The sequence below is a fragment of the Tetrao urogallus genome, assembly GCF_951394365.1.
Source record: "Tetrao urogallus genome assembly, chromosome: 15".
In the NCBI taxonomy this organism is placed as follows: domain Eukaryota; kingdom Metazoa; phylum Chordata; class Aves; order Galliformes; family Phasianidae; genus Tetrao; species Tetrao urogallus.
Window position 1 is genome coordinate 8295886 of NC_136828.1, and position 117034 is coordinate 8412919.

At 52.5% G+C, this 117034-nt stretch overlaps 2 protein-coding genes across 3 annotated transcripts; both read right to left on the reverse strand.

The window, feature by feature from the left end:
* Positions 1-9553: 9553 nt before the first annotated feature.
* Positions 9554-26119, reverse strand: CACNG3 (calcium voltage-gated channel auxiliary subunit gamma 3; the record flags this gene model as incomplete). Its single annotated transcript, XM_079542912.1, has 4 exons — positions 9554-10065; positions 10708-10848; positions 11599-11682; positions 25909-26119. 4 exons carry the CDS (start codon positions 26117-26119, stop codon positions 9554-9556), a joined length of 948 nt encoding a protein of 315 aa, XP_079399038.1.
* Positions 26120-33898: 7779 nt separating this feature from the next.
* On the reverse strand, positions 33899-108268 carry PRKCB (protein kinase C beta; the record flags this gene model as incomplete). Of its 2 annotated transcripts, none has more annotated exons than XM_079542872.1 (17): positions 33899-34051; positions 43269-43409; positions 47259-47366; positions 47776-47856; positions 48882-49020; positions 50642-50704; positions 51368-51459; positions 53505-53678; positions 58490-58636; positions 62281-62377; positions 63817-63951; positions 64198-64354; positions 68616-68744; positions 69540-69651; positions 76745-76827; positions 107854-107885; positions 108099-108268. In XM_079542872.1, the coding sequence occupies 17 exons, from the start codon at positions 108266-108268 to the stop codon at positions 33899-33901; spliced, it is 2013 nt and encodes a 670-aa protein (XP_079398998.1). The 2 variants fall into 2 exon arrangements, with proteins under 2 accessions (XP_079398998.1, XP_079398997.1); XM_079542871.1 differs by lacking the exon at positions 33899-34051 and adding an exon at positions 37643-37801.
* Positions 108269-117034: the final 8766 nt, after the last annotated feature.

The following is a 117034-nucleotide window of genomic DNA, read 5'->3' on the forward strand; positions in this document are numbered from 1 at the left end:
ATCAGATTTCACGCTCATTTCCCATCTGGGTTCATGCATTGGCTGTGTGGCATAGAGCTCCGCAAGAGACCTGTGGGGGAGCAGCACCTCCTGTCTCTGCTGTGGGGCACATATATCTCCAGCCCTAAAGCTATCGAGGTCTGCAGGTGGGCAGAGCACAGGCCACGGTGAAGCCCAGGTGTTGGAAGCGTGAGGCCCTTTGCCATGTTGGCCTCCATGCATTTTGTTGGCGAGGCTCATGGTTTTAATCATTTTTAAAGATGATTACATTCTGAGCAGCAATGATTTAAGCTAACGAGCAGCCTGCCACATTGTGGCTCGGCAGGAAAAGTCGCATTGCTGGAGTCATTTTTTCCCCCCTGCAATCCAAAACACAGACATTACTGAAATAAATGATTTCTTTTCACGGTTGTTTAATATAATTTTCACTGTGCTGCGCTCTATGAGATGCTGCAGCTCATTAAAATAATGATCAGATCCATGAGCAGGACACAGGCAACGAGCAGCAGCTGCAGCACGTCCTGCATTTGTCGTGTCCCTTTTACAGGAAGACTTTGGCTCTCTCTGTGCTCAGTGTTCTGTCATCACAGCACCACTGGCCCCGACCTGGCGCTGGGCACTGGCTCCATCTCACCAGTGCAATTGAGACAGAGAGGGACAAGCAGGGAGCCAGGCAGCGGCTGCTGCGAGGAGACAACAACGTGCAGGATGAATGGGGCAAACAGATGAAGAAGAGCAAATGGTCACTGTGTTGAGGCCTGATGCCAATTAGTGGGTGACAGCGCTAGGAGAGTGAAAGAGCAGAGCGAGCTGTAGTTCTGGTGGCGGAAGGAAGCAGGATTCTCGCGTTCTTTTGGTCTGTTTCTTGTCTTGTTTCCCTGGGAAACTGCTCTCTGTGGGAGAGTTCAGGGACCCACAGGCAGCAATGTGCTGGACGGATGTTTGCCAGTGCTCTGTGAGGGAGCTTTAACAGAGTAATTAGAAGAAGAACATCAGAGATGTGCAGGCTGCAAAATGGCAGCTAGAGGAAGACTGTGTCAGGCTATAACTGCTGATTGCTGGCCATAAAGACCCAGCTTGTTATCATCCACAAAAGCTTTGGAGCTGTTACCTGTTGCCAGCAGAGCTGAAGCAGCACCTGTGGGGTAGCTGTACCTGCACCCCGCTCCAGGCTCGGCCCTACTGAGTCTTCCTGGGGCTGCTCTGTGCCCTGCCCCTGCCCTGCTGCCACCCAAATACTTCTGGTGCTGTGGGATGGCCCCATGAGCACGGGCAGGGGGCACAAGGCTGTGAATCATGGAATCACTGAGGTTGGAAAAGCCCTCTCAAATCACCAAGCCTAAGCCCAGGCCATCCCACCATGCCCACCATCCATGTCCCTCAGTGCCACATCTCCATGGTTCTTGAACATCTCAAGGGACAGCAACTCCACCACCTCCCTGGGCAGAAGTTCCAGTGCCTGACTGTTCTTTCAGAGAAGAAATTGTTCCTAATACCCAACGTGAACCTCCCCTGGCACGACCTGAGTTTAGGGAGTTTGGGACATTGCAGCACTAAGCTGTGACATCCCACAGAGGCAACTGCAGCTCTCCTGGAGTGGGACAGAAGGAATAAGAGAGGACAGAGGATTCAAGAAGGACAAAATCATTGCCACGCACTCCAGGTGTTGTCTCGGATTAAGCAGTGCTGGAGGCAGAGAAGCTGGCGATGCGGGCTGTGAGCAGCGGAACTGCAGCCAGCACTGCGCTGAATGCCCAATGAGCGACCGACAGGGTGTGAGCCAGGGGAAGATCTGTGCATCTGACAAGGGCTTCTCATCAGGCCCAGCACAACAGTATGCCTGCCCACATGTGCCTTGTCACAGGGCAAACAGCCTCAGTATGCCTGGTGCAGGGTATCAGTCTCGTGCTTGAAAAGAGAGTAAGGCAAGGATGTGATGGAAGAAGTGCTGCTGTCATCGCTGCAAGCAGAGCCAGAGCCCTCCCTGTTCAGTGCCTGCACAGTGCTGCTTGCACTGCTGTGGCGGTGCTGGGGTACATTGTGACCATCCTGGATCTGAGGCTGGGGGCAGTGTCCTGGCATGGTCCAGAAAAAGGGAGATGATGAGATTGTGCCCCCAAAGCCACCCCGAGCCCCTCACATGCCCCACAGCAGTGTTCTGCAGGGCTCAGGCATGGACCTCTGCCACAATCCATCTCCTTCCCAGGAATGAGGGCCATGGTGGGGCCATACGTAGGGCTTTTGTTCTCACCCTGCAGCCCTCTGTGCCCAGCAAAGTGGGGAACCAGCGACAAAAATCCAATGGCAGCAAAAGGAGAATTATTAAAAAAAAAAAAAAAAAGACAAAAGAGAAAATTCCAGTGAAAGCAGCAAGACGGATTGCCTGCGTGGGGGAGAAGTACTGCAGTGAGTTCACAGAGGAGCAGAGCTTGTACAAATCAAAGCAGCACTAGGAGCACTTTGAACTCTCTGAGTTCATGTCATTGGCCCTCAGCCTGGCTCTGTCTCCCCAAGGACTCGCAGGACTGCTGCACTCATCGGATGCTGTGTGACAATCCCCTGCTGCCTATTTCCTGCAGCTCACGTGAGAACTCCACCAGTGCCTGAAAGCAAGTTGGCACTGTGCCCTGCCTGAGGCTGAGCTGCCCATCCCCAGTGTCCTCCTGGCTTTTGGAAAGACTTTTGGTGACTTCTGCTGCCTCACATTGGTGGAAGGTGTGACCCAGGTACATCCCATCCAGGATGGGGCACTGATGCCCATGGGTTGCTGCTGTTTCTTACAAGGACGTTTGTAAAGATGCAGGCTTTGCAAACCTTGGCTTTTGTACAAACATTTTAATTCCAGAGCACAGCCACACAGTGCAGATACCCCGCAGCAGCACGAAGCAATGAGCTGGCTGCACAGTGCTGACAAGAGGCAGGAAATAGAGGCTAATTAAGGCTGCGAAACAGGAAGAATCACCTATATGATTTGAGCTCCAGGACAAGAAAAAAAGGCCCACATTCAAGAAAAAATAAAAGCCTGCAGTATTAAATATTTGCTATTTTTATGAAGGTTATGGGACACTCGTTAACTTCTCAATTATTTGTGCTGCCTTGCTGCTAAGTTAACTGGTTTGAAATCCTCTGTGAAGACACACAGCACCTTGAAAGGCTCTGAGAAGCCACATACCTGCCCTGGGAGGAGAGCACTCCTTGCTCCCAGCCCTGTGATGGCACCACTTGCTGTGCTTGCTCCTCCGTTATTTTATAGTCTCAAATAGCAACAATTTACCTGCTGCCAATTTCTTGCTTTTCCATTTGCTGCAAGCCTGAAAGAGACAAATGGAGCACTTTTTGCTCAGCCACGTTGCTGGTGCCAGCAGCACTTAAAGAGCTCTCAGCAGCAATGGGCTCACCTGGCACTGGGCACAGCAGTTCCTGGCACTCTGAGGATGCAGTGAGCTCTATCCAGCCCTAGCCTGCAGGTTAGGAACAGACCCCACAGCTTCTGCTGTGCCTGGTCCCCCCTCAGTTGCCTGCACCCTTGGTGCAGCTGCAATCAATGCCACCCCAATTAGCACAGCTGCAGCCGTGCTTTATGCTTACAGGCTCCTCGGAGAGCCCTTGTAGTGTCTTGGTTAGGGGACAAGAGACAGGGAGTGCCCATGGGGTGACCTTAGGGCAGGCTCCTGTTGTACTTTGGCTCTTGAACAACCCCTCCTCCCACAGTTCTGTCTTTCTGATATGGCTTTTGCTGGGACCCCCCACAACTGCCATCCCATGGTCGATGTCCACCCCTCAGCTCCCTGTGGTGTTCCCTGAAGGCAGCAGCTCACTGCTCTGTTCCCTATCAACTGTAGAATTTATAGGAGTGGATCCCCTGCCAAGCCCCATTACTACGTATGCTCTGGTTTAAGGCTGGCGATAAAATCTGGTGGCAGTGGTTTGCATTGACATGTGGGGGCTGACAGCATCCCTGCACGGACTGCTGCTCCTGGAAGCCTCTCCCAGCTGCTGGGATCCCACTGTTGCTCCATCCCTGCAGAATGGGGACATGTGCAGGGAACACATGGCATCTGCACACTCAGCAGCCCCAGAGCCACTGAGTGTTGTGTTCCCATGGGGAATAAGGGGAACTCCAGGCCCTGAGGAAGAGCAGGCGAGACTTGAATCTCCCTGGAGTATTTCCTATTGCTTTTAATTGGTGCAAATGGATGAGCTCTGATGGCATTATTGTGTGGGGATTGCTGGACTCGCAGGGACAGAGCAGTGACGGCAGGATAATAACCACTGCCATGTGCATAAGTGACACTCTCACTGTGGAAGAACACATGCAGGCTGAAGGTTGGAGCTGCAAGCTCTGTGCAGGAAAGTCTGCACCCACGAGGGAACCCTGCAGGGACCCCCAGCCATCATCTGGTGTCACAAGGGGGTGGCCCCAGCCCTGCAGCCCTTTGCCTTCTGCCACTTGGCTGCTGGGGTCTCTGCAGGAAACTTGCTGAGCATTGCAACTGCTGCACCGTGAGAGCAGCAGCAGTGTTCGGCCTATTTATTTTTTTCCCTTTGCTGTTGTTCCTCCCGTTCTCTCTTCAAATCTTCCTTTGAAACCAAAACTTCCTGTTGTCTGAAACGGACAATCAGAGCTCCGGCAGCTGCAGCCCGAGAGCTTTGGTGCTTGGCAGCAGGATGAGAACTGCAAAACTATTTCTTTGAGGCAAATTATGCATTCATCTTGCTCATTTGAAACAAAATATGATTTGCAATTTAACTTTCCATAATGAGCTCCTGCTATTATACGGTTTCCATAATGGCTGGTTTCACTGAAACAGATTGTTGGTGCACATGGTTTACAAAACATTTTCAATGCAAGCCCCGTTTTTTCTTATTTTAAATAGCAACAGCTGCTAAGCATGATAATTATTGTATTTCATCAAAATAAACCAAGTTGCTTCTTAACACTACTTGGTGCAGTTTTCCAGCAGACCTGGTGGTTACTAAAGATGGGGGAAGTTGTGATGGAGTGACAGCAGTTTGTCAGCAAAGAGATGCTGCTGAGATGAGGGTTTGCTGCTTGGGCATTTCCTGGGGAAATTTAAGAGCTGGGCTTAGCAGCCACGGCCAAGCAAAGATTTAAGGTGCACAGCGCTCCCAGCAGCTGATAACGGTGCTGGAGGAGCTCTCACAGCTGCTGAATGAAGGCTGCCCTTTGGAGCACCTCAGCTCTTGGATTTCAATGATGTATAGTAATGGCACTGCAGAAGCCATTACTGTCCATCAAGGAAAAAATAAACACGCGCTATGAATTGCTTGGACTCGCTGGGCTTTTGAGAGTTATTTCAAATGGTAGAAAAAAAAAACAACAAACAAATCAAAGCAAGGGAGGGCAAAGGACAATGTCAGGGAATGAGCAACCAAGGAGGTGGCTGCTGAGGTTGAGGAGCTCATCCTACAGCACGGTGTGGGATGTCGGTACCTGCAGAGCTGGGCTTGAGAGAACATGGTGAGAAGGGAAGGAGGAGAAGGGAAGAAGGAAAAGGGAAGCTCCACACTGATCCACATGCAGATGATGTTCCCTCCACATCTGTATGGGTGCCAACTTCTGCCAGCTGATGTGTGCAGCTCCTAGTTGGGATTTCTGTCTACTAAAACAGGAATACAGCAATTAAAGCACTCCCTTGAGATGCAAGCAGCAGCAGGACCTTCAATGACCAGAATGCAGGGGCTGCAGCTCCCCACTGCTATCCCCATCCCAGGGCTGTGCCTCTGGCCCCATCCCTCTGCCTCCTGCATGCCCCTACTGCGCGGTCCCCCTGCAGCAGGATGGATGCAGTACCCATGGCAACAGCCACTCCTGTGCTGCCATTGGAACAACAGATGCTGACCTTGGTGGACACAGTTGCATTAGCAGCTTAACCAGAATGAAGCTCATTACATTTTCAGTGGGGTCATTCTGAGTGCAATAACATTACCTGAAGTCTTCTGCTCAGGTGAGATGAGCCCACAGCTTGTGCTCATTTTGCAGTAACCATACAATGATCTAAAACTGCAAATAGGCTTTGTACGATAAATACAGAGCTGTTCCCAAGCTCTGCAGCACCCTTAAATCAGGCTGCTCACACACCATGTAGGCTGGGACTGGCTGGCTGGTGTGGGCTGGAAGGAGGAGCAGCAGGAACCCTGCCCACGGTGGCATCAGTGGGGACACAGCATGTGGTGATTGCCTGCACTATGCCCTGGGATTGGCAGCAAGAGAACGAGGTAAGGGGGTAACTGCTGGTCCAGTTCCTTAAATTTGAACAAATCTTTTAAAATCCTTTTTCCCTGAATGGTTGGAAAGATCGGGAGATAGGCAGAATGCAGACTTTCAGGTACTGAAATTAAACTTGTTAAGAAATCCATATTGATTTGTGCTTCTGTGAAAAATATTGAAGCCTCTGGATTTAGCCTGGGTATTGATTTTCTCTCTCAGGGCAGACACTGGCACACAGGGCAGATGTGGCACGTGGCAGAGACCACCTTCCATCACCACCTCCCTGCATCCCTTTGCCACCACTCTTGCAGGGAGCAGCTGCAACTCATTTCAGTGTCACCAGTTGCAAGGCTGTGCCCCAGTGCTCCACTTTGCACCCAGGTCTCCATGCTTGTCTCTTTTCTGCTAACATCTTCCAGCTCAGCCTTTGCTGGGGCACTACCACCAGATGCAGTGGCAGTACCTGTTTTCTCCCAGCCAGAAGCAGTGGTGCCATGTGCTGATCAGGGCTTGGAGAGACAGAGCACAAAGGACAAAAAAACCCCAAAAACCAAAAAAACCCAACAACAAAAGGACAGTGACATTACAAAGATCAATAGCTGGAGGTGGTCTGCCTCAGAAATAACCAAACAAACCCTTCAGATAGCAAGCCCAGCTTCCAGGAAAGTAAAGCAATGGTGTGCAGCCTGTGCCGCTGCATCCCTGGCACCCCACAGAGAGACCATGTCCTGGGGCACCTCCTGCTTCCTGTCAGTGAATCAGGGATAACTCAGTTACCTTTGGAAAATCAATTCTCTGTCCTTTGCTGTCTCCTGGCTCACTTCCCTCAAGGAAAACACCAGCAATACAAATCACCCCAAACGTGACTCTGGGGCCCCAAAGTACACTGTGCTGGTGCAGCACATAGCACAGTAGCACCCCAGTTCCTCCCGAGCACTGCTCCCACAGGTGACCACAAAGGCAGTTAATACAAGACAGCAGATGTCATCGTCTTAACAGCACGCTCAGTTACATCACCGACAATTGCTATGACACTGGAGTTTCTCAGCCTAAAGCAGACCCAGCATTTACTGGCAGTGAGCTGCACTCCACCCATCCCTGTAGCTGCTCCGCCTGCTGGGGAGGCAGGGGCGTGTGTGCAAGCAGTCCTGCTGCTGGGCTGAGCTGCTGGAATCTGTTCCCAGCTACCAGGTTGCCCTGCTCACATGCTTTGCTGTTCCTGGTAAGTACAATCAGAGCTTCTTACCTGCAGTATTTGGTGACTCAGCTGGAAGCTGCTTTCTGGAGATTTAGTCCTGAAAAAAAAGTCACTTTTAGAGAAGCACAGAGCTGTAGGTGTTGGAGGGGCACTCTGGAGTTCCCTCAGTCCAATCCCCACAGCAGGTTCCCTGCAGCAGGTTGCACAGGGACACATCCAGGCAGGTTTGCAGCCTTCCTCTGGGATCTCTCCCTGTCTGTCAGTACCTAGGGAGCCCAGCGCTGGGTGTAATGCTCCAGGTGTAGCCTCCCTAGGGCAGAGCAGAGGGGAAGACCATTTCTCTCACCTGCTAGCCTCATTGTGCAATGCAGCCCAGAGTCCCATTGGCATTCTTGGCCACCAGGGCACGCTGCTGGCTAATGGGCACCCTTGTGGTCAACAATTAGTCAGCCATAGGTTGACAAGGACACCATTAGCCTTCTTGGCCTTGAAAGCACTCTGCTGACTCACGGTCAGCCTGCTGCCACCAGGACACCCTGGCATTGCTTAATGCTCTTTTTGAAGGGCACCCACCTAGAGAAGGTGTGCTGGGAGTTGTGGAGCCCTGCAGGGCTGGTGATCACAGCCCAGGTAAACTAAAATGTTGCTGTTTCTGCATTCTACACAAGTCCTTTTACTACTTCGTGTTTAAATATTTCCCTAGGATCGGGATGCTTCACTTCCTCGGCTGTTTTTAATACATGCAATCAGCGACTGCTGCAATTAAGAGGCCTAATTAGCATCTGAATAGGACTTCTCACCCACTCCTTACAACAGCAGCAAACAAGCCATGAGGACACGAGCTGCACCGGGAACTTCCCTTGCACAGGGCAATCAGGAGCTCTTCTACCCCTACACCCATGGTGCTGCCATGGGAATCCATCATTTTAGCCAGGCAGTTATGTGAGGCTTCCTCTAAGTGCACAGCTCTAGGAGCAGCTGCTCAGGCCCTGCTGCATCCAGATGAGCCCTGCTCTGGACAGGGACACGGCTCAGTGCTCAGAGTGAACCAGAAGCAGAGCCAGCACACAGGGGCTCCCACTGCACTCAGAAATACCTGGACCCAGAGTAGCCCCTTCCCCATGCAGCCCCCCGGCATCCCCCAACAGCCCCGTGGGAGAGCTTGGAGCTGCATGGGGTGCAACTCCAATGAGATGCTGTGCACGATCCCTGGTGACACAGCACAGCACACACCACCTATCCAGCCAAGGAACTTGCTTGCCAAACTGGATGACTTTATTGTTATTTTTCCCATTCATCTCCTGGTCGTATTCATTATAGAACCACACACCATCAGCACACCAACCACAGCCAAGGCCCAGTCCTAATCCCAGCTTCTTCTCAGCGTGACCAGGTCAAGTGTAGCCTCCTCTGTTGTACCCAGACAGTAATTTGTGGCTGAGAGGGTATTAATTTTCAGGAATTATTTCATTTTCTTGCAACGTTAGAGGTTAATTAAATGCTGGCTAATTGCTACCAGTCATTGGAGAAATTTTGCTCCTGAGTCCATTCATGGTCTGAATGCACCAAAAGGAAGAAAGAAAGAATGGAGGAAAGAAAGAAGCCCTTTCATGACCACAGAAAATTGCAAAAGGATGTTTCTTCCAACCTGACATGACAAAATTGAATTCCAAGCTATTTAATGCATGCACGAAACACCATAAAGAAGCCCATCCCGAGCACTCCACCCACCACAACGGGACGCGGTTTCAAGACCATGAGCAGAGCAGCCAGCTCTGGGCTCCAGGCGTTCCGCTGGGAGTAATGACCCGACGGGGTTCTCACAGACAGGGCTGTCGCCAGCATTTCCAGTGGGACATACAGCTAAGGGAACACTGCGCTTATTATCAACATTAACGATGGTGACTTTGGGAATCCCCCAACCTGCCCTCTGGGCGCTGGGGCTGTGCCCACCAGGACAGCACGTCCCAGCCCGGCGTCCCCCCAGGGTGGCACCTGGGGAAAGGGGCACGGGGAGCTCGTTGGGGTGTCCTTAAAAGTGGGGTTTCATGGGTTACACCGTCACGAGGATCATGTCATGCAGCCTGACAAAACACCTCTGTACACGTGCCCGGCGGCGGGGCTCAGACCGGCGTGGTTCGTCTGTTGGCCGGGTTGTTGTGCAAAGACTCCTTAAACTCTTTGGGGATGGAGTTGTGGACCTGTAAAAAACCGTGGTCCCGCTCCGAGTTGAGCAGCGTCCCCATGGTGACCTTGGAGGGATCCCTGGAGAGGGTGAACATGGAGATGTCGGTGGAGGGGATGGTGCCGAAGCCCTTGCTGATGGGCGACATGTCCCGGGAGCGCGGCTCGGTGGAGCGCGAGCTGGACCGCCGGCGGAAGCGGTACCGGTAGGGGGGCAGGCGGGTGAATGCCGATCTCTTCAGCAGCTCCGAGTGGGACCTGGCGCGGATCTGGCGGTGCTTCTCGATGTACATGTGCACGGCGATCACCCCCACCATCTCGGCGATGATGAAGGACAGCGCACCAAAGTAGAAGGACCAGCCGTAGGAGTAGCTCTTCTTGGAGTCGCTCTGCCCCGGGTCCCCCGCGTTGGCTGAGATGTAGACGATGATCCCGATGATGTTGCTGAGACCTGTGGGAGGAGGAGAGGGATGGGACCAGCAGCATCCCTACAGGGTCAGCCCCAGTTCCCAGGGCTGAGACCTGCACGAAGCAAAGTGACTCTGTCTCTCAGTTCCTGACGGAGCCCAAAGACTTTCTTTGGGTTTTGGGCAATTTCTGCACTGCCAGCAGAGCTTCAGGGCTGGGAAGCTGCTAATACATTTCTGTATTTACTTAATGAATCGATTATGTTTTTTTCTGTTGTTTTCTCATCTGCATCAATGGCTTCTTCCAGCCAGGAGAGGGAGAGTAATTTGTCTCTTTGTGGGGAGAAGAAAAACACAGAATAGAGCAGTTCCTTGAGACAAAGACATTGTCGTAAGATAATCAGTGGGAGCGCTGGGGAGCTGTGCGCAGAGAGGAGCAGCCCTGATGGTACTGCTCTGCAGGAAATCTGCAGCAGCCCCTCCACCTGCTGCCCAGCACTGCAGGCTTCACAGGGCTGAGGGCAGATCCTGCACAACCTGCCCTGTGTTGGACTCTCAGTGGCACTGTGTGGGTTTTCCCCCTGCTTCTGGGACAGCTCCACAGCTGAGCCCCCTGTGCTGCTGGCCTTGGGGACCCGAACCTGCCCCCAGCCTCTGTGCTCCCCAGCAAGCCCAGAGCCCATCACCTGCTGAAACGAAGAAGATGCCGGCGCTGAGGATGACGTTGTGTTTGCTCTTGTAGAACTCGCTGGCTGCCACGCACAGCCCCCCAAAGAAGAGCAGGCCCACACTGAGGATGGGGAAGATGCTGGAGGCTCTGACAGCACCTGTGGCGTAAAGACAGGGCACAGGCTGAAGGACCCTAGGTTGGCACACAGGCTGCTGCTATGGCCCTATGGATATCAGATCTCAGGAGTTACTACTTAAAGAGGGGTCATTTCTTTTCACCCTTTCAGAAGTTCAGCCTCCAAACTGACTGCAAAGAGCAATTAATGCAGCAAATCCCTCCCTGCTGCTAAAACAAAGGCACCTAAAATATGCTGAGCCTTGGTTTGGGCTCTCATGCCTCTCTTAGGGCCCATATTAAATGCACAGTAATACAGAGGAGCCCCATTAAAATGCCATTCTGGGGGCTTTAAAATAGACTCTTTTTTTTTGTTTTAACTGTGGGAGGGGGTGGGAGAAGAGCTTAAACGCTCATCTACTAAAATGGCAAACCAACTCCATTAGAGACATTCCTCCTCAAGCGGGTGCACAGCACAGCACTCCCTGCAGAGCTGCAGCACTGCTGGGGGGTCACTGTGCCTGTGGTGCCCACTCAATGTGCCATGCAAACTTTCCAGCCTGACACGGGGTTGTTTGCTGACAAGTTGGGCATTGCACACTTGCATTCCCTGCTCAGTCAGGGTATGCCCTGTGTGCGCTCACTTCCCCCAGCGGCTGTCAGTTTGCACCTTTGTGCCTCACATTTGAACAAAGGGCTCAGAAGGTGCTGGAGGGAATTGGCCTCATCCCAGCACTGGGAGTCCATGCTGAGACCCTGGGGCTCTGGGCAATGTGTGGGGCAGCAGACTCACGGAGGAGGTACTCAGCTGTGTCCTGCTCGTAGTCCGCATCCTCAGGAAAGTGGTCGATCTTCTTGCAGACTCCTCGGAAGGTTCCTGGGGAGACACAAGGTGGGGCCTTGAGATCTACACAGTTGCTGGGAGTGCCTGGGGCAGCTGATCCTCTGCACCTGGTGGCCTCCCAGTTCACACTTGGAAAAAAAAGGCTCTTTTTCTTTTTCTTTTTTTGGTTTTCCCCTCCCCTCCTGCCTCTGAAGCAAAACAAAAGCATTTTGCCTCTAAGTGTCTGCCTGTTTGCTTTGGCTCATTCCTTGCTGTGATTCAGGGCTCAGCTCTCTCCTGTGCCAAAGTGATGTGGTTGTGCCACAGAAGGTAGAAGCCAAGGATGAGCCCACTCCTGCCAGGTGATGCACAGCAGAGTGGCGCAGGAAGCGAGCAAGGGAAGAGAGCCTGCAGGACCCACAGAGCTGCTGTCTCCAAAGTGAGCAGCAAACATTAATGCAGGAGTGTGCACAGGTGTTGATAAATGTTGTTCCTGATGTTATGCATGGGAAAACTGAGGCATGGAGCATGTCTTCTCTGAAATGAAAGCTCAGGATGGGGCAGGAGGGATCCTGCAGCTGTCTCCATTTGGGTTATGGCTCCAGCCTGAAGAGGCCAATGCTCACATGAAGTTTGACCCAGTGCAGGTCCTGGGGACCTCTCTTCTCCCATACAGATGCACCATGTACTCCTGGCCTACCCAAAGCCATCGCAAGTCATGCTGCTTCCTACCGTACCCCATCCCCATCAGATCCAGCTTTGGGCTTGGGGGAGCTGAGCATCATGACAGGCATCAATTAAAGCCTGGCAATGAAGCTCTGGAGGTGGCAAGCTGTCATTGGAGCAGAGACGCAGCATCAGAGGGAGAAGCGCCTGCTCCTGTTGCTTTGGGAACTGCGGGCGCAGGGGAGGCTGAGAATGGGCAGCACCGCTGGGGCAGGCAGCACTGGGCATGGCAAGGACAGCACATGAGGCACAGCCACCTCTTCTTCCTCCTTCCCAGCTCCTGGCTTCCTGCATCTCCTTCACCCTGTGCCCATCAGCCATGCTCTGCCCCACGCACTGCCCACTGTATTTCTCTCCTTCCTTCCCAGCTGTCACTCAGCTTTGGGACCACACCAAACGCCAGCACCCTGACACCAGGTCCCACCATGACATATCCCTACTCTCAACCAGGGATGGGCTAGCTGGTGGAAGAGCCAAGGTTCCAACACAGTTCTGTCTCTCTCAGTGCCTCGACAGCAGTGAAGCTCCAGCCCTGATCTGCCCATGCAGCTCTGCCTTCCCCAGTGCAACCCAACAGTACAGCCCCATCAGGAGCGAAGCACTGAGCAGCAGCAGAACGCACACAGCTGTGCTGCATCGACTCCCCTCCCCAGCTGAAGTTGCAACCTCTCTGCTTCAGTGCTTTCTGACCCACCAAAACACTTCTTTTGCAACAGAGAGTGACTTAAAAAAATAATCAAGAAAAGCAAACAAATAACACACACACAAAAAAGTGACTTTTCCAGTGCTGGCACAGAGCCTTTGCTCAGCTGCAGGACTGAGCACCGGTTCCTGCCTGCTGCCCATGCTTAGGGGCAGCACTTCAGGGCCCTCACACCCCTCAGCCCCAGCTCTGAGCCCCATCCTTTGGGGCATGGCACCGCACGCCCCACGCTGCCGCCCCGCCGCATCTATTTCACGCGCTGACATTTATGTCGGATCCTTTACTCCATTCTGTTCATTAACTGATGACTGTTACCATGGTGAATGTTTAGTCACCTGACACACCAAAAATGTCCCAAACTCCAAACAAATACAACGCTGAGTGCCCCCAACTCCCATCTCTCCTCGGGAGGAGCTGCCCTCATGCCGCTGCTCGCTCCGTGTCCCTTCATTCTGCCCTGCAGGACAGCACTGCGGTGTGACAGAACCCGACCATGGGCTGTGAAAAGCCTCTGTCCACTGACTTGCTCTCATGGCAGCCCTGCCTGTAAGGAACAGCAAACCTGGAAGAGATGAACTCACAGAACACATTTTGCATTCAGCATTTTGGACTGCATTCCCTCCACCCTGTGCTCCAGGCAATTCCTCAGCCCCCTTCGCCCCCCAGACTGCAGCCCCCCACTGCACACAACCCTCATGCTGCCCTCTGCTCCCCCTGCTCCCGGGGCGATGTTTCCTTTCAGCCTTCTGCTGCTGCTGGTTTAGTTCATTTGTATTTCGATGTAGGCACTCTGCGCTGCATTTATCAGAGAATGCAAAGGCAATTAATTGATTTTATCTCAGGTCCGTTTCCCCTCACAGCCCTTTCCCCAGAGAGGGCCACGGGAGGGGGCTGGGAAAAGCACTGTTCTCACAGTGCCAGCAGTGTTAACAGTCAGGGACACAGACCCTCACCTGAGCAGCCAGAAGAGCAAAGAGCTCCGGTTCTGGTTTTAACACCTCATTATTTTTCATCCAGTGGAACAGCTTTCAGAGATCGCTGCAGCTGCTCAGTGTGCAAAGCACAACTTGGGCTTGGGAAGATGAGCTAGCACTGCTCTTCAGTGAGAACAGAGCTCCCACCAGCCTTTCCCTTAGTGGGCTCAGCCCAGTGGAAGCCACAGTCCGGCTGCCAGGTCAGGCCCAGCACTTGGCTCTGCCTGGAGAGTTCAGCTACAGACAGCCCATCCGGCTGAACCTGCATGGCACAGGGACATGGCCGTGGTGCCCTGAGCGCTCTGGCATTCACCACCCACAGGAGAACAGAGCCTGGAGCTCAGCTGCAGCACTCTGTGCTGTGGGCCTGCAGCACACCTCGGAGGTGCTCAGGCACCCAGCTCCCAGCAAGACTTTCCCAGGAAAAAATATATCTCCCAGGAATCCAAACTCCAGAGCTCTCTCTCTCTTTTTTTTTTTTTTTTACCTCCCGCCCACCATCCAGATGCCTGCAGAGTTGGAAGGATTCATTTTCTCCTTCCCTTCCCCAGTTTCACGTGGTGCCACCGGGTTGAGAACTGCCTGCCCGAGTGCTGCACCCTGTGCACTCGATGCAAAGCGATGAGGACACAGCAGGTTTAGGGCTGGTGTTTTCTCATTCTGAAACAGGCTTTGTGGTCCTTCAGACTGCAGCCTGCCACCTTCTCACAAGGCATCTGCTTACACGAACCCTGCTGGCGAGCTGCTGAACTAAGATTAGTGTGTGCAACGGTTGGGAAAAGCCCTGTGCTCCACACTGCTGTGCTGAGATGGGTTCCCTGCAGCTTGGCACACTGCTTCCCCAGCATCACGGCCCTTCTGAGCATCCCTGCTCCCCGCAGTGGCCCGGTGCCAGGTCCCCAGCAGGGCAATGGCATGGGATGTGGCTCCCCCTCCTTCACACCCTCTCCCCCTCTCTGGTGGTGGTTGGTGTCTCAGCTGTCACCTACACAGATATGTATTTTCTGAAGGTTTCTTTTTTTTCTTCTTTTTTTTTTTCCTTACCCTTCAAAAAAAAAAAAAAAAAAAACAAAAAAAAACAGTGGAAAATCCCCAAGTCAAACTAACGGAGTGCAACTGCAAGGAGGTGGCAGAGGCAGCAGCGTGGTTGCGGAGCTGGATGGGCAGATGCTGGCTCAGACAGGAGCTTGAATGTGGGCAACAAAACACAGGGACAGCCCCGTGCCCAGCGATGATCCCACAGCTCAGGGCTGGGCAGTGCCTGGGGGGATCTGGGTGTCCCCTTGGGCACAGCCAGGCTCTGTATCACGGCTGCTGAGAGATGCTGCTGCTGCAGGCAGTGCCAGCGCCCGAGTGTCACAGACTTTATTCCCTCAGCATTGCTAAAAGGGAGAAAAAAAAAAATGAAAAAAAATCTACATTTTGACAGTGACTCATCATCTCCCATTCTGGAATCTGTGGGGTTGCTACAACCTACACAAGGCAGTTCAGAAAAGCAAAACAATTCTGAATAATAGAGGAGGAAAAAAGTTTGAAAAGGATGGATAATTTCTGGCCTCTTTGAGGGCTCAGCTTTGGTGTTCTCACGATAGAAGCAATCAGGTAATGCACCAGAGCTGCCTCCAGGCCACCCCCCAGGTTTCCTTCTTCATCACTGGAGCTCATTAGGGACCAGAGAGGCCCTACAATGACATCTACCCTCCTCCCCCCGGCCCAATCCTGCAGTGGAGTGGGATGAGGACCATGGGTAGGAGCAGGGACATGAAGACTCCTTCTGGCGAGGGAGAGGGTGAATTCAGCCACCTCCCATGAGGCACATGGCAGCCACTACTGGGCTGGGGCAGCTCTGTGGCATTTTGTAGGAGAACATTTCTTGTTTCAACGGCATTGATTTTTATTGTAAAAAGTAATTGACGTTCCTATGATAGCAAAGTGAGGGCTGGAGCAGCCAGAATCCATGTAAATAAGCCACGAGATGGAAAGTAATGAGCTTCGCTGATTGAGTTTATCCTTTCAAATTAATACAACTGTAGGAATTTGAAAAAATCACCAGCTCAGAGATGATGACAGAGAGAGGCAGGCGGGAGCCGGGGCTGAGCGCTCCTGCAGCGCACACACACGCATGGACAGGATCTGAGCCCATGTCCCCCCGTGGGGCTCCTCCCCACCATTTCTGCTGCCTTCTGCCAGCTTTCCACCCAACCTGTTGCAACTCACACCCTTTTCTTCTCTCTTATTTCTGCACAACCTCTGTGTTTCTGGGATGCCTTTTTCTCTCCTTTACTCTTTGCCCTCTGCACGTCCCTGCAGCACAGAGGCTCTGGAGCTGTCTTCAGTGGGAGCCACGAGGTTCAGGGGCACAGGGGCACCGTGTCACAGCCCCAGCCGGAGCTGCCCCCGGCCCCGCAGCCTGTAAGCCTGCAGCAGAGTGGGGAGGAGGAGGCAGGGTGCAGTGGAGCACCACATCAAGGCGGGGAGGGGGGGAGTGTGTCAGAGAGCAAAGGGCAGAGCGGTAATTGCCTGCACATCATGGCTGTGAGCTGGGGTAACACACCAGAGGGCTAGGACCAGCTCATTTATGGGAGTCCATCTGACTCACGCAGCATCTCTGAACCCTACGAGGCGATTCACACGACTAGAATGCTAAAATCGGTGGTAAAACCCATCCAGAGAGGATGAGGTGGGAAAAACAAGTGTCAGGAGTGCACAGACCTCCTAGGGATCCTCCGTGTGAGGATCAGAGGAGTTTAACCAGATGTTTAACCAGAGATAACACAGAGAGGGGGTAGGAGATGCTGCGCTCTGTGCCTGCTGCCTGCACCAAAGGACACATCATAGCAGAGGCTGCTGAAGTGCCTGTTTATAACAAGTAGGAGAGGAGGCTGCGTGACGATGGAAGCGGGAGGTTTCACTCTGCCCGTATTAAAGTGTCCAGCGAATTCCCCAAAACCCTTAAATGCCAATTTCATAGCTCTGAAGCACGGCCCCTCGCTCAGGCAGCACTCCTTTGGGCTCTGCGCCGACAGCTGAAGGGGAATGGATCAAGACATTAAGAAATGCGGCTCAGGTTGTGGCAATCAAGGCTTGATTACACTTCCTATGGGCAAACAGAGCGAAGTTCAGGCGCTATCGTTTATTTGCAGAGTTTTACCGGCCAGTTCACAGGAAAAAAAAAACAGTTATGAGCCCAAGCAGTTAGAACAGACTTAAGTATAAAAACACAGCTGTGAATAGAGGATGACTTAAGAGTGTTTTACCCCCAAATTTCACAACTGAGACACGAGCTTGCATCAATCGGAAAGCCGCCCGGTTAGTATGCAAACAGCCACGAAAACAAAAGCGCACCCAACAAAAGGGAGAGAGGGGATCCGCATTTAAATCAGCTGCTCGGAATTGCGGAGCGCTGAGGGGACATCGAGAAAGAGCACAGAAACCATCACGACGTCGTTCCCCGACGCGGGGCACACGGGCGAGCAGGGACCCGGCGCAGGAGGGCTGTGCAGGAGGGAAGGAGGCACCAAAAGAGCTCCTCCACCTCTTTCTGAGAGGTAAATCGCTCCTCAGAGGAGTCAAGCAGTGCAGAACATCAAGGCTAAAAATATGTAAATCGCCACGGAAAGCACTGCCAGAGCTTCAGCGAGGCCAGGAAGATGCCAAAAGGCAATTTAGAATTTCTGAGCTCGCTGCATGAGGCATTAAAAAGGTCACTATTTCTGAAAGAGGGATCTTTACAAATAAACACATTTGCTCAGGACTCGGTGAGTCATGCTGGAGCGGAGCACAGAGCATTTCCAACCTAATGCTTCTGACAGGCCACGAGCGGGGTGATCTTTTCATGTTTACAGTTCATCGATAGTTTTTACAGCCTCACAGTCAATCTCTGAAGCACATTTAGCCCGGGAGGAGGCTCGGCAGGCTGTTTTCCTTGCAAAAGTGATATTAAATTTCCTTTTTCTTTCTCATGTAGCACTGATTCGAAGCTAAGTACTTCAGCTTCAGATATGGGATTGCCACTCAAACACCCCCTTTTTAAAAAAATTATTATTATACTCCTTCTCACATCCCCCTAACAACAGAAGCATTCCAAGGTTTCAGCTGAAGTGCTGAAAGCAGACATATCCATACAACTCTGTTTGGTGCAGAGGGCTGCAGCCCCAGGGGGGGATGAGCAGTGCTTGGTGAGCAGCACTGCAGCTTCACTCCCTGTTTATTGGGAGCATCCTACAGGCTGAGCTCAATCTCAATCTCCTCACTTACAGTTTGAAACCATTTCCCCTTGTCTTATCCCAACAGATCCTGCTACAGATTCTCCCCTTCTTTCTAACAGCCCTCCTTTAGTTGCTGAAAGGACACTGAAAGGTGGAAGACTTGAGTCTTGATTCTTCCCTTGCCTAAGAGATCTCACACTGAGCAGGCACCCGGGGCACAGCACCCCCTGAATCTCTGTGTGCTGGCAGCAATGATGCAACCACCACTGCTGCATCAGAGCCCGGACAGCTGCCAGAGGTAGGGTTACAGCAGCTGGGTGGCATGGGGTGCTCCGGGCTCCCTGCTCACCTTAAGGCAGTGCTGGCACAGGGGGGCTGTGCAGGCCACGATGACATGGCAAAGGTCCCTTAGCACAAGTGAAAATCAGGAACACTTCAATAACAGTACTGGTAACCTTCGGGGGGCAGGGGGTGCTTCCCCCTTCCTTTACATTTTCAGCATGAACAAAAAGTACAACAGTGGGACAGTTACCAAACAAACTGCAAGAGTGAGCATCCGCCAGGCACGAGCACAAATGTCACCCTCACACGCCTTTTGTTTGCACTGTGCTCAGGCTGAATCACGCACTGCTCCTTCCCGCACCGCCCTGAGCTGCTGCCCCATTCATGCCCCAGTGCTCCGCATGGGACACGAACTGCTCGATGCCAAGTGATGCATGACGCCCTCCCACTGCTGGGCTGCAGCCCCCGCCCCTGCCTGCTGCTTGCCTGCCTGCTCCCTGCCTTGCCCTGCCCACCTGGCGGCCTGACCCCGCTCTCTGTGTGATCAAACACAGCTCCCCATCACCTCACGTGGGGATGGCGGCAGCCCGACAGTGCTGGGTTTTGTCCGCGGGTTGTGGTGTCAGGAGATAAGGAGCACACAGTATCTGAGAACAGCATCATGCAGCATTACCTGCTCAGCAGCCATAATAATTCTTCCTGCTTCTCTGCACGATGACTGCGAACAAACCCTGATATTTTCAAGCCTGTCAAACGCTGTCAGCCAGTGCGCGAGTGAATTCTGCAGGGGTTAGGGAGGCAAGCACAAGCCAGCTGTCATCGCACATATTCCAGCAGGGAGCAAAGCCCTGTTGCAATGACAGTCCATCCCCAGGAGCTCCTTTTGGTGCTGAGCATGGGACAGTGCAGCTCCAGCACAAGCACTGCTGGAAGAACCCTGCAGCTCTACCATTAATGCTCCTGGTGGCCACAGCCAGGTGTGCAGCCCAATGAACATGCAGCAGCCTGGGATATGCACCCGTCAGCCATCAGGGCACCTGGTCACCGCAGCCCTGCAGCATTTGTTCCAATCAGTTCTCCTCACACAACTGCTGCACCACTTCTCCTTCTGCCCCCAGCAGGTCTGCAGCCATCGCCCAGTAATTCTGCTGAGAAAATGTGTAGGCACAGTGTGCCTCTGCTTCAGGAAATGACCATAAGGAGTATTTCTGTACCATCCACCTCTAATACAACCAGTCCAAAGGATGTTGGACAGCATGAAGCATGGAGCATTCCCTACTTTGAACTTCTTTTGAAAAACACTCCTCTATATCAGATAGTGGGTAGGGAACATAATCATCGAATAAGGAGATGCAAAAGCACCTGAGCCACCAAGACTGGGCTCGCCCCATGAGCAGTGCTTGTGAGGCAATGCCAGAACGTCGCCTCTGCAGAACTCCAGTGTGCACAAGCATGGAGCGAGGACAGCAGCTGTCACCCCAGCACTGTCACTCCTTACCACAGCTGGTGTCTTCTAAATCAAAGGAACACCTTGGGATGCTCACTGCTGTGCTCCCTGGAGCGAGCCGTGCCTCATTACAGATGGAGGACTGCACAGTACGATGTGCTCCCCGGGGTGCTCATCCTTCAACAAGCAGCCACAACACCACGTGCAGCACCAGGCAGAGCAGAGCCCCAAGGAGGGAAAGTGGGAACCTGCAGCCCAGCACCAAGCCCCAAGCCAAAATGCAGCCAAGCACAGCTGCAAGGAGTTCTCTTCCATGGGATTTCAGCACAGTTACAGAATTTTGAGAGCAATTTTGATCTTCCTGAAAAAAGATGTCAATGTCTATTTACAAAGTACACCTCGTGTTTATTAAAAATCCATGGTGAGATCCATGTGAATAGTGCCAGAAGCACCGAGCCAGGTGCCCATCACGACTGTGTCACCTCACCTCATCCCAAGCAGTGTGGGCACTGCAGAGGGCTGTGGCTGTGTCAGAGGGACTGCACCCCACTAAGCAGAGCTGAGGGGCTGTGCGTCCCCCTTAGGACCAACACCAGTGAACTCACCCAGACCTGCTTGCAGCTGCAAATTATGAAAGGCAGAAAGCTCGTGGGAAGAGAAGTGATTCACCAGCAGCCATGTAACCCTGCACTGCGCAGCAATGCTGCTCTCCCGCTGCCTGGCCAGTGCACAGACACCGGGCACAGAGACCTGGCACCATCATGGTGGCTGCCCCAGCGCTTGGGCTGGCTGCCTCTGTGAGCCATCACCAGTTATTTACAGCCGTAATGGAGACAGTGACCTTGCATGGAAAAAAACAACACTTTGAGCCTCATTCAGATTCAGCCTTCCACCTCTATTAAACAGGAGCAGCTCTCGAGATGACAGACTCTGCACCACGCCTATGCAGCAATAAAACGCCTGCTCCCGAGCTGCTCACAGCATACATTCACTCCTCACGTGCTGCTCACAGCAATGTAGGAGCTGGCTCCCCACGCTGCCCCAGACGATGGGAGCGGTGTGCTGACAGCTGCTGCGCATCCCACGAGGTGAGTGCTGTGCCCGCTGCTCCACACACCCATCTCAGAGCAGAGCTGGGGCACGAGCAGAGTGGGATCCTCCAATGGCAGCAGGATATGCTGTGGCCCAGCTCTGGCCTAGAAAGGCTCCTATGGCTCTTGGTACAGAAACAGGGGTGTGGAGCAGGCCAGGGGTCTGGCAGTCCGATTGCCATCTCCATTGGAGGAGCATAATGAATGCGTATGCAATATAACCTTCAACAAGATGAAGGGTAGGGGTGCCCAAGTCAGAGGTCTGACCTGAGTCCCATGCTCAGCAGTTTTGCCTAGCCCATCTCTGCCCCCAGCACTAGGCGCAAGCCCTGCCCATCCCCACATACCTTTTTCCTGGGGGCAGGAAGGATGGGGTTAAACCTGCAGAGTGTAAACTGCATCAGGGCATGGGCAACGTGCCCTCCTCACCCTCCCCCATTGCTGCCATTTGAGGTGCCTCTGTATCTAATTCCTGTTGCACTATTGCCTCTCCCTGCATGGGGGCAGAAGCCTTTGCTCCACACACCCCCAGCGCAGATAGTGCAGCCAAGTGGGGTTGTGAGCACCACAGAGAGGTGTTAAATGGCAGCCAGAGTGCTGCTGAGAGCCCATCACAGATGGCATCCAGACAGAAGAACAGGATGAGCGGCTCCTTAAATACCTGCTGATAATGAATAGCACAAAAATGTGCTCCATCATGGCTGATCGCAATCTCACGGACATTTGCTTGGCGCTTTTAAAAATTAAAGATAATAACTTTCTAACAGAAACAATATTGCTGTCACCTTGGGGAAATTCTCTGTTTGGCCTCCCTCAGAGGGCTGTGAGGCTCCAGGAGCTGGTGGCTGGCCAGCAGCAGCTGCTAACTGCCCACGGCCGCCTTCAGTGTGAGCAGCTCTGCTCTGCAGAGTCCAGAGGAGCTGTGGGCACAGCCAGGGGGAGAGGAGAGTGCAGAGCCACCCCTGCAGGTGGAGAACCATGGCAGGAGTTCCCTGCACCCTGCTCGATACTGCTGGAGAGAGGGACTCAAAATTGCAACTAAAAGAGTCCAAAACTGGGACTCCTGCTATTGGAAACAGCAGTTATCACATGCACATGGCTGAACATACGAGCTAACGGGGTAGGTTAAAATAAACCTGCATGGTTGAGTAATACAAGGAGAAATTCTTCAGTTGTGCCGAAAGAAAGGAGCTCCCCACCACTGCTGGGAGACAGCAGTACAGCTGTCAGTCACGAGCAGAAGTGACACCCAACGATTTCTGCACCAGGTATTGCTCTTCTGGGAGACAAGCAGCTCTGTCTCCGCAGGGATCCACAGGGATCAGGGAGGATGCTGAACAGCTGCTCTTAGATGTGCACGTGGAATTGGTGGGGCTGAAGGACTCCATCCCGGTAGCACTGGGAGGACAGGCTAAGGAGTTTTCTGAAGGTCTAAAAGGAATTTTCATTCATCTTGGCAATCTGGTGAGTTTCTGGAGGACAACAGCTGGCTTTATGGTTAATCTGCCCCTACAGATCCCCACAGGCAATGGCTGTGTGGGGGCATGTGGCACCAGTGCTGCGGGAACAACCCCGTGGGGAGCAGAGCTGCACTGCTCCCATGCAGTATGGGCTGGGCTGCAAAGCAGGGCATTAACGTAACGTAGTCAGAGCTCCACAAGCTGTTTGATTTAGCTGTCCTGAAGAAGTAAAAGAGTGGTATTGCGCTTTATTAAGCAGACTGTAGAGATTGTGAATTGCCTTCCAATGAGATGTTTCTATGTGGGACCTGCTGCTGAAACAGCATTGGGCTACAGCTGTGTCTTTGTGGAAAGTATTAACAATAATATGAATTAACTGTGGATAAAAGGTGTAAATGGCAGGGAAAAGTCCAACTGCAATAGTCAGGAATGATGGAGGAGGGTCGGCTGCTGGGAACAGGTGCAGAGGTGGGCTCAGTTACCCACAGTCATTCTGCAGAGGCATGGCCAAGGCTTTGCCTTCGGGAGCTGCAGTTGCCATGCTGGATATGACAGCAAAGAAGTGGTGTGGAGAGGTGGTGAGCAGTCACCAGGGAGGTGCTCTGCAGAAGAAAACTGGTCAGAATTAGAGTGCAAGAGGTAAAGCAGGAACCCCATGAGGTGACATATTGGAGAAGAGACTGAGTTTGTTTATTCCCAGCTGCAATGGGGTTGGGATGTGAGAACAGCAGGGGCAGAGGGGCAGAGATGTGGGAGCGGTGAGTGGGCCCTGGCTGAAGGTGAAGGCAGTTCTGGGAATTGCTTGGGGCAGGCAGGTCCCGGTCCTCCCTCTGCTGCTCACTGACAACATCCAAAAGAGTGATTTTTACTCTTAGCCAAACTCCCCTAAGATGAACAACACCTAAGAAAAGTTCTGAGTTCAGTGGGGAGAAATGGGCTCTGTCATGCATTGTGGCCCTGCTGCTACCATGGGATGTGAGAATTGGTCCAGGCAAGAGGGACACCGTGTCCCCTGCATCCATCCAAGCCCAGGACAAGAAGTCAGCAGGGCACATGGGGCAAAGACACGTCCTGGCAGGACAAATGAAGAAAGCAGGATGGACAGACAGATGGGGCCAGTGGGGCATCAGAGCATTTGCTGAGTAGGCTCTAAGGAGCAGTCAGGGTGCTCCGGAAGCACCAAGCACTTCGTTCCCTGTTCCCAGAGGAGGAAGGGGCAGCCCCGCTTCCAGCACGGCATTCCCCACCCCTGCCATCCTCCCTCCTCTGCCTCCCGATGCCGGGGAGCCGGCCCCAACCTGCAGCGTGCAACTCAGACACTGCAACGTACAGTACGGCAAAGGCTGTGCCAGCACGGCAACGGTGAGCACTGCCCGGGTTCTCGCTGTCGAGGCAGCCGCTAATTTGTGTTTGCCGGCGTGGGTGTCTCACACAGCTCTGCTGCTGCGGCTTCATTCAAGATTTATCCTCTCCTGCCATGGGCTCAGCGCAGCCACGTGACGCAGCTCCCACGCAGGGCTGCGTGCTGCTGCTGTGGGCTCACAGAGCGCTGCGATGCCGCGCACCCGGCGCCGCTTCGGTCCTTTCAATAATCCGCTGCACGCACGCAGGCGGGCGAGGAGCGGAGCAACGCTTAATTCCTCTGTCGCAGCGCACGCTAAACCCCTGTCAGCAGCAGAAATCTCCAGGCCCAGGTGCACCCCAATGCACAGAGCTCTGCTTGGTGCTGCGTGCTCCCAGCACCCCACGGCCAGGTTCACCACGGGGAGAGGTTCACAATATGCAGCAGTCCTTATTCTGTAAGCTAGATGTGATGAATGCACAGAAGCAGCAGAATGATGAGGCCCCGCCAGGAGGAGGGGCTGCCTTGCCCCTCTGCCTCCTTTTCCCCGAGTTCCTCTCCCTAGTGCAGGAATGGCCCTGAGCAGAACATGGCACGTGCTGTTCCTGCACCCAGCACCAACATGTCCCCCAGCACCAGGGCACCTGGGCTCCACATGCTGCCCCAACACAAGGTGGGGTGGGGTGGGGTGGGACCCCCAGTTGGGACCTCTCTACTCAAATCTCAGCTCGGTGTCCCCTGCCCTCCTGTGCCACGCTCAGGGTGAGGACCCGTGATTCAGCGCTGAGCCCTTTCCTGAATGTGCTGTGCCCAAGAGACCAGGGTTGCACCGGCTCCTTCCAAAGCAGTGATTTATGGCAGTGAGGGAAACATAAAACATTCACTGAAGAAAACCACAGCCAGCAAAAATAAGAATTTTAGAAATTACTCATGCTTTCAGTGATCCCATCTCTCACAGCCCTGTCTGCTGCCTCCTCTGCTCCCTCAGCCTGAGAAGGGAGACAGATTATTGTCAATTACTTATTATGGAATTAGAGCATGATCCAAACCCTCCTTGAATCAATAGGAGAGCTTCGACTGCCTACAGTGGGCCTAGGGCCGAGCACAGGAGTACGCAGGGTATTCCTGCAGCCGTGGCTGTGACTCACCGAGAACTTTCTGAGGCAGTGGGTGCAGCTCGGTGCTGTGCTCGCTTGCCCCCATGTCAGCAGATCCTCTCCTGGGGTGGGGGTAGCTCTGCACCCCCAGGGCCGCAGAATGGAGTGCAGCCCATTAGCACGCAGGGCACCAGATGCTGCCGTTCATTTTAAAAGTTAGGGTGATCCCATCGGCCATTTTTTGCTGCACAGGTGCCAGCACCTGGACTCCACTCACGCTCACGTTTGAGCGCTGCCTGTTGGTGCTCACACAAATCTCAGCCAGGAACTTCGGACTGACAGCACCCCCGGAGCAGCGGGCAGAGCTGCGGGACAACAGAGGGTGCTGCCGCTGCAAGGGCAGAGCCGTGAGGGCAGACGGGGGGGGCAGCCTTGGGGCGCGGTCCCCGAGGGACGCAGGGCCGAGCAGCGGCGGGGCAGCAGCAGGACGCCGTGCCGCTCGGCGGCGTAGGGCCGGCCCGGCTGCCGGGGAACGGCCGCGGGCTCAGCGCGTTACCTCGGCGCGAACACGGTGCCCGCAGAGCCCCCGCCGGGAGCGGCTCAGAGATGCGCTCACCGCTCGATTCCCGTTAAAGCAGCCCCAGGGCCCGGAGAGAGAGAAGAACCTGTGGCCGCCCAGCCCCGGCCCCGCCACACGGCGCCGCCGCTCGGGGTACGCACCGCGGCCGCCCGCAGCCGGCACCGCTTCCCGACACGGGGGGAACCCCCCCGGCACCCCGCGTTCCTCGCGCGGGAGCCGCCCGCAAAGTTTCCCCCGCCCGCAGCGCGGCACCGCCGAGCGCATCGTCTCCGGGCGGGGGTCCGGACGTGGGGCGGGGGTCCGGGGCATCCCTGCCCTCCCCCGAGCTTCTTGGGCCGGGCCCCGGCGGGCGGCCGGGGGCGGTCGGTACCTTCCAGGCAGCACGTCCTCCAGAGCCCCGAGTGGGTCATCACCTCCTCGTTCTTGCGGCTCGTGTCGTTGTCGCCGCCGGACTTAGTCCTGCACACGCCGCGCGAGTAGAGCCAGTAGTCGGTGCCCACGGCGATGGTCATCAGGCTGAAGGCTGCGAAAGCTCCCACCGTGGTGATGAGCATCTGGACGCCTCTGTCACACATCCTCATGCTGCTTCATCCTACGGCGGCGGCTCGCAGGGGAAGGGCCGGCGCCGCCGCCCGCCGCCGCTCTCCGCGCCCGGCGCCTCATGCCCCCGCGGCCCGCGCCGAGCCGGGCCCCCGCGGCGGCGCAGCGCGGGGCCGCCGAGCCCCGGGGCTCCCGGCCGGCATGGCCCGAGCGACGGCGGCGCGGAGCGGAGCGGCTCCGCCGTGCGCCCGCGGCGGGGAGCGCGGAGCCTCTCGCGGCGCCTCCCCCGCGCCGCCCGGCCCAAGGCAGCCGCGGGGGGCGGCGGGGGCGGGGGGCAGCGGAGGGCGGGCCGCGAGGGGTGGTGTGCAGGGAGGGGGGCACCGGGAAACCTCCCCCCGCAGGGGACGGAGCCGGGGCGGGTTGGGGGGGCGATGTGTTGGGGCGAAACCCGGGGGGGGGGACTCCTCTGGCCCCGCTTTGCCCCGCCGTCGGGAACCGCTGCCCCCTCCGGGACATCGCTCCGAGCGCCATCCGAACACCTGTGTGCCTGGCGGGGACACTGCAGCAATGCCCCGGGCTCCCCCCGACAGAAGATCCACCTCCCGCATCCAGCACGGCTGCCTGCCCGGGGGAGCCGTGTCCATCACCTGTCCGAGTGCCCGAGCAGAGCAGGGGGCCCGGAAACAGACATTAGACCCGGGGGTGTCTCCCACATCACGCTCCTCATTGTTTGCCTGCAGTAAAACCCTCTCTCTCTCTCTCTCTGTTGTTTCCTCATCTCTCTCAAATATTTTTGCAGCCAGTTGGATGAGCTTATGACTCATGCGACCTTTTGAAGAAGCCCTATAACATATCCACCTCTCCGATTAATAGTCTTTGAGGGGCTTCGTGTGAGACAGGGGAACGCATGCTTTACCCCATAGCGTGTGCTTCCCAGCTCCATTTGTACGCACCTCCGTGTAAATGCTAATTGTTTACTTCCAAAATGCAAACAGAAAACGATGAAGGTTACCAAAAATGAAGTATTGAGAAATTTAAGAAAATTAAGAACCTTCCACAACCCTAGATCACCTCCTTTATGCATACTCATTAAGTGGGGCATTCTAATTATGACATCACGCTATCGTGTGCTGCTGCGATGGCTGTTGATGCACTGCTCTGCCACGGGCCCTGCGCTGTGTTTGCTGCCGTGCTGAGCAGGAAAGCTGCAGTGCAGCTGTGCCTCCCTGCACTTCCACCAGCGGGATAGAATGGTGGACACTGGCCCCTGAAGAGGAGGAAGAGGTGGGCCCTTGGGGAGCTTGATCAGAAGCATCCACCCAAGCTCTTGGTGGGTGCCACTCAGGGATGCTGCCTCAGCAACGTGTCACACATCACCCCCCACTGCCTGCGGCCCTGCAGCAGCGCCCTGCACAGCCCCCGTCCTGCACGCGGGCAGCTGCCCCGGAGAGGAGGCAGCAAAAAGATCTCACACCTACAGAGAAGGGGCTGCAAATTGCATTCTGAGTGGGGGATTTTGCAGTCTTAATTGTGTTATTTTAACATCGTGTGTGTAGGTGTGTGCAGGGTGCACATGTACCGTTTCCTAGGCTCTTAACAAAGCGAGCTCCAACAGAATCAAAGTCCATGTCTCGAATTGCTGTGGTCCCTGGATGGGACCCCCTTTGCCAAGCCCTGCACCTTTCCAATCTTCACTGCACGGCGGAGCCAGGCCCAGGAGTGAGCGTGGAGCTCTGCCCCTTGCATCAGCACAGGGGGACCTAGGGAATGTGCAAGGGGCTGTGAAGCCAACAAGGACCTGGGGCCTTACTGCCCAGGCACAAAGCTCAGGCTCTGCAGGGCTTTGATGTGATGGCACATCCCTGTCCCCTCCAGCTCCACTTCTGCCGCTCCCTGCAGCTCATTTCTTCGTCTGTCAGCAGGCACCTGCTTGTGGGCCTGTGCCCTTCTGAGCTGGGCAAAGCAGAAATAAATAACAGAATCCAGAGTCTGCTGCAAAGATTTGAGTTGTGCAGGAAAAAACAAGCAGTGCTTGCAGACAAAAATGTCCTAAACCAAGATCTGTTTGGCTTTGTCCTTCCAACTCCAGTGATGAAAGCTCTGTTGCTTTTAAACTGGCAAAGTGACAGAAAGAAGGTAGTCAGAAATAATCCCTCACTGGATTAGATTTCTTTCCTTGAAGGAAGAGGGATGCTGATCCGTGGTGAGCTGAGGTTGTTAGCAATGCAGCGCGTTGCTGAGCTCTGACCTTGCCTTGCCTGCACCTTCCTGCTCCTCAGGCTCCCAGGGGCGGGGGTTGCAGACCCTTTGGCACACGGCTTCATCCTTCCCCTTCCTATAAGTGGGTTCATCCTTCCTCCCTCCTACGCATGGATTATTTTTATCTGCACATGCTTTGGGAGCACTGGGTGCAGTCCTGTGCTAACGGGACCCAGCAGTGAGATTGGCACATCCCTACCCTGTGTGCAACTGGGTTTGGGTTGGTTCTCTGTGCTGTGGCCTCACTGGCTCAGCTGCCTCTGGCCACCCCAGAACAGGGGGGGGACATGAGATAAGGACTTTGCTGGGATGTATTCATGGTGCAGCAGCCCTCTGCCCGCTGTCTGCAGTGCGTCCGGCTCACACGCTGCCCGCCTGTGCAGCTGCCTACCGTCTCTGCAGCTCCCTGCTGGGCTTCCTACAGTTTGATAGCAATAAAAATAGCAGGGGAGAGAAACAGAAACCTTCTCTTATTAAGGCTGCCTATCATGGGAACATGCACAGGCTACGCAGGAGAGGCCATGCATGGGCAAACGAGAGGCATGTGGATTATCTGGAGACGCGGGTGAATAGCCGTCAGCTGCTGCTTGCTGAAGGCCGTGTTGCTTTGCCCACACCTCTGCTTTCCCATGCACTGCTGGCATGCACCACAATTGCATCTTTTTTACCCCTTTCCCATACACTGGGAGGACGAAACAAGCCCAGTGCGGGGAGGCAGATGACACGGGGCAGCAAACTCCATGCCAGCGCCCAGGGTTCCCAGCTGCTCTGTGAGGGCTCCAGGAACAACGTACAGGTCAGCTTCTTCCCAACACAGCAGCACCAAAGGACAGCCTGGCCGCAGCCCATGGAAGGGATTAGGGAATCCCATTCCCAAGGTCACAGGGAGAGCGGAGTCTGTGCGGAGCGTGGTGTACTGGGATGGTGGGAGGGAGGAAGATCAAAGGGATTCTGTAAGGCAACTGTAGCATACAAGTAACAAAGGAACAAATAGCGGTAGATGAAGAGATATTTTGAGGGCTGAATCCAGCTGGATCACTCCGAGCACCAATCGAAGGTTTGCTGCTGCTCCAACCCACCACAATTTAATTGATTCCATTTAAATTCTTTGAAGAAGAAGCGGATAACGAATAATGAGGCAAACAGGATTGTAATGCAAATGAAAGAGATGAAAGATGGCTTCAGGGAGACGGCTCTTGAAGGTCAGCGTGGAACGCCAAGCTGCTGCTGGTCACTCATTCAAACACTAATGAGGCCGCGTTCCCCCAGATGCCTTTGATGGATAGAGAAAAGGGAGGCTCAGCCTTTCTTCTCCCTGCTCTGAGCGAATCGCCCCCTGGCCCCGGTGAGGAGGGTTTCACCTGGGCTGTCACAGGCACTGAGGTTTCTGCTGCCCACGTCACGCTGGGTAAGCAGACTTCTTAATCGGGTTTTTCCAGATACTCTGATGGAGACTCTAACTTCAGAATTAATTAACTTCACTATCAAAAGCTGAGTCATTTGTCACAATGGTTTTGTCATTAGCTCCCATAATTAAGGAAAGTGTCACAAAACCAAATGTTTCACTTGCAGAAGCCAGAATGGCTGAAGCTCAGGAGTGTTTCCGACATGGGCACAGCACTGCAGGCACTGCTGAGATCGTGTACTGGGGTCACAGGAGAGAAGTCCAGCCCTTGGCCACCCCATCCCACTGCACTCTCTTGCTTTGAGGGATTGTCCCTATGCCATCAGGGCAGCCTCTGGTGGCCACACAGGCCTCCAAAGCCACACGGGCAGGGATGGTCAACAGAGCCCTGGTGGCCCCCATCTGTCCCTGCCTGCTCTCCTCACTGCAGTCACAGCCCAGCTTTGCCCTTGGGTTGGCTTTGGCATTGCCAGCCACCTTGGAGTGTTCCTCTAACCAATCTCACCCCAGATATCAGCCTTTGTGTGTGCAGAGACATCAAACCAGAATGCTCAGGCCTCTTGCTGGGGAGCAGGGAGAGATGGGAACTTGCATGCCCCAAAGTCGCCCCCTAATCCCCTGCATGCTGTGATGCCATGGGGCGCTCACGGGGTGCTTGAAAGAGCACCTGCAGTACTGTTAACTTATCCTAGCCTTAGTCAGAAAATAGCTAAAAAGCCAAACAACCAACACTTTCCTTCCCTTGTGGTCTATGTGCATCCTTAAGTACAGCTCCTGCTGTAGGTTTCCAGTCCTGGACCACGCTCCTGTGCTTTTGGTGATGCTCTCTTTCTGTACAGATCTGCACCTTTGTTACAAAGGTGCTGCAAGGTTTCAGCATCTGCTCCTGGGGCCACACCACAGAGCAGCAGCCAGAGCCAGTCACCCTCTGGGACCCTTCCCCACGTACAAACTGAGCCCTGCAGGCAAAGAAATGCAACTGCACAAGGTTTCTTTAAAATTATATATTTTATTTTATGTTTTTCAAACATGCAGCAAATAGAATAAAGAGTATATGCCCATCTAAAAGGAGGTCTTTATGAGAATCCTTCGACAAACACACAGCAGGTAGTCTAGGATGTAGAAAAGTCATCAAATACTTGCAGGTGAAATCAAATTCACAAACACAAACTTTTCAACAATAAACATTTTCTTTTTTTTTTCTTTTTTTTTTTCTTTTTTTTTTCTTTTTTTTTTTTCCTCCTTGTTTTAATTGCCAGTTTGAATGTGATCAGAAATAAACAGCTTGGATGACACTTCCCTGCATGGAGCAAGACGCTTCTTGCTGCCTTTGCTGATACAGGTTCCACAGTCAGCAAAAGCAGAGGAGCTGCAGTACGTTGGGTTTGTATGGCTCAGCTCCACATTCCAGATACAACCCCGCAGCCTGGCACTCTGTGCTAGATATCATAGCTCTTCATTTGCTCCTGGGACCAAACTGGGACCCAACACAGCCTCTCTGCTGCCTCTGCCTGCGAGCAGTCCCTGCTGCCCTGCTCCATGTCACTTCCCCCTTCCCTTGTGTTCCCTTGTCTCTATGAGCCTGCAGACTCCTGCTCCATCTGCAGCTGTGCTTTGGGATGGCCTGCGGGATGCAGCAGTGCAGGACAAGCAGCCCTTTGCCTTGCCTTACATGAAATTTCCATACAATTACAGCACCATTGGGTTGGAAGGGACTTCACAGCCCCTGCTGTGGGCTGGTTGCCCCTGCCAGCTCAGGCTGCTCAGGTGCTCAGGGCACCCAAGGCTCTCTAGGCAACAGTGCCAGAGCTTCATCACTCTGAGACCACCCTGAGAACATGGCACACCAGATACATTTCATAGCCCTCACACCCTGGCCCCAACAGCCCTTTCCTATTCCGTAGCAGCAGTGGGGAAGAGCAGCCACTGGAGATGGTTTTGCCCCTGCCCCACAGTGAGTCCCCCAAGGCAGCCCACACCCCACTCAGTGTCAGTGGCAGAGCACCCGGTGCCTTTCAGCATCTCCTGAAGGCTCTTGGATCTGAGTCTCTTCCTGCAGTACTGCTTTCCCCATCCGGCACTAAAGATTAAATCATCAAATCACGGCAAGAGATGAGTCAGCCACTGCCACTCTACCCTTCCTTGCAGGAGTTCACACAGATCCCAGCATCTGTGCAGGGTAGATCCCATTTTACATTTCTGCATAGAAGAATCAGGTTATCTGGAAATAAACTTTAAGAGCTTTGCACATAACAGAGTGGACAGTGTCAGCAATGCTCACACCCTGCACCCTACCCTGGACATAGTGCTGAAGAAAAGCTGCTCCGTGCAGAAGTGTGGCTCCTGCCCCAGGTTGTGGGATCCCTCCCTCTGCAGCAGCTCTCATGGGGTCAGGCCCGCAGCACCACAGCATCCCTTGAGCGACTGCACCATGGGAGCATCCTCAGAGCTGAAGGTATAGAAATTGGAAACATTCACCATTGAAGGAATACTAATTCTGCAGCAGCAGACTTGAAAGTTACTGTAACATACATGCTCTGAACATCAACTGTGATCTGCAGAAGATGGTGAGATGTCTTCTGAGATGTGTGCTGGAGTTATGAGCACTCCCATCAGAAGCTACCTCTCACCGCCCTGGTCATAGCATGATGCAAAGTTGCCCATAAGCTCCCTTGCACATCTGGCACAATTTGCAGTTTTGCTGTGTTTTGTTTGGTTTTCTTGAGCTCAGCTCAGCACCTGAACTCCAGACAGAGCTCACACATCCCAAAGCGTGCAGCAGGGCCGGCTCGGCCACGCACAGCTCCAGCTTCCAGCAGCCTTTTCATTTCAGGAATCATTGGAAGAAAGAAATAATTGCAAACGGTAGAGTTGGATGTTTACAAAAGATCTACAAACCAGAATCTCCTCGATAGGATTCCTTGTGATTCATAAAATTCCGCCCCCGCTTTTCCCCCGTATTCATGAAGCAAAGTGTATTTACATTAGAATTGGTCGAGGTTTGAAAGAATATACATGCTTGGTTTGCAAACCAACCAAACTCGCGTGCACCAGGAGGGGAACGAGGCAGCACCACAGGAGATGTGTCTGCAGCACAGCAGTATCCTCTGGGCTGGGATTTTTGAAACCATACAGAAGGCCCTGGGTTACTGAACAAAATCCCCAGGAATTTTGCCTGAAATCTGGTAAGCTGGGATGCCTGCAAAGTTCATGATTTTGAGCCTTTAAGATAGTAGCAGAGGGTATAAAGTATAAAAGTTACCTTTATAAATAGCCCTCAGTACAGCCCCTTTGAAGTGGGCATGTTTTCAGTTGGTAAACGGAGAATATAAATGTGTTTTGTTTTGGTAGAATATTAATATCTTTTACAGAGCTGTTAAATTTTGACAGTGTCTGTGGAAAAAAACAAACAAACAAACAGGAGAAGGATTTATGGGAGTGCTGACAGAGTATATCAAAACTGCAAACTGTTCCAGATGTTAAAAAAAAAAAACCCCTACCTTTCACTTAGAAAAAGATTTGTTCTGATTTACAAGAACATTAATGGAATTCATTTTGTAGTCTTAATGCCTGAGTAAGAGGAGGGGATGTGGTGGAACGCACGCTTACAGCAGGCTGGGGAGGAAGACAGCCTCGGCGAGCCGGTGTGACCGCATGTACAAGGCATTGAGAGATGTCTACAAGCAGAGGTTTCCACACTGATCAAATGTATCCATGTCTCAAACAAAAGGCTCCTCTAAGACACGTTCACAGTCATTGCAAGCTTCAGCACAATGGTTTAAAATATCAACCATGCTTAGCATTCAATGGCAACAATTTGTGAATACCTAAGTTCACAGGAATTTCAGCATCTGATTTCGAAAATTACAAAGACCGTAGCAATTTGGTATATTTCTGTTTAAAAACTCTATTAGTCACCACCAACTACAGTTCCTAGAAGTATTACTGCTTGTTGACTCAAAACCCCGCGCGCTTCCAGCAAGGGCAACCAAGCTAGCGGGTGACACACACACACAGAGGCCTCCTACAACAAGCGCTCGTTGCGTGCCGGGGTGTGGATGTACGCACTGCTGATCCCGGAAGACTGGTGTGGTATTTACAGGGCGAGCTGGAGTTTGGGGCTGCGGGAGCAGGGAGGTGGCGTCCGTGCCGTTGCCTACACGTTAATGACAAATTCCGGGTTGGTGTAAGAGAAGCCAGCGAACTCGTTCTGGTCCAAGTTCATGATGAAGAGTTTGTCGGTGGGCGTGAGCTCCACAGGCTGCCGGGTGAACTCTTTGTCGAAGTTGGAAGTGTCGCGTTTGTCCTTCTGTCAAACGGAAAGCAGAGAGTTAAAGAAGGCAGCGCGGGCCGTGCGGCCTTCGGCAAAGGGAGCGGGGCCGCGGGCGCTGCGGGACGGATCAGCACCGTGGACAGCGCCGCGCCGAATTGGCGCCAAACCAGCAGCTGCGAGGGGTCCTGGTGCCTGGAGCTTTACTTCTCACCATCATCATCATTATTTAGGCTCCTCTACGGTATGGTATTGATCAACACAGTGTTTTACTGATTTAATTTGAGGATGTCATTTGCTGCAGGGCTGTACATAAGAAATACATAAAAACCTCCAAGAACAAAAAGTCCACATATGCAACCTTTTATCATTTTAATGTCACAAAAAGAACAATTTTGCAGCTACATCGTAGGCAAGCAAGCAAGCAAGCAAACAAACAAGCAAAATTAAAAACCATCCAAAAGGTATGGTCTTAATTAACACTGATAACCTACTATAAGAACTGTAGTCCCATTGGCAGGACTGCGCTGAGATACTTCGCAAGTCCCGCAGCCAGCACTCACTGGGCTGAACCAGGGGCTACACTTGGTGCCATGTAGGAACCTGCCAAATGCTTTTCTTTAGCCTCTCTGCCTTTGAGCACCAGGGTGCCAGCTCTGTTCGTGATGCCAGCTCTTGCCAAAGGCTCTGGAGGGGCAGCACCGTTGTACTTGCGCTGTCACGTCACCACAAGAACCGCTTCCTGCCTGCCATCATAGCCACCAGCTTTTCTCACTGATGGAATACACGGGCAATGAGCTGTGCCTTCACCACAACTCCTCCTGGTCCAGCTGCCACAGCCAGAATATGGCAAATCATCCAGCCCACCTCCCCTGCAACCACATCTGGAGACCCTCTGGAGATGAATCCAACCTTGAGAGGTGGCCCAGGATCACAGTGTCTTTGTGGGGACAGTGCTCTGCAAGGGGAGAATGGGAGAATCATGTGGGAACTTTTCCAGATCAGAAGGTAAAGAGAGCCAAGGATGTCCAAGAAAAGACAAGGTAGGAAGAAGCACAGAGATGGAGCTCAAGGAGCAAAGACGAAGCTGGAGAAAAGCCAGGATGTGCACATGAAATCTTGTTAGCCATGAGCCCTGCTGTCACAGTCCTGGCTGGGTTCTTCCCTTTGGACGAGAGGCAGCTGAGAGGTGCTGCAGCCCTATGCTCCCCTCCCAACAACACAGAAGAAGCAGAGGTGAATCCAGGGCATAGTGCAGAAGTGGGGAGGGGAAGACTTCAGATGCAGATAAAGAGCAAAGCAGCAGAAACACAAGTGTTAGACAGACCTGGATAAAAGACAGCCTCTGGAGGGGTCAGTGTGGGACCAGCAATGGGCAGAGGGCTCTGCCCATTGGTACATAGGCTGTAGAACTGTCAAGTGGCTACTGAGCCAACAAGCACTGAGATGATTCTGTCCTACCCAGTAGGAGAGTTGCAAAGGGGAATCCAGTGTGCACATCTGGCTCCTGCGCACTGCAGTCCTTGGCCTTCCAGAGCAGTGCTGATGGTGCCAGGGCTGCATCCCTGCAATGGGTGCCCAACCCAGGAGTCCTTAGGGTGAGTGGCTGCAGAAATGGCTGTGCAGTGCCAGGTCAGGGCTGGGGCTGCCCCTGCCCTGCCTCCTCCTCGCCCTGCCCTGGGCACAGCCAGCGGTGCCCAGCTGCAGGCACAGCAAAGCAACTTCTGCTGAATTCTTACCTTGAGCTTCATCCAAAATTGCTGGCAAGTTGGCTTCTGCCAAAGATGATGAACAGCCCATGAGCGGGTGGAGTTTGGCCACACAGAGCTGGCAAACAGGGATGAGGAGGAAGGGGAGGTTCATGGCTGGAAATGCTCCAGGACTCCAGGAGGTACAGAGAAGCAGAGCAGGGCAGGGAGCAGCAGGACAGTGACTGTCCCTGTCCCCATGCTCCGCTGGAACCGGCTCCTGCTGCTGCCGTCCAATGCTGTTTGGAAAGTTCCCGCAGTGATCCCAACTGCAGCAATTGAGCAGAAGCTGGGTTTCCAAAGACAGAAAGGAAATTCTGCACGCATTCAGGAAGAGGGAGGATAGCAAGAGCCCCGTAATCCCTCTTTAGCTGAAACTGCCAATTGCTTTTAACAACTGCTCCTTTGAGAGCGAGCAGGCAGGGCGATGAGTCACCGGCACAGCGCACGCTGCCGCACTGAGATAGCGGCACTGAGATAGCCACAGCCACAGCTTCCAGAAATCCTCAGTGCTTTCCGCGATTGTCTCCGTTTGAGGCGTTCAAAGAGCCACTGAGCAGCAGCCCCCTCTGCCAGGAGAAGCCCCTCTCCTGTGCTCAGAGGAAGAAGGTGAGATCCCACCAGGCTCAGCCGCACGGTGACGCGGCGCACTCCTGGCGCTTCCATCCTGCGTGGCGCTGCGCTGGGGCGGATGCTGAAAGCAATGGGCGAGCGCTGGGTGCTTCCACCCAAAGGCCAGGGCTGCACAGGTGCTTCCAGACAAATGCAGGTTTCTTTTACGGTATTTCTTACTTTCTTTTTATTATTATTATTAATTATTATCATCACCGGTATTGGAAAAAAAATAATAAATTGGCACATTACAACTTAAAGCAAGTCGATACAAAGTGACAGCCCACCAACGTCTGCAGAACAGTAATAAAAAAAAGAAGCTGTGAGGCCGTTATTGTTTCAAGAGAAATTCATCCATCCTGAAACTTTGTCTTTGATGCCAGAAACAAAAAGGAGGCGATTTAAACATCCAGTGACATTTCTTTTTAAAATTGGGATATTAGTGGAAACATCTCTTTACAAGCTTCACAGCAGAATTCACAATACTGTTCAATGTTAAATAGCATCTCATTCGTGTTAATACTGTTTTTGACACATTTAAAGCACAGGTAATAAACTCCATCAATTGCTTTGGCATTTGAAAAAAAAAAAAAAAAAAAAGTTTTGCTATGAGAACCAACACTGTGTGCTATTTACTAGGGTGACCATGGATTTGAAAGCATCTACAGCAGCTCTTTAAAAATATCCTGCTTATAACTGGATACGTTTCGTTCGATTAAAAAAATTGCTACCTGGAAACTGCACAATCAGGAGAAATCTGTGCTGACAGCAGAGCTGCTTCCCCAGCCATTGACCACTGCTACCAAAGACCCAGAGGGCGAGCCAGCTCTGCCCCCAGCTGCCCCACAGCCCCCAGCTGCCCCGCAGCCCCCGGCTCTACGGGGTGAGGTCCGGTAGGGAACACTTCCTCTCACTAAGATCAGAAGGCTGCAGATGGAACGTTCACGATCGTATTAAAGGACTTGGAAGGGGAAGAGCAGGAATCAAAGCACGTGTTGAAGAGATTTCTCCCAGTTGCCGTGGCCCACACCTGTCCGTTTTACCTGGTAGCCAATAAACCATTTCCATTTTCTACAAATAAAATCGATAAAAACATTGTTTTTACTTACTGCACATCACTTACACTTCAGGCATGCCCGAAATTATGTGAAGACACTTCTGGCTTTGAAATATGGTCACTCTAGTAGTATTACTAAAGAAAAACCATGAATGCAATGTCACCACAGCAGCAGTTGGGACTGGATGATGAAGATGAGATCTACACAGCTACTTAGCTCTTGGCTTCAGGTTTAAAAAACTCAGAGTTAAAAAAGGAAAATCCTTCGAATTCTGACTGGTCAATGTTCCTGATGACTTCCTGGTCAGGAGGTGTTAACACGGGTGGATGGCGAGTGAAAAACCGGTCGAAGTTTTCAGCATTGCGTCCACACTATGAGAGGGGAAGAAAAGAACGTATGGTGGGTGGAGAAACAAAGCAAACGGATGCGGTGTGTGCAGCAACCCCTCCCAGCACACCTCGCAGAGCGGGTTATTTCAATGCGGCAATGGCAGAAAAGAAAAAGGTGCAAAACATGTATGAGCTTTGTTAGTCATCAGGTGATGTTATTGCATGAGATAGCTGGAGACAAGCAGGGACTGCTGGCTGCACCATGGCAAGGAATTGCAGGGAGCAATGAGATGGGAGTGCAATTACTTGCTGCTTTCCCTTGCCTGCACGCAGTCCTGCACCACCTCGCACTGTGCCACACACACGCAGTTTCTCTGCTAAAGACCGTGATAGTTCCAGGTCTCACCGTGCACACATCCATGCTCAGGCCCTCCTCCTACACCTGGCATAGGAAGCTCTCACCCTGTGCTGCCAAGATGCTTCTCCCTGCTCCTGCTTGAGGAGGAGGCTTGCATCGCCTGTAGAGCCCCCCAGCTATGGCACTGCTGCCTGCAGGCTGTGCTGCTGGAGCTGCCAACTCCTGCCCCATCCCTGTCCATGCCCAGCACAGTGCTGCCGGCATGGCACAGTGAAGCCCCTGCAGCCAGCACCACTCTGGGCTGCCCCAGGGCCATTGCATATCAGAAGCAAAGGACCCATCAGTGCATCTCCACCTGCAGCAATCAGGGAGATCGGGAGCAGGCGACATGCCAGACACTTTATTTAATTTCCTTAGCAATCACAACAAGGGTCCTGTAATTTCCCGTGCTAGAATTATTTAATGTATTAATAGTAGTGGTAGCTATAAACAGGTGGAGGCCGGGTTTCTGCAGCAGCTACAAATTGCACTCGGTTGCCACCCAGCACACGGGTTTCACATCCCAATGAGCTGCAGCTGATGACTTTGCTTTCTGGTGGCCGAATTCCCTCACACACAGCGCTGCCCTGGCCCTGCTCCCCAGGAGAGCTGCAGGAATGGCACCTCCCAGCCCTCACCTCTCCTCCCCTCCATCTCCCTATGGAGAACGCACACTCCAAGTGCTGGGATGTTTCTCCTGGTATTTAACTTACATTTGCTGAGGAAACAGATTTACATTTTTAATAAACATCAGACTAAACGTAATGAAATATTAAAGCAAATACACATACACTTCAACATCCCCCAGTGCCTGGCTCTGCCAGAAAGGAGGCTTCAGGGCACGCAGCAGCAGCATCCCGCAGCTTCCGCTGCTGTGCTCTCTGGGCAGCCCTTGTCACATTCCTACAGTGAGACACTCCTTATTCCCAGCTCTCTGGAAAAGGTCCAACAGGTGACAACAGAGTCCATTTAACCCCAGCTACAGCCACTTCCCTGCACTGCACTGCACTCCCCCCTCACATGCCCTTGGCCCCAGTGCACTCCTGTGCAGCTCTGGCTCAGCTCTGAGCACAGCTTCTGTGTGTCCGCACTCCAGGACACACAGCCCAGCACAGTGCAGGATCCCTGCAAAGCTTTGGGTGTCTGACAAGTCAGCATCAGCCCAGTGCCTTCCTGAAAGCCATCGTCTTAACATCGAAATAGAAAATAAATTCCTCAAATTGAAGTTGCCGGCAGCACAAAGCCTGGGAGCTCACATCGGAAACAAAGCGACAGGGGCTTTTCTAGGCCATGCTGTCAGCAGCCTTCAGCTCTGTGATAAAGCACAGTGCGAGTGAGATTAGCACGGAGTCTGCAGTGCTGGAGGTTATCAGTGCGGGAACACGCGGCAGCACGGGGTTCACCTGCTAATAAGCAGCTCACCTGCAGATCATATCAACTGCCAATGCACTCTGAAGGCTGTGCAGCACTTTGACGATGCAGAAAAGACAGAGCTCTACGAAACGTGAGGGAGACGTGGGGCAGCCCCGTGCTGCAAGGCAACGCGCGTCTTCAAACCATCAAACCCCATTGGGATGACTCAAAAATGCATCCTTGGGCAGCGCTGCCAGTTTTGGGATGGAGGGCACCAATATACTTTTAATACACATACTGACAAATGGTGATTCCCACCACAGTGCAATGCAGCAAGAATACACGGATGGGAAACTGTCGAATTCGCATCTAGCTGTAGTGTTCCATGGATACAGGGGGCAGCATCTCCATAACTCCGACCACACAACATCCGCCAGCCCCATAGAATCATATCGTAGAATCACAGAACGGGTTGGGCTGGAAGGCATCTTAAGGATCATCAAGCTTCAACCCCCATCGCATGGAGGGCCACCAATCTTCACATTTCATACCAGCCCAGGCTGCCCAGGGCCCCATCCAACCCAGTCATGAACACCTCCAGGGATGGGGCATCCACAAACTCTCTGGACAGCCTGTTCCAGCACCTCACCACTCTCACAGTAAAGTATTTCCCTGATATACAATCTAAATCTTCCCTCCTTCAACTTAAAATCATTTTCCCTTGTTCTGCTATTATCTACCCTTTCACAGCCCTTAAAATTAAGTTCCTCTTTAAAGGACAGAGACATGCAGTGTCAATCTTTACGTTTATCCAACACCACATCATGAAAAACCACGGTTAGCACTATATTAATGTACAGGCATCACTCCACTCTGAATGGAGAAAGGGGGAGGGTGGAAATTTATCTTACATAAATCCTCAACGTGTCCTGCCTAATATTTATAGCCAGCACCAAATGACTTTTTTTTTTTTTTTTCCTGACTGCAGAAATAAACCTGTCAGTTTCAAAGATAGCCTTTTTATTTTATCAGCTTCAGCTTGATTTCAAATAGAGACAAAAGGGACCATAAAATATTCTCCATTGATCCCCGAGATGCAGTCAAGAAGGCTGAGTGGGCTGTTGCCACGTCGCAGCCACTCTATGGATGTTCTCCTTTTTTGGGGTCCTATTCAGTAGCATTGGGAGGAGACAGGGCAGGGCTGTACCCATGCAGGCTGGGAGCAATTTTTGGGAGCATGAGATTGGTTAATGATCCCAGCTCAGCATGCTTTAAGCAAGGTTATGGAGCAGCTGCTGAGCCAATTTCCTGCTGTAGGGTTTGCTGCCATCCTCCCCCATTAACAGCAAGAAGACTCTTCCCAATGCACTGAGGATACTGCTGAGTGACAGGGGGGAATCTCAGAGAGCCCTCAGAACCTAAGCTTTTACAAATCCAGGTCTGTAAATGGCAGCTCACTATCAATTAATTCAAAGTAATTAGAGGAATAGTAATTTATGCTATTAAAATTATTAGATTAAAAGCCATTTTTTAGAACCACTGTCCTGTTGCGAGCAATGCTGTGCTCTGCCATGGGATTTCAGTGCTTTCAGCATGAGAAGACTTCTCAAATCACCAGGCGTTATGAAAAGCAAAGGAGTAATTAGGTTCCAAAAACAATAATTATCTCAACAAGAGATGGGGAGAGCAGGCGAGTGGAAGCACACTTCCCAGGGCAACTGCGGATCTGGGGATGGAATTGTTATGCACAAGCCCAGCACAGGAGCAGCCATGCACAGCCCCATGTCAGAACCACAGCGTTTCTGCACACCACAGACAGCTCAGGCCCTGATGTGTCTCGTTACCGTCTCTGTGATAAAGGTTAATCAAGCACAAAGCACGAAGCAGCGCATGAGCTCCTGGGGATTGATTTCCAGCTCAGGGCACAGGCTGCGTGCTGTCCTGCTGCGCGTTACGGTGCAGCAGCTCTGAGGGGGGAGCAGAGCCCACTGCAGGGTATTCTCAGTGCTGCACAAGCAGCCAGAGGTCCCTGAGCAGCGCCTTTCCCACCCAAACGCATTCCAACATCACCCAAACCCCCACTTCCCCTTCTGTGCTGCTCTGATTGTGCTCACAGATGGCACGGAAGGAGCAGCGCTTTGCAGCACAGATGCATTGCTCTGAAATATCAGCTATCAGCAGTACCTGGCTTGGCTTAATCCTACCTAAATCCCGAACCAGCTGTGCTACCTTCCTATTAATCTCCCTGCTACCCAGCACTGCATTTCCCCCGCCGGCAGCCGGTACGTGTGCAATGACAGGCAGCAGCTTACGGGCCCCATTCTGCAGGCCGTGATCAAAAGGATTTTTAAAGAAATAAGACATTTAAAACAGGACAAAATCTGCATATTTTAAAACATAAGAACTGTGAGAAAGCACTTTAGGCAGAATTAAATTGTTTTCAGCTGCGACAAGACAAACAAGCAGTAACACTGTGTCACAGCACGCAGAGAACAGCACTGTGGGGAAAGGGCAGGTGGCAGGGAGGGAGCACAGAGCTGAGAGCCAACAGCAGCTGCTGACCTCAGGAGCAGCTTCTGCAGAGCAGGGAATGCCCAGCATCCTGCATCCCGAGGTAGCAGCTCAGCCTCCCTCTGCTCTCAGCTCTGAATCGTTTGCACAAAGGTCCCACTATAAGCCAGAACATCATGATGTATGCACACAGCCCAACAGCTTCTGCACTGATGTGCTTCGGTAGCAGTCAGTGCCTCCCCATGGTCTCCTGATGAGAGCAGAGAGGCTGCACACATTGTGAGCACTGCAGCAGAAGGCTTTGAGGTCAGCAGTACCCCAGCTCTGTGTAAAGGCAACACTACTCAGGGACTGAGTTTGCAAACACATCTGTGACATTAAAATGTGCAGAGTGCCCTGACTTTGCTCAGTCAAACACAGGAACCACCTCTAGGCACTGAGATGTGGTCTAGGATGGTGGATTAAGTGAGCCAGCAATGCCCCAACCTCCATTGCTGGAGATACCTGTCAGTCTCAGCCTTGCCAATCAGAGTTAACTCTGGATTTGCTCTTTTCTGTAAAGCTTCAGTTCCCAGCAAGGGCACAGAGCCAACGGGCTCACAGGGCTCTGCACCTCCTGCCTGTCCCTTGCAGCACTGATGGCCTCACCCATCCTGAGCTCTGTACAAATCACGCTCCCACTTTGCTGACCCTGCTGGCAGCCCCTGCCCTGCAGCAGCACACTCACTGCACACACAGCCCCATTGCTGAGCGCACCCAACACAGCAGCATGGTGCAGAACTGCAGCTCGAGCTCTGCTCACACCCACACCAGCTGCGGCCTTCCAGAGTTCACCTGGGAGAGAAGCTGCAGAGGGAAACACAGCTGCGGTGCCACCGGGGGCAGACGGCGCTGCAGAGCTGGATGGTAAAGTTTAGACAGAGGAAAAACGAGAGCGATCTGTGCAGCTAGAGAGAGAAAACAGGAAGGCTGAGCCCTGAGACAGCACAGTGAGGCGCGCTGTGATTAAATCCAAGAGTGATGCACGTGGTGCTGCTAGCCCTGTAAGAGCAAGACTGAGTGCCCAGTGGCAGCAGAGTGCCGCTCTCACCGCAGCGGTGCCAAACCTCAGGGTGACTCAGGGTGCACAGGGGCTTCCTGCACACTGTAGGGGCACAGGCAGCACCCACACGAGTGCATGTGGGCACAATGAGTGGGGCTGGGGACTGTGTAGTGGGAGGGAGAGGGAGCGCAGAGCGCAGCACTTACAGCCTTTGGCTTGAAGGGCGGCTGGATCTCCTTGCGCTCCAGCTTGTCCCAGTCGATGTAGCGGAAGAAGGCGTGCTCCTTGATGTCGCGCTCCCCCTCCGGGCCGCAGCCCAGCCGCTTGGCAGGGTGCTTGGTCATGAGCTGTGGGGAGAAAAAGCAGCAGCTGTCACATATGGAGTGCCATGAAGTGTCTCCAGGGCTGGCAGCGGGAGGTGACACCCCAACAATGCTGCAGTGCCCGGGATGTGGGCATTGGTAACTCTGTGCTGGGAGCCTGCACAGTGGTGCTGCCACCCCCTGCCAGCAGCACTCCAACAGGGCTGCCTGGGTGTCGAGAACTCAGTTTTGCAGCATGGTTCATGTTTAAGGCCACCATCCATTTCAGGAGAACAATCTGCCCTCCAAAGCTTCCATCAGCCCCAGGGGATCTCTCTTCTCCAGACCCGGGCTGCACAGGTGGGGACATGCTGTTAATGAAAGAGTCAACGTGGAGAAAAAGGCTCACACATTATTCAATAAGAAAAGTGACAGGGGCTGTGGGAACCAAGGGCGGCTGTGTGAACATTCATGTCCTGGGGCATTTTTGGAGCTGTGTCAGGAGGCACAAGGAGAGTCCAGAGATTTATAAAGCACTGAAGGCGCAGAGCACGCCTAACAAATGGGAAGGAGGAGTGGAGCTGACAGCCACCCTGCTGGAAAATGAGGCTCAGTCCATGGCTGACCCACTGATGTCAGCTCTGTGAAACGCAAGGAACTCATCCTCCCCCCGACAGGCTCTGGACAGCATCCTGACAGTTCAATCTGATCCCACCTCACTGTGCTGGAGCAGGAACATAAAAAGCCGCCTGTGATTCAATAAGGTTTTCCTAAAGCAAAGCTCTGACAACAATGCGAGAGCCTGGAATGTGCTAATAAACTGATGGAGCGATTTGGCTGTCACTGCAAATGGCTTAGTTTGCATTCAGCCAAAATGGAAAGAAGTCTGTCCTCCAGTCTTCGGTGTTGCATGCTTGTCCTGAAGCAGCATGGGGAGCAGCTCTGTGCCCACAGGCTCTGTGGGGCGGTGGGGCTGCACCCAGCACTGCTCTGCTTTGCAGTTGCTCTATGCACAACCAATGCTCAGGTACCAACTGGTTGCTCCCAGCCAGAACTCCATTTCCTATCTGCTGCTCTGGGCTGGAAGTGGTTTCGTACAAACACTGCCTGCTTCAGCGGAAGTGTTGGTGTTAAACCCACAGTTTCCTCCTTGCACCACCAATGCACACCGCAAGCAGAACAGCTCAGCCTGATTAATGAACCACACAGGATTTTCTACTTCATATACCTGCTGTGAAGCTGAGCAGAGCTGTACTGTAGCACACAAATCCAATATTTTCAATAGATGCATCCAGAAATTACATTTCCTTGTTTTCCCATTGTGCTTTTACGCATGTGAGCACGAAGGCACCATCTGTTATTGATATATAGGACCCATAAACATGCAGACTGATTCTCCAGGCTTACCTGACGTAACCATTGAGCTTTGCTTGTATTAAACAGGAACAAGTTGATTTAATCCCCATCCCTGAGACTCTCTGAGGCCCTGCAGGTGAGGAAGGAGGCTGATGGACACCTGTGATGGTGTTTGTGGTGGCTGAGGTATGGGAAGGTCCCTGAGACCTAAGGGCTTTGCTCAGCTGCAGCTGTGATTTTCAACTCCCGAAGGCAGCAGGTGCTGAGCACCATGGCTCAGCCTTCCACTCCCCCACAGCATGCCACAGCTCACAGGGACACTGTGATACCCGGGTGGCTCTGCAGGCACTGAGTGCTTTGCTCAGGCAGCGCCAGCAGTGGGAATGCCGCTCAGAATACACCTCCCTACACACCTCAGGCAGCAAAACATGCCATGCTACGCCTCTGCTCCCGACAGTCAGAGGGAGCATGTGCTTGCAGCAATCTGTGCACCTGGAAAGGGCTGCTTTGCTCAGACACAGTGAAACCCTCCATATGGGAAGGAGAAGGGCTGCTCTCTATGCCAAGGCTCTGTGCACACAGACGCTGCTCTGCGAGCTGCAAGGGGAGAGGGTGTGATGGGAGCTGGCTGCTGTTACCATGCAGGGGTCGGTGCAAGGCCAAGTGCCTGCACCACTGGGACAGCAGCTCCTGCATCAGCCCTCAGACCAAACCTGAGCTGACAGCTGAGAAGGAAAATGCTCCATTTGATCTCCTAATTGGTGCTGCCTGCAGCTAGGGAGCTGCCTCCTGTTAGCTCCACATCCCGCTTGCTGGGCAGACAAACACTTGCTCCTTGGTTCACACTGACACACAGTTTCTCAGCGTCAGACACTTCACCTCAGAGCTGTACAATATCACACCTGAACTGACAGCAAGTGGTGACCAGCACCTGCACAGTATTGAGCTGCAGGAGCAGCAATATTCCCCTGCAATGGGAGAGCATGGCAGGAGAACACTGGACCCTTCACATCTGCACAGAGAGGCTCCTAGGGCTGCTTTGTCTCTGGGCTGACACAAGGCTGACTCTGCTCCTCCGAAAGAAACATCAGGTATCAACACATGCAACACCACTTCAGTGAACTCAGGAGCATTTTGCTGTGTTTGAGAGGAAAATGCAAATACTTTGTTTCCAGCTCAATAATAGCTCATGAATACTTTGATGTTGGCAAAGAACATCACAAGATTTGCACGCTTCCCCACAGCAGTAGTTGTGCACAGGGAACCACTGCGTGGCCCAAACCCAGGGATTACAAAGCACCAAGCTTTCTGTGCATGGGAATCTCTTCCCATGCAGCTTCCCATTTCCAGAAGTGAGAAAAGCCTCTGCAGCTACACACAGCAGACGTTCCAGTCATGGTTCCTCCTTGTCTCCTTCCAGCATTCAGATTGTGACTGATGCCACACAAAGCAAAGCAGACAGCTCGATCTGTCCCCACTGCAGCTCCGCTTGCTCCCTCAGGCGCTGAAGGATGATCACAGCATCACACAGCATCCTCCCACCCTGCACAGCCACACAGCCATGGGCTGTCCCCTCATGCCCCAACCCCAACACCAGGAGAAATGACAGAGGGTGAGGAAGTTTGGGGTAACTCTTTGGTCACTGCTGCGGTTCCTAAATTCAAGTGTGGTTTTTATTGCATTCTGCTGGAGATGATTGCGCAGTTCTGTTTATTCTCTGGGACTCAGGACACCTCCAGCAGCACCTTCCCATGGAGAAGTGATGTCCTGTTTGTGGCACAGCTCTGAACTCCAGCAAAACCGGAGAGGGACTTTGAAATACCATGGCAGCACTGAAAACAAGATTCACGTCTTGTTTGTAGATAGAAACACTATTTTGAGATACAGAACACTCAGATGTTTTAAGTATTAACTATTAAAAGCTAACATTTTTTAAATTCCTACACAAACATATTTATAGCCCTGCTTGACACTGGCTGGCTGAGATGAGGCTCAGCGCCAAGCACCAACCACGCACACAGCACCAGGACCGAGGCCCTCCATCTCATGTAAAGGGAACTCAGGGCACGTCCTGCCCACACCTGGGGCATGGAGAGCTCAGGGCACTGCAGGTCAGGAGATCTGAGAACACAACAGCCCCCATGTAAGGGAGATGCCCACCAATGCCGAACTTCAGCTCCAAGCGAGAAACCTGTCATACCTAAAGTCAGTGTCTGCAGGATGAAGACTTTGTGTCTGAACTTGGGAAAACTATAAGTCACATTAATGTCATTTTTGATCAGTGCAAAGCTGCACAGCCCTGCCCTGCTGCCAGCCAGCAAGTCCTGTGGGAAGACTCCACCATGCCCACTGACCATGTCCCTCAGAGTCACAGCTCCACAGTTCCTGAACATTTCCAGAGATGGTGACTCCACCACCCCCCTAGGCAATCTGTGTCAGTGCTGACCACTCTTTCAGAAAGTAATTGTTCCTAATATTGAGCCTGGCAATGCCAGGCAGAGTAGTTTGCTCCTTACAGATGCAGCTTCCAGCCCTTACCCCTTTGCAGATTGCCACCGCCTCCTTGGACATGGACTTTGGGTAGGCCACGTTGTGTTCCATGATGGACTGGAAGAGCTCGTCTTCATCTTCTCCCTCAAAGGGAGCCTGGGGCAAAACAAGCAGAGGCTCAGTGCCATTCATAACATCGCAGAACGGCTGTGTTGGAAGGGATCTCCCAGCCCCACCTCTGCCATGGGCTGGTTGCCTCCCCCAGCTCAGGCTGCCCAGGGCCCATCCATGGCCTCAGGCACCTCCAGGGATGGGACACACACAATTCTCTGGGGAGCCCATGTCCATGTACTGGAGGTCCCACTGCTCCTGCAATGTACAGCCAGGAATGCAGCCCACGTCCCCCTACCACCTGTCCTCCACCTCCCATCCTACAAACCACAGCTCCATCTCCCACACAGAGCAGAGCCCCGCTGCTTCCCAGCGACAAAAGAAATTACATATCGGCATATTCTCATGATGGAATTTAGCACCTTCCCATAGGAATCAATTACAATTCAATTACCTGGCCAGCCAACATTTCATAGAGCAGGACTCCAAATGCCCACCAGTCCACTGACTTCCCATAGGGCTGATAAGCAATTATCTGAAAACAACACAAATATGGGATTACACTTCCAATTTTAACCCATTAGCACAATGCAAACTGATTTCACACTGTAGGCCAGGTCAAAAGGACAAGTTATTCACCAAGACTCCAAAATGGTGAGAAACTGCAATTATAAACAGGGCATTTCATAGGCAAAGAGTGTGGGCATTAAAAAAAAAAAAAAAAAAATCAGTCCTCAACTGTGCACTAAATATTAGGAAAAAAACCAAACAATATTCACTCAGCCTGGCCTGTGCCCTGCTGAGGTCAGACCTCAGAGATATCCCCACTGAGAGCTTTCCAAGCTCCTCTGTGTTGCACTCCAGCTGCCCTGAAAGGAGTCATTACAGACCCTTAAAGTTCCCTTCCACTGACAGAAGCCTCCAGTGTGATCCCTGCATACTGTAGTGATTTGCATCCCAATTTCTCATTCTGATTTTCTTTTCTGGGGGGAAAAAAAAATAATTAGAGCAAGTAAAAGAAAATAAGAGTGTAAGTGATAATGCCCTGCCAAATACTGAGAGAAGTGGTCATTTGTCCTGTTTTATAAGAACATTAATCACAGCGAACAACAGAGGCGATAGGACACCAATATTAATCTTGGTGGGATGAGGGTATGCAGTGTACATTGGAGTTGGTAATTAAGTCTCTCTGGCTGCAGTAGAATGCAGGATGGTGCGGCACACAGGTGCACCTCACTGTCCTAGCAAGGAGAATCTCTTCTCTCAATTATTTAAATGAATAAATATTAATCTTGTTACTGAAAATTCTGCAGAATGAAAGGATTTCAGAAGGATGCTTTTAGTTTAAGGCATCTGGGAATGACTGCCTGCCTGAATGTCACAGATCCAACAGTACCCTGCACCCACGTGGTGCTGCGCTAAGTGTCCCATGGTAACCCAGCACTCAATCACTTCTAGGCACTTTTGAGCTGTGGACATGGAGATTGTCCTCACCACACAGCCCAACTCTGCCATGTCCCAGGGACCACCCCCTCCCCACCCCATGCCTTCTGCCCCCACCTCAGGCGCAATGTAGTCGGGGGTGCCACAGAAGGTCTTGGTGGTCACCCCATCCCAAATGTTCTCTTTGCACATGCCGAAGTCCGCGATCTTGATGTGCCCCTCACTGTCCAGCATCACGTTGTCCAGCTTCAGGTCTCTGCAATCAGAGCAAAGCAGTGATATGGACAGCCCCACATGTAGCTGTGCAGCACAGCAATGGCTCTGATCCTGCGGCCACGTGCCCAGGATCACGTTTGGAAGCAGAGCGCAGACAAGCCAGAGCTGGCAGCACTAAGTGCTTATTTTACTTTTTCATTTTACTTTTAACCCATGGGAACACCACACTGGGCAAATCACTTTTAAGTGTATGACAGAAAGTGCTCTAGCATGGCAGCAAGACAGATTTCACAGAGCTTTTGCTGCACCTATGAAAAATCAAAGTCTGCTTAAGGCTCAGCAGCAACAAAGCAGGCACCTACTCAGCAAAGCTCCCCGCATCACCTGTTCTTTCTCCCCCATGAAAATACAAATCAACTACCTCTGATCCCCATCCACACATTGTTTGTGTTAGCTCTACCATCCCTGTCAAAGCTGAGCACAGCTGAAGCTGCTCCAGCTATGGAGATCCCTGACTCAACTCCCAGCACTGCCCAGCATAGGACACCCAGGCTGAAGGGCAGTTCTGCAGCAGCCATGTGGCACCATCTGCACATTACCAGGCATACATCACCATGCAGTGAGGTGCTCTGTGCCATGCTGATTCTGTGCAGGGGGCTTCTACTCAGAGGGCTCCAGGGCTGCAGATGCCTGCAGGATGCACCCTGCCTGAGGGCTGCGTTAAGGCTACAAGGGCAGCACCAGTGCTGACACACTTCAGCTTGGTTTGGTTAAGTAAGAGCATGATAGAAGAGTAACAGCCATAAAAGGAACAGCCTAATTTACAACTTCTTGCTGATTTTTAAGAGAACGTTTTTTTTCTAGACAGTGCTTGATGGGCCAAAGCCAGCTGCACACGTGTCGGCATGTGGGGTCGGAGGAGGAGATGGGCACTGGGGACCGGCAAACCCAGAATCTCTGCAACAGCTGATGGCAAAAACCATCCCTTGTGTCAGCTTTGCTCCACTTCTTTCATCTTCAGAGCACTCTCAGCAGCACAACCCAGCAGCGCAGCTGTTCTCTTCCTGCAGAGCACAGCAGGAGGTGCTGCTTGACACTGACACTCATTAGGATGCTCTGTCCTGTGCTGGGGATGCTCTGGGCAGGGGAGCACGGTGGCATTGAGTGCCAGTACTTAACCCAGCCCAAAGACATGGCCCCCACTCAACAGCCACTCGCGGTCCCTGGGGACTGCACATCGTATTGTGAACAGGAAAGAAGTTCAGTGTCTGAGTTGGAAGTGACAGACTTGCATTGCAAGTCTCAGAACAAGCCATTCATAAGCAGTTACTTTAATGTTAATAAGAAGAAACCACTGCCCTGCAGCAAAGCACACAGCTCAGAATCAGTCCCTGCTGCTGCCAGCAGCACTGGTTTTGTATGGAGATAAATGTGTGAGACAGAGGTGAGAGAAGCATTAGAACCATTCTGCTGAGCTCTCTGTCCTATAAAGCTGGAACAAAGCTGAGCACCTGTCAGATCCCAGCTGCACAGTGTGGCTCCTGTTCCCTTTGGGGCACACACTTGGAGCAGGGCTGCAGCCCCTCCTGCACAGAGCAGGGCACACCTGGGGCCAGCCCTGCTCTCGCAGCCCATGGTGTCCCCAGGACTTGCTCACCTACCGGTAAATTATGCCTTTGCTTTGCAGGAAGAAGAGGCCAATGGCTATTTCTGCTGCGTAGAATCTGCAATGAAAGATTTAGAAGGAAGACTGATAATTAAAGGAGATGAATCAAAAAGAAAACCTTTCACGTCCAATTGCACCACAAAAAACACACAGGACATGCATGGCCAAAGGATAACGACAGCTGCTACAGTAAGATACCAGACAGGCATCACATGGGGGACGCAGCATAACCATGTCGGGCCAGGATGCGGTCAGGTCACTGGGGGCTGGCAGGGGGCTGTCATTCCTCATTACACTGATCCTCATTAAGAGAGAGCTGGGATCTATAGCTGTTTGTTACTGAGTGCTGGCAATGCAGCTTGAAAAGTTATCGGTCGTCACAGGAGATAACAGGAGCCACTGCTTCCTTTAGTGAATACCTAAAGGCTGCTGTGCTGGAGCTGCAGGGTACTCTAAGGACTGCACTGGTTAAACCCACCTGGGCTCTGCTCACTGCCTCAGGCACTTACAGGTGCCACATGTCCTACAGAAGAGCTGCAGGCACAGCACCCTCAGCAACAGAAAAGGAATCACCTCACCTGTTCCATTCCTGCTGCCCTTTATTTCCCCTCATGTTGTGCTTAGGATGTGCACCACAGAAGCCTTGGACTATGCTACAGGGATATGACACGAGCACAAAAATACCCACCCTGAAGGCACCACACCTGGGCACTGAACTTACACAGCGTGTGGCTCCTTAAACCTCCCGACCTGTTGGATCTGGTACATCAGGTCCCCACCGTTCACATATTCCATCACAAAGTACAAGCGATCCTAGAGCAAAAAGCAAACAATTAGCAGCAGAACTATTAGAGTAGGGAACCTGCAGAGGTCACAAACATTGGCCGAAGCAAATGACAGCTCCAATTTTTCACAGCAGTACAATCATCCCGGCTGCCCTCCCTATGGAGTGCAGGTGGAGCTCGTGTGCACACAGAGCTGCAGCCATTCCTGCCCGATGCTCCAGACTTGATCATCACACTTCTTTGCAGGCAGATACAGCAGCAGCCACGTAGATACAGGTCTGAGAAATTCCCATTTTTTTATTAAAGTGCCTTCCCTGCAACCTGCTGTCCCAGTGCAAGGCACAGCTCTGAGCAGCTGCACGGCTCCTGTGCTCCCTGCTAACAGCACTCCTGCTGGATGGAAGCCCAGTCCTTCAACACTGTGAGAAATGTGACAAGTGTGGGCCATAAGCAAAGCCCCGAAGAGATAAGCACAGTAAGAAACAAGACCTGAGTATTTCCACAAATCTCAGAAGTGCAGATTAAAAAACTGAGGGTGGCTGCATCCCATCTCACAGCATCTTGCGGAGAGTGCCAGCACAGCAATAGCAGTGCGGAGCTCAGGAGCTGTGGTGGTCACACCGGGATGCTACTTCCCTTGGATCTTTCACAGTTAAATGGGAATGGCCGTGAAGAAGATGACAAGATTGCCCAATGCAGTGGCCTGGACATGGCAGCTTCCCCTGATAGGCTCAGAATGTTTTGGAGTAGAGGGAAAAGCGACAGCTTTGGGCAAAGGCACAGCTTCATATTTGCAGTATTACATCATAATACATAATAATTCCCATTCTTCACTTCATTTCCTTCCTAAACAACCCTTGCCCTGCATTTAGGACACTGAGGACACGGAGCTAGAAGATATGCAAACGTGATCATTATCATAACAACTGTTGTATAGTAACTCCTTCAATTGCCCACTGCTTTGGCCACAGGCAGAGCAGCAGTGACAGTTCTGTACAGCACTGAAGGAGCTGTGTACAACACGTGGCACTGATGGGATAGAAAAGCAATTTCAGCTTTGTCAGATGATGGGGAATTTCTGCACATTGCACTCTGTGTATGCCAACCCCAACACAGCAGCACCTGGGGCTGAGGGTGGGAGCAGCCACACTGCTACACGGTGACCCCGAGAGCAAGGCAGAGCGGGCTGCGATGTCTGCAGCTGCTTCCTAAACATATCATCAGCTTCAAGAAGGGAGGATATTAAAAGGATGATCTCTTGAAACAGCCAGCTGAGCTCTAAAAGCAGCGTTAGAGCTTTCCTCATTTGGGCGGTGAAGGGAATGCTGCTGCTTCAGGAAAAAAGCACCCTGAACCGAGCAGGCAGATGGTGGCCAGCCCACGTCTAGGACAGGGTCATGTGGACTGGTGCTGGCTGTGGCTGTGGGAGGGGCATAGCTCTGTGGGACTGGAGCATCACCTAGCAGCAGCATAGAGCACCCCAAGACCTGCAGGGAGCTGGCACATATCCTTTCCTGGGGCTCCTTCCAATGTCTTCCTTCCTCTAATTAGCCCTTCCTTTAATTAATCCTTCATTTAGTCCTCCTGTCCCGCTCTTAACTGTACAGCCCAGGCTGGGAGGGATGCTCTGGGCAGCGGTCCCAGAAACCCAAGTGCTCTGTGCAGCATTTGGTAATACACCCCACTGTACATTTTGGTTACATTACAGGCATAATTGCCACGAAGTTTCTATGGGTCTGCCAGGAGCAACCCGGCACTGACTTCAGTTCAGATGCCACGGAGATGCTGTGTGAAACAGCTTCCCCTTCCTTGCCATATTTCCATGACTGCTTCAAAGCCAGCCTGCACCCTTTAAAAACACTGAATGTGTTTGGTAAATGAAATTTCTGAGATTAAATGTAATCCTTGTGAACAGTACTGTCACCACTCCAACAGGCCACACTGGTTACCAGGAAGGCATCAGTGCTGCTACCTGCTGATGCTGGGTCTCCAAAAGGGGTTTCTGCCCACAGCAAGGGTGATGCCAAGGGACCCCGATGTGCACAGCACAATGCAGGGCATTTCAGCACTCACCATGGTCTGGAAGCAGGAGTGGAGCTGGGTCAGGAATGGGGGCTTTCCAGAGAGTGCCAGCACACGCTTCTCAACCATGGTGCACTCCACGTCGTCGTCCTGGATGACCACGTCCTTCTTCAGGATCTTCACAGCGTAGAGTTCATCCGTGCCCTTCCTCTCAGCCAGCATCACCTGAGTGGGGCAGATGACAGCAGATGCAGATAAATGTGTACCTGTCTTATTCCCAGCTTGTCACTGCCAGCACTCAGAAACCCACAGCCTGGTTGTCATTGTACAGCTCCTAGCACAGTCATGAAAAGAGATTCAGGTGCCAAAGAATGCAGACAGCTCTCAGTAGTACTTCCAAAAGCACTGGGAAAGCTTCATCCAGCAGTCTTAACCCTAACAAATAACACACTGACGTGCTCACTGCCCAGCCCTGGGGTGAATCTCCCGAGCCCTCCACATGAGGATTGGCACCCACAGGTGGGGAGAGCACCCTCAGTGCCAGCGGAATGCACCCAGAGCATGAGCACAGAGCCCAGCAGATCACGGAATGGTAGAAATGTGCAGCAGAAAGAATTACTGTAAGCCAATGGCATCCAAACCCAGCGAGCTTCCCCTGCCTAGCGCGTACCCTGCACAGTGCTCACAACCTCCCTGTGAGCCAGCCCACCGCCCAGCCAAGAATCTGTTCAACCTCACATTTTACACTGCTTTCACCTATCTGTGGTTTTATTTACCGCAAGGAATGGGATGTGCTGTGGGTCCTGGCATGGCACAGGGGCACGGCACTGAGAGTCCCACTGCTGCCCACTTCCCAGAGCTGAGCTGCAGCTCCACAGAGCAGTGCTCTCCAAATGCATGCGGCTGCTTCTTGGCTTGGTGCACGCACTTGGCTCCGGCTCAGTGCCAGGTGGGTGTCCTCACCACACTGCTTGTCATGAGCTGAGGAAGGCATCAGGGCTGCTCAGCGCCAAGTGCTTTGGAAAAGCCACTGACATTTACATTTCCATCGGCGGGGGGGCATAGGATTGCAACGAACACACGCGGCTGCCATCCGTTGGCAGCACTCAAAGCAGGCTGACAGCAGTGCTTCAAGATCGGATTTATGTTCTCACTGATGCTTAAAGGAGGTGGAGATTCTGCAGAATGGAGTGATGCTGTGCTGCACCCAGCAAGGCACAGGGGCCAGGACCACAGCAGCACTCCATTTCTCCTGCCCTCAGCCCTATGGTGCTTCACAGCAGCTGAGTCCTTTGCACTGAGCACACCTCCAGGCCCATGCCCTGCATTAAGCTGGGGACATAGGGGTGCCCCCTCTGCAGGTCCAGGCAAACAGAACCCTTCAGTTCTTTTCCTCCTGTTAGCTTCACAGGCTATATGCAGTTGAGACCTGCACGACGCTGTGCACGTTGTTACAAAGTGGGGCTGATTTTTACCTGACAGAGGCAGTTCAAAGCTGGCAAAGAAGGAAAGCAGCCCCTCCAAGAGAACTTTAAGAGAAAATGAAGTGTTATGCGTCCGTAAGAGGATCCCACACAGTGCTGTCAGCACATGGATGTACCTCGAAATCCATAACCCTTTCCAAGAAAAATAAAACTAGGACTCTGAACCCAGCGTCTGTTGCCAGCAGGGATGGACCTGTGGGGGGCCCATAGGAGGAGTACAGGAACTGCAGAGCGCAGCAGGGCTGGGAGGCATCCTGCTGCTTTCCCAGACATTTTGCTTGGAGACTGTCAGGGAAGAGAGCATGTTGTTGTTGGTAATGGGCTGTGTTTGGGGACAAGTACACCAGGAAATTTCCCTGGAGGCAGAAAAGATCAGATGTACGGCCAAAAGCAGCTGCTGGAGAACAGGCTTGAAGCAGGAAATGGCACTGTGTGGCACTGGGTGACAGCTCGACATCCCCACATGCTCCCAACCCAGGGCAGAGGCTGCCAGCACACTGTTGATGCAAAGAACTGCTGGCGGCCTTACAGGGCTGTGAATGTTTCATGTGTCATGTTCCAATGAGAGTGGTGTTCCAGCTGACCCAGCCCTGACAAGGGAAGGGCAAAAGGGCTTCTGTGCAGCTGGCAGCACTCAGCTGTGCTGCATGCTGCCCAGAGGCACCCGGCAGCCCGAGTGTGAGCACATACAAGCGTGTGTGCAGAAGGGATGAGGAGCACCACATTACTGCATTACTTCCGCACATCTGGGCACAGTGAGCAGCTCCAGAGGGATAAGTCAAGACTGGTATTGCCCAGGATGCTGTCACCCCTACAAGTTTGCATATGCATGCAGAAGAGACTGCCCAGAGAGAGAATAACTTCCGCACCTGAACACCACGCACCAAGCCTGCCTGAGCAGCAGCAGGCTGGGGCTGTTTCCAAGCAGCAGAGGGGCAGCAGGACCTGCAGGGGCTACCAGCCTGCACCAAACTGCCCAAGGCAGCCCGCATGGAGATGCACAAGGCAGCCTGCACTGAGCTGTACTGGGCTGGCTTCAGTGTGCTGGCATCACAGTTCCTATGGTGACTGAAGCACAGATACAGCTGAAGTCTCAAAAGAAGAACAGCCGCTGATGAGCAGGCTTAAGCAACACTGCTAGTGACAGCACAGATTTGTACCCATTGCATTGCAAATCAAGAAGATTAGGACAAGTGCATTCACCCAGTGTGGTTTGTTAATGCCTCGAGCAGCACTGTGCAGGACATGCAGGTTTGCAGAGCAGCAGGAATGCAAACAAAGCTCACTGCTGCAGATGCCTAAGAGCTGGAGCACCATTGTGAGACAGAGCCAAGTCCCGGCCCCTGCTGTGCCTACACGTGCCAGCTGCTGGCCCTCAGCCACGTCCCACACTGGGGACAGCATCTCACAGATGGAAGATGTTCATGGGACAGGAAAACTGTCTCCCATCACACTCTAAACCATAACTGTAGAGGCAAAATTATCAGAAAAAAAAACACCCTAAAATCCCCAGAAACAACTGACAGCTTGATAGCACGACAGATTGATTAGCTGCAAAAATATGAGCAAGCCTCAGAATTCAACTCCTCTCTATTTATATTACAGCAAAGCAAACCCAGGGCGGGCTGTGCCAAGCGCCGTGTTCCTCAGCCGGGAACAGCTCCCATTCCCATGCCAAGCTGGGGGCAGTGCTGGCACCACTTGCAGCCCTGAGGACAGGGACACCCATGGGAGCCACGTGCCCAGGGGTCGGTCCCACCTTCCAGAGCGCAACAAGACCTGAGCTGAGCCTTCATCCCACAGCACTCCTGCACAAACAGCTAATATTGTACTTGACTTATTCCTGTAATACATAGCATTTTTTGGGAATGCTCCAGCGTAATAATTGGAGATGTTCTGATGCTGAGTGCAGAGGAAGGGAGGCCAATGTGTGGCTATTGCTCACCCTGCATGGTCATGGCAGAGCAGTGATGGAAGTAGGACGTAGCAGCCACAGAATCATTGAATCATAGCATCACAAATCGGTTTCAGTTGGAAGGGATCTCTAAAGGCCATCTGGTCCCACTCCCTGCACTGAGCAGGGACACCCACAGCTCCATCAGTGCTCAGAGCCCTGTCCAATCTGACCATGGGTGCGTGCAGGGATGGGGCACTGCCACCTCTCTGGGCACCTTGTGCCATTCCTCATTGCCCTTAGCATCAACAACTTCTTTTTTCTGTCCAATCTGAACGTCCCCTCTTTTAGTCTGAAACAATTCCCCCTTTCAGCAGGACTGCGCTCAGGGTTGGCAGTGGTGCCCAGGGGCAGTGAGCTGCTGCTGCTGCCCTTCTGCTGGCCCTGGGGAAGCATCAGGGCTGTGGGACCAACGGTGCTTGGGTGGCCCTAAATGCAATGCACGGCTCCAGCAGAGTGCAGGCACACGTGAGGCTGAGGCTGCATCTCCCAACATTCGGTTTTAATAAGCGCTAATTAGCATATTTATAACATTCTGTTCCAGGGAACAGTTTCTGTCACACATTCCCTTATATAAGCCATGATGCCGACTGAAGGGTTTGTTAATGTTTCTCAAATTAAAAGAAGGAAGAAGAGGGAATAAAAACAACGACAGCTTCCAGATGCCAAGCAGTAGACTTTAAAAGATTATTTGCTGGGAGGGCGGGAGAGAAAAGCAAAGGCTGTTGCTCAGAGCCAGGATTTTGGCTCTGTGAAGACAGGGCACTCTGCACCTACATACCAGCCCTGGGCAGAGAGCTGCTGCTGCACTCTGTGCTGTGCTTGCAAGCAGCTGAGCTGCACTGGTAAGTTGGGAGAAGCACAGGTGCACTCACAGCGCTTGCTGCTCACCCACCTGCAGAGAGCACGCAAAGCACAGAGCAGAGCAGCAGCACCCATGCCCCAGCAGCGCCACTGCTCATCTCCAGGGGTGCTGCACACACCAGGAGGGGAGAATGGGGAGGGATGCGGTGCCACGGTGCTTTGCTCCGTGCGAGTGAGTTAGCACTGCTCCCCCTGTGCTTCCGTCTGCCTCCACTCAGGAGGTTTACACGCCGTGTTCCCTGCAATTAAAGCACTTTGCTAATCAGAGCACGTCAGCCCAGCTGTCACCGCAGTGCCGCGGCCCCGGAGCACGTGGCAGCACAGAGCTGCCCAGCCCACATGGAACTCACAGCAGCAACCCAAGGGCTGGGATTTCTCATGGAAATCATGGCAACGTTGGCGAGATCCCAAGAAAAATGAAGGTTCCAAGTCACATAATTACTGGAAGAATGAAATTCTGTTACCACTCAGAGCCAGTCTGGAAAATTAATTACAATGTTCGTGTATATTTGTAATTATTAAAGGGGAAAAAAGGCCAAATAAAAGAATTTCAAAGGCAGAGGACAAACTGCTTCCCAAGCACAGTGTCTCATTTGTGGTGGCCAAATTTGGCAGTTTCAGAGCTGACCTTGACTCAGCACAGCCCACAGAGCTCCCGTCCTGCCTGCAGCCACACACCACAGCACTGCAAACATTTAAGTGCAAAGTGTGCAAATGCACACATCCTACCGCACCTTCCCAAAGCTTCCTTTCCCCAGGACCATCAAGAAATTGAAATCCGAGAGCTTCATCCGATCTCTGCTCCCGTTGTTATCGAACTTAGAAATGGCGTTTGTCGTCTTCTCATCCACAGCCTTGGAGCCTGTGCCAATCTTGGCCCTCTGTAAAGACAGAGACAACAATTACTGGAAAGGGCATGGAGGGGTTGTCATGAAAACACTGAACTGCCCTCAGAACCCCAAAGATGTCCTCACATCTTCATGCTGCCCTCAGATCCCCATGGATGCTCTCAGACCCAAACCACACACCATTGATGAGGAGCACTCCATGTTCTGAGCCCCCACTGCTGCCCCAAATTCGGCCCCATAGTGTGGTCAGGGCCACCCAAAGCGTAAACTGGGGCTTCACTGAGCTTTGTCCTCACAGAGCAGACCACTGTTTGCACCTTGTGAGCGAAGAACAGATGAATACAAATATTTTAATGTAAAATGCAGGAATTTTTATTGAGCTCCAACATGGTTACTATCCGATATCAGAGACAACTGCCCTCCTGTGCCAGCTCAGGCTGAACACAGGAAGCAACAAATTCATTTTGAAAGGACAGAATAGAAAGCACTTCTGCATCCCCCAGCAATCACCCGAGCCAGTTCAATCACAATTGCTTATTAAGAAGCCCTCACAAACCCCCATATTTTTTAACCACAGAATCTCATCAGTTGCTTGGCACCTCCTCATTGGTCTGGGGGCTATCTCATTTGCTCAACTACCATTTGTAAAAGCTATCTCACAATTTCTTCGGTTTTAATTTTTAGAAATATGCCACAGTGTAGGGTTTGCATTGAGTTCAGTCTAGCATGAAATTCCATTAACCCGATTCCAGCAGTTCAATTTGGCTGCTGCTCGCATCTCCTCCAGATAGCAGCCTCACCAGCCAGCTCCTAACCTCCGCTGCTGCTAATTGGTTATTGCAAGGTTCTCCTCGCTGTAAAATCCCCCATTCAAGGGCACCTGCAGCACCTACAAACATCTGAAAAAGCCCTGAGCTGAAAACTAAAGGAATGGCTTCAAGGATTTGCAAATATCATAATTGCTAACACTGCTCCAAACAAGTGCCCCAGGGAAGAGGCTGAAAGCATTCAACAGACTGAGACCTGCGAGCATTGCAAGTGGAGCAGTACACACAGCTTTCAGATAGGGAAAAAAAAGAGTTTTGGACACAGAAAAGGAAATGCAGGCATTGCTCTGGGAGTGCAAAGCATTCCCCACTTACTACCTTCAGACTTCTGCAGTGTGCCAGTAGCACCCCTGTCCCAGCAGCAGGGACCTCTCACATCTCCCCCAGCTCACAGCGATTCGTGATTCCGGTCAGAAGAGCACAGAGCCTGGGATGCTCCCTCTTCACCCCACTGCTGAAGGAGGAGGCCCCACATGTGCCCCAGCTGTGGGCTGCTTGTGGGATGCGGCTGGAGCTGAGTGCAGGCACAGAGCCGAGCAGGAGCAGCCTGGCCACCATGGCAGCCAACACAGCCATGTAACTTTGCCTTCAGCGATCCTTACCCTATTATATTCCAAAGCGATCTCTAAAAGAAACGTGTATTTAACAGCAGGCAAACAGTCATGTTACGGGAAACCTTTCCTAAACACTGCATCACGGTTAAAAAACAATCTTGTCACATCAAATTTGACACTAAATTAACCTTTGCGAAGACAAGGCTTTAATGAGATTCAAGGGCAATCATTACGTTCCCATGAAATCACACCTAGGAGCACACTGCCCTGTGTGCAGCCCCAGCCTTGCAGCAGTGGGGCAGAAAGGCAGCAGGAGGGGCAGGGAGGGGTGTCCATCTCATCACCCTGCAGTGCTTAAGCCACCCCAGACTGCCCCTCCAGCAGTCACACTGGCCTGACAGGAGATGGTGATCCACCTGAAAACCAGGCTAAGGATGGAGCTGGGCCAAGAGGGAAAAGGTCTTCCAGGCAAGAGCCCACTCAGAAAGAAGAGCATATCCCTGCCCTGAAGTGAGGTGCCTCGCTTTTCCATACGATCATCTTTAACGCCTGTCTCTAAATGAGTAAAGAAACCCTCAAAACCAGTTTTTAATGCACTTCTAACGTGGACACAATTTGGAGACCTCTAAGGCTTACAGCTGAAGCATGTCAAGCACTGCGCACAAAAAAAAAAAAAAAGAAATTAAAAAAAAAAGAAAAAAAGCGCTTGACCTTCGTTATCCAGCTCCATTTGTCATAGCTAATTTACTACATCGGAATTTATGCAATAGCAGCTGACGTTCGCATCTATCAAGCTGTCCCAGCAAGCAGCTGATAAGGGCCAAGCAGAACTGGCAGTGAGTGCTGCAGGCATCCTGCTGGGCTTTGGGCAGCACAACGCAGGCAGAGCGGGAGCGGCGCTGCCAGCACCGGGCACTGCTGCCTTTCTGGGGCTTTGCAATGCGAAACCACCAGGGGAAGATGCAGAAGGGGATGCAGATGAAGTATGGCCACATGAGGTCACCTCTGGATGCTGCATTCCCTGACCTGCAGCCAACCCAGCATCTACAGCTCCCAACACACCATCCTAACACTGCCGGAACACCACGGAGTGCAAGGATGCTTCATAGAGCTGACAACCACAGCATATGGCTGTATGTCAACTGTTACATTAGAACTGCCTTATTTTCTTCGATATTCAGGCAAGTTATATATAAATGAGACATATGTGAAATTGAAGAAAGGAGGAGCATTGAGAAAAAGGAACCAAATCCCCAGTCCCATGCTGCAGGTACGGAGCTCATGCTGACATCGGAATGACGAGCATTTCATTTGGTGAGCAGCTCATTCCAGGTTGGTCTCCTGTGTGCATTCCCAGGGTACTGGGAAGGTATGAGTCCTACTGAAAAATGGCCAAGATCCACTATCTGAAATAATGCAAGTGAAAGGATGATGGTTGCTGTGCTGCTTTCCTTGCAACTGCAAGAAATGTTTTCTTAAAAGCTAAGAGACTGCAGGTAGAGACACGGGAACAAGCACAGACTTAGCAGTGCACAAAGCAAACGTTACACAGAGCGCTGCACTGTGCAATAATCTCTGCAGTATTTTCAGATTGACATAAGCACCAAAGCACTATTCTCCTCTCATCTCCTCCTCCACCACCGACTGTTCCCTCTCCCCGCTCATCCCCTGATTGCTGCCACCACCCGCTGAGCTGCAGACGTGCACAGGGAGGTCACTGCATCTCCAAATCGGAATGAAACGCTTCAGGAGAAGGACAGCTCACACAATGCGTGGCAATTAAAACCATCTTGTCAATCCCAGGAGAAGACTATGGGAATGAACCATTCTTCCCAGCCCTGCTCTATCCAAATCCTTGTGCTTTAATTTGTGCTCTGCAGCCCAGCAGTGCAAGGAGCACTCTGTGAAGAGCTTGTTGCACCAACCAGGTTCCACCTCTATTTCATGCACACACGCAGAAACGCACTGGATTTCACCATGCCTGCAGACCTGAATTGAGAGGTGACACTGTGTGTCAGGCCTTTGCAGAGATCCAAACCAGCCACAGGCATGGCAGGGGGGTGGAAGGAAATAAAATTTGGGCTCTTGAATGCCGGGTGTGCACGGCCAGCCCACAGCTGGCCAGCCCACATTGCTGACTCCCTGACCACTGTTACCCAAACCTTGCTGATCCCAGCACAGCCACACACTATGAGCTGCAGCCCCACTGCTCAGAATCTGCCCCAGTGCAAACAGGAGGGGTTCTCTGGGTCCTGCCCTGCCCCATGGACCCTGCTGAGTTCCCAACTCAATTCACCTCAAATTTCTGCCTCAGTTCCTCGTTTCCTTCTTCGCCCTCAGGAGGCACCGGGACGTTGAAGTACTCCCCCTCCTCCTGGCTCAGCAGCTTGAACCTGGAAGAAGACAGCCAGGAGGTAAGGGCAGGGGGTGGGAGGGTGCCGACCCTCCTTGTCCAGGAAACCCTTCCCCAAGAGAAGGTGGGAAGGATCCCAAACCTTGCACTCCCTGACCCCCTATCTACAGAGCTTCCAGACACATACCCGAGCAGGACTGGTTTTGGGGTTTTGGGGTCCACAGTGGGGCTGGAGACTGGCCAGCATCCCCCTGCCCAGCAGGAGAGAGCTCTGATGCCACCTCCAATATGCCAGCCTACTCCAAACCTCCTTGAGGCAGATGAGGCAGGCTGGGGGATCCTGTCCTCCTGGCTATGGCAGAGTCCTACTGTGTGGGGACAGGCTGAATTCCATAGGGAACAGGGCCCACCCCATGAGACAGGGAGCATCCAGGGGCACAGGCTGGCACTGGCAGCCCTCAGCATGCAGCCAGAGCTCTCACAGGAAAAGGAAGACTTTAACCAGCAATTATCAGAAATCATGGAGGTTCTGCTCAGATCTGAGGCATTTCACACAGCCTCAGGCGAAGCTTTGGCTCTGTCAGCCCTCTTTTCCAGCAGCCGAACGGAGCAGCAATCGGCCGGGTGTTATCTACAGAGGCTGCGGCTGCAGCGCATGAACAAAGCGCCATTTGCATAATACAGGGACAGACTCTTTCTTTGAGCTCGTTTTCTCCATTAACTGCAGTTGTTTAGATATGAAATATACATCAGAGCTCCTTTCAGAGCTTATTCTTGCCAAATACTGTGACAAGGAAAATCACTTAGATCTCTGCTTACATGGTTTCTAAAAGCCTGGGAAAGCCATCGCTGTGCTGCATGGGGAGCAGGTGGTGTACTGGCTCCAGCTGAAGGACATACAACCCACAGGTGATGGTGCATTAAGGAGGGAGGGGCATTTATTTTTCCCCAGCAGAATTTCTGTCTCCATCCAGGTCTTTAGGGCAGAACGCAGCCTGGGGCTGCTGCGCCTGCTGAGCCAGGAGGATGTCCCAGCCTCACGCCAAGTAAATTAATGCCATGCCATTTGGGTCTGCAAAATCTACATGCAATGTCTGTTTTCAATTACTGCACTTCACATGCTAAGCGTGGAGTGTAGCATAGCTCTCAGGCATCAGTGACTGGGGGAAAAAAAAAAAAAGAAAGTGAATGAGAGGGCATGTATCCTACTGGAGGAGAAAGAATGGAAAGGAGCAGACCCATTCTGTGCGATTGTGCAAACCCAGTGTTCCTCTCCGGTAAAGTAACAAGGACAGCAATGCCAGCACCATGCAGTGTTTGTGGTTTATAGAGAGCCCATCCTCACGGTCCCACTGCCCGCAGGGAGCTGCAAGAACCCCACAGAATGGCTGGGGATACTGCTGTCCCTGCAGGAGCCACTCTCCCGTTGGGAAGTCACTGTGCCTGAGCTCTGCTGTTCTGAAACACCCCCAGTCTCACCATCCATCAACTCCAGACTTCTGCAGCTCGGAGATGCCGAAGGACAAGGAGCCCATGAAGTCGTTCCTGCTGGTCAGGTCCCAGTCCCAGATCTCCACTGACAACCGCCTGTCCTTGTCTGCTTCCTTCAGCTGGCTGCAGCAGAGTGAAGAGAAGAGGTGAGACGTGTCACTGGGGACAGCATGGCTGCAACCTTCCACCTCTGGAAAGCAGTTGGGAACAGCATGGAGCGCCTCCCAGCCATGGGTATGGGGTGAAAGGAATCATTTCTCAGCCAAATCAGCTTAATATCTCCAAATGATTAAATCGGAGCAAATGCAATCACAGTAATTCTTAGGGGACAGAAAAATTAGTTTACAAATTCAAGCATATTGTACTCACAATCTGAACGTCTCGTTCCACTCAGGGTTCAGGGAGCACTTTATGGTTTTGGTCTTCTGTTTGCTTTCGTTTTTGGGGTCGGGGATTAGTTTAAGCTTCACGTAGGGGTCTGACAAGCCATTGGGATCCATGGGAACTAGGTTTTTAGCATCTCTTACTGGGGAGGAAAAAAATGATTATTTTCAATATTCAAATGGTAAAAACTCCCAAAAGCTAAGAGAGTGTCATTGTCCCACATGGGATCCTGCCAAGCCACTGTGTGATGAGCCTCCTTGGTCTGGGCACCAGCAGCACGAGCAGGACCAGTTCATGGCCACACATCCCAGCATGGGGACATGGCCACATCAAGGCTCTGGGATCAGCCCACCTGCAGCTATCCAGGCAGCTGTGGCACCAGGGCACTCTCGAGGAATGTATCAGGCCATCGCTCAGCTCTTCACAGCACAGAAAAATACCTCCTGACCCTCAGAGTCAATCAGTTGACGCCCTGAAGCATGAGATTTGATTACCCCGTGTTATGATCTCAGCATGCAGACCTAGACATTCCGTTAATGGGAATAATAATATCTTTCCATTAAAAAAAAATCAAAATGCTTCTGCTTGACGTTAAATCACTTTCTGATTTTTCAAGCAGAAATCAACAATTCAGTGAAAGAGAACTAGAGAGTTCAAGAAGCCCGAGCTGGGTTCCTAGGCTCAGCACAGCCGGTGATGGCTGCAGGTTCTCTGCTCCTCTGCTTCCCAGAATCAAATATCCGTGCCTCTTCATACTACAGCTTGAATCTGCATTGGAAAGCGCTTCCATTACGAAAGCAAAAATGTGCACAGCCTTGATGATGTTTTAATTTGCTACAATTTCCCACTTTATCCAGCAGTCTTTTCCTGCTAAGAAGATAGTTATAAAAGCCCAGAAGAGAACACAGGCTGGGTTCTGCCCAACCCCTTCAGAACTCGCTAGGAACTGCAGCTACTTTCATTGAACCAGGTGAAATATCCCACCAGTTTTATGGTTTTGTTGCTCTCTTTTATTTTTTGTTTTAATAAAGTTTTGTTGCTTATATGCATTAACTATATTACATACATGGGCTGCTCCAAAAGTAATGCCTCCTACTCTATTATGTTGGCCCATGACAGCAGAGGCAGCTGCCAGTGGGATGGCAGCAGAAGTTGAACCTTCCCACCAACGTCCCATTACATGTTGTTGCTGTGTGACAGACAGCAGCAGAGGGGCACTCTGACACAATGACATCCAACATGGAGGTGTGGATGAAGCAATGTGGTGGAACTGAATTCCTCCATGCAGAAAAAATAGTGCCCACTGATATACATGGACACTTGATGACCATTGATGGAGACCAAACAGTGGCTGTGGCACAGAGAGGTGCTGGTGGTACGTTTCAGCAGTGGTGACACGGGGCACTTCTGCTGGCACACAGCTCTTGTTGATCACTGGCAAAAATGCACAGCTAATGGTGTTGACTACATTGCAAAATAGTGCTTTTGGGCTGAGAAACTACTCTATCCAATAGTGACATTGTGCTCTTCATACCTGTTCTGGTTTTCATGAAAATAAATAGGAAGCATTGCTTTCAGAGTGACCTATGTTTCTTACATGTGGTCCAAGACAATTGCTCTTCACTCAGTGTGGCCCAGGAAAGCCGAAAGGTTGGGCACCCCTGTAGTAGACAAAGCCAGGCACTTTTAAACTCCAGAAGCATCAATAGATTCCTGCACTTCAGCAACATCCCTGCACAGCAGACAATGGCACTCACAGTGCTCTGAACCCTCCTGGGTGCGCCCATTACTCATTGACATCCAAAGTAAGCAGCTGTAAGGGAGCTGCTCTGCAAACACAAACAAGCAATTAAAACTGAGATTCTAATGAGGAGAGTCAGCTCTGCAGCCTGAAATAGGGATTTTTCTCATGTCACCATTGAACAGTCCCAGGGCCCAGAAAACACGCTGGGAACGGGATCATGCCATGCTGAGTGCTGCCAGGCAGCAAAGCAAGAGCTTGGCTCCAGGCTGTCACAGCAATGTCCAAACCCAGGCCCTGAATTACTGCAGAGTGCCCACTCCTTTCCCACACTGTGCTGAGGTTTGTGGTTACCTGCACCTCACAGTAGTGAGCTGCATGGTGTGCGGCCAGGCTGCACCAGCACGCTGCCTTCCTCAGTGCTTCTCACTTGGTGAGGTGCAGACTGTGAGCACCTCGTGCAGCTGCAAAGTTGCGGGACACCCGCTGACCAAAGTCCTTCAGGTTAAACAACACGTGCTATTTAACCAAAAATATTCGTTCTCCCAGTTGGAGGGAAAACATATCGTTACAAAGAAAAAGAAGCTGAGAAAGCAGGGAGAAAATAAAAACACCGAATACCAAAATATTTCCTCAAAGCCCCGTAAATTTAAATTGATGCAAAAGCAAAAGCACGGCACTCCTCAGCTCCAGCGCGTGCCCATGCTGCCACCTGCAGGCACTCGCTGCTGCCCAGCTGCACGCACCAGAGACCTTTGTTTCCTACTCCATTTGCAATGCTCTGTGCCACAGCGGCACTGCATCTGGACATGGGCTCTGCACAGCTGCCAGGACAGGGATCTGGCCCCAGCAGCGGGACCTGCATCGTGCCCTGCAGCCAGGGACCAAAGGCGCACAGACATCAGCCACAGCTCCTGGAAAATAGCTGATGCCCGCATGGCACAGCATCCTTTCTCACAGATGTGAGTGGTCTTTCAGTACCTAAATGAAGGCTGTAAAAAAGAAGGGAACAGACTCCATAGCTGGATCTGCTGTGATGGAACAAGGGGAAATAGTTTCAAACTAAAAGAGGGGAGATTCAGGCTATATGAGGAAAAGGTTGTTTATGGTAAGGGCAGCAAGGCCCACAGGGTGCCCAGAGAGGTGCCCCATCCCTGCAGATACCCATGGTCAGGCTAGATGGGGCTCTGAGCACTGATGTGTCCCTGCTCAGTGCAGGGAGTGGCACTATGCAGCATTCAGAGTTCCCCTGCAACTCAAATGATTCTATGATTTTATAACCCTGATGCCCATTGCCATGATGGGCAGCACTGCTGCCTCTCTCTGGTTGCATTTCGGCTGCAGGACCTTTGGTGCTCTGCACTGAGCTGACAGAGCTGGCAGCAGGGAGAACATGCGGGATTGGGAAAGGTGGTGAATCTCTGAGGTTGGCAGCAGGGGGGGCTTTAGATTTATCGCTAAGGAAAGCAATGGGTTTGGGGAGACTGCCTCCAGCCACACTTGTGTGCCCCCAGAGGCACCATGCTCAGCTCGCTCCCACTTTTGCAGGATCTGCCCTCTCCCTGCTGAAAACACAGCACAAACCCAGCTATTATCTGAAGCTTGTTTCTTCTTTAAGCAAACAGTCACTGAGGCAAAGGAAATCTCTGCTGACTCCCTGGAATTGACTCAACGCAGACACCAGCAGGGCTCCTGGCGGCTCCCAAAGACCAGGGATGTATTTGCTCGGGTCTGAGCAGACATTTCCACCTCCCCTTCAAATCTAGGACCAAGAAGCCCAAGGCCTCACCTGCCTGGGCGGAGAGGAAGGAGCTTAGCAGGGAGTGCACAGAGTCTCTCCTCTCTCAAAGTGCTCCCACTCCTTCATTAGCCATGCAGCAGAGCTGGGGAGCACAGTACATTTCCCTGCCTTTCTGGAAAAGCCAACAGATGACATGTTTTCACCAACACCTCCATAATGGGCCAGAAATAAAACCGTCTTTCAAATCTAACTGAAGAAATTCCAGCTGCACAGAAGAGGCTGAGGGAGTTTCTGCCATGCCTCCAGCATCATGAGAATGGCAACCCATGCCAGGAGCTTCTGTGCTTGTGGGGCTGTGAGTTCTGAGCGTCCATCCGCCCCAGCCCAGGTGTGACATTGGGTTGGGTCAGCCCTCCCTGTGTCTGGTGGCTCAGACTGTATATTAGGAAACATTTCTTCTCCAAAAGAGCTGTCAGGCACTGGCACTGCTCCTCAGGGTGGTGCTGGGATCACTGTCACAAGAACGGTGGAGATGTGGCACTGAGGGATATGGTTAGTGGGCACGGTGGGATGGGTCGTGGTTGGATTTGGCGACCTTAAAGGTCATTGCCAACCTTAATACTTCCCTAACTCTGCGAAATATTGGTGGCCAAAGCCCTCTGAGAAGGGACAGCCCTCTGTCACAAAGCTGCGGCTGGGGGGCACAGAGCCCGGCAGAGGGCAGCGGAGCGCCGCGCTGAGCACCGGGAGCGGCGCACCGGGATTGGGGCGCTGGGGGCCGCTGTGCGAACGGCACCGAGAGATGACGGGAAAGAGGCGTTCGTATCTCATGGACAGCACGAACCAAGCAACGCATTTTCACGGTGCTGATCGGAGGGACTTCCCACCCTCCACCTGGCCTCACCCCCGTGCCACACGTACCCACGACAGTCAGCACGTCCTTCTCGATGTCGGCCCTGATGTATATCCTGCCCCGGCGCTCGGTGTGGTCGGTCCCACACAGGCTGGGGACGTTCATCACGCAGCGCTTGTGCACGTTCATCATGCAGGCTGCGGGAGAGAAGAGAGGTTTGCTTGGCCCCCCCTTCTGGGGTGGGTTCATAGCAAACAGACCCCAAACCCAACCAGAGCCCTGAGGCTGTGGGTGCTGTGCAGGCGTGTCCCCCCTCCTCCTTCCCATGCCTACACGGGCTGCAGGGCTTTTAGTCATCATTCCCATTTCCTGGGGTGCCCAGAGAGGTGGTGGTGCCCCAGCTCTGCAGACTGTGGATGGGGCTTTGAGCACCGGATGGAGCTGTGGATGTCTCTGTTCAAGGCAGGGCAGTGGGATCAGATGGCCTTTTAGAGTCCCTTCAAATGCAAACAATTCTGTGATTCTATTTCTCTTCCACCCCACCGCAGTGCAGCACTGGCAATTCAGCTGGATTCACCAGGAATACAAAAAGGGCACCAAATACCCCCACAGCTTTACCCATACACAGATCATTTAAACCAATCCCTTTCTACTTGGTAACATTTTAAAGGTGATAATGAATATGCTGTTCCCATAACAGACAGCAAGCTTCTATATTTATGAGGATGCCAGCACATGGTAAGTACCGGGGTGTGCTGCTCCCCGCAGACGGCGTAAGCAGACGCTGTATGTTCACAGTCATTTTAAATAGGACTGCACAAGACTGACTCGGAAAATAACCAGTCTCTCTCCTACCCTACTCCCTCTCCTTTCACGCTATCTCCTCCCTGTTCAGCTCCCCCAGCTCCCTGCACCCTACAGACTCATGTTGTCCCCCCTCCGGGGGTGCTGACCCCCCTCTCCCGTTCTGTCCCCGCTGCACCACTACTTACTGTCACATTTCATCCCCTGGTGGATGAGGCCATACAGCAACGAGCCACAGTGGTCGCAGAAGGTGGGGCTGGAGTATGTGTGGATTTTAAACTTGTGTTTGCTTCGGGGATCCTAGGAGGGAAATAAAAGATGAAGATTATAAACCCGCTCCAAAGATCAGTCAGGAGTGCACACACCACAGTGCCCTGATTTCTGTCTGTATTAGGACTTCCTAGCAACCATCTCTGTGAGAGCCCCACTGCTTTGGGGGTCAGCGAGCCCCCCCTACTCCAAAGGCACCAAGTTCAGAAATCTCCCGCCTGAGGGTGGATGCAGGGTGAGGCCATGGCAGGCACTGCCCGGCTTAATTCCATCTCAGGTTAATTGCTTGGGGCTTGGGATGAGGCATGGCTCCCAGCTCCGCCATTTGAGCTGACAGCCTGGAGAGGTGCCCAGGCACCAGGACAGAGCTTGGCAGGGCACTGCAAGGTATGTAAATAAATAAAGAGTGGAGGCAGAACAGAGCTGTGGCACGGCTATACAGCACCCTCCCTTAAATGAATTGTCCAAGCACTCCAGGTACTGAAGCTTTTAGCTGCACTAACCACTGAGATTCTCTGTTCTTTCTCAGTGTCACAGATAACTTGAGCGATACCAGAAGGATGGACTGGTAATTGAGCTGCATTTAATTCCACCCGCTAAGTGCAACGGAATAGGTACATGCTCCAGCAAACCCATTGTACTGCGAGCTGGAAGCATCCCACGTGCTGCCCCAACTGAACCTCCTGTTGGCACAGAGCACCGGGTGCTCCCACAGCGCAGCGTGGAACAGGGACCCACAGAGATATGGGCACAGTGCACCCGAAAGTTTCCACACGCTGATGGGGAACAGCCCACAGGCAGAAACCTTCTGCATCCCCAAAGCTCTGAGCCAGCACAGAGCTGAGCTGTGGTACCGGGGCCTCAGGCTGCCCCTGGCTGTGCCCTGCAGGGTACCCAGTGTGGGTAATAGTGTGAATACAGCAGGAGCCGTGTGCCACTGAGCCCTGAAGTGTTGCACGGGCAGGAAGCCGCCCCCAAGTGCTGCAGTTCCTGTGTTCCCTTCTGGAAAGAGACATTCCTGTTTAGGCAACCAAAAGCTTTAGTCATTCATAAAATAAGACACAAGCTCATTGCAAAGTGAGGCAGCTTCCACCTCAATGCAAATGGTTTTAAATTCCCTCTGGAAGTGGGAGTTTCAAAGAAGTCAGAGGTGGAAAACACAAGCACGCAGCACACAGGGACCTGCGGGCACATTCACAGCAGCTTCCCACGCCCCTGCTCAGAGCAAACCAAGCTCATCTCCAGGTGCCGGGGGCTCCTCTTCAGTTGCCACCCTGGGGGTGTTACAGGGACCTGGAAGCAGCTGGGACTGAGCCCCACACAGCACTGTAGGTGATGGAGGAGCAGCTTAGAGCTGTGCAGTTGAGCTCTGAGTGCACAGAGCAGGAGGCACTGCCTCCCCTTCCCCATGCTGCGGAACATGCCAGAACTGGGTGTTCTGGGGATCATTTTCAAGCAGGGCTGAAGTCTCTGCACGGAGAGACTATTTTTGCACCATGGAGACAGAGATGACGAGATCCCTGCGCATGCAGATGCTGAGAGACTTCAAGCAAGAACACTTACAACGAAGTTTGCCAAGAAAAGAAAATCTGCTCCTCCTTCCCTCCCACTAGAGCAGAGCTGGCCCTGAAGGACAGAACAGACAGTGTTCCCTTGGGAGCACTGAGAAATGTCACCAGGGTGTCAGCAAGAGGCTGTGACCTCTCCTGCCGAGCTGTCCAACCCAGACAAGGTGGCACAGACTTGGGGCCAGGCGTTCTGGTACCTCGACTATTAATTTCCAGCTCCTCAGAGCCCTGCTTCAGCACGACGCTTTGGGATGGTGCCATGCACTCAAGAGTGACCTAGAAGTCCCTCACTGCTCAGGGCAGAAGCATGCATGGAGCCCCCAGGCACGGCCATGGCACCCAGCAGGCAGAGCCTGCCCGAGGCAGCATTCCTCGGCAGCTCAGAGCAGAGCTGCTCAAACTGCAGGGCTGGAGCCATGTGCGGATGGCAGACGAGCAAGCTCGGCTCCGCAGAGCCAGGGAAGCAGCAGAAGGTGCTGGGAGGGAGCAGTGTGGATACATCTTCATCCCGCAGGAGCTGTCACCGGCCGTCTGCACCTGCCGGAGCTGCATGTGCCCTCACACGAGGGGCAGATGGCACCCGCCGGGAGATGGAGAAGTTAATTAGCAGGAGAAAAGCAAGCAGTGAGCTGCAGAGAGGCTGGAAGAGCATGGGGCTGGAGCAGAACAGGGCTGCCGGAGGGGCAGGGTGCTGCCGACAGCCTTGCACTGAGGGCTGGGGGGTGACACACCTGGGGGAGTCCCTGCACCCTGCTGTGAGCTGCAGCGTGGCACCCGGCAATGGGGTGTGAGCAGGGCACTGTGCATACACTGATGCTATTGGTACAGCTTCTGCTGCTAAAACACCTGTGGGTCCCACAGCTCTCACATTCCCATGAAGCTTCTCTCCTCTAAAAGCAAGCAGCATCAACCCTTTCTGCAGTACAAACAATTGTGGAGATTTTCAGGAACGGAGGAGCCCAAGACAAAGACGAAGCTGCTTGCAATCAGCAGTGAGCACAGGCACACAGCAGTGTCACAGAAACCCTTTCCCAAAGCTACAGGAGCTGGAAAAATAAAATGCAAAATCAGAATGAAACTGCGCTGGCCTTCTTTATTCCTGGAGCAACTCTGATATTTATTAATGCATTGTGATTGGGTGACCTTTAGCAGGATAATGCAAAGAAGGTCATTTTAATGATTATTTTGTCTACAATTTAAATAATTATGCATTCTACTAATAGCTCCAGCTATAATTAGGTTTGCCAACTGCATTACATTATACATGCCTGATTTCAGCTCCTGGAGACCTTGCCATATTTCAAAGAACTTCAGCTTGAACGGGCACGCGAGCTCTGCCTGCTACAAGCAGAGCACTGGAGCGCCAGAGCTTGTAATGAAGAGCAGCATGCTTCAGTACCATGGTGTTGATAAGGGCTTCAACAGCATTAATGCAAAAACCATGTCAAAACCAAAGCTGCAAGGCAGGAGAGCCTGAGCCCAGCACATGGCTGCAATCCCAGCACCCCAGAGCTCAGTGCTGCACACAGTTGGACTTAATTGGAGAAGTAAGTGGTATAAACACCACCGTCCTCAGCTCCCAGTGCTGCGGAACTGATGGGCAAAACAGACCACTGTATCACATCTTCAGACATCAAAAGCACAAGTTCCTGGCCATGACTTCAGTACAGTGCAACATAAAACAACCCCACAACCTCAGCCCCAGCAATTATACTGACAACGTTGGTCTGCACTGTAAGGAGCAATTACATCCCTTCACTTAACATGCCCCATCAACACGCAATTAGAGCTGCTCTCCCTCTCCTGGATGGAGGGCTTGTGCCTTTTGGCTTTGCAAGGTTAAGCACACACATTCCTTGGGAGCTTCAGACACCACCAGATCAAACACAACTGCTCCTGGCTGACTCTGCTGCTCGTGTGCTCCCAGCTCAGCACACTGCCTTGCAGCCAGTGCAGATTGGGGCAGGGATGTCACCACCAGTGCCACCATGGGGAGAGGACCTCTTCCCTTTCCAGCTCAGCAGCAGCCACGTGGCCCACTGTAATGAAGAACCCTCTGTGAGGCTTAAACAACTGCAATAATTTAAACTCATTCTTTCTGCAAGATTTAATTGGGAATTAGTATTTGTCAAAGGAATGACAGTTACCAGATTGCTCCGCAGACTAAAAAAAGCATAGCTAAAATTATTACAACCTAGATCCTATCAGTGTTTGATATAACTACAGGTCGCTCTGGATTCATGCCATGGCTGTTAGCAACAGCGCAGAGGAAAGCTCAGCTTGAGCTTTGCAGCAGCTCGCAGTGAAGCCCCCATCCCCAGCCAGTCCTGCTGCAGGCAGGGCACTGCTACTTGCTGGAATAGTTTGCTGTCTCTCTATTCAAAGCTCCTTCAGGATTAGGCTGCTGTAAGCAGCCTGATTCCCCATGCAGAACCAACAGTGTTTGCCCTGCAACATTCCCCAGTTAAATCCTAGCTGACAGCCATCCAGGTGTATGAACGAAAGCTCTACTAAAGGGCAAAAAAAAAAAAAAAGCCAACATGACAAAAAGGCCATTTTTGCTGCCTGTCTTAAGCCCTGAGCATCTGCACACCTCTCTCTATTTTCAGAAATAATGCATTAATAATCTGACAGCAGCTGGGCAGCATTTACCTGTCTGCCCAAGGAGCACAGCAGCAGCACTCACGTGGCAATAACAGCAAACAGCAGATGATTTGATCAAGGGCCTTTGTGCACATCCCTGTACCAGGTGCCTCTTACAAAGGGGCAATTTGGATTTCTTTCAAACCTTCCCCTTGGCAGGCAGAGGCTGCCCACCAATAACTGGAGGGCCACTGGGCCGGCAGAACGCAGCAGAGAAGTGCCGTGCACCGGGAGCAGGACTGGGCACTGGGTGCTCCCTGTTCCTTCTTCTCACTCCAGCTTGGACAAGGCTGCTCAGGAGAAAGCACAGCAAGAGCCCACAGTCAGAAGCGTGCAGAAACGGGCACAGCATTTCCCATCACCTGCTGCTCTCCTGCTCGCTGCTGGCCAGCTGCTGGGCGAGGATGTGCACAGCGCCCAGCTGGGCAGGCTGTCTGTGCCTGACACCACGCAGCAGGGGCACCTGGAGCACAGCCCGCCCCACGCTGCTGCTGCCAAGCCTCATTTTCCTTGAGCAAGGTTAAGTGCTTTCAGCATCTCAGGGTCCCTCATTCCAGCTCTGCTGCAATCACATTTGCTGGCACCTTCCTGCTATTTTTGCATTGTGACGGGCACGGTTTGCAGCGCCGTGACCCGCGAGCAGTGCTGCGGAGCCATGCCCAGCTGCACCCCCAACTTGTGCTGCCTGGCTTTTACCTGCAGCCCCCAGAACTAAAGCAAATGGCACAAACAGCAGCACCCAGAGCCTGGTGGGTTTCAGGTTTGCTTGGGAGGAGAAAGCAAGCAGGTCTTCTCTAGCAAGAGCTGCTACCCTCTGTGCCTCCAGCAGCCCCCAGCACAGGGGGATAATAGGGTGGGAGCATCTGGGCTCTGCAGCACCCCCCTCCAGTTGCAGCAGCCTCGTAAGTTTTCAGATCCCTATGCACAAATATCTGAATATGTTCCTAAATGTATATATGTTTATATCTATGACATATATCTTTTGTAGCCATGTCTGCAGGGTGCAAGCAGGTCTCACTGCCATCTTTAGAGTTCCAGATGACAGAGAACAGAGAACGTGTGACGATAGAGCTCAGCCATGTGGCTGAGGGCATCTCACTGTGTGACATCACTCAGCAGTAGCAGTGCTGCACAGCCACCCTGGGGGCTGCAGCTCTGTGTGCTGTGCAGTAGCACCATGCAGAGGAACCTGGCGTGGGTGTGCACATGGGATAGCTTGCTAGCCCTCCTTACTGAGCAAAGGGCAGAGTGTAAATCCCCTTTTATCACACTTCCCCATACTTTCTCCAGTTTTCCTTGCTTTTTTTCCTGTCAGGCTCTCACTTCATAGAGCAGCAGTGAAACCACCCAGAGCAATAGGGGCAGAACTCACTCCCTCCTCATCCCTATGGGTGTAATTGCAATGTGCTGCAGAGAAATTGCATGCTGCAAAGCCATCACAGCACTGCATGACTCAGGCAGGGGACACTGCTATCCCTTGGGCTGGGGATGACACCCCTGGGTGCTCTGGGGTCAGACAAAGTACAGCAGCCCCTGTTCAGCTCCAGCCCCATATAGAATGGTAAGGGACCAATAGAGAATTTGGGTACCCAGTGTTCGGGTCTCTTCAGTTGGCATCTGTGCTACATCTCCTTTTCCCCTCCACTAACTAATTTGTAAGGTTCAATAGCTTCCAATACACTGCAATTAGCAGCAGTCCCTGCAGAGCAGAAAGCCTTCAGCAGGAAAAGTGATAGGCACATGCAGAGTGCCAGTGGGGAATTAAAAAAAAAACCAACATAACAGAAGATCTTGACTAATTGTCTAGTGGGAAGTGGAAATAAAAGTGGGCTTATCAAATTGTGCATGACAGCCATGCATCTCTGCAAGCTGACAACCTCTAGGAGAAGTGCGAGGAACACCTTGCTACACACACAGATTTAATGTTCCACTGGGTCCTGGGCTAGCTACAAAAGCAAAGCAGCTCCATGCCCCTGCAGCCTACCCCACCAGCACAGAGCACCAGAGCTCTGCTTTTCCCCACGCTTGTGAGCAGCACATCCCAAACCCACAACCCCAAATCCCAGCACCAGCCCTGCTCTAGGCAGAGTGACCAACAGCACTTGTGCAGACTCTACCTTCCGCAGCACACTGCACTTCCTGCACCCACTGCTTCTATTTATAAAGGTGAGAGTTCTGGTGCACCACAGTTTCCCCAATTTGCTCTTTCTCCTTGCAGTTCCCCAGATTAGCCAGTCTCCACAGTAAAACACAAAAGCTGTCGGACAGACCAGGAACGCGCTGGCAGAGCTACGCAGAGCAGCTTAAGTGAGTCCTGGTCTGTTGAAAGCACCAGGATGGACCAGGAGCTGCATCCTTCTAAAAACTATAACACTACAGAACAGTTTGAGTTGTAAGAGACCTCTAAAGGCTGTCTGGTCCAATTCCCTGCACTGGGCATGGACACCCACAGCTCCATCAGTGCTCAGAGCCCTGTCCAGCCTGACTGGGGGTGTGTAGGGATGGGGCACTGCCACCTCTCTGGGCACCCTGTGCCATTCCTCACCTCCCTTGGCATAAAGAACTTCTTCCTTGTACCCAGTGTAAATCTCCCCTCATTGAGTTTGAAACCATTTCCCCTTGTCCTATCACAACAGCCCCTGCCAAACTTGTCCCTTTCTTTCTTACAGGCCCCTGAAAACAAAGAGCAGTATTTAATTCAGGTGGAATCTGGGGGCAGGGAATGCTCCTCCAACGTGCACACCACTGGGCACATTAATCCTGCAGGATGACACGAAGCAGACCCTTGGAAGAACAATACCTGCTCTTCCTGAGGGGCCCCAGGTTGGCCCTGGGGAACTGCCTGCAGTACAGTGTGGGAGCTGGCCCAGGCAGGGCATTGACACCAAGATAACATCAGGGCAGATACTTACGTCGGAAGCTGGGCCCTTGTCTGCGCCGGGGCAGGAGAAGGTGACGAACTCATGGCACCGCTTGTGCACCACGAAGCAGCAAACTGCAGAGAGAAGAGGGACAGCGTCAGAGCTGCATGATGGGACCTGAACCGTGCACACCCAGAGCCATGAAACGTGGTTGTATCTGATCTGTGGGGAGCAGCACCACAGACACTGAGCACGATTCGCTAAGATTTAACGTTCTGCTACAGATTTCCTTATTGATGACTGTCAGACACTAAAAGCAGAAAACTAAGCAGAAGGAAAACATGGAACGAATGTCAGAGAGGGGCTGGGTGCCTCTGCGCTCACTTGGAGCTTGCTGAGGTCACCTATGTACGAGAGGCAGCGCCCGGCGCACACAGACATCTGCGCTGCAGAGTGTGTGTGTCCAAAAACAGAACGCTATACCAAAGGGAACAGGTGGGCAACATTCCTCCCACAGCTCTGCTTTTCTTTAGCAGCTCCCCAGCCTCCATTTGCCAGACCAGAAGACACGCACTCCTCCCTCCTCGCACGCACACAGATCACAAAGTTGGAGTTCTGGGAGCAGTGCAGGAAATTTGTCCTCGTGTGCCACCTCCCTGACTGCACCCCTGAACCAGGAAGCCCCGTCAGCAGCACTGACCCCACTCAGCACAAAACAGTTAAAGGTTGGGAAACACCTCAGTGCTCCTTCTGCTGCTCTGTCCCCATTCCAGTGCAGCAGAGAGGAGATGCATGTGAAAAAATGGTTCTGAGCACCAGAGCATGGGCAGCAGATGGAGATGCACAGAAATGAAGCCTACTTCCATTGCACTCACATAGGACTTTCCTTAAGGAACAAAGAGAAAGCAAGCAAAGTTTCCCATTAAGTTCACAATCCACTCAGTGTACCCTGCTCCATGCAGTTTCAAATGCATTTTCCTTTTCACATTTTTCATTATGCAAAGAACAAACAGAAGGTTGGGGAGGCACAACAGCTGCCAACAACTCCTTCCTTAGAGGAGCTGCTTCTCTGAGCCAAACAAATATTTTCTTGAAAACACTGTTCACCATTTCTGTCATTAGTACACACAGACAGAAGCATCTGGGAAGCAGGAAGGAAGAAATTAAAACTGTATTAGCAAAGATTTGTCCTGCAACAACCCCCAGCAGCCCCATGGAGCCCGTGCTGCAGCACTGCTGCAGCAGCAGCGATTTGGGCTCAGCTGAGGGGTGGATTTTTGCTGGGCTGCACTTGTATAGCATTCCCCTGCACCATGTTAACGAGCTTCTGGATGCAAACAGGATGGAAGAGTGAGAAAGGAGAGAAAAGCAAATCCTGGGGTGCTCCATCCTTCCCAGCTTCTGCAAAGATTTGCACTCTGGGGACATCACTATCTGCTCCTGCCTGGGGAAGGTAAACCAGGGCAGCTGAGGCTGCAGGAGGGAGCAGCAGCTGTATCTGTGCGTCCTTCACCTCAGCTGCAAACACATAGAGACACTGTGGGGTTGTGAGAAACCTCAGCACAGGTGGAACGCCCATTTCTGGTGGCAAGAAACCAGAAAGCCAATGCCTGGGAAGCTCAAAAGCATGCCAGGTTTTTATTACAGCCATATTCTTTTAAGGTTTTATCAGAGAGTTTAATTATTAAAGAAGGCATTAAATATACGTGCCCACTTAACACCTCCTGCCCTTTGAGCAGGGACCCAACGAACAGCAGACACACGGCATTATCCATCCCAGTGGAAAAATGATTGCAGCGTCCGCAAAGCATTCCACGCTACTGTTCAATTAAGTAAATGGTACCCTGGCCACCGTGGGCCACCTCTGTGGCCACTGAGTGTTCAGCAGGAGCAGTGGGCTCCCCGGCAATCAATATTAATACGGATTGTAAGGAGAATCCATTTGATGATGATGAAGCGGAACGCTCGCCTACGCATCCAAAGCAAGCAGGAGGCTCACTGCAGTGGTGGGGGATTTACATCCAGCACTTCAAACGAAGCTCTGCAAGCCTTGAAAAGGTCCACGCAAACATTTCATGCACACTTAGGGGAATAATCAATCTCTGCAGAAAAACAGCCCAAAGAATTAATCAGGTACAGCAGCTTATGCTCTAATTCTGCCTTGACCCCACGTGTGCACCTACCCAGGGGCACAGGGATGGGAGGTGCTCCTCCCGTGGCCGATGCAGTGCACCATGCTGAAGGGCAGCACGCTCTACTCCATTGCTGCAGAGCTTTAGGACCGCATCTTCATCACTTTAGAAACTACAGCACAAGAAGCAGCTTTCCCAGGTTGCTAATTAGACAGTTCATTTGTAAATCTTATTACACGATAATAAAGTTATCAAATCCCACTGGTGAGCTACAAACGTCCTGAGTCATTTATACACAACAAAAATGAAACATTAACCTTTACCATTTGTTGCTGTGTAACGCATAGCTGCTTGTTGGCCCTAAGTTCTTCTTCAGTGCCATCTCCATTACAGGCATCTGGGGAGAAATCACTGTCTTGGGGGAGGTGAGGAACATAAAAGCCCATACAAGGCAGCGTGCTGCAGCTCTGCAGGTTTGGGACTCGTGGCAGCACTGCAGCTACAGGGATGGGGCTGCCCCAGCGCAGTGGCATAGGATATTTTCAGATGTCTGAAAAGACTCTTATTTTAAAAGGTGGGAGGACAGAAAATACTAAAGGTGTTGTTAAGGTTGAGGGAGAGAAAAAACCCAAAGCTACTAAGAGGCTTCTTTGTCTAAAACGCTGCTCAAAAATCCCCGAGAAAACTATAAAGCAGTTTCACACGTGGATCACAGAACCCGACAGTCAAAAAAAATGCATTAAGAAACATCCCAAGAGCACAGCACGTGTCTGGCTTCACTTCCACCACAGGAGGGACCTCCGGGCTCAGAGCGGGCAGCAGTATACAGGGACAGAAAACACACAGCTAGGAGCAGTTATAGGCTTGCACGCTTTGCAATGATGCTGTAAGATAGCACAGCAGAGAGGAGCCATTGGTGATGGCAGGAGGGATGAATACAGGGATCTCACTGTGCAGGAGTGCTGCCATGAGCTGCAGGTAGAAGCACTCCCTGGTTACCTTTAGCATCACAGACACCAGTGATATTTGGTATAGCATGGGCTGTGTGAAGAGCAAGGAGAAATGGTCTCAAAATTAAAGAGGGTAGATTTAGACTTGACATAAGGAAGAAGTTCTTTATGCCAAGGGAGGTGAGGAATGGCACAGGGTGCCCAGAGAGGTGGCGGTGCCCCATCCCTGCACCCAGCCACAGTCAGGCTGGATGCTCTGAGCACTGATGGAGCTGTGGGTGTCCCTGCTCAGTGCAGGGAGTGGGATCAGACGGCCATTAGAGGTCCCTTCCATCTCAAACCATTATATGGTTCTATGATTCAGTTGTCTTTTGAGTCAATAGGAGAAAACTAATGAAGAGACCTCCAGCAGAAGTAAAAATGGGAGGGCAAAGCCCTTGGCACTACACGAAGTGCAGGGAGAGGGGAGGACGCTCCCACAGCCCGGCAGCAGCCCTAGGAGCAGGCAGCAGTGTGTTAAGGTGCAGTGGCTTTACATTAAGGTGCAGATTTGGTCACAGTGAACAGAGGGCTCCTGGGCTCCACATCCCTGTGCACACCTCTTCCTGCTCATGTGGGGTATTTTCTTCTGTTTACAAAATGTAAACAAATGCAAATGAATTCCCCCGCCATATGCAACATCCCTCACCTCACATGCTCTATCTCCATTCAGATGCGCTTCTAACAGCAGACAGTTGGGCAGCTTGCCCAAAGACACAACAATGCCGAAAGATTCGCTGTTAGAATATAAAATCCTTCCTCAACCCAACAGCTTCAGCCCAGGAGATGCCCTCTATTGCAGCGTTAAGCTCCTTAGCCTGGCACTCAGGCTGCCAAGGAAGCCAGCCCAGATGCATGGAACCCAGGAACAGGAAAGCCCAGAAACAGCAGGACCCTGCCAGCACCGTGGAGTGCAGCTTTCATTTGGCCAAGTGCACTCATTGCTAGAGGTGTCTGGTACCTCCCAGACAGTCCAGGCTTCCACCCTCAGCTCCTTTATCACAGAATGGCTTAGTTTGGAAGAGACCTCAAAGATCATGCAGTTCCAACTCCCTTGCCAAGGGCAGGATGGCCAATCACTAGATCAGGCTGCCCAGGGCTCCATCCAACCTGGCCTTGAATGCTTCTTCAGAGGTGGCACATGATCTCTGAAATGGTGCTTTGGCAGCCCATTTTTCCAGGCTGGCTTTTTGGGATGCAGCGCTGGCAACATCTGGGACCACTGAGGCAGCACACCGGGCATGCCGTACATCAGCCCCTGAGCCTGCACACCGTTGGCTGAGAGCCTGCCACATGGGATCTGATTAGCCTCATCTCCCACACGAAATGCAGTTAGCTGGCAGGAAGGTATCCAGCCCTCCTCAAAACCCAGACACCATGACAAACGGCTTCCTGCAAGAATGAACCCTGCCTAGCAACTGGATGCCACATAAAGCAGCGCTGCCTTTATTTGATCTCCATTTGTTTCTAATTTCATTGTACGGACTCCTTGTTCTGAAGAAGGGGCTAATCAATTCTCCCCAAGCCCTTCGCAAAATGAATAATTCAGGGAAGTCACCTCGATGCTCCCGGTCGAGAACACTTCTCCCAGAACTCGTGTCCCCTTTGTCATCCTCTTCTAGGCAGAGCAAAGTTCTGAAGGCACCCAGGACGGCACCAGATGCAGAATGTCAAATAAAGCAGACAGATGGAGAGTTAAGAGAGACAGAACAAGGACCGACCAAAACTCATCTCCAAATCAGCCCCAGCGAGGAGATAAGGACCTCCCCGGAGAGCTGACAGATCCTCACTTGGGCAGATGGTTCTAATAGCATGAAACTCAAAGATTATTTTGAGCGCATCTCAGTGCGTTGCTGCTCCCCTGCAACCCGGTGGAAGCTCTCATTTGGATAATGCCTCCACTTTGTAAATAACGAGAGATCTGGGGAACGGGCTGCAGCTCTGATTATCGGAGCTGGAGAGAACAAAATAGCACACACAAAAAAGTATTTTTAAAGGCGCTTTGTGCTTATCCACCTACGCTGGGCCAACTGCGAGGTCAGATGCATTAGCCCGGCTTTGCCTTCACCGCACACCCAAGTGTACAGCAGCAGCCCACCATTTCCCATTCCAGCACTCAGAAGTATGGCTTGGTACATCAAACAAAGTCAGTGAAGCATGGTAATTGTAAAATAAGGGGAAAGAAGGCTTCCAGGAAGGGAAGTCCTAAATTTCTGACAGCGCTTTACAGCTTTTAATCACTTAGAGCGCATAAGGAGAAGCTGAGCTAAAAATTTGTGCTGTTTGGATTTAATCCCCAGCTTTGGTTAAAAGCTTTCTGGAGTCCTTACAACACAACAAAAATCTTTAATTCCCCATCAGACTTCAGCGGTTTTTCCCTCGCCAGCCCCAGAGATGCAGAGAGAGCGGACGTGCTCTGAGATTGCTGGGCTCTGTGCTGCAGAGAGCTGCCAGGAGGGCACACGTTGAGGTAGGGACAGGGAAACCACCCCTGCTCCGAGCCCCTGGGCTGCTCAGCATCTGAGCATTTCATGTTTTGAACAATTCTCTTCATTTTTCAACTCATTTTGCTTTGCTATTATATCCATGCTGCATTTTTTGCTTTTCTGCTCCAGGAGAAGCCCCACAAGCCCAATCTTCTTACCAGTATGCATCCATCCTGGCAGGCCAGCCCTTCCTGGCTGGGCTTCTGCCTGCCTGCCTGATGGCACCATCCTTGACAGGGCTTTGGGGTGCTGAGGGGCCAATAGGACATGGGGGGTGTATGATGATGTCATCAACCCAAGGTGACAAGAGGCAAAGGAGGTAGGGAGCAGGAGAAGGCATTTCTGTGTGTTTTCAGCTTCTTAAAGAACAAGTTTTGTGTTTGTTTTGTTTTTCTTAAGGAAAGGGGAAGAAAAGAGCAAGACTGCCAGCTTCTCTCCAGAGAGACCTCACCAGCTTTACCATCCCTAGAAGGCTCCAACTGCCCAAGCAGCTACAAGGGATTCTCAGTCCAAGAAAGCAACTCTTAATCAGCCCAGTTAATTCTACACTAACAATACAAAGAAGCCTTCATTACAGATTTGAAGAGGCCCAGCCTTTCAAATCAGCACTGAGAAAGCTGTCATTCAGTGCCAAAAAGATAAAACTGTTTTCCTTCAGAAATACCAGGCACTGCAATGTGATGTTGTTTTTTTTTTTAGCCACACAATCTCCCAGCCATTATGAAACCAACCAACACTGCTTGTTGTCCTCTGGCAGCCATGGGAGCAGGGACCACATACCTCAGCTGCAAGACCCAGCTGTGCCTAGGGTGATGCAGTCAGCAGTGTGCCCTGGTGGCCAAGAAAGCCAAAGGGACCCTGGACTGCATTGCACAGTGAGGCCAGCAGGTGAGGGAGGTGATCTTCCCTTCTGCTCTGCCCTGGGGTGGCCACACCTGGAGCACTGCACCCAGTGCTGGGCTCCTCAGGTACTGACAGGCATGGAACTGCTGGAGAAAGCCCAATGGAGGGCTGCAAACCACCTGGATGCGTTCCTGTGCAATCTGCTGCAGGGGGCCTGCCGTGGTGGTTTGTCTGGAGGTGCACTAGAACACCATTCCAATCCCAACGGACCTGTGATGCTGTGATCCCAGAGCTACAGGAAGACCCCAGCCCCAGGGCCCAGCTACTGCAGCCCAGTCAGCAGCACCACTCACTCAACCGGCAGCTCCAGAGCCACAGAGACATGAATTTTACATTACAGAGCTCAGAATTTAAATACTTCATCAACATCTCTCACATAAGGAGCTGTAACAGAGATTCACTTTCAGGCTGAATAATTCAGCCTCCATTGCTCCCGCCTGGCACGCGCCGCAGCTGCTGGCATCGTCAAAGTGAGCAGCTCCCCAGCCCTGTGCAGGGCTCTGCAGGGCAGTGCAGGGTGCCCTCCCCAGCCCCAACCCCTCTGCAAACTGTAGCACTCTGAGGACTGTGCCAGGAATGTGCCTGTGTTGGTGATTCCTGGGGATGGGAAGGAAAACGCATGCAGGTCCCGAGAGGTTGTGTGGGCAGGATCCAGGCTGCTCCGCTCACCGCGGGCTCCTCTGGAAGGCTCTTAAAAACACTGTGGGCTCCTCCTCATCCTTTGGTCGCCACGTGGCTCCCAAACGAGGACGACTGCTGCCTGTCACTATGTGGGTGCTGCACTGGGCACAGCAGTATTTCCAGCTTCCAGGGGCAGCTGCTCGCCACCAGGATGAAGCAAACACGCACCCGCAGCGCTCTGCACACACAGGCAGCCCCCAGCAGCTGTGCCGAAGCACAGGGGGAGGGCCACTCTCTGCTCATTTCTAAAGCAGACGTTTTTAATGTTCATTTTTTATTTAGAGGGGTTAAATATTTTGAGCCCAGCCATGCACTATTAGAAGGATTTCAGTACATATGAACAAAACACTCAAAAAAAAGAAAAAAGTCTGCAGCTTTTATATGAAATACCAGGCGTGAATCGACAACACACTCTGCATGACAATGAACATAATGAAGCCAGGCGGGATGAGGAACATCAATCATCCCCGGCAATAGGATAGGTGTGGGCGGGGAAGGGGCCGATGACTGCATTAGAGCTCAGGTTGGGGAGCGATCTCCATTCTCCCACTGCATGAGACATAAACACCCGGAGCCTCACTCTGACTGCTGGCAGGGGCTCCTGCACCGGGGGCATGGGAACGAGCTCCTGCACCTTTCCTGAGCTGCTAAGGACATAAAAGCTGTGGGGAGCACAAACACTGCTCCCTGCAGCCTCACCCCAGCACCTCAAGGGGTGGCCAAAAGCTCCTCATGGAGTGGAGACCCGCACCCAGCACCCACTGAGGGGCTCGGAGTGATGAGGGCAAAGCCTCCCACGTGTTCTCCTTGCACCCCATGTGCTCCCCCCACGCTCCCCGTGCCAGTGCTGTTTCAGGGACCCACGCACAGAGCAGGGGGAACTGAGCCCGCAGCGCAACTGCCCACGCGTGGGCCCTGACAGATGCCCTGAATGAACAGGAGGGAAACAGACTCGGCTCTGCTCTTTAATTATAGCCAGGTGGCACAGTGCCACAACACTAACAGGTAATTTTTCAAGCTGGAATTTGTTTCTTTCAGCGTTAACATCCCCCTAACCTGTTTCTCAAAGCACAAGCCAAGAGCCTCCATTACTGCAGCGCATTGCCTCAACCTGTGGGGACAGGGCTGCGAGGAGCAGGACAGTGCTGGTGCTCAGAGCCATGCCCGGGGACACTTTGGGCTTGGAAGGAACCTCTGGAACTCCCTCAGTCCATCCCCCACAGCAGGCCCCCTGCAGCAGGTTGCACAGGAACACATCCAGGTGGTTTGCAGCCCTCCGCTGGGCTTTCTGCAGCAGTTTCCTGTCTGTCAGTACCTGAGGAGCCCAGCACTGGGTGCAGTGCTCCAGGTGTGGCCACCCCAGGGCAGAGCAGAAGGGAAGATCACCTCCCTCACCTGCTGGCCTCACTGTGCAATGCAGTCCAGGGTCCCTTTGGCTTTCTTGGCCACCAGGGCACACTGCTGGCTCCTGATCACCCTGTGATCAACCAGGCCACCACTAGTCCTTCTTGGCCACCAGGACAGCCAGATTCTTCTCCACAGAACTCCTTTCCAGCAGCTCAGTCTCTAGCCTGTACTGATGCATGTGGCTATTCCTCCCCAGGTGTAGGATGCTACACTTGCCCTTGGTGAACCTCATCAGGTTCCTCTTCCCACCTAGCTCTCAGCCTGGTGCAGTCTCGCTGGATGGCAGCTGTGTGATCAATCGTGGTCCCTGGGGACCAGATTAAATCATCTTAGAAATGAGTTCTGGGTTTGGTATGGAAGTGCTAGGAGCTGCAGGAACCCCAGAGGATCAGTGCTGAGCAAAGCCCGACCTGGGGCACACTTACGCAGTCGCCTGGTGCTGCTCAGTGCTGCCTTGTGTTGGGTTACAGATGGGCTCAATTAGAAGCACAGAGATGGAAAAGAGGCTTGGAAAAAAAAAAAGAAAAAAAAAGAAAAAAAAAAACAAACAACGCAGCACATGACAAGAAAGAGAAGATCATTAAAAACTTGGCAGCCTACTTTAACTGCAGTGACCTGGTAATTTGATATTGTAATTGAAACGCCGGGTCGGACTCTGCGGAGGAGGCAGAAATATGGCAAGGTGTCCCTGCAGGATGGGAGTGGGCACTGAGGAGATGGTGGTCCTGGTGCATCCCTGTCACTGCACACACACAGCCCTGGGAGACGGCTGCTGGCTGGCTTTGAAGCCTTGTTTCTTGCTGTAAGAACATATTAATCCTGCTCAAGGAAGATAAAAACCCAGTCCCCAAAGTGCCAATAATAATATAACTCAGTTTAAGCTGAATTTTGTCACTTATCTCCAAAACAGAGAGGAAAACTTCACTTGCCTTTTTTCTTCCTCTTATCCCTCTCTTAAATAAGAGATGTTCTGAGCATTGTCTGGCATCCAACGCCAGAGAGCAGGGTCATTAAGCAGCAGTGCTCAGATAGCACTGCTCTCACTGTAGGCATGCGGGGAGGTGCAGAGGCAGCGGCTGCTCCTGGACCCATCCGCATTCAGGCATTGGGGTTGGTGGGTGTATCTGCCTAAACGAGTTGGTGCCAAGTGAGCCTGTCCCAAACGCACTGCGGTATCTTCCTGAACCGGGAGCACTACTGAAGCCTGCCCAAGCAGAGAGCTTTCTCATGCCCATGGACACTGGCCAGCAGGCTTCGTGGCTCTGATCCTAAAACTCATCTTTCATGGCACTGGAGATTCAGACACTGAGCTGCTGTTTGATTCTGAACACCAAAGCAAGAATTTATGCTGAGCACATGCTGCATGATAAAAAAGTCATTTCCTTCAGATATTCTATTTAGGGTACAGAGCTCATACACGAATGAGGCATTTCCCGAGCTCCCTTGGCCAGAAATGCTGCTTTATTCTCTGCTGACCTCCAGGAACACTGGAGTCACCCTCCAGAACCTCTCAGCCAGGTGGTTTATGGACTGGACTCTGAAACTGGCTCTAAAAGTCTAAGGGGATCTTCAACCAAGACTAGATCACAAACACAGAGCTGCTGTGCAGTGAAGTTTGGGAGGCATTTACATATTGCATTTACATACTGCTAACGAGACAGCACTGTCTGTGAGCATCTTCTCAGTCCCCTATATTTCTAATAAAAACAATGAAAAACCAAGCACCAAGCTTTAAATTATTCAGACTGCTCCAAATGCAGGAAAACGGGTAAATTTACCTTAAACAACTGAACAGCACAGGTGCGTATTATTTCTCACCTCACTTCAGTGCATTTTCCCCAATAACACCACATGCCATTTAGCACGTGGGTCCCACACACTCTCACAGCACACCCATGGACTCATTTCACTTCACATAACAGTTCTCCCAACCGAGAGAGCTCCTGCTTCACCTACCCAGCCCAGGGCACAGCCCGATCCCAACTGCCAGGCCAACCTTCCCCAGCATCCCCTGGCTGTGGGGCTGTGCTTCTGGATGCTGCTTCTCTCAGGACCTGGGATGTTCCCAGGAGCTCTTTGGGAACAATGCAGTGAGGTGCCAGGGCAGCCCTGGGACTCACTCAGCAGTGCCAGAGGTGCTGCACAGTCCTTTTGCTTTTCAGGAAGTGCAGAAATAACCATCATGAATACAACAGCAAAATATTTTCTTGGCCGATATAAAGACAGATGACTTCTCTGTTGCTGCCCGTGGCTCACACCAAGCATGCTGCATCTTGCAAGGCTCTCTTTTCTCCATACAGATAAATGTTTGAAGGGTTTCTTGTACCCCCAGGAAAGACAGCGGATCAGTTTAAGTACTGCTGAGAGCAGCAGCCAGTTGGGGTCCCCTTAACGCAAAGCTCCCTACAGAGGCTCTGTGAAGTGCCGCAATCGTGTTGTGCGATTGTGCCACAGCCCTTCCTGCAGCACTCCTTCCTGCAGAGCTCCCCGACCCCACACTCTGCACCTCCACACACAACCCAGTGTGGAACCCAGCAGGGACGCACAGCCCTCATTTGCCCCGACAGCACCACGAGGCGCAGACACAAACATCTCCTGACACGAACAGAGCTCCCCTGCACGCGGCCATCAGGAGCATGCAAGATGCTTCCATGATCCCTTCCAGCCCATCTCTGCCCCTGCCTCCTGCAGGCTGCAAAGCTCACACAGGCAGCGGTGTGCCACTCTGCACACACCTGCAGCACCCTGAGGTGAGAAGGATGGCAGGGGGCTGCTGCACCAAACCAAACCGTGCCCCAAACCAACCCACCCCATGCTGCGGAGCTCCCAGTCCCGTGGAACAGCACAGGACTGGAGATGAAGCTCCTCCCTTCTCCTGCCAGCCCAGGGCATGTGATGCTGCCCAGAACCCGCAGCCCCATTGCTCCCTCCCTTCCTGTCTCCCCAGCCGATGTAAGCAGAGCACTGGACGTTATCTTGTTATTTCAACCACATCCTCCTGCCATGCTCCAGCAAAGAGCAGAGGTTCATCTCCAGCAGCTCTGAAACAGAGCAGGTGTTTCCTTTGGTCTCTAACTCTGCAGCCTCGATAACACCAGGAGGTCCCACTGGGGACTGCGGGGACCAAAGTTCCATGGCTGCACCTCCCTCCCAGCACCCCCCTTTTGCCCTACAAACACCCCAGGTGAGCAGGGAGCAGGCTTAAAGCAACTGCACAGGGCTCAGTGGCCAGCAATAGGCTTGAAAATGTCCATTTAGAAAGGGGAAAAATAACATGTTGAAGCAGAGAGCCAGCAAGATGCAAATAAAAAGGGCACAACTCTGCTGAGCAGAAGCACCAGGCACCACAATGAGCCTTGGGCACCCCCAGGCACAGGGAACAGTTCTGCCCTCAGCTTTCAGCTTACCGAAGCCCCACTCCATGGCTCAAAGCCACCCCCCAAGTCAGGAGAACAACTGCCACCATTGCCTGAGTGAGCCCCATTTCACATAGTTAAATGCAGGAACTCCCACACTTTCTGTACTTGGACGGCTGATTTCCTTGGAAAGTCTGCAGGGTGCTGTGACATGGATCCCTTCCTCCCACTAGGAGGTGAGAGGAAAGCTGGGGAGGGGGGCAGGCAAAGAAAACACAAGCCTAACAATTTGGAAATTTTCCAATCAAGGGGAGGGGGGGAAGAAGTTATTTATCAAACACAGCCACACCACAGGGGAGCACACACAGTACTGGGGGGCACAGGCAGCCCAGGCAGAGGAATAGCAGAGCCCAGGACAGGGACACCTAACCTTCATAGGGCAACGACAGGGGGTCACAGGTCCCTCGGCAGGAGGAGCTCACAGCAGCAAGATCCCTCAGCGCTGACCCTCCAGAGACAGGCGCTCATGCACAGCACCCCCACACACCCCAGTGACACTGCAGCAGGAAGGGATGCAGATTACAGTTTTTTGTTGGTTTTCTTCCCTTGAAAACAGGCCATTATTTCATGACAGTTTGGAGCGCTATATGTTATTACACAGCAACACGACTGCCTTTAAGACACTCAAAGGGTTGCAGCTGGCAGGATCTCTCGTGCACTTGGCACTCCTTCTGATGTTATACAAATAAAGTATTAAAACACCATTTCCAGCATGAAGGTTCGCAGCGTCTGCTCACTGCTCTCCCTCCAGCCAGAGCCGCACAGCACGGAGCTCTATGGATGCTGCAGGAAGAGCTGGGATTCGGCACCGGGTCCAAACCCCACAAGGTGCAGAGCCAGCAGCAATCAGACACTGCAGTATCACATTAAGGGAAGTACCCACAGCACGCTGCCATGGGGGTGGGAAATCAGACCAGAGGGGTTTTTTGTTTTGTGTTTTGCTGTAGCTCTCAACGGTCAGGTTGTTCAGAACCTACCTTGCAAATAAACTTCATCAAGTGATGGATTGGAGCTGCTTTTCTTGGGCAGCGGTCCTACATGATTACATGGCACTGTGCTCAATTAGAGGGTTATATGGGCTGCCAGCTTCTGGATGGGGGTGGAGAGAAGAGTCCTTTTATTTACATGGAGTTCTGCAAAGAGCCTTCCTGGCTCGCTTCCCCCTTCCATGTCCCTACTGGCCAATAGGACTACATTAATGTTTACAATATGGCCTACTTTTTAATGCGGCTCTGTCCCGGTGAAAGAAACCATTTGCATTTTTAATGGGATTTGGATAAGCAGTTCCACCCATGCACAGAGCACAGGCCCCTCCACCGTCCATCCAATCCTGCTGCTACCAGGGGCAGCCCCAAACCGAGGGGTGCAGCTCCACGTGGCCGTGCACTGCTGTGCTCAGCACCATCCCTGCACCTGCACCACTGCCAGCACAATGAACACAGCCCTTCCCAGCCAGCCCAAAGACAGCTTTACAGCCATTGGTTTTATTAAAGTAAAGCAATGAAGGAGAGAAAACCATACATACGAACCCAAAGGGAATCATTAAAATATTTAAGCTTGCCTAAAATTTCTTTTGGCTGCTACAAAGCATTCCATATAAATGAGATAAGGCCTATCAATGGTAAGTGCAGAGCTTGGCTTTGATGGTACTCCTGCAGTGTGTCCCCTTCCATCCCACTCTCAGCTGTTGCCACCCGTGCAACACCACCTGAGCTGTGCAGGGCACCCTGCCATGCATCCCTGCACCCACACTGCAGGAAAGCCACAAACTTCCCCAACACTGCCTAGTGCAGCAGTCTCCTGGGTGTCCCTGTGTGAGAAACAACGCTTCTGGGAGCAAAGGGCTACACAGAACTGTGGGTGCTTGGGGATGAGGAGCACACAGGTACCCGCAGCAGCCACGTGGGACCCCCAAATACTGCTGCAGACACCTAGCTGTGCGTGCTAGGAGGGCTCTGGGTCCTTCCAACCTGACTGTGTTTCTGAGTCCTCCCCATGCACTGCCTTCCAACGCTACCAACACCAAGCATGCCAGCCCTTCCCAGCTCATCATCCCACAGCCCACTTGCTGTGGGGCCAGGCTGTGGCCCCAGCACCCCCCAGCACCCCGGTGCTGGCTCTGCCCTGCTGATGGGTCTTGGGCTCAGCCTCAGAGATCGGCAGCTGCTTGGGGGCGGCTTTCCATGCCTGATGCAGTAATAAATATTTGGAAGGATTTGTTGTTTCACATAAACAGTAGCAGCATATTGCACAGGCTCAGCTGAAGAGCTGCTCCTTGCTGCCAGGCTCCCAGAGCCTGCTCAACCTCAGCACCTGGATTGCTGCTGGTGATGCCAAGCTCAGCCCAGGCTGCACATCCTGCCTGGTTCGCAAGGGACCCTGCACACAGCTTTCCAAGCCAGAAGCAGCACGGTCCCTCAGCAACATGCCGCACAGCACACAGGCTATTTATCTTGGAACCAATGCAGGCTGAAGCTACAGAAAAGGAAACAGGTTCAGCCTAGGACAGCGGATTCATTTGCCAGCCACCCCCAGGGAAGCACTTCTCTGCCCTTCAGACTCCAGAGCATGAAACACACACCCACCAAAAGGTGTTTCCCAAAAAAATTTGTCTGTTCCACACTCTGCCAGGATTTTAATTCACTGCAAATGCAGTGTTCTCAAGCACAGTGTACGTAGATGGCAGAGGCCGTTCCTCATTGCACATTCTTCTGCTACATCACCACTCCTCTCAGCACCTCCACGATCTTCCTCCTCTGTCACCACTAAGCAGTGCTGCTCAGCAGCAGCCCAACATCATCCCCACCAACCTCCGCAACATCCATAATAATTAGGTTAGAATTCTATTTCATTACAGCATTGTTCTGGATGGCAAAGGCTGAACCCAGAATATCCCTCTGGCTGATGGGATCGTTTCTCCTGCAGCATCTCCAGGTGGGTGGCTGCCACCAAGGGGATGGGGCTGCAGGGCTCCAGCTGTGCCTGCGCATTGCCCAGCCACACCACTGCCATGGAGTCAGAAAACAGGAGCCAGCTCCCAGAAGCAAAGAAGTATGAGTTCTCAGAACTAGAGATGAATCCCTCTTTCAGTGTTATTCCTCTGAAGTTGTAATAGCCGCTCAAGTGTGCCAAGTTCAAGAAGCAGCCAAATTATTTCCAGTTTGGCTGATGTATCTGAGGAACAATTCTTGTGAAGCTGCTCGCTCCATTATCAGAGTAGAATTTGGCCTACATAGGATCCCGCTGCTCCTTGCACAAGCTGCTGACAGCCCCTCCTGGGAGCAAGAAACATTCTGGACAATGCACGTTAAAACACCTACCTAATGTAAAGGAACAGCCAGCACTGTGATCACCATCTTCACTTTCACCCAACCTTAGATCTAGCAATGAATCATTTCATCTTATTCATAATGCTGTCCCACCACGCAGCACAGAGGCCCTGTCCCAGTGACAGCCCAGAGACTTTCCATCCCCTGCACCCACTGGGCACTGGGGCTGGGCGCTGCCACGAGAGCCTGCAGAGGGTGGTGGTGTATTACATGGCTCCATAAGGTGCAGCACTCAAAGAGTGCCCCATCTCAGCTTAGGTATTGGAAACAATTCCCTCTCCGAAAGAGCAGTCGGGCACTGGCACTGCTGCCTAGAGAGGTGGTGGGGCCACCGTCCCTGGAGGTGTTCCAGAGCTGTGGAGATGTGGCACTGAGGGATGCAGCCAGTGGGCACAGTGGGATGGGATGGGGTTGGGCTCGAGGGTCTTGGAGGTCTTCTCCAACCTTAATGGTTCTGCAATTCTGTACTTGTCACCTGTGTGCTACAAAGACAGCACTCCCACCTCTGGTGGTTCTAAAGAAAACCATCCCAAAAACTGATTGATGCAAGATTGGAAGCCAAAGCATTCTCTATGGCAACACAAAAGGTCTCAATTATCCATGCAGGTGGCATTGAGAGCAGCCCTGAGGTACGGGGCTGGTAAACTCAGCAATTGATAGGAGGCACTGAAGAAGAATTCTCATTCAACCCTCATGAGTTCAGGCAGCTCTTTCATTAGTGAAAGATATTCTTGAGCTCCCTGCACAATCGGAAAGACCATTATATGCACAACTTAAACCCATCTGAGTGTCTTAACTGGTGGGGAGCAGGGAGGAAAAGAAGGAATTAAATCCGCATTCAAACACAAGAAAGCCCGTTCCCGTAGCAACAGCAGCATTTGCGGAGGGCTCTCAGACACAGAGGTATTTGGCACGTGGATTTCTGCCCATCTCTATCACTCACAGGACGTGGCAAGGAGAGGTGCAGGCAGGGCATGCCCACATTGCCCTACGCTTCGGGGTGGCTGAGAAGCAGGGCAGGGTTCCAAGAGAAAGCCCCATAGATAACCATGTGCTGAGCTCCCCTGACAGAAGCACCCATCCCACAGCAGCACTGTGCACCCACTCCCTGTACTCGTGGCATTGCACCAACTCAAGGTGACCACTGAGCACAAGCACGTCTTCTCTTGCACGTCACCACGCAGAGGCTACATGGCAGCCTCAGAGCATTACTGTGGGGAATGAAGGGTCTTGTAGGGTACTGCCAGACTGCAGGGAGAGGCTCTGTGCAGCCCCAGCCTGGAGGAAACCACCCACACACTATCAATACCTACAAGAAAACCTCTTGCATGTTTTACTGCCTGTCTCCAGCAGTGAGTCTGCAGCGAGGATGACTTTAAGCAAGAAAAAAAAGAAAAAAAAAAATACTCGAAAGAGCACGCAGGAGGGAAAGCTACCATGCTGCTGTGGGCTGCACCAGAACTTCCTCTCCACGGCAGCGCGGCGACCCAACTGCCCTCATGGGGTCCCCCAGGAGCCACTGCTCAGCTCACGCACAGAAGCTCCACAAAACCAACTTCACGCCTGGTGCAGAGCAGCTTCACACCCAGTGCCTGGGGCTGCACCAGAGCATCACGGGGAGGGCAAAGCCCCAGGGGAGAACTGCAGACCTTAGCAGTTGAGGGGAAAGGCACAGGTGAAGGAGGGGAAGCAGCAAAGACAGATATGCTGCTCTCATGTCCGAGGGAGGATAGATCAAGCAGAAGCAGAGCAAAACACAGGAGTGCACGCTGGGTAACAGCAGCATCCGTCTGCAGCCTTCACAGCGAAGAGCAGAGCACAGCTCCAGCCAGGAACCCTGTGCTATGGCATGGCTCTGAGGGCCTCTGCCAAGGGAGAAATCCTGGCTGCTTGGCAAAGGACAACACCCACAGAGGTCCAAAGACTGACCGTATGCCAGCTGCTCCATCTCACAGCAAGACTTCCAGGAGCAGAGTGCCTGGGGGTGATTTGACTCCATGTGGCACAGCCCCTCGGTACCAGGATGAGCGGAACTCACTGCCACCCCAAGCACTGCTCATGTTCACAATGGTTAGTGAGAACCTTTGGGCTTCAAAAATAACTTGGGGAAGTGATACTACAGATTGTATCCAGACACACACTGCACTCGCTGTTCTCCCATGACAAGAGCAAAGGGACAGTGCCAGTCTGTGCTGGAGGGCCGCCGGAGTCCTCTCCTGCACCGCTGTGCACATCCTGGAGCAGAAGCTGCTGTCCATGAGTCCCCTCCACACTGCCTCAAGCACAGCCTGGTCTCAGCTTCCCCAAAAACACTCCCTGAAAGTGGACCCACACACTACAGGAACAAACTGCACCGTGGCTGTGCAATGCCATCTTCTCTCAGTTTATTTTCTGTTCTTCTGCCTTTATATGAAGTCATGCGTTTGAGTTATCAGAGAGCTGGAAGTGAGTCAGCACAGCAAACCACAGCCTAAGAATGTAACTAATTAAAACTATTCACTCAAGCCAGCATGCTCCAAAATACTCAAGACCCTAAACAAAGCCAAACACATCAGTTGGGATGCAGCAAGAAGCCCCAGTCTGCAGCGCCTGCCCTCTGCAGCAGGTTGTTGTAGGAAGCAGTCTCACTTCAATACAATGCTCAGGGCTTTGCTATGGGGGACCATGATCCTCAGTGGAGATGAATATTGTGAGCTTTGCTCCAGCCTGTGAGGCTGCAGAACTCACACAATGTGTGGGGATGGCATCTGCTGCCCAAATCCAGGGGTCAGAACAGGGCTTGTTACTCCCCAAACCCACCAGATATGGGGCAGGGCAACACAGAGAATCAGCAGCTTTTCACTGCTTGTATGAATAAAAAGCATTTAGTTAAAAAACCCTCTACAGCAGAGAAGGCTTTCTTTACACAATGCAGACGAAGTACGAGAGCAGGAAGAGCAATGGACAGGGCTGCCTGCAACAGTGCGGGACAGTGGCAGCCCCCAGCACAGCCCTGCAGGGCAGATGCTATCTGACCCCAACGCACACGATGATGGGGAGCGATGCAGAATGCTGACTTGTGATAACGGAATTTTAACGGCAAAGAAACATCACAGACAGACGCTGAGTGCTCCCACATCATTCATCTCCCTCCCAATCAAGGGATGAAGCGAAAGATCCAAGGCCCTATAATGAATCTATTATTTAAGCATACAGTAAGACCTGGCTTATGGTAATAAACTTTGACATTAGCTGACTAACCATCCAGCAACGAGCACTGCAAAAATCATGTCAGACGATTAAACAGGACTTCTAAAAATAGCCCACCCAACCTGCCGCCACCACCAGCCCCAGCTTTCCCTGCAGGGGGGCTGCTGAAGTGGTGTCAAACCTCAAAGTATTTCAGCTTGCAACTGAAGCAGTGCAGTTTCTGCAAGCGACCCACCCCTACCTCAATCCAGATTGCTCAAATCTTCACAGAAAGAGATCTCGCCACGTGGCAGGCCAGAAACAGAGATAGATATTGATTGCAATAACAGCAGAAGCACCGGGAAAGGCTGCAACAAGAACAGCTGGAGCCTGCACGTGAGATGTGTTCACCCAAGGGGAGAGCTGCAAGAGGACGAGGATCTGGAAACTTCTAGGGTTGGGCTGTCAGTGTTCCCCATCGACTCCTGCAGCACCAGCGGTGCCTGGTGCATCCTGAGCTGGGCTGCAGGACAGCTGCACTCCATGCACGTTGCATTGCTGTCAGGATGCTGAGAGTCAGGATCACCTCTGGGAGCCTCACGCAATGGGTGCCATTGCCTCGGGTTTTGCAACTTGCAACTGTGTTGCTTCAGGCAGGAGGCAGTGTGCAGGGCTTGCACCAAAAGGAAAGTGAGCTCTGAGCCTGGTGCTGTGTGGGTGCTGCTGGACTGTGAGGGCTGATGGAGCACCACATGCATCATGGATGGGATCACGCTGAATTAGAGCAGGCAGACAAGTGCACAGTGCTGCAGATGGGCACCATAGTCTAGAATAGCAGAAGTCCAGGCTCTGGGCAGGACTCAGAACACAGTGATACAGCACAGTGGGAGGTGACACAGGCCAGCTGAGCTGTGCAGCCAGGGGATGTGCTAAAGAACCCTCCCAGTATCCACTGCAAGGCAGCACACTCCATCGATGCTGCAAGGAGAAGGCAGAAAGGTACGCCTTGCCTGAGGTGAGGGAACCTCTGAACAGCTGAGGACTGCCAGCGCTGTGGCGAACAATATAGCACCAGAGACCTCACAGGGGACAGCAGCAGCACCCTGTGCTCCTCCCTCGTCTCTTAAAGGCGAGCAGGGCAACATCACATCCATCATCTCCCTCTGAAGTCACCAATATGACAACAGTAGGACATCATGTGACAGCACAGCTGAGATCTGTGCCTCAGAAATGGGACACTGCAGGAATACCAGGCAGACAGCACCAGGCTCAAGTCCACACCTGAGCTATTGGGGATGCCAGGCACGAGGCTCCCCAACAGAACTGCTCCCCTCTGTGCAATGGGTTGGCATCTCCCATATAGCAAGTCTGGACAGCAAATAAAACCCAAACAGGACAAGAGCTGAATGTGCAATGACCCAATCAATGGGAACAGCTGCCTCAGCTGGCAACAGTCTGCACAAGGCTATTGCAGACCCCACAGTCTCTGCAGCAATGGGAAGCAAGAGGCACATTCTTTATCAGCATCCATCGGCCCTCACATAGGAAAAGCGCATCAAAACCAACAGGAGGGCACTGCAGACACCTCCTTCACTATAACCTAGCAGCTATGCATCAGCTGCCTCAGCACAGATGTACACAAGACCTCTGCTGCCCTGCAGGACCACATCCCTACTCCAGAAGCTTCATGAACCATTTGGGATAAAAGCAACAGCATGATCCAGCACCCCTGGAAGGTTCCCTGAGTCCTGTGCTAAACAGGCAGGCAGTAGCAGCTGGGCAAGAGCATGGGCCATCCCAATAGCCAGGTCATGGACCAGAGAGTGACTGCCTCACGGCACTGCTCCATGGGTACAGCCCCACAGCATGCTCACTCACTGTCACTCCTAAAGGCAAAAGCTTTAGCGCCCCATACAAGTCAGCAGTGAGCTGACAGCTATTATTTTAGGAGTCTCCATCTGGACCCATTGCAGCATCTTGCAGCTCTAATTTAGGGCACAGAAGGACGCAGGAATGGCTGCGCCTCCATCCCAGCCCCATGGAGCACGGCGGGGCTGCGGCATACACGTGGCTGAGGGAGGGTGGAAAGCAATGACAGCACGTGTCCCCTGTGTGCCCCTGGGGAATTCGCTGCTTTACAGGTGGTGGGAAATGCATTTCGTGCAAAGAAAGGAGCACCTCGGGGAGATGCCTTCAGTCACTGCAGTGGGAGAAAGTGCCTCACGCTGTGAGGCCATGCAGCATGCACAGTTGCATCTCAGAGGTACGCAGCACAAGAGAAAAGCATAGGATGTGGGACTCCTGCCCCATGAGAACAGCTGGACCAGCAGCTCCATGCACACTGTACCCAACAGCCTAGAGCAGTTTTACCCCCATACGAGAGTACGGCTGCATCCCATGCCCACAGCACTTCTCCTGGCACAAGGAGGAATGCAGAACTCCCCTGTGCCTCGCACCCCTCTTCTTCCCCCTTGGGAAATTACCAGCCCAACCATGTTATTTTGAACCTCTCTAAGCACTGACAGAACACTGCTTGCTCACATGATTTTCCTCTGGCATTTTCAAGAAGTACTCTTGTTTCACTCTGACATGGTGGAAGGGAAATTGCAGCTGAGCGGTGAGGAGGGAGGAACTTGCAACAGAGCTTCTGGGGTGATGTGTGCAAGAGTGGGACAGGCAGTGAGCCCCCACCAGCCCTGGGAACTGCTCTGTGGGTGGGCAGCAGCCCCTCTCCCTCCCCCTTTGGGAATAGGAAGCACTTTCCAACCCCTCCAGCTGGGCCCAGGGAAAGGGGAAGATTTGGAGTTACAGAATTGTGAACTTATGGGGGATTACCGAGAGGAACCTGCAACCCAAAGGACACCACAGAGCTGACAAAATACTAGAGTTGGCACAGAAGGGGTGGGCAGGAACCGACCAGGTCCTGACTGCTCTGCAGCAAGAGACAGAGGCAGGGGCAGCATGCAGGTTTGTGCCACCCTCAGCCAGGAACACGGTACCAGCATATGGTTACACAGCTCCTTTTTCTGGCTCTACAGAGAAGCATCTAATGGCAATTCATAAGCAACTGCTGGATTCAGTATTCCTTTACAAGAATCACAGCCTTATAATTTCTGCAATTAGAAAGGGAGTTCTTCTTCAGTGATCTAAAATAGAAGTTTTTGTCACAAATTACTGGCTTTCACTCCCCTCATACCTGAGCTTAAACTGAAACTTAAATGGAAATTTACAGGAGAAGCAGAAAGTGAGTCAGTCTGCCCTTCGCAATAGTCATTTATTTTCATCCTCCTGGACTCAGATAATAGTAACAGCAGAGATAATCGCCTTCTTCAGAATTCCCTGCGAGATGGGCAGTGGGCTCTGCACGTGCTGTGCAACAGTGCTGCCCCAGGACCCAGCAGGAAGGGCACAGCTGTGCTGTGCTGCTCACACCAGGCCCTTCCAGCAGGCACTGCTCACACTGCTGTTACTCCACATCTCCTACCCACACAGCAGCTCAGCAAGGAGGCTGAGGCAGATCCCAAAGGTCCCCTCCCGGAGCCATCAGCTCACGGCCACGAGCTCCTCTCTTTGTGCTGTCAGCGCTCCACGAGCAGATGGCACAGCAGGAACAGGCTCACAGAGCGCATCTCAAGGTGCTTTGCTGTCACCCAGCAGCAGAGTTGATTCAGAACTACATTGCAAAGCCCCCCCTGCCCTGATACATGCCTGCAAACGTTCGGGTCAATAGGGGACTGCTGGTAGGGAAAGAAATGCTTTTAGGTATATAATAAGAGAGAATTTAATTCTGTTCCAAGGTTGGGAGAAGCAAGCCATTTATCATGCAGCTTCTGATGACAGCACTTGTCCACAGCCTGGATGAGAGCTCTTCCCTTACAGCAGAGAGAGAACGGCAAAACAAAGGAATTCAGACTGAGTTGTTGAGCACAGAGACGCATATTCCAATAGTTTCAGGGAAGGAAGAAATTTGAACTGCAGAGTTCGAAGTTACTTTAGCAAAGATTCTCTGTAAGGGTTTGGTACTCAACAAAAATGCAAATCTCCATCATGGTTTCCTAAGCAAATGAGCAATTGTTACGTTTTTTTTCCAGTCCAGCAGCATCCTCCTCTGAAGATCTAATAGCAACCCTACTGAGTAGCTGCTAATTACAGCCTCTCCTCCTGCCAAAAGCTCAGTCCCAGAGCCTCCAAATGACCCAAGGAGAGAGACTTCGTCCATCCCAGAAGGCACCAGGTCAACGGTTCTGCCACAACCTCTACCACAGCCACACAGCTGCCCACGCTGTGCCCGCTGCAGGCTGCTGTCCTGGCACACACCCCGCTGCCCTCAGCCACAAAGCATGAGGACAGGCTCAAGGACAACTCTCCCACCAGCATCCTGCTTCTGCAGGCTCTGTACTGCAGCACCTGGCTCTGCTTCCACCACGCAGCCGTCTGTAAAATGGAATGCCCCTGCACCAGGAGGGGATGGCATCAAGGAGGTCATACAGTGACAGGAAGGGACACAGTGCTGGGATCTGGGCAGCTCGAAGGATGGCTGCTGGGCCAAGGGATGACAGCGTCTGAGGCAGGGAGAGCCCCAGCAGAAGCACTGCGCTCGGCTCCTCGCTGCCATGAAGGTCACTTTGTCTCATCCGGGAGAGCTGCACGCTGCTGCCACAGCCCTACAAGCCTCATTTCCAGGAGCCTTTGGCCCTGAGGCACTTCTCCATCAAAAACAGATGAAGAAGATACATTTGAAAGTTAATGGGCTGAGCTATTGGAGCTGGCCCTTAGTTGCACAATCACACGGGTGAGCTCGGCTGTGTGGCTGCTGCCCTGGGCAGGGGGGGTGCAGGGGGCTCTGCTCCAGCCTCCAGCTCTCCTCGCACAAAGACAGCTCCCATCCCTACAACTGAGCTGGATCTTAGCACTCCCTGCTGCAACACCAGCTGCTGCACAGAGAACTCTGAGCTCCAACCTGCCCCCAATCTGCTGTTCCACCAGGCTCATCAGGCACTGCCTGAGCAGAGCAGCCAATCTCTCCTCTGAGGGCACGCTCTTGGACAAGGAGCTGAAAGGTAGCGAGGAAGCACTAACCCTGCAGCAAAGCTAACCTCCATTACGATGAGGCAGAGGTTGCATCACAGCACAAATGGCTTCAAGAGCTCGTACCAGCTATAAACCACAGCTCAAAGGATTCTTTCAAGCCACGCATGAACATCCCATAGGGAGAGGTGACAGCATACCAACAGCACTGACAGCACCGGAGCTGCGGGAATGCAGATGGCACTGCGTCACCTCCCACAGCTGGGCAGGATACACCCAGGGCTCAGCCCCCCGCTTCACCTCCTGGACCATCCCCCTCTGCTCGGCTGCCCCAAGGCAGCATTGAGTTACAGAGCACTTCCAAGTATTCTTGAACTAAGCAAAAGCATTTAGCGTAAGAAACGCAAAGGATGAATAAAACCTAAAAACAAATTACTCAGCCTCTTTGGGGAGGCACAATATTAACCATCGTGACAAGTCCCATCATTTTGCTTACGAGGCAATGCTGGAGGTCCCAGCCAAGCAGCGCACTACGATGGAACGAGCTCTGAATCAGCCTCTCCCCAAACCACGGCGCCGATAAAGGCGGCAGAGCTGGAGACGCGGTAAATAATGACTTTGCACTGCGTCAGGAGCTAATCCACTCAGTGATGCAAATTTCATCCGTGGGCCACTTCCCCCTCACTCCGGCTTCTCACTGATCTTCCAGAACAGCCTTCGGATGACTCCTGCCTTCGCGGCGATGTCGCTAAGTTGCGCTGAGCCATTCACCAGCGCCAGGACGACTTTCCCACCTCTTCACAGCCGCACGCTCTCATTCTTCGGCTATAATTAGAAAGCATGAAAACGCTTTGTTCATGCGCCGAGGGTGGCAGCCCGGCGATGTGCTGGCTGTGCTGGCTGCTCGTTGTTCTCTCTGAAGGTGAAGCGATTCCTGCATGGCAACGGAGGGACCGATGGGCACAGAAACCGAGGCATCACAGTGTGATGAAGACAACTGAAGCTCAAAAGCTCAAACATAATATGACTCCCAGCCATCCTGAGCAGCCAGTAGTTGCCACTGCCTAAAAGCCCATCTTGCTCAGAAGACCCTTTGCAGAGCCCCCTGGTTTTGACTTTACCTTCCCAGCCATCCCCCCAAAAAGTAATCCATTTTTTCCACCCGCTTGGAGAGAGAAAGAGTTTATTCCTCTGAGGAATCAGCACCTCCAGACAAAAAGGAAAGTTTGCAGGTAGACTGCATCTCTGAAAAAAATTAAAAAAAAAAAAAAAAAAAAAAAAAATCCCCAAACCTACTGCAGGATTTAATGGGAGCTGCACTGCAATGCACCTGAGGGCAGTGAGACCCAGACCTGCAGGTGCTGTGATGTGTCACTGCTGGGCTCTTCAGCAAGCACTGCCTGCACAGCCAGGGTCAGCAGAAAGCATCCTGTCTAGCACATTTAAGAAGATATATAAGCCTGGCACAAAAGCCAGACCAAATATGGAAGCAAACTGAGCTAAGGAGATGCAGCACCAACGTATCTGATGCCAAATGCAGCAGGAAGGCTTGGGCCACACTCACTCATCCTGTGCCACAGACATTAAATTCCGGAAGCAAGAGGTTGATGGTTTACAGGTGCTCATCTCAAAGCAAGACGACTCAGTAGAGTTCTGGAAGCACAGGAGCAGTGCAGAAAGCAGCCCAGACTCTCGAAAGCCCTGGGCAGGGCTGCAGCTAGGCTCCAGGTCAGCATCACCCAGACAGAGCCATGTGGTTAATGCCCACACACTGCCCATTGGCTGCAAGCATCCCAACTGGGCTGCACATGCCTGCAGATCCATGTGTGGGGCAGCTCAGCTCAAGTGTGCCCAACGGCAAGAGAAAGCATCATGTCCTCATTAGCAGCAATTATCAGCATCAAACAGGAGAGCGGCAATTGCTGCACCCCACGCCTGCCCAACCTTGGGCAGCTTCCAGGAGAGAGGCACTCGGTAAGCAACAAGAGGAGCTAACTGCCTTCCAGGAAGCACTTCCCAGGAAGAGGAGCACCAAATTGCAGCTGAAGCGGCTGCAGGAATGGCCCTGAGGCGGTGTGCACTGCAGACCCACGTGCAGCCAGCAGCCACCCACCCCACAGCACCCCCACACCGAGAGGCTGAGCACGGGGAGCTGCAGGAAGACAGCTGCCACTGCTCTGCACACACGTTTCCCTCGGAGGGAAGCGGGATCAGCTGTCGGAAGCAATGGGGAGAGCAGAGTCACTGCACTGACCCCATCCACACCATTCGTGCTTCCTCTTGCAGCAACAAACAGCCATGTAATCCTCAGAAGGAAAAAGACAGCTGCTGGTGAGTTGGTGGCTTAATTGCACAGAATTCAGGTGGCCAACCCAGAGCACATCAAGCTTATTTTACTTTCCGATGGAGAACAAGGTTGAGAAATGCTTGCAGACCAGAGGAGAGTCCAGCAGCACTAACTCAGAGCAGCCACAGTTCCTGAAGCCCCCAGAGCAGCTGCACATCACCTCCATGAATTGCTCAGCAGCATGCAGCCCTGGGGCCTCCTTCCTTCCCGTGCCCCCACCCCTCTTTCCCAGGGCTCTGTGGATGAGATGATGACACAGTGTGAGCTGAACAAGGCGCTGCTCATTTTGTTTCCTGTGGCACCACTTGGAACAGATCTGCCCTGCCCTCACCTCCCTCCTGCTGCAGGCAGCATGCCGAAGGCCATCAAACAGCAGTGAAGGATTTTGGCACTGGCAACACAGTGACAGCAGAACACGGCAATGGGAGCCCAAGGCTGCATGCACCAGGACAGCTGTATGCAGAGCCCTGCTGCCGTGGGTGCATTCGTTGCCCTTGTCACTGTTTGTTCCCAGCGCTCTGCCTTCCATTGCAGCTCTTGAAGAAAACAAGGAACGCGCTGCCCAGAAAGCCCACGGCCACTCCTCTCCCGCAGGGAGCTCATTACTCACCTTTTCTAAATGGTTCTAATTGATGGACTTTTAGAATAATGATTCACGGAACCACGCTGGAGGAATTAATTGCGCAGCACCACACACCCCCTCTGCTCTGTGCTGCCCTTCAGCCCGCACCATGCAGCGATGGGAGCAGCCCACAGCTGGGCTCCAGCAGGTCCAGAGCCCTGCTGATGGCGATGCACAGGGCTAATCCCCTGCACAGCTACTTTCTGCAGATAAAACACACCCAAACACTCCTCCTGGATGAAATCCCATCCCATCCCCTCCCTACCCTCACAAGCATCCCTCCTTGTTGCCACGCACGTTTGAGGCAGAGCAGAAGACAGTACTCCAACATTTCCCTTCTGATTGTGCACTTCTAAATTACGTGTTGCAGGCAATTCTACCCCGAACTAAATAACGGGCACAGTCAGAAGTTTATTTCTTAGTCATGGTGCTCACGCAACTTCTTTGCTGATGAATCCAAAGGGGGGCTGGACAGCACCGATGAGTGTATCCAGCTTGATATTTTGGTCTACTCAAATGTCTTCAGAGGAGCAAAAGCCCTGCTTGCTGGCTGGGAGGGCAGCAGCCCTGACAAAGGGCTGGTGGGACTCCTCAAGCTTGAGCTTCACCCCTGCGCTCACAGAACCCACACTGAACTTGAAGAGGAGGGATGTAAGAGGAGCTGTACCTCCTGCCTTATGCCAAAAATTCAACATACATGGTCTTGCTCTGCTTTGCGGCCCTGGCGATTTCCTCTCAGGGGTCCATCTGCAGAGATGGATGCCCAGCAAAAACCTGCAGCTCGCTCCCCAGGAGGTGTCCCCGGGGCAGGGACCCACGCACGGCCACATGCTCAGCACCACCTCCAGGCACCAGCACCCCACGAGCCCATGAGGCTGGAACAATTCACAGGATTGCGTGCAAACAAGCCAGCAGGCACACGGCAGAGCTGATGCCATCTGCTGCGGGTCTCCTGAGGGACTGCCCAGGCACTGAATTCCCCCGGGAGACTCAATTGCTTGAGCAGCACCATCACAGAGACTCAAATCCTTCATCGGAGCCCTGGGACCAACAGCTCTGCTTGCTGCAAACCTACGGAGCATGGAACCATGGGGCTGGCTCAGAGCCCCCTGCATGGCCCCAGTCAGCAGAGACACCCCAGGAAGGAAGCTGACCACTTTGTCATCAAACTTTTAAGATCACTGTAGGATGACGGTTACCTTGGGAGATAAAGAAAAATCTACCATGCTAATTGCAAAGGGGGAGGGTGGAGAGAAACCACATCCACTGAGCAACAAAAATGAACCCTTCAGTGCTGTAAGGAGACACTGACAGGGCTGAAGGTATCAGTGATCCCTGCTGAACCTGATAGCCACGGGCCAGGCTCTGCAAGAGGCCTCTGCCAGCCCAGATTTCCTGCCCAAATAACTCCAAAAAGCAGCTGAGGAAGGAGGTATCCAGCACAGGAACGAGCAGGATTAGGGAAACCAGCTCCATTCAGGCTGTAACGCTCATCTTAGAAGGAGCTCTGGTCACACAGCCCCAGTGTGAAGGCACACACACCTACTGTTTTCCCTGCCAGCTCAGTTTGATGCAGCCCTGCAGCAGCACCGACCACCTGACACAGCATGGGGGTCCGGCCCCACTTCCCTCCCACCCCCCCACCCACCCCATCGCCCGCAGCCACAGAGCACTCTCTGCATCACAGACCACACTGCCATGTGCTGAAAATTGTACTACCACCAAGAGACACACGGAAACCCTCCAAAATTATGTTTCCAATTTCTGCTGCATTATATAATTAGCACCATTTGTGTCGCAAAAGTAATTGCAGTAACATTTTTAATTAGTCTATTTGAACACTAACATTTCTCCACTGTGCATAATATGTTGACACGAAATTACTGGGTTTGAGGCAACTCTGAATGATTGGAGTTTGTTTTGCTTTTGTTTCTCCCTTGCTACACGCCGTCAATAGCAGCACACCGATGATGAGATGAAGCCAGCCCTGAGCTACGCTGGGTTTCACTGCAGTGGGTTTCACTTCCGTCTGGAGGGCAGCGAGGTGTGGGAGGAAGGGGGGTTGTGACAGCTGAGAAATACATGAGAAACACTCTGGGAGGAGGTGAGCCCTGCCTGACACCCTCAGCCACTCAGGCTTTGTAGTGAGTGTTGTTCCAGGAGAGCAACAAGTGAGAGCATTGGTGTTGGAGGGCTGGGAGAAGAAGCTGTGGAAGAAGGATGTGCATATGGGACCAAGTCTGGAAACATTAAATTTGAAGGATATGTTTGCTTACTGTGTCAATTCTAGGGGAAGGAAGCGAACAATGCACCCAGAAAACTCACTACAGGAGATCCAAGCACTCACTACTGAATGGTGCCCTTTTTTTCCCCCCCTTTTCCTCTTTAGGAACCAAGATCCTTCTTTCCAAGATCTTTCCTATTTTGTACACGTGAAAGCAGTCTAACAGATGCAGGTTATTTTTGCTTGTAACTGAGAATCACATTACATGACTCCTCACCTCCCCACGAGCAGCGCTTCCCAGGCTCTGGGTCAGGCACAGCCCAGCAGCACAGCATTAACTGCAGCTGAGCAGACCCTGCTGGCAGCACAGGTGCCCTCCTAATACCTCCAGCACACCCAGCACCCCAACCTACAGAGCCTGAGAGCTGCTGGCCAACAGGAAAAAGGTGCCCCAAGGATGCTGAACAGGAATATTAACAGAAAAGGAAATGCTAACAGAGGTAGCGGCTCCCAGGAGAAGGAGACCTAGAGCTCCATTCTTGATAGCTTCCAGAAGTGTTCCCTTCAGATGTATGCAAGGATAAGAAGGAGATTGTATACAAGGATAAGGAGATTAGCAAGCAGCTAGGTGGCATTTGCAGTATCCATTAGTATTTCAAGCTACAATGAGTCAGTTTCTGCAAACTTCCTGCCAAAAGTCACAAGTAATGAGCTAATTAACAATCTAATTATTGCAAATGCCCTAGAAAGAAATCAGGGCACAGGTGAAAACCTACTTAAGCATGGCAATAAGAAACAGCTTAGAAACAAGACAGGCATGTGCCTTACCTATGTTTCCAGCCACCCCTGCTAACAGTAGGATACAACAGTCGGGCAATTATTAAAGTTGAATTAAAGCTGTTCTCATGTCTGTCATACCAGAATAACCTGGAAAGCAGTTTCTATGACAGAAGGACGTTACAGACCAGTCACACACTTTTGGCAGCATCACCGAGCACAGCACTGCAGTGGGAATCCTATGGTGTGATCACAGCCCTGCAGCCTCCAGGAGGGCACAGGAGCTCTGTTCTGCCCCACAGCCAAACACGGACAGTTGGTGGCCAACAGCTGTGCATCAGCACCTCTGAGGCTGCCCTTATGGGTCTCATTTACTGCCCTTACACTAGAAAGAGATTTGATATCAAAAACCTTAAGAGTTAAGCCTCAAAGCAAGCGCACAATGACAGGTTTCAGCAACAGTTCTCAACAGCTGAAAGATGCTTGAAAAGGTTCAAATGATCTGACATTGAATACTACAGGAAGAACGGAGCAAACGACCATGAATTACACAGAAGAACAAGCCCTGCCCCCCTCCTCAGATGAGCCCCCTGCCCCTCAGCCTTCTTTAGGGCACAGCAGATTTCAGAGCTGCTGTGTTTGTACAAATATGCCAACCAGCACACTGCACACAACATAAGGAAAGGCAGAATTGAGGGCTAAGTAAGACTAGGAAGACCCACAGAAGTATAAGATGCACAGAACTCCTTCACATAGCACTGCTTCATTGCCTGTGTGTGGAACCTCAGGTAGAGGGGAGCCCTGTCCTGAGGAGCAGCAGCAGGACAGGTTGCAGCATTCCTCTGCCCCAAGTGCCAACATTTGGGAGTCTGAGACAGACAGCAGCCTTGGTGGGTTGCCCAGGTCACCCAGGAGCACGAGGCACAAGCAAGGTGTGCCAAAATGAGCTGTTCCTGTGCTACTGAGTTAAACAGCGGTTTTATTCCTTATCTTGGCATTCAGCCTCCTGCCAAGACAGAGCTTTACCCAAATCCTCACTAGAGCAAGTGCCAACAATTACAAGGCTGAGTTGTGAGTCCAGGGCTGTAACCCCACACAGGTGGGACCTGCATCCCCTCCTCCACTCCTTTGCTGGGGATCTCATAGCCTCACAACAAGAGCCAGACAAAGGATGGTTACCACAGCTCGGTGTGCAAGGGCAGCCCAGAGAGCCCCTCCTGACCCCCAGCACTATCACAACCAAGAACTCCACCTGTAGTAACCCAGCAGCTCTCACAGCACATTTTGCTGTAATGCCTCATTTTTCCCCAGCAACACAACGGAGCCATTGAAGTTCCTCAGCCCGCACAGCCATGGCCACGCGCTGCTGGGCCAGCCGCCCGCCTGCCATTATCAAACCTCTACACATTAAATGTATTAAAAACCATCAAACTCTGCCTTTTTTTTTTAAGGGGGATGGGGGGAGTTGCGAGAGGCAGGGAGGAAGGGAGCGCCTATGCAGCCTTCTGCTCATTTTGGGGTGCCAAAACCCTCCCCACGAGCGACCCTAACGCACCGACCGGCTGCTCCAGATGGGGGTATGAAATGACGAAGCTGCTTCTCAGCCCTCTCCCTGCCCCTGTGCCCCGCGGCCCCGATGCGCGACACTCACCTTGACACTGGAAGCCCTGCTTGCCGAAACCCCTGCGGGGAGAGAGGGAGAGAGAGAGAGGAAGGCTGAGCACCGGCACCGGGAGGAAGAGAGGGGACGGGGGCAGGGTGAGGGGACCAGGAGGGGGGAAAGCGGGGTCCGGATGTGACTGAGGGGGTTCGGGCTGCAGATGCGGATCAGGGTGGGGATTTGACGGGAATCGGGAGGGGGGATGGGGTGGGGGAAGGTACGGAGCGGACGCTCACCAGATGAAGTCGGTGCAGTGGCTGCAGAAGGTGGGCTGCTTGAAGAAGCGCGCCGTGAACTTGTGGTTCTTCACCTCGTGCACGTTCTTCTGCCGCAGGGCTCCCTTGCGGGCGAAGCGCACCGGGCCCTCCTCTCCCTCGGGGCCCGGCGCCGCCGGCGGCTCGGCCATGCTGCGCTGCGGGCGCCGGGCTGGGCTGGGCTGGGCTCCACCCGGCTCGGCTCAGCTGCGGGGCTCGGCGGCGCTCAGCACCTCTGGCTGCAGCTGTGGCGGGAGGCAGCGACACACACCCGGCGGTGCCCCGCCCCCTCATCTACATATCACCTCAGCCCCGCCCTTCATCTGCATAACAAGCCCCGCCCTCTAACAACAGACCCCGCCTCCCGCTCGCCCCTCTCGACTCAAGCCCCGCCCCCAAGCCCCCGCTTTGCATGCTGATAACATCGGGGTCGATGCGCGAGTGGGCGTGGCCCAACGGGGCTCCGCCCATGCGTTGATTTGCATACAGCACCTGCATCCCGGACCGCGGCCCCGCGCCCAGGGGCGCCTCCTCGGCCCGTGCCGTGCTGCGGGCAGGGACGGGGCGAGCGTGAGTCACTGGGCTGTGGCACGCAATAACAGCAGAGCCAGTAACTACGGTATATAAGAATCCACAGGGAAATCCTGGCTTCAGGTCACTCGCAGGAGGCACCTATGCTGGGTGATGAATGCTTGCTGCAGAGCTGGCAGGAAAACTGCTGTTCCCAAACTCAAAAGCTTTACAGCACTAAAGCCAAGATCGTTTGTTCTGCCCTGATTTCCTGCACAATGTGAGCCAACAGCAGCCCGGGAAGGGGGGATGCAAAGCTCAGGAGTGCACCTAGGATGATTTCAGGACTTATAGTACAAACAATAGCACTTCAAAAAATTACGGTGCTATTACAACTCCAACGATAGCCTCATTTTCACATCTCACCGAAGCCTCCAGGTCAACTCTCATCCCATACCAACCACCTCCTCACCCCCTGCCCGTGGCACTACAGAGAGCTCCCCACCCCCCTCCCCCCACCAGAGTTACCCCTTCAGCTCTCCTCGTGCCAGCCCCATGCACTGAGCCTGCTCTGGGAGCATTAAATCATAATGGAAGGCAGCTTTACCAAAACATAACAGCTATGACTGTGACTGCCCCTGCCCTGCCTTGTCTCAGCCCTCCTGCCCACACGCTCTTGCTCCAAAGAATGCCCCCAGAGCTTCATGGAATTTGGTGCCCAAGAGGGCACCAGAAATAGACCCAGAGCTGCTATTATGCAGCTGTTTAAAAAGCTCCATTATAATCATAAACGCAGAGCTGACCTGTCCTGCTGGTAGTGTCTTTCCATAAGCAGACAGCTTGTTACTAACACCCAGCACCCTGCGATCTTAATGCTAAGGAGGGGAGACAAATTGCAGGTGTCCCTCTCCATGCAGAGCTTTTGTCCCAGGGAGGTGCAGAGACGTTCCTGGCTGCTGGCTGGAGGCGGTGCAGCTGCGGGGCCCCTGATTGAGGCCCGGGCCCATTCATGGAGCTTTGCACATGGAAATCTTCACAACAGAAATAGCTTTTTATGCATGCAAAGGAATGGGAGGAATAAGAAAAATAATAACAGGTCATTTTGATGCTTTTCCTGTGTACTCTTGTAAAGGAAACTGGTGTATAATCCTAAGTGCACGCTGCACTTAGCATGTAGCCATGCCAAGCTAAATTCTGCTCTTTTTAACTGTGCTTTGCTATTTCTTCTTTGTTGTTCTTTTAATGCATGTACCCATTTTCCAAACACAGCCCTCATAGCAATTGTATATGAAACCCAGCAGCAGCAGGAACCACGGAGATGTCTTTAATTTCCCCATACAATCACTGATAATCATGTCAAGTATTCACATTCAAGCTTTCCTCCTTCTGCCGAGCCTCAAAACAAAAGCCAGGTATGGTTTCTGCTTTCAGGAGGCTGCTTTCTTTTTTCTCATTTTCCCTTACTTTACTGTTTTCATTATTCAACACACTGAGATTCATGTTATATTAAAAATGGGACTTCCAAAGCCATAGTGATTTCCACAGGAGCTGGGTTCTCAGATCCCCCATACACCAAGAACACGTCGGGCTGAGCATCCACGCAGCTCCTTCATAAGAAAATTACCGTATTTATTAACGCAAGTAAAGCCCTCAGAGGTGCAAGGAGAGGATGAGCACATGGACAGAACTGAACCAACGCTCTCACAGTAGTGCAATGCATGGAGCAGAGGCAAGCACAGCAGAGTTCATTCCCATTCCCATAAACCTGCAGTTTTATGGAATCTTCCAGACAGAGCAGAGCCAGCAGTGTAGCCCTACACCTCCCTGAGCTGGAGCTCAGTGCTCCCCAAAGGATCTTGCACACAGGAGGCAGACAAGGTCCTGACCAACCCCTATGGCATGGGGACACTGTGCCAGCTGTGCCCAGATCAGTTCCCTCTAAGTAAATCCAATGAGGCTGACAGCAGATTTTCTCATTTTCTCAGTGCATGTTTCTTAGGAACCTAAATCCCCCACAGGAAGCAGGTGGAGGAAGAGTGGAGCTCTAATGAGATATAAAGGTGCCTCAGCAGCCCCTGTGTGCTGTGCGGATGCCGTCTCGCCCTGCGCCGTGCCAGGAAACCCAACACAGGGATGGGCTCCAGTTGCCTGTGACCCTGAGGATGGCTCCTGCTGGCCCCAGCTCTGGGGGGATTTAAGCAGAGTTTTAAAGTCTCTCGCCTCAGGTTGTCCATGCAGATACCTCCACACACTGTGTTCTTCTTTAGGACATCATCAGCCTTTGGAAGTGCCTCCCATTACTCTCAGTCACAGAGCTGCAGGTGGGTTCTGACCTGGTACCTGGGGCCACGTGCCTGCAGCAGTGCTGTGGAGTTTGTGCTGCCCCTGCCAAGTATCCCTGTCCTGCCCCAGTGACACAGGGGGTGAATGGGGGGCTTCCCAGTGCCCAGAGCTCTGTCAGATGCTCTGGGGTTTCCCTTTCTGCTCTCACCATTTTTGCATGTTTCACATCTTGAGGACAAAGAGCAGAGAGAGAAGTGACATTCAAGAGGGGAGAGCCCAGCTTGCACATCCACTGTGGGGAGAGCATCTTCAGCAGAAGCACAAAGCCAAGCGGCCCCAGTGCCAGGACAGGGGCATTATGTAAACCCTGCAGGATCACCAGCAATGGGAGAGCTGTGCAGCCGCAGACACTGCTCCAGTTCCAGACCCCAGCAGCAGTCACCTCACATTCACATCCAGCTCTCATTGCGGCAGGGCAGGCGCAGGAATTGCTGCCTCCTTGGGACCTGCAGGAGAAGCTGTTGGGGCTGCTGAGATGCTTCCAGATCTGCTCAGAGGAGGGGGCTTCAAAGGCTTCTCCCCCACTACAGCACACTCTCAGCAGCTTGTGCCCCATTTCCAGGCTCTCCCACCAGCCCGTGTTGTTCTGCTGGAACTCACAGCACCCACAAGCATACGGGGCAGAGGGACACAGAGCTGCTGGGCTGCTTGGTGAGCTGCTTCCTAGCTTGGTGTGGATGTGCAACATTCCTCCCATCACCGCTCAAGGCACAGCACATTGCAGATAAATAAATGCAATGAGGAAAGCCTGCAAATCTCTATCTCTCTTTGGGTCTCCAATTTGGGCAAGGGGCAGGGACAGCAAAGCTGCAGAGGGAGTGCTCCAGACCTCCACACATGGGAAGTGTCATTCCCGCTGGGACCGTGTGGTTCAGAGCATCACAACCACAGTTGGGTGGTTTAAATATTTCATATTCCTCTCTGCTGGGTTTTCAGGAAGAACAAATTAATTCTGTTTCATATACCCAAAAGTGGCTCACATCAAACCGCCTTCCTGCACCGTTGCTTAAACAAAGTTAGTGGTAAAATCCTTTGGGTTTTGCTGCCTGTTTCCAAATCCATTTGATCAATAACTGGCTTTCATATCCTCTGACTGTAAGAGGGCTAGCAGGCATCGCTCCTTGCCGTTGATTCAAACCGCGGGGATTTTCCACCGCCTTGGGAGAGGGGTGAGCACACAATTGAGCCTGTGTTGCACAGGAGTGCTCCTGCTTCCCAGTGTGCCAAGGAGAGCGGGGCAGACCCGCAGCCCCAGCACACTGCTGCCTTTGGAGCTGCTCACTGCCGCTGCCCTGCAACACGAGCTTCTCCCAGCCCGCCTCCTGGCTCCGCGTGCACGGTTCATCGCCTTGCTCAGAAGAATTGTCTGATCGTGAGTTATTCTCCCAGCCCTGCCAGGAGCCCAATTTAAATAACAATGAGGCTCGGTTACAGGCGGCAGGTCTGATCCCAGCGCACGCTGACTTCTTCATTAAGCTTTGCCTCGCGAGGGCTTTCCCTGCAGCCGAGCCATTGACTGCGAGCATCGCTCACAGCCGCCGTGCCGGTGGCACCCTGAGCCAGCAGAGCCCGCAGTATCACGGTGCCATGCTGCAGGGTTTGGTGCCAGCCTGGGGAAAAGCCTTAAACCCTGATGGAAACCCTGAGACGTTCCTGTCGTGGCCTTGGCCTTGGCCCATCCCTTATTTTCCACCAGAAATTACTGCAGCATAAAGGTGGGGGCACAGAGGAGAGCAGGACCAGGCACACCCTGTTCTGCTGTCCCGTCCTGTGCTGGAGAGTGTTCTCTGGTCTTGGGGCCGTGATGGCACAGCTGCACGCACAGAGCTTCCAATGCAGCAACGTGCAGAACTAGCACTGGGCTGCTGACCCCACAGCTCAGATGCCACCAACACCATTTACACCCACTGTTGGTGGGAGCTGGGCAGGAACGCTTTGCTCTCCATTGAGGGACCTGATAGCAATCCCCAGGCCACAAATGTAAAGTCAAACAAAAGCTGTGGAGGAAAAGCAATAAAAAGTTTGTGAAAACAGAACAACCTACCTGATGGTGAATTTCCAGAAATATTTGAAATGTTTCAGCAATAAATAAATATATAAACCAAAAAACAAAACAACAACAACAACAAAAAACCCAAACCACACAGAAAGAACTGCTGCTTTCCTAATTTAGAAATCAAAAGAATTTTTGAATGGAAAACATTTGCATGGGGTTTTTACTGCTCTCAAACAAAATGACTGACTCGATTTGGACAGGAGCACAGTGCTTATCTGGCTGCTTTCAAGTCCAATTTGCTCCAGACAGCACTCCGGGCAGGCACTAAGCACACCAAGCTCCTGACTTTGGTTTCTGCCCCCCTGTGTTTTGTGGCTACCATCAACCATGCACTCATTGCACCCAGACTATGTGACAATGACTCCCAGCCCCACGGTTCCTGGTGACAGCCCAGAGCTGCACACTTTCTCCCTTCATCTTCCCAACCCCTCCTGTAGATCCACGTGCTTCCACACGCCAGGCCCCAAGCACAGCCCAGGAGATCCCCTCGCTGGCAGGGGAAGGGCCATCCTGCCACGATTTCCCCTGATCTATTTGAGGTGGAATCTCCTCCTCTGAATGCTGGGCTGTCAGCGGGTATCTGAACATAATTAAATCCTGCTGCTTCTTCAGATGTCCTTGGAAGTCGTATGCCTGACCTATTTCTGATGCATCTCTGTAGCTGTCCTCCAAGCCTCCCCAGCCACGCAGCAAACGAGCTCTGCCTTTGCCAGGGCACTGCCCCTGTTTGACGTTCTCTATGGTTTAATGACCAAACAGTAAAAGCTATTGACACAGGCTGTGATTAATACACCCAGTGGGAAAAGCAAAAGGCAGCACTGCATGGTGGGCAGGAATGATGGCCAGGCAGGGCTGCACAGAGCTGGTCCCCGCCTGCCTGCCTCTGCCTTGGTTGGTGTCAACACGCATCCCTGCGCCCTGTGCATCCCTTCATCTCATACATCCCTGTGCTTCGCACATCCCTGTACTCCATGCATCCCTACACCTTGCACATCTCTGCAACTGTCAGCCTCTGCACCAGATGGGTGGGAGGTACAGAGGGGTGCAGGGCAGGGTCGCATGACGGTGCTTCACCCCTCTGTGTGCCCAGGTAGGAGAGGGGCCCTGCGCTCGTTACATAAATAGGCTTTTGCTGTGCTCATCAATGTCATGAAACCCCACCCTGATTACTGATATCACTGTTCCCATGGCAACAGAAGCGCTGCAAAAAAAAGGAAGAATGGAGATGAAGAAAGGCACAGGGAGGGGGAAGGGACAGCAGTGCCTAGAGGGCCCATACCAACCTAGGATGGTCCCTGGGGTTGGGGTGGGCTGGTGGGATGCTCAGCAGTGTGGGGACCACCACAGCCCCCATGGGGACCTTAGCACTATCCCACTTCCTTTAGTCCCAACATGACTTTATCCATCTCAAATACTCAGAAACCCAATATCATCTATTCGATCCCCTCTGCCTGTCTGTGGCTACATTCTGAGACATTTTATACACGTCCAGGGTAGCTGGAAAAGCTTTTTTTCCCCCTCAAGCCTGAGTCCCTAAATCCTCACGTGATCCCAGGACCTGGGAATAACATCAGGAGACAGACAGCAAAGCAGCCAGAGGTGGGTCCTTTCAGCCATTATCCCATTCCTGGGATAACTGCAGAACAGACAGACAAAAGCAGCCAGCAGAACCCCGCCAGAGTGAAAGAAGGTCTTGCAGCTCAGCATCCCCTACCCAGCCTTCCCACATCCTCTTTTTGAAGAGCTCCAGTGGGGCTGGGAGCCCAGTATGGGCACTGCTGTCTGTGCCCCGCTCCGTTGCCATCCGCCCAGGGCTGTCCTGTGCCGTCATTCATGCCGTGGTTTTACAGAGGAGGAGGAAGCCACGCCGGAACCAAGGTGCCAATTACTCTTTCATTAACAGCCGATGTATTTCTCTATCAGCCCTCTGCTTCTCTGTACAATGTTGATCATTTTGATGGAGCATTTGTTTTAATTTCCTAAATGAGGAAGCAATCTTGTAAATATTGTGCAGTAATTAAAATGGCTATTTATTGTGCAGCATTCTGCCTGCTGCCAGCACACACTCCGATTAGCATTCCCCTCCAACCGAGCCTCTGCTCCCACCCGTCCTCAGCTTGAGGGGAGCCCCACACAGAGACCTGCAGGCAAGCACCACCGTGTCCATCCACCTGTCCGTCCACCCATCCATCCTTCTGTCCATCTGGCTGCTTGCTGCTGAGACACAGCCAGAAGTTTCATGCCCTCCAAAATCCAACCTGGCAGCAGCAAACAGCAACCCTTGTTTCTGCAAACCCATTCCTCAGGTTGAAGGTCGACAGTGGGATTGTCCGCTATGGGGACAAATTAGGAATGTGGTTTAGAAGAAAGGGATGCAGTGATTTCTGTCATCCCATGCCACCCGCCCTATGGCCACCACTGCCACAGCCTGGGATGGATTGCATGGTCACACAGACAGCTCTGCAGCCCAAGCCTATGGCTACACAAAGCTTAGAGAATTGCCAAGTTTTCTCTGAGATGGTTCAAAATCCTCCTCCTGGGTCTCCATGGTGACCAGAAGCAAGGGCTGGCTCTGTGTGCTGGGGGGCAGTAGCTGTGCCCCAGGGAGCTCTGGGGACCAGGGATGGGCAGGGGGTACCAGGGCTTTGGAACCTCTAGTACTGGGGTCATGCTTGTGCAGGCTGAGGAGTTATGTGCCTGAACCTCATCACATCTGCATAAGTGCAAATTAGTAGCTAAGGCTTTGCCTGATGTGGTTTCTGTTTACAGAGAGGAAATAATAAACAATCACAATAAAAAGAGCTGAAAGAAAAAAAAAAAGAAAAGTAGTATTACTTGAAAATAAAACTCTATCTGAACCCTTTTTAAAAACCCTGCAAAATAAAAATCTTCCCAGCTCGAGCAATGCTGAGTAGAGAAACACCTCAGGGTCAGGGAGTGGGGCTGGAGGCACCATGCAGGCAGGAAGAGGGGCTCAGGGGGAGTTGGGCCCACAGAGCTGCACTCATGCGGAGGAGACCCCAGCCCCCGTTCCCCCAGGAGGCTGCTACCAGCTGCTCCCCAGGGAGCCCGAGTGGGCTGCGATGACAGAAAGTGAAAAGAAATTAAAGATCAATAGAATGAGAAGAAAAAGCAGAAGTGGGGGTGGGAAGCAGAGCGGTAGCCACCCCCCAGCCCCGCTTCCTTCCATCTAGGACCTCTCATGCCCTCACACGGGGTCCCAGGGCAGAGATCCTAGAGCTCAGCTGGGGATGCCACTGCTGCTCCAAGCAGATACCACCTCAGCACCCCACACCCAGCTGTGGGCCCCCGCAGTGCTCTGTGCACAATGCTGAAGCTCGTTAGGGCTCTTTGCATACACGCTAATCAGCAGGGAGCCTGCTCTGGCATTTGTTCCTTGGTCCCCAGCTGCAGACCAAATAGAACAGCACAGGAGCACACTCCCTGGCCTCAGGCACCGAATGGGTACAGCAACAAAGGGCACCAGCCCAGCCCTGCCCTGCTCAGACCTGCGGTGAGAGCTCTCCCAATGCACACTGCAGACTCCCACTCCCTTTCCCATTGCCTCTCTCCCCATCTCCTACATACAGATACCAGCTCACGTACAGTGCCAGCCCCACATGTCGTCACCCACCTCCACCATCCCCTGTGTCCCCGTGCTGGTGCCCACACAACCACCGCCATCCTCACCCCCAGCACGGCCTGGCCCAGCAGTCAGCAGCCATGGGTGCTCCCCAGCTCCCAGGAGCTGAGTGCTTTCAGGGATGTGCCAGCTGAATGCCAGCAGCCACAGCTCCTAGCAGCACTCTACCTACTGCAGCGGTGCAGGACGCAGAGGTGAGCACAGCCCTGCTGCTCCTGCAGCCTCATTCAGCAGCACAGAACATTCTTCTACAGAAATCTGCACATCCTGAGCAGGGCAGGAGGGTGCTCACTCCTGTGCCATAGCACTCAGCCACAGGACAAAAGGTAAGCACAGCACTCCTCTGCTGTGGGGCTGCTCATTAAA